The 144,179-nt window shown below is 45.4% G+C and overlaps 2 protein-coding genes across 2 annotated transcripts; one reads left to right on the top strand and one right to left on the bottom strand.

Moving 5' to 3' along the window:
• Positions 1-34,663: 34,663 nt before the first annotated feature.
• Positions 34,664-109,801, bottom strand: rbpjl (recombination signal binding protein for immunoglobulin kappa J region-like). The gene is made up of 14 exons (XM_078236081.1): positions 109,563-109,801; positions 101,345-101,594; positions 79,906-79,973; positions 79,139-79,282; positions 64,567-64,692; positions 63,822-63,892; positions 58,118-58,233; positions 54,406-54,580; positions 52,023-52,160; positions 50,012-50,121; positions 46,474-46,614; positions 45,195-45,350; positions 43,025-43,128; positions 34,664-35,480 (listed from the first exon to the last, which is right to left on the bottom strand). The coding sequence occupies exons 1-14, from the start codon at positions 109,799-109,801 to the stop codon at positions 35,207-35,209; spliced, it is 2,112 nt and encodes a 703-aa protein (XP_078092207.1). The 3' UTR covers positions 34,664-35,206.
• Positions 109,802-112,260: 2,459 nt separating this feature from the next.
• On the top strand, positions 112,261-141,795 carry matn4 (matrilin 4). Its single transcript, XM_078236176.1, has 12 exons — positions 112,261-112,372; positions 114,870-115,439; positions 116,515-116,637; positions 120,023-120,145; positions 123,143-123,265; positions 124,722-124,844; positions 127,636-127,758; positions 128,698-128,820; positions 133,018-133,431; positions 136,337-136,489; positions 139,030-139,134; positions 141,734-141,795. Exons 1-12 carry the CDS (start codon positions 112,261-112,263, stop codon positions 141,793-141,795), a joined length of 2,154 nt encoding a protein of 717 aa, XP_078092302.1.
• Positions 141,796-144,179: the final 2,384 nt, after the last annotated feature.

Here is a 144,179-nt window from a genome sequence, read left to right as displayed (position 1 = left end):
ACGGCATCTGCCATGCAGATGCCCATTCAGTCAGCTGGTCCAAATCACACTGAAGCATCTCTGCATCCTCCTCACAGCTCACCCTCCCATCCAACTTTGTATCATCTGAAAATTTGGAGATAATACGTTTTGTTCCCTCTTCCAAATCATTAATATATAATGTGAACACATGGGGTCATAGCACCAGATCCCTGCAGTACCCCAATAGCCACTGCCTGCCAATTGGAAAAATACCCAATTATGCCAACTCTTTGCTTCCTATCTGCTAACCAACTTTCGATCCATCACTAGACACTACCCACAATCCCATGCACTTTAACTTTACATTGCATTCTGCTATGTAAAGTACAGATTTTGATAATGTACACCAACTGAGAGGCTAGGATATGGTGAGGTTTTAAAATTTAATTCAATAGTTTCTGGGCAGACATCGGAAAAATGACCATTTAAATTGTTAGATTGGTGTAACAACCAAACTAGTTTCTTTAAGGAAGGGAACCTGCCTTTCTTACCCACTATAGCCTATATGTGATGCCATCCCACAGTAAACAGCCCAAAGGATTGCAATGGTTCAGCAGGAAGATCCACCACCATCTTCTCCAAGGCAACTTGGGATGGGTAATAAATGCATTGATATCAACACCTACATCCTGAGAATGAATTAAATAGAATGTACTCTGTCTTTGCATTCCTTCCCATTCCTATGAGGAAGTATCAAAACATCCACAAGATGTCAGGGGTAAGTTGGAGATGTCAGGGGTAAGTTGGAGATGTCAGGGGTAAGTTGGAGATGTCAGGGGTAAGTAGGAGATGTCAGGGGTAAGTTTTTCACTCAGAGGGTGGTGGGTGAGTGGAATTGGCTGACGTCGGTGGTGGTGGAGGCAAACTCGTTGGGGTCTTTTAAGAGACTTCTGGATGAGTACATGGGATTTAATGGGATTGAGGGCTATAGATAGGCCTAGAGGTGGGGATGTGATCGGCGCAACTTGTGGGCCGAAGGGCCTGTTTGTGCTGTGGCTTTCTATGTTCTATAATAGATCTTAACCCTCCCCTACCTACACATACAAACCCAACTCTCATCACCCAATGCTGCTATCCCCTGTTGCTCTGGCATTTTGAACCATGCATTACCCCAAAAGATCTTTCTCCTTCACTGTTGACACCATTAATGTCCTGTACAGAATTTTTAAAAATCAAACAAAGGTTCCCATTTACAAGACATTCTTTGGCCTCAATTTTGACTTTTGCTGCCACAAAATTATTTTGCTAACATAAATGTATACCTTAAAATCAATATGTTTTATTTACAAAAGCATCTAAGGAAACGAACAATTTTATAAATGTAACAAATATTTATTTGTACGTGGATCTATTAGTTCTTTATGTGAGTACTGCCGTTGGCACCTTGCCATTCTTCCCATTTGACTTCTACAAATAAGGTAGAATGATATATAAAATGATGGTTCCATCTATATATGATAACAGGAGTAGACCATTCAGTCCTTTTTAACCTACAGTTCTTACATTACAGCAGTATCTGTAGTTCACTGACTGTAAGTATTCTGGGGCATCCTGAGGTTGTGAAAGGCACCATATAAAATGGGCATTCTTCTCTCTTTCTTCACTGATTTGTTCCTCAACTCAATTTAACCACCATTGCTCCCAATTCCTGTATATCCTTGCCCAACAAAAATCTGTTGACCTCTGTACTGAAAACTCCAATTGGCCCCCCAGCAGTTGCAATCTTTTGTGGGGAGCAAGTTCCAGACATCCACTACCCTTTGAGCGATAAAATGCTTCCTGATTTCACCCAAACTTTAATTTTAAGATTGAGGCCTCTTCTGAATTACCCCACCAGAGGAAATAAATCCTTTGCATCTGCCCTTTTAAGCCCCTTCATCATTTATTAGACAGTGACTCACCAAGTTGTACCACCTGTGTGTACAGACCCAGCTGCCCACTGTCTCCATTGCGAAGAGTCTTTGTTGCTGCCCAGAGGAAACAGTAACTGCTTAGCATCACATTTTGAAGAAATGATGTGGAGATGCCGGCGTTGGACTGGGGTGAGCACAGAAAGAAGTTTCATAACACCAGGTTAAAATCCAACAGGTTTATTTGGAATCAAGAGCTTTCAGAGTGCTGCTCCTTCATCAGGCTCACCTGATGAAGGAACAGCGCTCCGAAAGCTTGTGATTCCAAATAAACCTGTTGGACTTTAATCTGGTGTTATGAGACTTCTTACTGTACTCTAAAGATAGTGCAGGCAGCCCTTTCACAATTACCTCCGCAAACAGTACAAGCCTCTCTCACATATGCTGGTCTAGACCGTGGTTTCGGTCAAAGACAGAGATGTAGCGGCCAGCCCAAGGCTGGAGCGACAATGTTTATGCGACAAGTGAGCATGGCCAATGTGGCAACTGAGCTAAAGAGTGTGGTTCTTGCTCTGAGAATATCCTGAAAGGATTTTACACTAAGTTGGCCTTGCCGAGTGTATCAGTGATGGGTCAGAGCATTTTGTGTGTCGAGTCAAGCATTGGTTTTAATTTTTTTAGCAACATCAAGTAAAATTGCAAAATAATGATTTATCTTGTGTGCTTTTTGGGATGTGGGTGTCGCTGACAAGGTTGGTATTTATTGCCCATCCCTAGGCCAGAATCTTCTGTTCTGGAGTCTGAGTTGGGTGGCGGACATGGAAGTGGAAGCGATTTCCATTGAAGATACGGTGAGCTGACCATGTGTGATCCTGCACTGTTTAGCTTAGTAAATATGCATCTTCAAGGAGCTCACCAATTCCCAGAGTAGAGCTGGCAGGGAATTGCGATACCCTCATGGGGTAACCTGCACCTGGGCGGCCTGCACTATCCCTTCCACCTTTGCCTGGACACTGCTTCACCCTTCTCTGCTAATCCTTTCTCCCTTCCTTGGTCATCCTCCACCCATCCTGCACTGCCATCGCTCAGTCTCAAGCACAGGCTGGTATTTACAGACAATCCGCAAAGAGGAAAATGTAGCGGCAGCTCACAGTTAATCATGGAAGAAGTCTACCTTGCCAGGTGCGTGCCACTTAAATGTGGCCATAAAAGTGAACATTCTAATTTCATGCTAGCAGTGAACTTAATTTAGAGGGGGAGCTTAATTCTGGTGAGGTGGCTTTTGAACAAACATGCATAACTTGCTAATGCATGGAAAAGGCTTTGCTGACATAATTCATCGGGAAGTTCAACCCACCTTTAATCCGCCCTTACAGTCCGGAGATCTTAATTCCTAAGGTTCATCCCATCATCGGGAAGCTGATTTTTGGCCTCCTGCCAAATTAGGATTCCCCCCGCTGCCAACTCCCACTGAAAGATTCTGTCCCTAGTTGCCTGAGGAGGTGGAGGCACAAACTCAGGAACAACCACATCAGTGTGAAGTTGGAGGTACATGTAGGCTAGTCAGATTATGGAGATGGCCAATTTTCTTCCTTTAAAGGATATTAGAGAACCCATTGGTCTTTTACAACAGTCACTTTTACTGATATCAGATTTTTATGCCAAGATTTTAAAACTCTGAATTCAAATTTTCAAGCTAGATGGCAGGGTTTGAACTCATGACTGTCACATTATTAGTCTTGATCTACTATTTTAATTGGCCAGTAAAATGAGCACTAACTAACACATTTCTCTGATATATAAACTGAAGAAGTAATCCAAAAGAAAAAAATATCAAGATGAAATCGTCTGGTAGCAATGGAACTGGGGACTTTGGTGAAGTTTATCATATGTGTTATAATGATAAAAAGGTACCATAAGGAATGATGCAAACATGTTGCAGGTTGATTTAATCTGAACAGGTATCAATGGATAGAAAGCTTGAAGACCTCAGAGCTGAGTGTGTGTGCTCTGTTCCAGGGCAAAGTGGAACTGAGGCTAGATCACATGACACATTTCTCTTAAAGTGATGGCATGCTGCTATCCCTTAAAGGCATATTACAACATCCCCCTTTCTTTTAAAGATATTTCACCTCTTCCAAAAAACTATAATTATTTACAATACATGTTCATATTTAGTAATCCTTACATAAGTAAATAGAACAGATTAAGTTATGAGTCTCGAAAATATAGAGGTACTCTGATGGGACACCCAGATCCTTTAATGGTAACCTTGTCTGGAGGTTTCTTTAATTGCTCACAGTGATTTGTGGGGTTGTCATTCTTGGATGTTATTCCTGGTTATATGTTGGATCTTGTCCTAGATGCAATAGGACTGCACAATGGTTGAGGATTTGGAATGGATCTGATTTGTCCTCAGTTACACCTCACCATTGTGCCCAATGACTTCATAGGACCTCGTCCTGAACAAATCCTTGTCACTTCAGCTCGTTGCCTTGTACCTTCTGTGGGATCCTGGATGTGAACATGTTGTCCCAGCCCTAAACTTAGCAATTCTGTACCCATATTTTTATTGTGCACCTTGGTCATCTTCTTTCGCAATTACAAAAATTGCCCTCTAGTTTCTGAGACAGTAGAATGAAATGGGTAAGAGTAAATAAATTGGTATAGGCTGATCTGCCAGCTTGGAATAGTGGCACTTAAAGGTGTCACTCTTAGATGTAACATTGCAATGTGTAGATCTTGCTTGGTCTGTCTACATTTGAGAATTAGGGATTTCACCATGTGAAGCATACAGCTGAACCATTAGAGCTAAAATAATGAGAAGAAGTAGTGTGATCAATTTTCCAATTCTCACACATACCCTGGAATGGTATATCAATAGATTGCAGACCTTTATCTATTATGATCTCTCGCGACACAACAAATAAACTGAAAATAGCACTTAGAGTGTTTGAGTCAATTGCGCCTGACGTAATGTGCAATTGTCAAATAATGGGATATTTGGTTATGTAGTGACAATGATGATAAAATCTGTGCCATGAACGTGAAAGAGGTTGGGTGCACTTTTGGACAAAGAATAGGTAGGAATTTCATATGGTCTCAATGGTTCTTTGTCCACATAGAGTACAGTACAGAAGGAGGCCATTCGAGCTTGTGCTGACAACAATCCCACCCAGGCCCTATTCCCGTAAGCTCACGTATTTACTCTGCTAATCCCCATGACACAAGGGTCAATTTAGCATGGCCAATCCACCTAACCCGCACGTCTTTGGACTGTGGGAGAAACCTGGAGCACCCGGAGGAAACCCATGCAGACATGAGGAGAATGTGCAAACTCCACACAGACAGTCGGACAAGGCTGGGATTGAACCCAGGTCCCTGGTGCTGTGAGGCAGCTTTGGTTGACTGCATTGCGAGGCATGTTGAAACTCAGTTTTTGCTGCAGAAAGCAGACCCTGATAAATTTAATGCCAAGGCCACACTAACATGCTGCTGATTCAAATTTCTGACAGTGGTTAATTCTGTAATCTAACCACCCAGAAAGGTAAGATCATGTTCTTGGAGACTCACATGGAGTCTCATATTCAGGAATGGTCACAGAGAGCAATCTGGGACAAAGTGGGGAGGGAGACCATGTCTAAACTTTCCTCAGGGTCCAGTGGTACTCCAGATACACTAAGAAAAGGAAAGATAAACACTTGTCTTCCTTGGTCTCTTCAGGGTTTAAACATCTCTAAAGTGGGATAAACAACAACTAGAGCTTGCATTCATATAGCACCTTTAATGTAATAAAACATCCCAAAGTGTTTCACAGAAGTGATTATCAAAGTAAATTTGCATAAGGTCACATAAAGGAGATATTATGACAGGTAAACACAAACCTGATCAAAGAGATAGGTTTTATCGAGAATCTTAAAGGAGGAAGACAAGATAAGAGAGGTTTAGAGGGGGATTTTAACATTCAGACAACTGAAGGTGTTACGACCGAGTGAGGAAGAATAAATTGGCTCGCCTCTTTCCCAATCCTTTCCCCTGTGGATATCTTTTCCCAATCCAAATGTATTTACTTTTTATAAGGAGCCAATTTAACCAGACTTTCTTGAGTCAAAGAAAGAGTAAATTTATTGGTTACTAAAACATGAGAAAAAATACTGAAAATGTGACACACCCACTCACACGTGCACGTGCACACGCACATGAACATGCACGCACACGTGCTCACATTAACACGCACAAGCGTGCGTGTACACACACATGCATGGGTGCACTCGTGCACACACATATTCGCACACACATGCACACAACATGCATGTGCACACACTCACAGGCGCACACACACAACACATATGCAACACACACCCCCACAACACACACATCAGAAATGACAATTTAAGAGTCCAAATAAATGTTTAAAAATAATATACAACTCAGTCCTTGGCTTGTCTGTGAGGTGTGGATGATGGTATGTTGAGACAGTTAAGTTGGGTGATTTTTGTAGAGCTGACTTTGGCAGATTCACAGCCTGTTGGAGACACTTGTTGGCTTGTCCCCAGACAGAGAGATGACCTGGATGTCTCTGCAGGGTTAACTGAAGAGACGGTCCAGTTTCTTTCTGCTTACTGCCTGCCAGATAACGTAACTCCAGCAAGAAAGAGAGATCCTATTATTCTTTCTTCTTTTTCTTCTGTGCCTTACCATAGTCAGACAGTTTTTAACCCATTTTCTCTGTACATTCCCGGGAGGGGGAAATACGTATGTCTTCCACTGTCCTTTCATCCCAGAAGTTTTCTACACATTCTGAAATATAAGTCAACAGGACTGGGCTTTTGGATTCCTGCTGAGATGTAGGAAACAGTCTATTGTCTCCCCAAACATTGGTGATTAATGCCCAGCCTTTTGCATTGTCTATACCTTTCTTTCAAGTGTGTCTGTTTAAAGTGGGCCTTGACACTTCTTCAGATGTGAAATCCCATATTCTCAGGACAGGTCTATCAGTATAATCCATAGGAATTTTCCAGAAAATGGTCACTTTACAGGATCAGCTATCATTTGCACTGTTCTTTACTTGTATTTCTTTTTTTAAAAACACACAGAGATAGGTGGGAGGGCAAGTGGTGAGGATGACACAAAGGGCGGAATTTTCTGGTCCCTCTGCAGTGAACGGAGATTTGGCGGAGCACCAAATTCTCTGTCCTCGCTTGCAGCAGTGGCAGGGCATGAACGGCCGGATAATCCCTCCCAAAAAGTCTACAGAGGGATATAGAAAGGTTAGGTGAGTGGGCAAAAACTTGGCAGATGGAATATAATGTGGGAAAATTTGAAGTTATGCCCTTTGGTAGGAAGAATAAAAGAGCTGCGTATTATTTAAATAGAGAAAACAGCAGCCCTGAGAGATTTAGGGGTCCTCATGCATAAATCACAAAAAACTAGCATGCAAGTTCAGTAGATAATTGGGAAGATGAATGGAATGTTGGTTTTATTTCAAAGGGAATGGAGTATAAAGGTAGGGAAGCCTATACAAATGTACAAGGCACTAGTTAGACCATACCTGGAATACTGTGAACAGTTTTGGTTCCTCAATAAGGAAAGATATACTGGCATTCGAGGCAGCCCAGAGAAGGTGCACTATGTTGATCCCGGGTATGAAGGGATTTTCTGATGAAGAGAGGTTAAGTAGGTTGGACGTGTACTCATTGGAGTTTAGAAGAATGAGAGGCAACCTTATTGAGACATATAGGATTCTGAGGGGGCTTGACAGGGTAGACGCTGAGAGGATGTTTCCTTTTGTGGGAGAGTCTATGACCAGAGGCACAATCTCAAAATAAGGTGTTGCCCATTTAGATTAGGAGGAATCTCTTCGCTCAGAGGAGAATGAATCTGTGGAATTCTTTACCACACAGAGCTATGGAGACTGGGTCATTAAGCATGTTCAAGGCTGATATAAACATATTTTTAGTCAATAAGATTAAAGATGTGTGGGTTAGGTTGATTGGCCATGCTAAATTGCCCCTTAGTGTCAGGGGGATTAGCTGGTTAAATAGGTGGGGTTACAGGAATAGGGGATGGGTGGGATACTTGTCGGTGCAGTCTCGATGGGCCGAATGGCTTCCTTCTGTATTGTAGGGGATCCTATGATTCTATGATTAAAGGAATCAAAGGTTATGGGGATAAGGTGGGAAAGTGGAGTTGAAGATTATATCAGATCAGCCATGATCTCATTGAATGGTGCAGTAGACTCGATGGGCCAAATGGCTTCTGTCCCTATGTCTTATGGTCTTCCTTAAAAATTTCAAGATGCCCATAGGAAGTTGGTGAATCTATAATCTATTTTGCCACGAAGGGACAGCTGCCAATGATGTGGTGATGAGAATTGAAAATGCACCAAAGGCCAGAATTAGAGGAGAACCAAGCTCCCAAAGTATTGTGGGGCTGCCGGAGCTAACAGATATAGGGAGAGACAAGGAGGAGGTTGAGCACAGAGGTGCAAATATCAGAATTAAAGGAAAGTGGTCAGGGATAAAGGGCCCTGACCCAACTCGGCTCAACCCTGACACTGTTCGATCCTCCCAGATTGCACCCCATCCCTTCCTGCCTCAGCCCATTGAGGATATATCACCATAGTGACAAAAACAAAGAATTGCCTCATGATTTCAAAGTGAATGTATGGGAAGAATACTCTGTGTAAAAAGTTCCATCAGATTAGACACAATCTTCTACAATTTACTTGAACGCCTTTGAAACTAATTAATCACTATCCTGTTAATAAGACATTTGTTATAACAAAGATTTGATTCATTATCCAACAGTTTTGGTCATTCACCTTATATGGCAGACAAGCTGAAATATCTTTAAAACATAATTATTCATGCAAATGTTGAGCCTCACTCGTGTAAACATGTCATCTCTCTTTCACTGATCTGTCTGCTGTATGAAACGCTGTTAAATGGGCCAGAGAGAAATCTCTTTCTGTCCTGATAGCAAAGAATGAGGAGTGCTGGACATGCGCCAGTAACATCTGTACAGACTCTTTCCAAGTTCGAAAGAATAGGGCTGAGCTGTATCATCTATTGTTTCTCCAGCACCCTTACTCTTCCAGGAAGGATACAAGAGAGAGCTGTTTGTCTGACAGATGAACTTTCCCTCACTTTTCACTGCAGAAAGAAAATTAGAAGCACTTGCATGAATATAGCACAGTTAACCACCTCAGGACACGCGTTACAATACTTTAGGAGCTCAAAACAGGACAGTCAAATGGCATGCAGCAAGATTCCACAATCTCATATCTAACATTATGATAAGATACCTGTTTCAAAGATGTTGGCTGGGAGATAAATATTGGCTCCAGGATGTAGTGGTGGATAACTGCCCCGCCCTTTCATAGCTGAATCAAGGCCTAAAGTTAAAATTCTGCTCACTGATGTGCATTGGTTCCAGGCCTCATCATGACTTTCTGGATCAGAGTGAGAATGTATACCTACTGACAGTGTATACCCAATGACAGTGTATACCCACTGATAATGTATAGCCACTGAGCCAAGATTGACACCTAATGAAGGTCACCAAATGGAGGGCATTGTATGAAAGCATAGCCTGATGTCTTGGCAGAAAGTGAAATAATCAACAGATTCCACAGTTTATAGCACAAATACACAGTCTCTGATGTATTAACATTAACAGGGTAAGGTGTTGGATTGGGGGAAGGCTAACTTTAGTGGGATTAGGCAGAAATTGGCAGCTCTTGATTGGGAGAGGCTGTTTGGGGGTAAATCCACATCTGGCATGTGGGAGTCTTTTAAGGAACAGTTGTTAGGGCTACAGGACAGGCATGTGCCTGTAAAAAAGAAGGATAGGAAGGGTAGGATTCGAGAACCGTGGATAACCAGGGAAATTGAGGGACTGGTCAAAAATAAAAGAGAGGCGTATGTTAGGTCCAGGCAGCTAAAAACGGAGGGAGCTCTGGAGGAGTACAAAGAAAGTAGGAAAGAACTCAAACGGGGAATTAGAAGGGCAAAAAGGGGTCACGAAATGTCCTTGGCAGACAGGATTAAGGAGAATCCCAAGGCATTTTATTCATACGTTAGGAACAAAAGGGTTGTCAGGGAAAAATCGGACCTCTCAGAGACAAAAGTGGGGAATTATGCTTGGAGCCCAAAGAAGTAGGGGAGATCCTAAATGAATACTTTGCGTCGGTATTCACAAAGGAGAGGGATGTGTTGACTGGGAGTGTCTCGGAGGGGAGTGTTGAACCGTTGGAGAAAATCTCCATTACAAGGGAGGAAGTGTTTGGTTTGTTAGAGAATATAAAGACTGACAAATCCCCAGGGCCTGATGGAATCTATCCAAGGCTGCTCAGGGAGACGAGAGATGACATCGCTGGGCCTCTGACGCAAATCTTTGTCTCGTCACTGGACGCAGGTGAGGTCCCAGAGGATTGGAGGATAGCTAATGTGGTCCCGTTATTTAAGAAGGGTAGGAAGGATAACCCAGGTAATTATAGGCCGGTGAGCTTGACGTCCACGATGGGGAAGTTATTGGAGAAGATTCTTAGAGATAGGATGTATGCGCATTTAGAAAGGAATAAACTCATTAACGATAGTCAGCATGGTTTTGTGAGAGGGAGGTCATGCCTCACTAACCTGGTGGAGTTTTTTGAAGAAGTGACTAGAATGGTTGACGAGGGAAGGGCTGTGGATGTCGTCTATATGGACTTTAGTAAAGCGTTTGACAAAGTCCCTCATGGTAGGCTGGTGAAAAAGGTTGGATCTCATGGGATAAAGGGGGAGGTGGCCAGATGGGTGGAGAACTGGCTTGGTCACAGAAGACAGAGGGTGGTAGTGGAAGGGTCTTTTTCTGGCTGGAGGCCTGTGACTAGTGGTGTTCCGCAGGGCTCTGTATTGGGACCACTGCTGTTTGTGATTTATATAAACGATCTGGAAGAAGGTGTAACTGGGGTGATCAGTAAGTTTGCGGACGACACAAAATTGGCAGGACTTGCAGATAGTGAGGAGCATTGTCAGAGGCTACAGAAGGATATAGATAGACTGGAAATTTGGGCAAAGAAATGGCAGATGGAGTTCAATCCTGATAAATGCGAAGTGATGCATTTTGGTAGAACTAATGTAGGGAGGAGCTATACGATAAATGGCAGAACCATAAAGGGTGTAGATACGCAGAGGGACCTAGGTGTGCAAGTCCACAAATCCTTGAAGGTGGCAACACAGGTGGAGAAGGTGGTGAAGAAGGCATATGGCATGCTTGCCTTTATAGGACGGGGCATAGAGTATAAAAGTTGGGGTCTGATGTTGCGGTTGTATAGAACGTTGGTTCGGCTGCATTTGGAATTCTGCGTCCAGTTCTGGTCGCCACACTACCAGAAGGACGTGGAGGCTTTGGAGAGAGTACAGAGGAGGTTTACCAGGATGTTGCCTGGTATGGAGGGGCTTAATTATGAGGAGAGATTGGGTAAACTGGGGTTGTTCTCCCTGGAAAGACGGAGGATGAGGGGAGACTTAATAGAGGTGTATAAAATTATGAAAGGCATAGATAGGGTGAACGGTGGGAAGCTTTTCCCCAGGTCGGTGGAGACGTTCACGAGGGGTCATAGGTTCAAGGTGAAGGGGGGGAGGTTTAACACAGATATCAGAAGGACATATTTTACACAGAGGGTGGTGGAGGCCTGGAATGCGCTGCCAGGCAAGGTGGTGGAGGCGGACACACTGGGAACGTTTAAGACTTATCTAGATAGCCATATGAACGGAGTGGGAATGGAGGGATACAAAAGAATGGTCTAGTTTGGACCAGGGAGCGGCACGGGCTTGGAGGGCCGAAGAGCCTGTTCCTGTGCTGTATTGTTCTTTGTTCTTTGTATTTGTGTAAGACAAATAGGTCTCAGGTTAGACAAAAACGGAAAATGTTGGAAAATCTCAGTAGGCCTGACAGCATCTGTGGCAAGAAAACATAGCTAATGTTTTGAGTCTAGTCATCCAGACTCAAAACATTGACTCTATTCTCTCTCACAGATGCTGTCAGACCAGCTGAGATTTTCCAACAGTTTCTGTTTTTGTTTCAGATTCCAGCATCCACAGTAATTTGCTTTTAACTGATGTCTTAGGGAAGACTTGAAATGAGCAGGAGGTTTTCCCAGACCCACAGCCAATGCAATGTTAACTCACAGCCCTGTCAAATAAAACGGCATGGTGGCACAGTGGTTAGCACTGCTACCTCACAGTGCCAGGCACCCGGGTTTGATTCTCAGCTTGGGTCACTGTCTGTGTGGAATTTGCACGTTCTCCCCATGTCTGCGTGGGCTTTCTCCAGGTGCTCTGGTTTCCTCCGGGTTCTCTGGTTTCCTCCCACAGTCTAAAGACATGCTGGTTAGGTGGATTGGCCATGCCAAATTCTCCCTCAGTGTACCCAAACAGGTGCTGGAGTGTGGTGACTAGGGGCTTTTCACAGTAACTTCATTGCAGCGTTAATGTAAGCCAACTTGTGACTAATAAATAAACTTTACTTTAAATAAAACAGCTGGGGGAGGCTAATGTCAACTTGGTCCTGTAGGTGATACTCTTGCCTTTGAGTCAGAAATTTGTGGATTGGTATTCCACTCCAATGCCTAGAGAACAAAATCTAGATACTACTGATAATGCCAATACTGAGGAATTGCTTCACTTTCAGATGAAGCATTAAATTAAATAGCCCCATCACCCCCTCACCTCCACTCTTGATGCCCTGGAGCCTGTTGTGTCTTTTTTATCTTTTTTATTTTTTTCACTTTGAGCAGGGTTTTCCATGCAGTCCACCGCATGTCTTGTGGTGACGGAGGTGGCCTGCCATTGGCCAATGGCAGGATCTTCTGTCCCCATCATTGTCAATGGGGTTTCCTGTTAAATGCACCACTCGCCGCCTGGAAACACACCGTGGGGGTGCGCTGTCAACGGGACCGGAAGATCCCGCTGGCGTGAAGAGCCAGAAAATTCCGGCCTTTTTCATAAAATATTTAGAAGTGCGGTACAAAACATTTCAACTTGAAAATGACAGAATGTACAATAAAACTTGTATGCTCCACTCCCAGGTGCCTCTGCACAATTGTAATTCTCTTCACAATATGCATTCCATGTGAGGCTCACGTCCTGGGGACAAAGGCATTTCAAACTGAAAAATGACAGAAAGTGCAATAGAATTCAACTGTCCCCCAGACTGCATGTTCCTCTCTGCGCTTGATATTCACAAAGTATATTCAATGTCAGGATATAGCCAGAGGGGTTCTACAAATTTTCCAGTCCCTCGGTATACTGTGGTTGAAAGATCATGGAACATGATCTTTTCCTCTTCCGCCAATACAGCGGCTGCCCCAAGCTTCAGTTTGTCTCTCAGCTTATAGCTCTAGACTTTGGAATGTGCCAGCCTGCAACACTTATTTGGGGACAACTTTGCCCTGGAAGACCAGCAAATTTTGGGAAGACCAAAGCGTGTCTCTTACCGAGTTGATGATCCTCCAGCCACGGTTAATGTTTACCTCGGTGTGTGTCCCTGGGAACAGCCCATTGTACACAGAGTCCTGCATCACAGAGCTGCTTGGGATGAACCTTTACACATACCACTTCATCTCTCTCCAGACCTTCTTTGCAAAGTCACATTCCACAAGGAGTGGACAGCACTCTCTGCCCCACCACAGTCACCTTGAGGGCAATGTGCAAATGGGGTGAGACTCTGGGTGTGTAGAAAGGATCAGATGGGGAGGGCTTGTTTGAAAGTTTTAAACAAGCACAAGGACCTAGCTTGACTGATGCTGAGAAAGGTCCTCCCCATCTGACCCTTCCTACACACCCAACACAGCAGCTCCACGCAGTGTTTTTGCTTCCCACCATACTTCCTCCCAGCCCTCTTCATCTCATTCTATCAGCCTATCCTTCTATTCCCTTCTATCGCACATGTTTACCTTGCTTCCCCTTAAATGCATCTATGTTATTAGCCTCACTTGACCTTGTCTTAGCGAGCTTCACATTCTAACCACTTTCAGTGTAAAGAGGCTTATCTTGAAAAAATTTTATTGGATTATTAGTGAGTATCTTTATATTTATGAACCTCAGTTTTGATCTCCCCTACAAGGTGTTGTTATAATCCAGGTCAGAAACTCCAAGGTGTTTTATGGAGTCAGCATAGATCATAAGTTTAGCACTTTGAAGTTTGGCACAGGTAAGCATAACATGTTTCATTCCAGGTATGATTCAAACTACCCACTGGGGAGCTTTTATCAAAGTTTATTTAAGAATACAGTTAACATATAATAAGACAATTAGCAATAACTTTTACCAGTTACAAACAAGAAAAGATGCCTTCAACAGACATTACAACAACAATACAAAAAAGAAACAGGCCTGCTTAAAAAAATCTGCAGAGAAACAGGATTAAAATACATTCCTTAAAGGCACATCACAGTGTCAACATCTGCTCTCTATGTATATGAAAAGCAGCAGAACAAGATCCTATAAAATTAAGAAATGCGCAGAAAGTCAAACTGCAGCTGTAAAGAAAAAAGACCAGCCCATATTTCAGCTGTAAACTTTTGTCAGAACTAAAAATGGTTATGTGCCTCAGTCGGTGTTTTGTGTGCTTCTAGCATTTGCCGTTTATATTTTGGGTGGTGCTTATAATTGGTTGGATCGCAGCTGGCTTGACAGAGCAGGGTGGCCTTTCACTCTTCTCGTGTTTATATTCTTTTCTTGGCAGGAGTTTGTCACACGAAAATAAGCTGGAGCTTGAAACGAGAGGCCCTCATGGATGAGAATCCATAACTTGCTTGTCTCTGGCAGATGAGTGTGAGCTTAGTCATCATGATGTGGTGTTAAGTTCACAAATCATATCACCAGTGTAGTGAAGGAGCAATGCAGCTCTGTATTGCCAGACTCGTTAACTATTAGTGCAGCAGGCATGGAGAATCCCAGCGGTGGCCGATTCACGGGGTTTGCGCTATTTGCACCCACTTGCATGTCACGGCGCCGGATTTCCGGCAGTGTATGCTCTGTGCCAGCAATCAGCGGGGAGATGCGGAAATTATTTAAATAATAATTTCCACATAATTTAAATGAGATTAGCGGGCCCGGCACTGAATTCTCCGGACCCGCTAGCCTCTCCCACCCCACCAGAGTGTTTCACTCCAGCGGGGATAACACGAGTTCCCAACTTTCAGGGAACTAGTGCCTGACCTCATTGGAGTGAAGGGGGGCAGTCAGACCCCCCCAGAGGGATGGGCACCGGGGGTACCACCTAGGCATTGGCACATTGGCAGTGCCAGCCTGTGCCTTCAAGGGGCAATGTGCCAATGCCCACTGTCATCAGGCATGGGGCAGTTCCAACGGGGTGAGGATATTGGGGGTGGGGCCTGATGGGGCTGGGCGTGGGGGGGTCGATTGGCGGTGGTGGGGGTCATGCTTTAACTCTGTACAGGGATCCGTGGGGGAAGGAGGGAGGGCAGCGATCGAGGGCGGGCTGGGGGGCCTCAGCCTGCAGGGGGGTAGTCGGTTCTGCGGGGGGTGGGTCAGGACTGCGGGTGGGGGGGTGATTACTGTGGGGGGGGTGATCGGAGTGGGGGTGGGCGGCAGGCCAGGGGTGGGGTCTGGGCTAGGCCCAGGAATGATCAGGGGGCCAGCGATCGGGCCGTGGGATGGTGGAGTGCCGTGTTGCGGGGGTCCTGGGGCTAGCCAGCGATAGAGCTGCCAGCAATCAGGAGACTGTCAGTGCGGGGCTACTGCGCATGCGCTGATCTCGACACTGACAGATTGGCACATGCGCAGTAGCCCACTCAGCGTGCTGATTTCAGTCTCTCCAGTGGGAATAGGCCCTGCCCCCTGAAATTGAATGATATTCATGCTGGTGGCCTCTGCAGTGCAGCGTGGGGAAGTCCTCTCTGAACTCCCACCAAAAAAACCAGCATGAATTACACCAGTTTTCACGTGGGGGCGATTTTACCATTTTTTTTCTAAGTGCTGGGCGGACTTGAAACTGGGAGAGTTTCAGATCGGTCTTTTGGGCGTGTTTCCAGGCCTCCTCATACGCACTCTGCCTGCAAAATTTTGAGCAAGTCTGTTGCTCGCTACAGAAGCCTGTGGGCGGGATTTAACACACCCGAAACCCTGCAGAGGGAGGTAGTGCGCATGTGCAGGCCTCTGATGCTGCATATGCGCATTAGAAGTAGCAGGGGTCTGACAGAAAAGAGAGAGCTGTCAGGCCCCTGCTAGTGCAGGCTGCCTAAAGCAGCTCCCCGCCTGTAAACGTGGAGACCCGCGGCCCAAGATATAGCCACCGCCGGCTTCCCCGGCTCCCAGACCGTTCACGGATCCCCCCTCCCCCACTGATCGCAGACCCGCCGCTTTCCCCCCATTGATCGCGGCACTGTGGCAGCGGGCCCCCTCTCCCTCCCCCCACCAATCCCTGCAGAGTGGCAGCAGGCCCCCTCTCCCTCCCCCCCCCGCCCCCAATGGTCCCATCCCCACTGGCTCCATCCCCGTTAGCCCAGCACCCTGGCACTGCCCAGTGGACATTGCCCAGGTGCCAGGGTAGCACTGCCAATCTGGAATTGCCCAAGGGGCACCTCACCCCTTGCCTTCGGCCTCCCTGGGGGGCCTCAATGGCCTCCAGTTCCACTATGCCGTGAAGAGCAGGAGTTTCTGCCAGGGTCTCAACCACCATGCCTGCTTCAATCATTAACAAGAGAAACAAATCATAATTTGTTTCAATTCCTGAAAGCTCCAAGTCAATTCTGAAAGGTTAGCAACCCTAACTGACTAACGTAGTCGTAATCCTGAAAATCCCAAGTCAAGAAAAAGCAATGGGGTGTTTGTAGATTGCCACTGTAAATTTCCCTGTGGAATCTGTGTCTATTTCCTCTATTGTACCTGCCCCATTCTAGTACACAATTGCTGTACAGCAGCTCTGTATTTGATCCATAGGAAAGTAGCAGGGTTCATTCTAGGAGACACATTGGTGGCACAGAACCATGGCCAGTACTAGCTCACATGGGAAACTCATAGACCTGAATGATTACTTTGAAATTGTTTGGTGCCTTGCAGCCAGCATAGAAAGAAGGCAGCCTGGCCTTAATTCAAACCGATCACCCTGGGCCAACTGGATGGCGAACCAAGCATCAGTCCTGGTTCCCTAGCAGCACTCTCCCTCTGACCCAGGAGGTTAGAAGCTCAGGGACTCAGGCATTGACTTTCGGCTGACACTCCAGCACTGCAATATTTGATATTTCAGTTGAAGTATCAAATTCAGACCTTCACACCCAGTTTACGCTTCAGTCAGCCAAAGTGCACACAGCAAGATCCCACAAATAGCGTCAGAGAGTTAATCCGGGCTTTGGCTCTTTCTCAGAAGGGCAGGTCCTGAATTCTCATCTTGTAAGACCCGTAGATACGTGTAGAAGAGAATGAACGAACTGAGTCTTCCGAGACCATCTAAAAATGGCTTTATTCAACATTCATGAGGGAAAGCAGAACTCGTGGCTGTAATTACAGCTGGCTTCCGAGCTACTCTACAAAGCATTGGCTCTTACAGATTCTTATACCCCTTTCTTTACATTACAATGTGTTACATTTACATCAGGTCATATTGTTACTTTGAATTGGTTACAGTTCTGTTTTTGATTGCATTATACGGTTCCATTGTCTTGTGTGCTTAAGTCTTAATCGTTTTCTGGACATCTCCTGTTTACCTGTTTACAATATCAAAGTGTTGTGTTTGTCAAACTGATTTCGATGGCGTGTTAATTGCCTCGTCTCCTGGATATTTGAGGCACAATGGTTCCTCTAGACCTTTTGGAGCCTTGATAATTGATATCAATTCTTACATGGTTGCTGTAATCTTGGAGCGATATCATCTGGGGTGTGACTATTCTAGTGGCATCTGAGATATAGCTATTCATATTTTGTGCTGTCTGCCTGCAGTGAATGTGGATGCTACAGTGCTGCCTGTTTAACCCTTTCCATACATTCCTCTCCTGCTGCAGCCCACATTCCCTGGTTTTGCCCTACTACAATATGTGTCACATACTTGACAAATTTTTCAAGGTAGCCTTACAGTTACCAACCCTCCAGGATTATCCTGGACCCTCTAGGAATTACAGTTAATCTCTATTAAATACTGGCCAGGGATAATTCCCCTGCTCTTCAAAATAGTATTATAGTGAACCCATCCAAGAGGACAGACAGGATCTAAATTTAGCACCTCATCCGAAAGACAGCACCTCTGACAGTGCAGCATTCCCTCGGTGGTCCACTGGAGTCTTAAACTGGATTATGTGCTCGTGTTTCTGGAGTGGGGTGGGGCTATGAACCCCCAAGCTGGTGACTTGGAGGCTAACCATGCATGGTCTTTGTGCAACAAGTATGTGCCTCATTGGTGGCTGCTTTTGAATTCACTGTTGTGAAATTTTCGTATGACGTGGGTGGCATATGGGCAACAGTGGTTAGAACTGGTGTCTCACAGCGCCAGGGACCCCGGTTAGATTCCAGCCTTGGGTGACTGTGTGGAATTTGCATGTTCTCCCCGTGTCTGCTTGGGTTTCCCCTGGTACTCTGGTAAATGCAGGAGGTTACGGGGTCAGGGCGGGGTTTGGGCCTGGAGTGCTCTTTCGGTGGATCGGTGCAGACTCGATGAGCTGAATGGCCTCCTTCTGCACTGTAGGGATTCTATGATTCTATGTGTCGGGAGAATAGCGAATACAGTTAGAGATAAAGTAAAGATCTTTGAAAATCGCATCAGTTTCACAGAACAATTTCCATTTACACCATTGTACAACACAAGGGATTCACTGAACAACTAAAGTACAAATATACGTTGTATATGCTGCTCTCTGTTTATTATTTTACAGTTTAATATATTTATTTGGTAGCTGAATCCTAATGTAATGTCATCTCCCACTTTCAGAAGATCAGGAAGATCTTATGAGGTCATGTGGTCCAACCAACGGCTGAATTAATCTGAAAAGGATTCTCTGTTCACTCCCTGGACAGGTTACAAATATTTCGTAAGTATCAAGACAAAACCGCTCTCCCTGTGTGGAATATATGGAACCAAAGCTCATCTCCAAGAATGGTCTGAAAGAAGGAAGCGGAAAAATCTCAAATGGGGAAAAAAATAATGAAAGGATTCCGCCAGAAACACTTTACATGGAAATTCTAATTCAAGTATTTCTTGGCAAAGTAGAGATATATTGAAATGTGTACACTATAAGGCAGCAACTCATACCTTGGATGACAAAGGAGATAGACTTGGCTGGTGGACTGGCCAAGACAGCCAGAAGGCAGTCCCAATGAAGGAGGGAGATTGGCACGATGGAGCATAAGTAAAGAGAAAGCTTTGAGTTTCTGTGGGGCTGTTGCTAACATATTTAAAGATGAGAACAGAGCCTCGATGGTGGCAAAAGCTTTACCACATCTTCAACCGAGCTTGAAAGTAGACAAAGTACCTCAGTCTGGAAAAACCAGCCAGTCCATCAAAACCATCCAACCTGTTGGATCACCCTGACTTGAGACCTCCTAACCCCCTGTCCACCAGCCCTGCCCCACTCCCCTCACAGCCATGTAACCCCCTGCAAGAGGCAGAGAGCTGAAACAAAACCTGGAGTGAATAAAAGCTAAACTATGAACAAACATAAATAGAAAGTGCTGGAAAAAAGTGTGTGTGGAAAGAGAGAAGCGGAATTGGTGGCCGCGGTTCTCCCATTGCGGCCCGCAACTTTTCTGGCAGGTCGTGGTGGGAGACATGCGTCTGCGGCCTTGAACAGGGATTTGTGCATGCGTCGGGAATGCATGCGCATCTCCCAGAGCCGGTGAACAGTCGCCGGTCAGACCACGCTGGAAACCGGCGGGAAGGCAGGTAAGTCATTTAAATCTTTTCTGCATGTATATTAAATATGCATATTTGTTAAGGTCCCGATTGAATCTCCCACCCCGCCAGAGTACTTCATTCCGGCAGGGTTCAGACTAGCTCCCCACGTTTGGTGAACTAGCGGGAGACCCCGCCGGAATGAAGGAGGGGGGCAATTGGGGCTCCCAGAGGGTCGGGCTACAGGGGCGTGGTGCCCCCTGGGCATGGGCACCCTGGCTATGCCAGCCTGTGCCCCCTGGCACTGCTCAAGAGGCAAAGTGTCCATGCCCAGGGGCCACCTTGGCACCCCCATCAATCGCACTGGAGCTTCAGTGCGATTGGTAGGGGTGGGGGGGTCCCGTGGCCACCCTGCATTGGGATTGGTCTGGGATGGAGAAGGGCAGTGATTGGAGCGGGCTGGGGGTGTGTAGTCAGCGGGGGCGGGGGGAGGGGGTTGCCTCCGAAGGGGGTCTGACCCGGGGGGGGGGGGGGGGGGGGGCGGTGGGGGCAGGGTGTCTGCCGGGGTGAGGAGGGTGGGGGGATCGCCACTGCTGGGGGTGTTGGGGCCTAGGCATCGGGGCGCTCTGGGCCGGGAGGAGGGTCAGGGCTGGCCCGGGAATTGGTGTGGGCGCCGCGGGGGAGGGCTGGAGGGGCAGCATTGCGGGGGCCCTGGGCTGGCTAGCGATTGGGCTGGCCAGCAAACGGGAATTTGACAGTTTGGGGCCACTGCGCATGCACAGAGTTCCAGAACTGTCAAACTCCAGCACAAATAGGCCCTGTCCCCCATGGGTTTTTAATGATATTCACGACTGGGATGTCTTCAGTGCACAGAGTGCGGAGATTCAGGTGAGAAGCTGAACTGTCAGAACAGTCGGGATTTAGAACAGTTTTCCCACCAATTCAGCACTTTTGGGAGACTCGCCCCCAATGTTTCTGGAATTATATCATGTGGGGATAGAAGTCCAGCAGGGATGAATGTTTAATATCTCCTTCTTAAGGTTAACACCCAAAGGATGAAAAGAATAAAAAAGAGAAGGAAAGGAATAAACTACTTACAGCCAAAGATGTACTTTTTTGAAATGCAGTCACTGCAGTAATGTAATAAACACGGCAACTAATTTGTACACAGCACACTCCCACAATAGCAATGTGATGCTGATCGGATTACCTTTTAATGATGATGATGGCGGGGAGGGGTAAATATTGACTAGGGCACAGGCAATAATCTCCCTGCTCTTCTTCAGATTGTTCATGGGGACCTTTTACACTCACCTGAGAGGAGAGATGAGGGCCTCGATTTAACATCTCTTGCAAAAGATGGTACCTCTGAGAGTGCAGTACTTCCTCAGTACTGGACTGGGAGCGACAAACCTGGATTATGTATTGAAGTGAAAGCGCAATAAACTCATTTTACTGAAGCTGAGATCTCCAACTTTCGCAGTGGCTGATTGCTCAACACTTTCCCATTTGCTGTTGAGCCTCTAGTATAGTAGTTGTTTTGACATTCCAGACAGTCAGCACCTTTCCACATGCGTGAGTTCAGAATTATAATCAACTTCACATGCAGCTGAGGAGCTGGAACTGTTGCCTTGATATCTGTGTGCCTTCTTTAATAAATGTTTCAGCAGCAAGTATAAGCATCCCTTGTTTCCTTATATTGAAAAAAAGTCATATTTTTACTTGATGTTCATCTGAGTATAATGTGTTTTTTGATGGTTGAAGCCAGGGCTCACAGAGATGGCATTCTGTGGGGAGCTTAGGTTCTGATCTACTGGGACGGGAGTTACTTACACAGTCAGGGGTCTCGAACGTGGAGGACACAGAGTTTCCTCCCAACCACCGCACTCTGCCTCCACACCACAAAACCTTTAACAGTTCAATTTATTAGTGTATTGACATGAACATTTGGAGTCTCGCCTGCTTCGAGACAGCCTCTGATTGTGAGTGTACGGCTGGACTGAAACATAAAGCTTCGGTATGTTTTTCTTACTCGTTCTTCGATGCAAGCTCCCACCAAGAATCTTCCAGAACCTGGGCAGTTATTTTGCTGATAACTGCTTAAAGTCTTGGCGCGCACCTTGAGTGAGTGGGCATAAGTGGAGGCAATTAAGACAGTGGGGCTGGCAAAGACAAGTGAGAAAGGATGGGGCAAATTTGTATCTTCACTGCTTGGCTGGTACTCAATAGAATAAAAATCACAGAGGTTCTATCATGCTCAAGTGACTCACTCCACCTGGTAATCACCTGGACAAATATTATGCTCATTGAAGGAGCAAGAGAGTCTTGGAGTTATAGAGAGAGTCATAAAGAGAGAGGAAGAGAGTCAGAGAGAGAGTGTGTAAAAGAGTTTGCGAGAATGAAAGGGTGATTGAATGAGAAAATGTTTGAAAGTGAATGTAAAGAAAAAGAAAAACTTACACTTACAACTTTCACAAGCACTTACAGATGCTGAAGCATTTTAGAAGTGCAGTCACTGTTGTAATGTAGGAAATGCAGTAGCCAATTTGCGCATAGCAAGCTCTCACAAACAGCAATGTGATAATGATCAAATAAGAAGAAGAGAATAAAAAAAGAAGAGATGGGCGGCACGGTAGCACAGTGGTTAGCACTGCTGCTTCATAGCTCCAGGGACCTGGGTTCAATTCCCGGCTTGGGTCACTGTCTGTGTGGAGTTTGCACATTCTCCTCGTGTCTGCGTGGGTTTCCTCCGGGTGCTCCGGTTTCCTCCCACAGTCCAAAGATGTGCAGGTTAGGTTGATTGGCCATGCTAAAATTGCCCCTTAGTGTCCTGGGATGCGTAGATTAGAAGGATTAGCGGGTAAAATGTGTAGGGATATGGGGGTAGGGCCTGGGTGGGATTGTGGTCGGTGTGGACTCGATGGGCCGAATGGCCTCTTTCTGTACTGTAGGGTTTCTATGATTTCTATAAATAATCTGTCTTTTTGTGATGTTGAATGAGGGGGAAATATTGGCCAGGATGTCAGGGATAACTCCCCTGCCCTTGTGCATTATACAGACAAAGCACATTGTTCATAGAGAAGGAAAGGAGAGAGTGCAGAATGTAGCGTTACAGTCATAGCTAGGGTGTAGAGAAAGATCAACTTAATGTGAGGTCGGTCCATTCAAAAGTCTGACAGCAGCAGGGAAGAAGCTATTCTTGAGTCGGTTGGTACACGTCCTCCGACGTTGTTACTTTTTCCCAACAGAAGAAGGTGGAAGAGAGAATGTCCAGGGTGCATGGCTTAATTATGCTGGCTGCTTTTCCAAGGCAGTGGGAAGTGTAGACAGTGTCAATGGATGTGTGGCTGGTTTGCATGATGGACTGAGCTTTGTTCACCACCCTTTGAACTTCCTTGTGAAATTGGACAGAGCAGGAGCCATACCAAGCTGTGATACAACCAGAAAGAATGCTTTCTATGGTGCATCTGTAAACGTTGCTGAGACTCGTAGCGGACATGCCAAATTTCCTTAGTTTTCTGAGCCAGTAGAGGCATTGGTGGGCTTTCTTAACAATAGCATGGTGGGACCAGGACAAGTTGTTGGTGATCTGGACACCTAAAAACTTGAAGCTCTCGACCATTTCTACTTTGTCCCCATTGATATAGGTAGGGGCATGCTCTCCATTACACTTCCTGAAGTAGATAACTATCTCCTTCATTTTGTTGACATTAAAGGAGAGATGATTGTCGCTGCATCAGTTCACCAGATTCTCTATCTCTTTCCTACACTCTGTCTCATCATTGTTTGAGATCCGACCCACTACGGTGGTGTCATCAGCAAACTTGAAAATTGAGTTGGAGGGAAATTTGGCCACACAGTCATAAGTGTATAAGGAGTATAGTAGGGGGCTGAGGACTCAGCCTTATGGGGCACCAGTGTTGAGGATGATCATGGAGGAGGTGTTGTTGCCTATCCTTACTGATTGTGGTCTGTGGTTTAGGAAGTTCAGGATCCAGTCACAGAGGGAGGAGCCAAGCCCCTGGCCATGGAGTTTGGAAATGAGTTTTGTATGAATAATGATGTTAAAGGCTGAGCTGTAGTCAATAATAGGAGTCTGACATAGGTGTCTTTGTTATCTAGGTGTTCCAGGTTTGAGTGTAGGACCAGGGAGATGGCATCTGCTGTGGACCTGTTGCGGTGATCGGCGAACTGTAGTGGATCTAGGCAATCGGGAGGCTGGAATTGATTTGTGCCACCTTCCGAAGCACTTCATAAAGATGGATGTCAGAGCCATAGTCATGATGATAGTCATTAAGGCACACTGCCTGGCTTTTCTTTGGTACTGGGATGTTGGTCATTTTCTTGAAGCAGATAGGGACCTCAGATTGTTGTAAAGAGAGTTGAAGGTGTCTGCGAATACCTCCAGGTTAGACAGGCTAGTACATTTAGGTCCTCTTGGAATCCACACATCTGTGCATTAAAAGCCTGCTTTCCCTATCTTTATTCAACCCAAACTCTGCTGGTAGCAACAAAGTTTAATCTAACAAGGTTCCCTTTCCCTTGGATACCTTTTCCAGATCCAATAGTTCGGTTTAAAAAAGGAGCCAGTAAAATTATGGTCTAAGTCTTTATCAACAGATCGTTATGATGTACATATTGACAGTAAAGGGTACAGGTATAGAGCTAACTCCAGTCCAGGTCTTCACACAACCCTATCCATTAAGTCATACAGCACAGAAAGAGGCCCTTTGGTCCATTGTGTCTGTGTTGGCCATCAAGCACCTATCCTGATCACATTTTCCAGCACTTGGTCCCTAGCCTTGTGTGCTATGGCGTTTCAGGTGTTCATCTAAATACTTCTTAAATGTTGGGAGGGTTCCCACCTCTACCACCTATCCTTTAAGTTCCAGATTCCCAGCACCCTCTAGGTGAAAATGTTTTTCCTCACAACCCCTCTAAATCTCCTGTTCCTTACCTTAAATCTATGCCCTCTGGTTATTTACCCATTTACAAAGGGGAAAAGTTGATTCCTATCAACCCTATCTATATCCTTCATCCCTAGACTGGCCTTTGCTCTGTATCATATGTCTTTCTACATCACTGTGTGGGTGGTACTGTACTCAGTCCCATTCTATCCTTTATGTACTGGAACCTATCACGACAGAAAGAAAAGGATATTCGCATCTCAGACTGCTACAACACAGCCCAAGATTTTCTGCGACTGTATGCATCAAAATAAACATAACTCAGTGAGAATTGTTGAGTCAGAAGGTTGTGGGTTCAAGACCTGCACCAAAGAGTAGAATACATAATCCAGGCTGCCACTCCAGTGCAGTAGAGAATGGGTGCTGCACTGCCAAAGATGCTATTATTTGGATCAGAAGTCCAGTCCTGAATATAGCAAGATCCAATGGCACTGTTTCAAAGCTGATGCCCTGGCCAACTGACATATACAGCTGAACTAACATCACAAAAACAAAGTTAGTCACCATTTTTCTGTTTGTGAAAACCGGTTGGGTGCAAATTGGCTTCCACTTAAAAACGCAACCCTTCATTGGCTGCACCTAGGGGGTGTGGTAAAAGGTGCTATACAAATGCAAGTTCCTTCTTTCAAACTCTCATTTGCAGTGAGCTGGCTTTTACAATGGGGTGGGGACGGCCTGACATTTTAAAAGCCCACCCCCGCAGCAATGACACGTTGGGGGTGGGCTGAACAGGTTCAAGGTCAGACTTCAGTCCCTCAAAAGGGCCCGCAGGCAAGATTGTTCCTCTGAGAAAGCGTCCCCATGGTGACACGACTCATCAGTCGGCACCAGAGCAAATTGCTGTTCAATGACCTGTGTCGAGCATTTAATGAAGCTTAGAATTTAAAAATATGATGGGAGAGGAGGGTGGGTAGGTTTAACTTTAGGAGAGAATTGATAGTCTGATTCAGTAGCACACTACACATCTCTCTTGATTTCTACTTCTGTTCAATCGGCGACTGATCTGCTAGCTTTAACCCCACACACCGTTGAAAGCGATTACAATTCTCCTGATCAAAAATGAAACATTGCAATCCTGGTAATTTGCTGAAAGTCACTCATTAAGCCCGCTCCCCGTTGCTGCACAAGTAGCATTCACATTAACCCAGAGAGCGCAAATCTATTTTGAAAGGTTCATTGTAATCCCACTCTGAAGCATGACTTGCCTGTTTGATTTACATCCTTATGCTACACTAAGCTTCGTATAGAGTGCAGTCTGTGGGAGCCATACAGAAAGCACTTTCTCCTCAAACACCTACAGCATTTAGGTTCCAGGAAAAACAAAACATTATATGGGTTTCTGTTTTAAAAAATAATTAAAGCGAGCTGTAATAAAACAGGGCAGCTTCAGTGCAGCACATGAGGACTCAGCACTTCCCTGCAGGGCTGGAACCGCTGACAAGCCTGACATTGTACAGCCAACACTTCAAGAACTGTCAGCTCCAGTGACAGAGTTAGAATCAGGCAATTGTCTCTTCTACCCCGAAAATGACTGCCAATCAAAATTTCACCCTTTCACAGTGTCGCAATATCACAAAGCACTTCACAGCCAATGAAGTAGCTCTGCAGGCGTAGTCACTGTTGTACACAAAAACTCCACAACCAATTCGTATGTAGAAGATCCCACCATCAGCAATCTGACATTGATCATAACGCTTATCTTGGTGATGGGATAAAATTCTTAAAGGGGTGCAGGAGCAGAGGGACTTAGTGAATATGTGCATAGCTTATTGAAGACAGGCGGAGAGAGCAGTTAATAAAGTATGTAGCATTCTGGGCTTTATAGATAGGGCATAGAGTACAAGAGCAAGGAGGTTATACTGAACTTATACAAGACACTAAAAGTAAAGTTTATTTATTAGTCACAAGTAAGGCTTACATTAACACTGCAATGAAGTTACTGTGAAATTCCCCTAGTCGCCACAGTCCGGCGCCTGTTCGGGTCAATGCACCTAACCAGCACGTCTTTCAGAATGTGGAAGGAAACCGGAGCACCCGGAGGAAATCCATGCAGACATGAGGAGAATGTGCAAACTCTGCACAGACAGTGACCCAAGCTGGGAATTGAACCCAGGTCCCTGGTGCGGTGAAGCAGCAGTACTAACCACTGTGGTACCATTCTGCCCCAGCTAGAATATTGTGTACAGTTCTGGGCGTCACACTATAGGAAGGATGTGAACACATTGGAGAGAGTGCAGAAGAGGTTTACAAGAATGGTTCCAGGGATGAGAAACTTCAGCTATGAGGGTCAATTGGGGAGGTTGGGACTGTTCTTGGACAGAAGAAGGCGAAGAGGAGATTTGATACAGATGCTCAAAATCATGCTAGGGCTGAACAGAGTAGACAGGGAGAAACTGCTCCCGTTCGTAAAAGGATCAAGAACGAGAGGATACAGATTTAAAGTGATTTGCAAAAGAAGCAAATTTGATGTGAGAAGAAACCTTTTCAGACAGCGAGTGGTTGGGGTCTGAATGCGCTGCCTGGAAATGTGGTGGAGCATTCAAGATGATTATTTGAATAGAAACAATGTGCAGGGGTACAGGGGAAAAGGCAGGAGAATGGCACCAAGTCATGATGCATGTTTGGAGAGCCGGTGCATACATGATGGGCCAAATGGCCTCCTTCTATACTGTAACAAGTCTGTGATGTTGGTGATGAGGGATGAATATTGTGGCCAATATAAACTTCCCTGCTCTTCTTTAAAGTTGAACTGTCAGTACTTTTGCATCTGCCTGAGAGAGCAGGCAGGATCTCAGACATGGAAGCACTCCCAAAGAAATGGCACTGAGACTGTCTGGCTAGAAAATGTGCTCAAGTTTATAGGGTGGGTCTTGAACCCACAAGCTACCGACACAGAGGCAAGACTAATATAGCCATTCTTTACTCTGAATCCCAGTGAACCCAATGCAGAACGGAGAACGACACAGTCCAAGATCAACCGAAGATTATTTTATATTTCACAAAGGAAGTAGTTTCTGAGCAGAGTTACTGGTACCAGGAAGTTTCTATGGAACTTTCAGGGAAAGGTTTGTATTCACCAATGGAGGTGAATGGTCACATGACACTATTTCAAAGGTGATTTAATTCTTAGCCAAAAACCATAAAAATAGATTGTCATTATATCATATTGTGACCATTAGACCATAAGATTTAAGAACAGGAGCAGGCCATTCAGACTCAATCCTATTACTGACCCCAGTACATGGCTGTGGCATTGAAAATGCTGTGACCACAAGCAGCCTTAAGAAATTCAGGCTGGGATGCCAGTGGGAAAACCCAGTGCTTTCCTGTGGTACACCGACTGTTTAACTAGAACATTCCATAACCAAACAAAATAACATGCAGCATATTTTACCTGAAAGCAGTAAGGGACTCTATAACCCACAGCTTAATACAGAAGATGCCAGCTAGTCTGCATTGTTTATTCAATAGGCTGGAAATGATGTTGAAATGGTGATGGAAGGGAATGCTCCAAGTTGCATCATAATGAAGCAAGTCACACCTACCCTTCTTCCAAATGCTGAGTTCTTGATTTAAAATGTGATATTGTGTTCAGATCCCTTCAATATTTCCACACTCTTCAAATTCTACCTTCTTGATTTCCATTACTGCATTAGCAGTGTGACCATGTCTTCATCTGCCTGGGGCCTTATCTCTGCAGTTCCCTCTCTCACCCTCACCACCTCTCTCCCCTCCTTCTTTCAGACACTCCTTTAGGTCCACATCTTTGATCGAGTTTTTGGTTACCTGTCCTGATATTTCCTTGAATGGCTCTCTGTTTTGGTTAGTAATTGTTCCTGTGAATATCTTGGGGTTTTTTTCTACCATATAAATGCAAGCTATTGTTGTTTAAATCTGTAGCTTCACAACTCTTATAGGATTATTTTTCTTCCTGTTTCAACGAGGGATAGGTCTGCACCTTAAGAACATTTTTTTGTTTACTCTTACTGAACATGGGAAGCACTGAATCTCCATTCTGGTAATAATTCACAGCTTATTGTGGCACAGCTAAAAGTTAAGTAGGACAGATGGCAGGTCTCAGCCTTATCTTAGAAAGTCATGGTGGCACGGTGCCACAAAGAACAAAGAAAAGTACAGCACAGGAACAGGCTCTTCAGCCCTCCAAATGTGTGCCAATCATGATGCCCTAACCTTCTGCTCGGTCCGTATCCCCTATTCCCTCCCTATTTATATACCCATCCAGATGCCTCTTAAATGTTGCTAATGTGCCTGCTTCCACCACCTCCTCTGGCAGCGCATTTCAGGCACCCACCACTTTCTGCATGAAAAACTTCCCCCGCACATCTCCCTTAACGTTTCCCCCTCTCACCTTGAACCTGTGCCCCCTTGTAATTGACACTTCCACCCTTGGAAAAAGCCTCTGACTCTCATAATTTTGTAGACCTCTATCAGGTCTCCCCTCAGCCTCTGTCTTTCCAGTGAAAACAATCCTAGTTTATTCAACTTCTCCTCATAGCCAACACCCTCGAGACCAGGCAACATCTTGGTGAACCTTCTTTGCACTCTCTCCAAAGCTTCCACATGCTTTTGGTAGTGTGGTGACCAGAACTGCACTCAATACTCCAAATGCGGCCTAACCAAGGTTTTATATAGCTGCAACATGATTTCCCAACTCCTGTACTCAATGCCCTGGCTGATGAAGGCAAGCATGCCATATGCCTTCTTAATCACCTTGGCCACCTGTGTTGCCACTTTTAGGGAACTGTGGACCTGCACGCCCAGATCCCTCTGTTTGTTCATGTTCCTAAGGATTCTGCCATTTACAGAATAATTCATACCTAAATTTGATCCTTCAAAATGTATCACCTCGCATTTGTCCGGATTAAACTTCATCTGCTATGTCTGTGCCCAAGTCTCCAATTTATCTACGTCCTGTTGTATCACCTGACAATTCTTGGCACTGTCAGCAACTCCACCAATCTTCGTGTCATCTGCAAACTTACTAATCAGACCACCCACATTTTCCTCCAGACTATGGGCGGCATGGTGGCACAGTGGTTAAGCACTGCTGCCTCACAGCGCCAGGGACCTGGGTTCAATTCCGGCCTTGGGTGCCTGTCTGTGTGGCGTTTGCACGTTCTCCGCATGTCTGCATGAGTTTTCTCCAGGTGCTCCAATTTCTTCCCACAGTCCAAAGATGTGCTGGTTGGGTGGATTGGCCATGCTAAATTGCTCCTTAGTGTCAGGGGGATTATTGTTGGTGCAGGCTTGATGGGCCAAATGGCCTCCTTCTGCACTGTAGGAATTCTATGATTCTATATATACTACAAACAACAGAGGTCCCAGCACTGATCCCCGTGGAACACCACCAGCTACAGATCTCCATTCTGAAAAACATCCTTCCACCGCTACTCTCTGTCTTCTATAACTAATGATGTGGAGGTGCCGGCGTTGGACTGGGGTAAACACAGTAAGAAGTTTAACAACACCAGGTTAAAGTCCAACAGGTTTATTTGGTAGCAAAAGCCACACAAGCTTTCGAAGCTCTAAGCCCCTTCTTCAGGTGAGTGGGAATTCTGTTCACAAACAGAGTTTATAAAGACACAGACTCAATTTACATGAATAATGGTTGGAATGCGAATACTTACAACTAATCAAGTCTTTAAGAAACAAAACAATGGGAGTGGAGAGAGCATCAAGACAGGCTAAAAAGATGTGTATTGTCTCCAGACAAGACAGCCAGTGAAACTCTGCAGGTCCACGCAACTGTGGGCGTTACAAATAGTGTGACATGAACCCAATATCCCGGTTGAGGCCGTCCGCGTGTGTGCGGAACTTGGCTATCAGTTTCTGCTCAGCGACTCTGCGCTGTCGTGTGTCGCGAAGGCCGCCTTGGAGAACGCTTACCCGAATATCAGAGGCCGAATGCCCGTGACCGCTGAAGTGCTCCCCAACAGGAAGAGAACAGTCTTGCCTGGTGATTGTCGAGCGGTGTTCATCATTCAAACTACCCAGCCTTCAGGAGAACAGTGACCAAGACACCACACAACCCTGCCACAGCAACCTCTGCAAGACATGCCGGATCATCGACACAGATGCCATCATCTCACGTGAGAACACCATCCACCAGGTACACGGTACATACTCTTGCAACTCGGCCAACGTTGTCTACCTGATACGCTGCAAGAAAGGATGTCCCGAGGCATGGGTACATTGGGGAAACTATGCAGACGCTGCGACAACGGATGAATGAACACCGCTCGACAATCACCAGGCAAGACTGTTCTCTTCCTGTTGGGGAGCACTTCAGCGGTCACGGGCATTCGGCCTCTGATATTCGGGTAAGCGTTCTCCAAGGCGGCCTTCGCGACACACGACAGCGCAGAGTCGCTGAGCAGAAACTGATAGCCAAGTTCCGCACACACGCGGACGGCCTCAACCGGGATATTGGGTTCATGTCACACTATTTGTAACGCCCACAGTTGCGTGGACCTGCAGAGTTTCACTGGCTGTCTTGTCTGGAGACAATACACATCTTTTTAGCCTGTCTTGATGCTCTCTCCACTCCCATTGTTTTGTTTCTTAAAGACTTGATTAGTTGTAAGTATTCGCATTCCAACCATTATTCATGTAAATTGAGTCTGTGTCTTTATAAACTCTGTTTGTGAACAGAATTCCCACTCACCTGAAGAAGGGGCTTAGAGCTTCGAAAGCTTGTGTGGCTTTTGCTACCAAATAAACCTGTTGGACTTTAACCTGGTGTTGTTAAACTTCTTATTCTATAACTAAGCCAGTTCGATATCCATCTAGTCTGCCCACCCCGAATCCCATGTGATTTTACTTTTTGTACCAGTCTGCCATGTGGAACCTTGCCAAACGCCTGACTAAAGTCCATATAAACTACATCCACAGCCCTTCCCTCATTAATTATCTTTGTCCCCTCTTCCAAAAACTCAATCAAGTTGGTGAAACATGACCTTCTCTGTACAAAACCATGCTGCTTATCACTAACTAGTGCATTTTCCTCCAAACGTGCATATATCCTGTCCCTCAATATCTTCACCAAAAGCTTCCCCACCACTGATGTCAGGCTCACTGGCTTATACTTTCCCGGATTGTCCCCACTTCCTTTCTTAAACAAGGGAACCACATTGGCTATTCTCCTGTCCTCTGCAACCTCACCTGTGGTCAAAGAGGATGTGAAGATATTTGTTAATGCCCCAGCTATTTCTCCCTTTGCTTCCCGCAGTAACCTGGGATAGATCCCATCCAGCCCCGGGGACTTGTCTACTTTAATGCAATTTAGGATACTCAACACTTCCTCCTTTGATATATTGATTTTTTTCTCGAGTATTCGCCCACTTCTCCGTGCATATCTTCCTTCCATTGTCCTTGAGTGGGCCTACTCTTTCTCTTGCTACCCTCTTGCTCCTAATATATGCAGAAAAAGCCCTGGGATTCTCCTGGACCCTGTTTGCTAAAGACATTTCATGGCCCTTTTTAGCCCTCCTAATTCCACCTTTAAGTTCCTTCCTACTTTCACAGTACTCCTCAAGCGCTTTGTCAGTTTTTAGATACCTGTGGTCAGCACTGCTGCCTCACAGAGCCAGGGCCTGGGTTCAGTTTCAGCCTCGGGTGATTGTGTGGAGTTTGCACGTTCTCCCCATGTCTGCATGGGTTTCCTCCGTGTGCTCCAGTTTCCTCCCACACTCTAAAGATGTGCAGGTTAGGTTGATTGGCCATGCTAAATTGCCTCTTATTGTCCAAAGATGTACAGTTTTGGTCCACTTCCCTATAAAGGATATAGCAACATTGGAGGCAGTCCAAAGGAGATTCACTAGGCTAATTCCTGGGATGAGAGAGTTGTCCTATCAAAAGAGACTAAATAGTCTGGGCCTGTATTCCTTGCAGTTTAGAAGAGGGAGGGGTGACCTTTTTCAAATATATAAGATCTAGAGGGGGCTTGACAGGGAAGATGGTGAGATGTTTTCATCATGGGAGAGTCTCAAACAAGGGGCATAGCTACAAGATAAAGGGCAGGTCATTTAAAACTGAGATGTGTAGAAATCTCTTCTCACAGAGGGTGGTGAATCTCTGGAATTCTCTGCCCCAAAGGGTGGTGGAGGATGGATCAATAGAAGTATTTAAAGTGGAGGTGGATAAATATTTGATAGATTGAGGAATAGAGGGCTATGGGGAAACGGCACAGAAAAGGAGTTGAGGCCAGCATAGATCAGCCATGATCATATTGAATGGCGGGGCAGGCTTGAAGGGCCTGGTGGCCTACTCCTGCTTCTATTTCTTGTGTCCTTGTGACACAGTGGCTAACTTCAAATGCCCACCTGTGCAATTATTTCAGGGCCGGCACAGGGTTCAAATTTGGCTGCTCAACATGATTCTCTGAACCTTTGTGACCTTCTGTGCATTGAAACCAAACCCAACCAGAGACAGAGGGCAGCACAGTGGTATAGTGATTAGCACTGCTACCTCACAGCGCCAGGGACCCCGATTCAATTCCGGTCTCGGGTGACTATCTGTGTGGAGTTTGTACTTTCTCCCCATGTCTGCGTGAGTTTCCTCCGGATGCTCCGGTTTCCTCCCACAGTCCGAAAATGTGTGGGCTAGGTTGATTGGCCAGGATAATTTGCCTCTTAATGTCAGGGGGATTAAAAGGGCAAATATGTCGGGTTACGGGGATAGGACAGGATCTTTGTGGGATTGTTGTCGATGCAGGCTCGATGGGCCAAATGGCCCCCTTCTGCACTGTAGATTCTATAATGCAGTGAGTTCTGATGTACCGATAGCTAATTATATCCACCCTGAAAAGAGACAATGTCTGTGGAGAGAGGCTGCACCCATAAGAAACCAAATACTATTAAAATCAAACAGTGGTATTAACGCACCCATGATGTTGTGTGAAATTCCTTTCTCTGTTGTTTTAAGTGATGGTGCCGTTCTTAAGACTAGCAGATAAGGGAAAGCTTTGTAAATGTGTTTGTGTGTGCACTCTAAATTGCACAGTGCGATCCCATCCCACTGATTCCTACATTGCCTGTAAAAATTCCACAGAAGCCATTTCGCAATTTTGACCTCTTTTGAAGGGTTTATTTCCAGTGTACATTACTAGTAGCTTCATGCGTTTTTCCATTGAAAAGACACAATGTTGCAGGGTTGCAGTCCAAAGATGTGCGGATTAGGTTGATTGGCTATGCTAAAAAATTGCCCCTTAGTGTCCTGGGATGCGTAGATTAGAGGGATTAGCGGGTAAAATATGTAGGGATATGGGGGTAGGGCCTGGGTGGGATTGTGGTTGGTGCAGACTCGATGGGCCGAATGGCCTCTTTCTGCACTGTAGGGTTTCTATGATTCTATGAATAGCCTCCTTCTGTGCTGTTTGATTCTATGACAAGTGTATGGTGAGATTTCTTTGATGTTGCTAATTTTCTTTCTTGGTGATAGAGATCGCAGGGCTGTGGGGGACATGTTATGCAACCAAAGTAATGTTCACGTTGCTGTAGTAATCCTACAGACTACACACACATACCGCTGCAAGGGGGCACTGGTGGGTTTGGAGGTGATATTGAGTCCAGCAGCAGGGCAGGGAATCACTTTGACTGGAATGATGGGGTGTCCTCAATCCAGGCCAGGGCTGAGCGTTCCAGCAGTGAAACCACGAGTGGCATTTGTTTAGTTTTAATATTGCGGTTTGTCCCAACAGTACAGCATGGGAGCTGAAAAGAGAAATGGTCAGCCGATATGGAGGCAGCAATTTCCCTGGGTGTGAATGCAGACTGCAGGCCAATTGTCCATCTGCTGAAAACGATTGGACAAAGTGAATCTTTTGCCTTGTTGAGATGACTCCGTTACAGGGCTTCCAATGTATCAACAAGAGATTATATAGCGCCTTTAACAGCGGGAAGACATTCCAAGGTGCTTCATCGGAACATTATCAAACAAAAAATAATGCTAAATAAGCAGGCACCAGAGCAAATAACCAAAAGCTTGGTCAAAGAAGTTTATTTATTAATGACAAGTAGGCTTACATTAACACTGCAATGAAGTTACTGTGAAAATCCCCTGATCGCCACACTCCGGCGCTTGTTTGGGTACACTGAGGGGGAATTTAGCACGGCCAATATACCTAACCAGCACGTTTTTGGACTTTGGAGCACCTAGAGGAAACTCACGCAGACACAGGGAGAACATGCAGACTCCACACAGACAGTGACCCAAGCCAGGAATTGAACCCGGGTCCCTGGCGCTGTGAGGCAGCAGTGCCAACCACTGTGCCACCGTGTCACCCTGAGAGAGAGAGAGGTCGAGTTCACAATTGGAGGAGTGCAAAGATCCCAGAGGGTTGTACAACATTACAGAGAGAGGTGTGACTATGGAGGGATTTAAAATAGAGGGGAGAATTTTTAAATCTAATATTTGTTAAACCTGGAACTAATGTAGGCACGTGTGCTGAGGGGTAATGGGCTGGCGGGACTTGCCATGTGTTAGTATATGAGCTGCTGATCACTCTGGCTTCCTTGGCTCTTAGCTCTGCATGAAAAGGTGGAAGTTGGTCCGAGTGAATTCCTGATGGATTGTGTTCAGGAAGTTGTCAGACTCCTCTGGGATTTCTCGGACCACCCTCTGGCTGGGGAAGCAGCCTTGCTCTGGGGTGTAAGTAAAGGTAAAGGTGCTGGAGAAGATGATTCCATCGCTCCTCATCAGAGAGAGGGGGACCGTGATGGGCTGTCGTAGCCAGCGCCACTCACTGCTGTACGCACAGATATCAGGAACCACGCAGATCACTGATTTGGGATTTCTGTGAAGGGAAAACATTGGATATATCAGAATCCAGCTTTCACTATTTCCATTTCTGACCTGCAGTAGCCCCTCCTCACTGCCTCAGATACTCACATGTTCACAGTGTCTCGTTTCTGTTACACTTCCTATTGTGTCAGGTTTTTTCAATTTAGATGTTTAATTATCTCCGAGTTTCCACTTAAGAACTTTACAGATCGTTCTGATTATTCTCATTTAGGGAAGACGGTGGCATAGCGGGGACACCACTGGGCTAATAAACCAGAACCCCAGGCTGATGCTCAAGTGACAGGTTCAAATACCACCACAGAATTTGAAATCAATTCATTTTTTTAAAAATTCGGAATTTAACATCTCAGTAATGACCAATTGCCCTAAAAATCTGTCTGGTTCACTATTATCCTTCAGGAAAGGAAATCTGCTGTCTTTACCTGATTGGTCAATGCCGAAAGAGCTACCTGATTGGTCAACATGTGACTCCATCATGTGACAACATTGTGGGAGATGGCCCTCAAGGACAATTAGGGATGAGCAACAAATGCTGGCCTTACCCGTAATGCCCAAACCGCATGAACAAATATTTTTTTAAAGAATTCTATATCCCTTCCTCCAATATTGGTGTCAGTGTGTGCACTTGTATGTACGCACATGTAAAGGTCAATCCATGCTATATAATTATAGATTATGGATAGAGCTGTGAAGAAGGCCTATAGTGTGTTAGCTTTTATTAACAGGGGTTGGAGTTTAAGAGCCGTGGGGTTATGCTGCAACTGTACAGGACCTTGGTGAGACCACATTTGGAATATTGTGTGCAGTTCTGGTCACCTCACTATAAGAAGGATGTGGAAGCGCTGGAAAGAGTGCAGAGGAGATTTACCAGGATGCCGCCTGGTTTGGAGGGTAGGTCTTATGAGGAAAGGTTGAGGGAGCTAGGGCTGTTCTCTCTGGAGCGGAGGAGGCTGAGGGGAGACTTAATAGAGGTTTATAAAATGATGAAGGGGATAGATAGAGTGAACGTTCAAAGACTATTTCCTCGGGTGGATGGAGCTATTACAAGGGGGCATAACTATAGGGTTCATGGTGGGAGATATAGGAAGGATATCAGAGGTAGGTTCTTTACGCAGAGTGGTTGGGGTGTGGAATGGACTGCCTGCAGTGATAGTGGAGTCAGACACTTTAGGAACATTTAAGTGGTTATTGGATAGGCACATGGAGCACACCAGGATGATAGGGAGTGGGATAGCTTGATCTTGGTTTCAGATAAAGCTTGGCACAACATCGTGGGCTGAAGGGCCTGTTCTGTGCTGTACTGTTCTATGTTCTATCTATGTTCTATGTTCTATAACACATGCACCATGCGAATGTGGATCCATGCTACATAACACATGCCTATCGTCCGGTGGCTCTGACATCCATCATTATGAAGTGCTTCGAAAGGCTAGTCACAGCATGAATCAATTCCAACCTCCCAGACTACCTGGATTCACTACAGTTTGCCTACCGCCGCAACAGATCCATAGCAGACGCCATCTCCCTGGCCCTACACTCAACCCTGGAACACCTGGATAACAAAGACACCTATGTCAGACTCCTATTTATTGACTATAGCTCAGCCTTCAACATCATTATTCCCACGAAACTCATCTCCAAACTCCATAGCCTGGGTCTCGGCTCCTCCCTCTGCGACTGGATCCTGAACTTCCTAACTCACAGACCACAATCAGTAAGGATAGGCAACAACACCTCCTCCATGATCATCCTCAACACCGGTGCCCCACAAGGCTGTCTTCTCAGCCCCCAACTATACTCCTTATACCTGATTGTGTGGCCAAATTCCCCTCCAATTCAATTTTCAAGTTTGCTGATGACATCATCATAGTGGGTCGGATCTCAAACAATAACGAGACAGAGTACAGGTATGAGATAGAGAATCTGGTGAACTGGTGCAGCGACAATAATCTCTCCCTCAATGCCACAAAATCGAAGGAGATTGTCATCGACTTCAGGAAGTGTAGAGGAGTACATGCCCCTGTCTACATCAATGGGGACAAAGTACAAAGGGTCGAGAGCTTCAAGTTTTTACGTGTCCAGATCACCAACAACCTGTCCTGGTCCCCCCATGCCGACACTATAGTTAAGAAAGCCCCACCAACGCCTCTACTTTCTCAGAAGATTAAGGAAATTTGACCTGTCAGCCACGACTCTCACAAACATTTACAGATTGACCTCCATGGCATCTGACCCCACTGCCATCTCAGCATTTGCCTGGAGAGCCTTATGACCCACTGCAGATGCAGGACATCTCGCACCATAGAAAGCATTCTTTCTGGTTGTATCACAGCTTGGTATGGCTCCTGCTCTGCCCAAGACTGCAAGGAACTACAAAAGGTCGTGAATGTAGCCCAATCTATCATGCAAACCAGCCTCCCATCCATTGGTTCTGTCTATACTTCCCGCTGCCTCAGTAAAGCAGCCAGCATACTTAAGGACCCCACACACCCCGGACATTCTCTCTTCCACCTTCTTCTGTCGGGAAAAAGATACAAAAGTCTGAGGTCACGTACCAACCGACTCAAGAATAGTTTCTTCCCTGCTGCCGTCAGACTTTTGAATGGACCTACCTTGCATTAAGCTGATCTTTCTCTACACCCTAGCTATGACTGTAACACTACATTCTGCACTCTCTCTTTTCCTTCTCTGTGAACGGTATGCTTTCTCTGTATAGCGCGCAAGAAATAATACTTTTCACCGTATGCTAATACATGTGACAATAATAAATCAAATCAAATGCACATGTGAATGTGGATCCATGTTATATAACACATGCACATGTGAATGTATGTCCGTGTTATATAACACATGCACATGTGAATGTATGTCCGTGTTATATAACACATGCACACGTGAATGTGTGGATATGTATAATATGTACACACTAAGTGAGAGACCTAATATATTTTAAAGTATGAAAGGATTTGATGGAGCCAGTATAAAAGGGAGTGATATTGATCTATGCCAGCAGTGCCTAACGGGCTCTTAGCTGATTTTTCATCGCTGCTTTTAGAAAGTAATTCCGAGGAATGTTCCAAACCAATTTCACCCCAAGATCTTTCCACTTATGGGATAGTTCAAAACTACAGCTTATAAATATGGGATTGCCAATAAATCCAAAAGGGAATTCCGGTTAAAGCTCTTTACTCAGGGAATGGTTAGAATACAGAATTCCAGGAATAATTTGCATTTATTTATTTCTTTAGTCTTTTATGTGCTGTGGACATCACTGACAAGGCAGCATTTGTTGCTAATCTCTAATTGCCCTTTCAGAGGGCAGTTAAGAATCAGCTGTGGGTCTGGGTCACCTGGAGGCCAGACTGGATAAGGATGGCATATTTCCTTCCCTAAAGGGCATTAATAAACCAAATGGGTTTTTAACAACCATTGGTGGTAGCTGTTATGATCACCATTACTGAGACTAGTTTCAGTAAGAAGTCTCACAATGCCAGGTTAAAGTCCAACAGGTTTATTTGGTAGCACGAGCTTTTGGAGCGCTGCCTCTTCATAAGGTCCATTCGCCTGATGAAGGAGCAGCGTTCCGAAAATTTGTGCTACCAAATAAACCTGTTGGACTTTAACCTGGTGTTGTGAGACTACTTACTGTGCCTACCCCAGTCCAACGCCGGCATCTCCACATCGAGACTAGTTTCATAATTCCAGATTAATTAATCCTGTTGCCATGTTGGGATTTGAACCCGTGCCCCCAGAACATTAATCTGGACCTCTAGCTACTAGGCCGCTCTGCCACCATCTCCCCCAACCAGGTAAACTCATCAGTGAGAAAAGAAAAGAATTTGCAGAAAAAGCTAGCAAAAATACAGAGAAGTCTCTTGTGAAAAATAAACATCAGTATAGACCTGTCGGCCTGGACAGATTGACCTGTTTCTGTGCTGTAAAGTTTATTTATTAAAGTTTATTTATTAGTCACAAGTAAGGCTTACATGAACACTGCAATGAAGTTACTGTGAAATTCCCCTAGTCGCCACAGTCCGGCATCTGTTCGGGTCAATGCACCTAACCAGCACGTCTTTCAGAATGTGGGAGGAAACCGGAGCACCCGGAGGAAACCCACGCAGACACAGGGAGAATATGCAAACTCCACACAGACAGTGACCCAAGCCGGGAATTGAACCCAGGTCCCTAGAGCTGTGAAGCAGCAGTGCTAACCACTGTGCTATTGTGCCGCCCATAAACTCTGTCATTGGCATAAATGACACCTGTGCTTAACACTCTCTCCACTCACATTGTCCATACCTTTAAGACTTGATTACCTGTAAATCAAGTCTTAAAGGGAAGTACGATAGGATGAGGGCTGAATTGGCTAAGGTGGACTGGGAGAGCAGACTGGTAGGTAGGACAGCTGAGGAACAGTGGAGCATTTTTAAGGAGATCCTTTTCAGTACTCAGCAACAATATAGTCCGGTGATAAAGAAGGACTGTAAGAAAAGGGATAGCCAGCCATGGATAACGAAGGAAATTAAGGAGAGTATTAAATTAAAGACCGATGCGTACAGAGTGGCCAAAAATAGTGGAGAATCGGAAGATTGGGAAAACTTTAAGAAACAACAAAGAACGACTAAGAAAGCGATAAAGAAAGGAAAGATAGGTTATGAAGCTAGGCTAGCTCTAAATATAAAAAATGATAGTAAAAGCTTTTACAAATATATAAAAAGGAATAGAGTGGCAAGAGTGAATGTTGCACCCTTGGAGGACAAGAGGGGGGATTTAATCGTGGGAAATGAGGAAATGGCTGAAACTTTAAATAAGTTTTTTGTGTCGGTCTTCACGGTGGAAGACACAAATAGTTTACCGAATATTAACGATAGAGGTTTGGTAGGAGGAGAGGTACTCAATACAATTAATGTTACCAGGGAGGCAGTGCTTGGTAGACTAACGGGACTGAAGGTGGACAAGTCCCCGGGCCTGGATGGAATGCATCCCAGGGTACTGAAAGAAATGTCAGAGGTAATAGCAGATGTGTTAGTGGTTATTTATCAAAATTCGTTGGATTCTGGGGTAGTGCCGGCGGATTGGAAAACGGCTAATGTTACGCCGCTGTTAAAAAAGGAAATAGACAAAAGGCGGGTAACTACAGGCCGGTTAGCTTAACATCTGTAGTTGGGAAAATGCTGGAATCCATCATTAACGAAGAAATAGCAGCCATCGGGATAAGAATGGTTCGATTAAGCAGACGCAGCATGGACTCATGAGGGGAAAGTTGTGCTTGATGAACTTGTTGGATTTTTATGAAGATGTGACAAGTGCGGTTGACGGAGGGGAACCGGTGGATGCGGTGTTTTTGGATTTCCAAAAGGCGTTTGATAAGGTGCCTCATAAAAGGTTGCTGAAGAAGATTGGGTCACACGGAGTTGGGGATAGGGTGTTAGCGTGGATTGGGGATTGGCTATCCGACAGGAAGCAGAGAGTCGGAATAAATGGGTGCTTTTCTGGTTGGCGGATGGTAACTAGTGGCGTGCCGCAGGGATCGGTACTGGGGCCTCAACTATTTACCATTTATATAGACGATCTGGAGGAGGGGACTGAGTGTAGGGTAACAAAGTTTGCAGACGACACAAAGATAAGTGGAAAAGTGAATCGTGTGGAGGGCGTAGAAGGTCTGCAGAGAGATTTGGACAGGCTGAGTGAGTGGGCGAGGATCTGGCAGATGGAGTATAACGTTGACAAATGTGAGGTTATTCACTTTGGAAGAAATAATAGCAAATTGGATTATTATCTAAATGGAAAAAAATTACAACATGCTGCTGTGCAGAGGGACCTGGGGGTCCTTGTGCATGAGACGCAAAAACTCAGTCTGCAGGTACAACAGGTGACCAAGAAGGCAAATGGGATGTTGGCCTATATCGCAAGGGGGATAGAATATAAAAGCAGAGATGTCTTGCTGCATCTGTACAGGGCATTGGTGAGGCCGCAGCTGGAATACTGTGTGCAGTATTGGTCCCCTTATTTGCGGAAGGATATATTGGCCTTGGAGGGAGTGCAGAGAAGGTTCACCAGGTTGATACCAGAGATGAGGGGTGTTGATTATGAGGAGAGACTGAGCAGATTGGGTTTGTACTCTTTGGAATTTAGAAGGCTGAGGGGGGATCTTATAGAGACCTATAAGATAATGAAGGGGCTGGATAGGGTAGAGGTGGAGAGATTCTTTCCACTTAGAAAGGAAGCCAGAACTAGAGGGCACAGCCTCAAAATAAAGGGGGGTCAGCTTAGGACAGAGTTGAGGAGGAACTTCTTCTCTCAGAGGGTGGTGAATCTCTGGAATTCTCTGCCCACTGAAGTGGTGGAGGCTACCTCGTTGAATATGTTTAAATCACGGATAGATGGATTCCTGATCGGTAAGGGAATTAGGGGTTATGGGGATCAGGCGGGTAAGTGGAACTGATCCACTTCAGATCAGCCATGATCTTATTGAATGGCGGGGCAGGCTCGAGGGGCTAGATGGCCTACTCCAGCTCCTATTTCTTATGTTCTTATGTTCTAAAGACTTGCATTCCACCATTATCTTGTAAATTGAGTTTGTGTCTATGCATGCCCTGTTTGTGAACACAACTCCCACTCACCTGATGAAGGGGCAGTGCTCCGAAAAGCTTGTGGCTTGTGCTACCAAATAAACCTGTTGGACTTTAACCTGGTGTTGTGAGACTTCTTACTGTGCTTACCCCAGTCCAATGCCGGCATCTCTTGTGAGACTTCTTATTGGCATAAATGGGAGCAAGGATACATAATGCAATCAGTTCAATCCTCGGCTTGTTGTTAACTTTCCACAATAGTCAGCACAACCCATTCTCTGTGTCTCAGTGATAACTTCCTAAAGTCTTAAGTATGTTCACACCTCATTTTACTGTGATAGTTACTGTTAACTGGCAAGAGCAGAATCTGGTCCCATATATGGTGACCCACAAAAGACTTCATCCCTCTGATAATTAAATATGGAAGTGTAAACCTTATTTATCGATCTTTTTTGAAAAACCATTTTTTGTACACAGCAAGTTATTACGATCTGGAATGCACTGCCTGAAAGGGCGATGGAAGCATTGATGAATAAAATTCAAAAGGATTTTATAAATCCTTCAAAAAGGAAAAAAAACTACCAAGTTATGGGGGAAAGAACTGTCCAAGATCTGCAGGCAAGGCGAATTGGCCAGAATGAACACATGGGGTTACGGGGATGGAGGAGGAGGGAGGGAGGGGGATGGATTGGGCCTAGGTAGAGTGCTCCATTGGAGAGTCAGTGCAGACTCGCTGGGCCGACTGGCCTCCTTCTACACTGTAGTGATCCTATGGTTTCTATGGAGTGGGAAAAAGTGGATAGTTTTAAAGAGCCAGACAGGTGTGATGAACCAAATGGCCTCCTGTTGTGCTGTACAATTCTGTGAACGCCAAAAAGACCTTGGCCTCTAAAACCCAACAGGGTTGAGTACAATCAACTCCAGTTGCCTGCCGATATAGTCTAGTTTCTAATATCGTCCTTACCTGAACATTGTTTCTGCCTCCACATCACCAAACCACACTTTCAGGTTTGGGCTGAAGCTTTCCCCTTGTACCTCCAACATTGCAACATCACCTCCTCCATTCAGCTTGGAGAAGAGAGAACAAACATCAACATGTTACAATAATAGGAGCATGGCCTGCAAGGTTATGAGGGGTCAGGCACAAACATAAGGATCATGCAGTCAGTGTATGACCTTTCAAGCATGTGACCAAGAAACCAAGCATTATCCCACCTAAATCAAACATCCCTTTGCTCATATTCACTCCCTTTTTTCCCCTCTCTCTCTTCCTCAGTTTGGTCTTTAGGAAGGAGGCCAAGGCCACAGTGAAGATATTCACTAAGGTGGCACCAGGGGTGAGACAAACTGAGACTTACTTTCATTAAGAAATCTAATAGAAGCCACCTCTTAAAGAAATACCCTGTCAGCCCTCTCTGATGAACCTAAAATATGGCGTTGATCAGAGGAATTTTCCTCAGTGTTCTGGCCAGCACTCATCTTTTAACTAACATCAATAAAACAAAACAGATTATCTTGTCATTTACCTCATTGTTGCTTGTGGGAGCTTAAGCTGTGAAAATTGGCTGTGCATTCCCTGTATTACCACCGAGCCTCTCTGATCTCGCCCACAGCTGCGATTTTCTGGTCCCACCACAGTGAATGCTGTTCTGGCTGAGTGCCAAATTTTCCGTTCTCACTGGCAGTGGTGACTGCGTGAGTGAGATTGGAGTATACCGGCCTACACTTCAAAAAGTACTGCATTGATTGTAGAGTGCTTTGGGACTGTAGAGTGCTAAGGTAGCTGGAACCCCAATTTATTGTTTTTGCATGAAAGGCAGCCTCTGAGAAATGTGCCCAGCCTGTTCTCCCCCTGGGGTAGTGCCTGGATTCTGACCTGTGCCTACTGACTCACGTACCGACAGGCGGAACTCACCAGTTGAGATATTGCTGAGATATTGACTCCACTCTGGCAGGCAGGGGGTTTTCACTGGCATTTAAAACGGGCGCCTCTCAAATGCCCTTTGAGGTGAGGGTCACCTTTAACATGTAATGGCCCCATCCCCACAGCTTGGGACGGGGTTGGCATCTTCTCCTGTGAATGGGAGTGAGCTCTGCTCCCCTGTCCTGCCACCAGTGGAGCAGGATTCTCCAAACTTCAGGCTCTGCTGTCTTTTGCTCAAATTACTTCCCTCCCAGGACCTTGAGTCCCTAGAACGTTTATTTTTTATTCATTTGTGGGACATGAGTGTTGCTGGCTGACCCATCCCTAATTGCCCAAGGGCAGTTGAGAGTCAACCACATTGCTGTGGCTCTGGAGTCACATGTAGGCCAGACTGGGTAAGGACGGCAGATTTTCCTCCCTAAAGTGAATCAGATGGGTTTTTCTTCAATCGACAATGGTTTCATGGTCATCAGTAGATTCTTAATTCCAGATATTTTTGATTGAATTCAAATTCCAACATCTGCCTTGGTGGGATTCGAACCAGGGTTCCCAGAACATTAGCTGAGTCTCTGAATTAATAATCTACCGATAATACCACTAGGCCATCACCTCCCGTAATGGCTGGACTAGTAACTCAGAGACCTGGACTAATGATCCCGAGACACAAGTTCACATCCCAATAATGCAACTGGAGAATTTAAATTCAATGAATTAAATAAATCTGGAAAGAAACTATAACAATAATGGTGACCATGAACATGCTGGGTCACCACAAAAACCATCTGGTTCACTAATGCCCTTTCAGGAAGGAGGTCTGCCGTCCTTACCTGGTCTGGCCTACATGTGACTCCAGACCCACAGCAATGTGATTGACTCCTAACTGCCCTCTGAAATAATCCACCAAACCACTCAGTTGTTAACAAGTTGGCTTACATCTATCTCCTCAAGAGCAGTTAGGTGTGGGCAATAAATGTTGGGCCTTGTCAGTACTGCCCACATCCGAAGAACGAATAAAAAGCACACAAACTCCTTCTTTCTCTCCGGTCCTCCTAAGCTCTGTAGGTAGAATCACTCTCCTACTCTCTTCAATCTTGCTGAGGTTTTGCAATGTTGCCCTTGGCCCTTGAACTCGCTCTCAGTTTGAATCTCTAAACATCAGGGAAATCACAAAGAGTTGTCACATTTTCTGACTTCATTGCAAAGATCTTACCTCAAGGCTGCTGATGATGGGAATGGGAGTGACAGGAATGTGAAGCTGTGCCAGGCTCTCACTAAATGTGTATTCCACAGTCTCAGTACCAATAATTGTCCAGCAAGCACCATCATTCAACACTTCCCTGTTGGTTTCCTTGGAGCAAGGGGTTGCCTTTGAAAGGTCACAGTAAAGCATCAGGTCAAAGTTGAGTTCTTCAACAAAACATCTACTGTTAGACTTGTCTCCGCGATTGGGCAGCACTCGCTGAAGAATTATGAGTGCATGAATAGCTACACTAACTACCAATTTAAGATAATCAGTCAAGTTTGTAACATGGCTCATTACCGTTTGTTAGAAGTGACATCACATTCATATACAGGGACCCAATCCCTGCAAACAAAAGGAATATGTTGAAGCCTTGCACCTTTTTTGAATTATCCAGGAGTTTGGGGAGTCTATAGTTTCCCATAGGTTTCTCCATGGAAAAACCTTGGCCAATTAGAATTTAATTCCCAAACAATCAGCACCCTTTTCTCCTGTAGTGTAAATTGTGATCATTTGAAATTTGGCATTCTTGCATTTGTCCTGATGAGTGCCAGATGAAAAGCTTCAACAACATGTCCCTCTTTTCAGTAATATTCAATGCTGAGTTTTCTGAGAGGCAGTAAATTATTTTCCGTCGCTTATTTATTCAACCTGTAGAAATTATCCAACTAGCATCCTCCAAAATCCAACATTGCAATTGCAAATTTATTTTTCATGTTGAAGGATAATCTCCTGCTGGGAGCAACCCAGCAGAAAAATCCAAGAGGCTTTTAAAAAAATTGCACTTATAAAAAAATGTCTTCAAACACTTCTGATTTTTAATTCTAAAAATAGTGGATGGAGGGTTAAAGCCTGTCTAAGAGTCAAAGATTCATCCAATTAAATTTTCGGGCGGAATTTTCCTGTCCTGCCCACCATGGGATTTGTAGCAGGCGGGACAGAAAATTTCGCAGACTGTGCAAAGATTTGTTGACCTCGGGCGGAAATTTCCGGTCTTGGGGTGTGCGCGGCTGGAAAATTCTGCCCATAGAGTCTGGCTGTTTTCTAATTGGTGTGGGGAGTGAAGGCACTACAAGGATGGATATGTTAGGTGACCAATAGTAGGAGGAGTGTGGTGGGAAAACGAAGGAAGGGAGTCATATGATTCATCCAAGCAGAGTTGGCCGCCCAATCCTCTGCTCACAGTGTCCAAATAGTCCAGTTCACCCAGCTACAGGAATAGGGTAGCCCAGCTCGTTGGGAGGTGTACCTGGAACTGGATGATGTTCTCGTTAGATAGGCACAAGTACATCCTGTCAGTATCCTTGATGTGAAAGGCACACTTGTGAAGTTGAGAGACGGGTTCGTCCACATCCAGCACCGCGTATTGTTTGTTCACCTTCCGAATGACCTGTACGCACAATTACCACAGGGAGAAGCAAATGATTGTGTCAGTCTGTCAAGCAATCATCTATTAGCTCCAGAATGGAAACAATATCCACCACTTTCATAAACATTGCTGAAATCAGAGACATGTTGCTGAAACTTTTCATCTTGCACTCATCAGGACAAACACAAGAATGCCAAATTTCAAACAATCTCACAATTCACAGCACAGGAGAGAAGGGAATCTGAGGAGCCTTTACTTTCCCATTGCTTCCTCCATTCAAGACCTCAGCCAGAACTGACTTACCAATCATAGAACATAGAACATAACAGCGCAGTACAGGCCCTTCAGCCCTCGATGTTGCGCCGACCAGTGGAACCAATCTAAAGCCCCTCTAATCTACACTATTCCAATACCATCCATATCATCCAGCACCCTTTTCTCCTATGGTATAAACTGTTGTGTTCATCTGAAATTTGACATTCTTCTGTTTGTCCTGATGAGTGAAAGATGAAAAGCTTCGGCAACTTGTCTCTCTTTTCACTAGACTGACTCCAGAGATAAGGGGTTTGTCTTATGAAGAGAGATTGGGCAGTTTAGGTCAAAATTCCTTGGCGTTTAGAAGAATGAGAAGAGATTTAATGAGATGTATAAGATGTGAAAGTAGACATGGAGAGGATGTAGGGCAATCCATAACAAGATGTCATAGTTTTTGGATAAGAGTTAGATTTAAAACAGGGATGAGGAGAAATTACTTCTCTTAAAGGGTTGTGAGTCTGTGGAATTCGCTATCCCAGAATGCAGTGGACATGGGGTAAATTTAAGGAAGAGGTGGACAGATTTTTAATTAGTAATGGGTTTGAAGGGATGTGCTGAACAGGCAGGTGTTGAGGTTGAGATGAGATTAGCTATGATTGTATTAAATGGCGGAGCCCAAGGCTTGAGGGGCTGAATGGCCTACTCCTGCTCCTTGTTCTTATGATTCTAATGATTTATCAGCACAATTCAAATTTGAACTACAAGCTACTTTTGTAAATCTAACAAGCAAAGGAGCAGGCTCTGGCTGGCTGAGTCGTTAGGCCCAATTTGAAGTGAACAGGATTAAAAACGAGAGAGGGGGTGCTGACTCGCTCTCACCCAACAACAATTTGCTATTTTATAGCATCTTTAATGCTGAGTGCAAAACATTCCATGTGCTTCCCAGGAGCATTATTAAAATCTACCCTGTTTGAGGGGTTTAAAATCATTGAAAGCGATAGAGTTCCCCTGTGAATTGAGTACAGCGGAATTCCCCTGGGAAGCTGCTGTGGAGTTGCTTCTGTGCAGTTCCCGCAGTTACAGAGGGGCAGCATAAACAAGACGAACCAGAGACAAGAGAATGGGAACCTAGATAAACCACAAGGAGAACAGCCACAGTCATGGAGGCAAGGCCTACAGATGTAGCTGTTTGGATGGTGTAGCCATGTAGGTGTGCTTCTTTAGTAATTAATTATTATAATTAGGCAAGCATATAGCGGCTGTAACTGGTTAACTATATTCACCTGACAAAAGTGAAGTAGAATCCAAGGATCCCGACAGTGCAGAAGGAGGCCATTTGGGCCATCAAGTCTGCACCGACCACAATCCCACCCAGGCCCTATCCTTTTAACCCCATCTATTTACCCTGCTAGTTCCCTTAACACTAAGGGGAAATTTAGCATGGCCAATCAACCTAACCTGCACATCTTTGGATGTGAGATTTATCGTTTTCTCTGGAGCACCCGGAGGAAACCCATGCAGACACGGAGAGAATGTGCAAATTCCACACAGACAGTGACCCGAGGCCAGAATTGAAACCAGGTCCCTGGCACTGGGAGGCAGCAGTACTAACCACTGTGCCACCCAAGTAATTAGAACTATTAGCTGCAATTGGATAGCAATGACTTGAGATCAATTATATACTTGTGATTGGTTCATGCTAATTATTTGCAAGATAAGCAAAAGTATAATTACTGTTGCAATGTATTGCTCAGGAGGTCTGTCTGCCACCTCAAAGGGGACTTCCCTCCTATAGCTTGAATAAAGGCCGATTTAAAATTCCAAAAGTTTTCTCTGGTCTCTTGAGGAGAATGAAGTACGGGTTCGCTGGATGGCGGTGAAGTTCCTAACATTGTTGTTTTGAGCAGTTGGTAAAGCAGCCTCGAAAGCCATTCAGTCACACCAGGGCAATTAGGGGCGGCACAGTGAATGCCGACCTTGCCAGTAATGACTGCATCCTAGGTATAAATTTTTAAATTCTCCCCCAATCAGCTAGGCTGCAAGTTTAGTTATATTTATTTCAATGTTAATGGTACTGAAGGCTAACCTTGGCATCCTGATGGGGAAAGGGAAATTAGTCTAGTTTGGAAAACACAAAACACACACAACACACACACGCACGCGAGCATACACACGTAAACTCACACAACCGCAGAAACCCATAAACAAAAACTCACATACACGAACAAACCCACACACAAACAAACAGGAACCCACACACAGACAAACAGGAACCTACACACACAAACACCCACACACACAAACCCCCACACACACAAACCCCCCCACACACACAAAACCCCACACACACACACACACAACCCCACACACACACACACACACACAAACCCCCCCACACGCAACCCCCCCCCCCCCACCCTACACAAAACCCCCACACATAGGCTAAACAGAATGGGCTTGACTGCAACTCATGTTTTGTCCCCAGTCGCTCCCCCGAGGCAAGAAACTTCTGGCACACTTGCTAAAGCGAAGCACAATGGCACACATTGTGAGGGACAGGGGAGCTCTTGAAAGCTACATGGGCCCATACCCTGAGTATCGCACATGGGATTGAATAAATATGCAGCACAGAAGCAGGCCATTCAGCCCAACTTGTCCATACTAGTTGATTGCTCTTTTGGCTTGACATGAAGTCTCCGGAATGCTGGTTAATCACCTCCCTATCAAACGTCACTTGTTTTTTGGATTGGGTGGTTTTACAGTCAAATACCCTCCCTGAAACTGGGGACTGGCACTGATACACAACGGCATGCCTCTACCAGCAGCTGGGAACTGACATAGCCAACAACCTGTGTCCTGGAATCCTAAACCCTGGGCAGGACACCCACTCCAGCTATCCCCAACCAGCCCTACTAGTGTAGGAGAGAAAGATTAGACAAAACAAATAAAATAGAGGGAAAAGAGAGGAGAGATTATGTACACTTCACATTCAGCCACATTGAACTTGAATTATATTCTTCAGAATTTAATTGTTTTATAATTCCCTGTCCCAGATGAAACCTCATTTTCAATGCTATTGTACTTCAGAAGAGGGCAGGATAAGTAGCAAGATCGAGGACGACTGGAGTTCGGTCGAAACTGAGTCCACAGAAGATAGCCATACCATGCTCGGTAAGGAGACTCCGGAGGTGGTGCAAACTAATTTGACAGCTGATCCGTATCTAATGTATCCATCACGAGGGCGGAAATCTCCCCTCTGACACTGATCATTCTCTGCGGAGGAAACAAGAGGGTTAGGGAAAGGTGAAGGTGGCACAACATGATGTTCCCTACGCTTCCCAGCTCAGACTACACGGAATATTACATGGCCAAGTCTTGTCATTCCAGGTTCCATATTTTGTTTTGACCAGTGGAAGATTTCCACGCGGGAGTTCTTTTTAAATATGTGGTGGCCATTGCTCACCGACTACCACATAGGCTCAGCCGAGGGGGGCTTGGTCCAAAATGCAAATGGGCTTCAAGACAATTGGTGGCCAGTCTCTGCTGTGAGATATTGGCACGGTCTGTACGTGCGCAGGTCCTCAATCAATTAGACCAGTTCTCCCCAAGCTGTGAATCGTGACCCCCCCCCCCAATGAGGTTGCAGAGGTCACACTTTGGGTCACAAGCTACCCCTCCTCCAAGTAGGGGAGGCAGTGGCCTCGTGGTATTGTCACTGGACTGGTAATCCAGAGACTCAGGGCAATTCTCTGGGGACCCAGGTTCGAATCCCGCCACGACAGATGGTGAAATTTGAATTGAATAAATATCTGGAATTAAGAATCTACTGATGACCATGAAACCATTGTCACTTGTCAGAAAAACCCATCTGGTTCACTAATGTCCTTTAAGGAAGGAAATCTGCCATCCCTACCTGGTCTGGCCTACATGTGACTCCAGGGCCACAGCAATGTGGGGGATGGGCAATAAATGCCAGCCTAGCCAGCGACACATCCCATGAATAAACAAATTTTTAAAAAGTAACAATGGCAACTGAGACCACCCCGTCTGGACGCACTGAGGGGGCACTGAAATCTAACCAGTGAAGACTGCACGGAGGACTGTGGAGCACTGCCCCACCCACTGCTTTGCTGCATTACTGCAGGTGGATGGGAAGAGCCCTATCTCTCAGGTGTTGGCAGCTCTGTTCCTGCAGGTTCTGTTTAAGAACCAGGCTGGTGGGGCAGTTCCCTCCAGGGCCTGAGTTATGGAGCATTGCAGAATGACACCTGGGGAAGTGAGGTACCATTCCAGCTCCTCTGTGACAATGTTAGAAATGCAGGTCCCTTTAAGAGTAAATCAAGACAGGTTCCAGAGTGAACTGTGAGCCGGCGATGCGCACTAAAGTTTGTTCTCAAGAGCTGGCTTTTTCCCCAGTGGGGGAGTTGCTTCTGGACAGGGAAAGGATCCAGAAGGCTGGAGTGATAACTGGTATTTGTATTGAACTGAAGTACAACATTCCACAAACATTCACTCCCTCCACCACCAACGAACAGAGGCAGCCATGTGTACCATCTACAAGATGTACTGCAGCATTTATCAAGGTTCCCGAAGCGAAACCTTCAAAACTCATGACCAGTACCATCTAGAAGGACAAAAGGACAAGGGCAGCAGATATGTGGGAACACCACCACCTGGAGGTTCCCCTCCGAGTCACTCACCATCCTGGAATTGGAAATATATCACCGTTCCTTCACTGTCACTCGGTCAAAATCCTGAAACTCCCTCCCTAACAATTCTGTGGGTGTACCTACACCTCAGGGAGTGCAGCAGTTCAAGAAGGTGGCTCCCAGTCACCTTCTGAAGGGCAACTAGGGATGGGCAACAAATGCTGGCCAGCGACACCCACATCCCATGAAATGAATTAAAAATAACAATAAAACAGTCATAAACAGAATGTCTTCCACTCCCTGATTCAGTAAATGGATATCCATCTGTAAAATACTGCGCACCCTCTTCAAACCCTTCATATCCTTTCCCTAAACTGAGTTGGACACAATGCACCAGCAAGAAACCTGACCAGTGATTTATGAAAGCTGGCTATAGTGATTTGCAGAGATGCAGTAATATTCAGAAAACTTCACCACCATTTTCTAACAGAAGCATCTCCTGCAAAGGCTGATATGAACCCTTACCCAAATGCAGTGTGAAAGCTGCCCACTGCCTGGCACTGGCGATGAACTCTTCCCCCTCCACACACAGGTACCGTGTACTAACCGTTTGAGATCGCAGACGGTTGAACAAAGCCACCTTGGAGCCTGAAGGGATACACACTTGGAACAGCAATGAAACACAGTGAATAACTTATGCCTGGAAAAAGCCTAGGCCCATTAACATACTTCCAAACAATTTTCACTGCTAGAGGTTTATAAAATCATGAGGGGCATAGATAAGGTGAACAGCCAGGGTCTATTCCTCAGTTTAGGGGAGTCCAAAACTAGAGGGCACACAGAGGGTGTTGCGTGTATGGAATGAGCGGCCAGAGGAGGTGGTAGAGGCGGGTACAATTCCAACATTTAAAAGACATTTGGACAGGTATATGGATGGGAAGGGTTTAGAGAGATATAGGTCAAACACAGGCAAATTGGACTAATTCAGTTTAGGAAACCTGGTCGCCATTGATGAGCTGGGCCGAAGGGCCTGTTTCCGTCCTGTATATCTCTATGACTCTATAGCCGGAATTTTACTGTCCCGCTGCCACGGGAATCGGAGCGGGCAAAGGGCGGACCCCATGGAAAGGTTCATTGACCTCGGGCGGGATTTTATGGTTCTGAAACAAGTGAGGCCATAAAATCCCACCCCATGACTCTAAATGGCATCCTGAAGGATATGGTTCTGGAGGCTGCATTCTCACTCCTGAAAGGGTACTGTTGCAAATGATATATCTGAGAGCAATGTGGAGATGACACTGGTCTCCAAGTGTGTGACTGATGCTTTAAAATGTCTATTCCTCGGTGCACCTTTGGCTTCCAGAACTTCCTGCAGTTTTGTTTGCTTTTCTCTGAGTCCACACCCGGGCTTAACCAATCAAACACAGTGAGCATCAATAGTAAACAGATTCCACAATCAAACATCAAACAACTAAACAATACAGGATAAAGTCCCACTCTAGAGACTGGAACAGGTTATCGAGACAACACACCAAGCAACACTGAGGAGGTTCTACCTCTGTGTACAGAGTTTTAAAATCGTGACATTTCTCATCTCTCTGCTGGCTGGATTCCCTATCCTGACAGCAAGGTGGGCGAGCAGGGCGAGCAGGGTCATAGAATAATACATCAGAGAAGAAGGCCATTCAGCCCATTGAATCTGTTATTTGAGAAATTTCTCAATATTGAAAGATTGCTAAGCATTCATGACCGACAAGGCTTTAATCAACCAAATCCTGGGGATGTAGCCACCTCGTTCAGATATAACTGATGACGCAAAGGTTTGGACTCATGGAATCGCTACAGTGCAGAAGAGGCCATTCAGCCCTTAAGTGTGCACCGATTCTCTTAGTGTATCTTACCCAGGCCTTCTCCCCTGCACTATCCCTATATCCCTGCACATTTACTTTGGGCAATCCCACCTAATCTGCATATCTTTCGGACTGTGGGAGGAAACCCACGCAGACACAGGGGGGATGTACAAACTCCACGCAGTCACCCAAGGCCGGAATCAAATCCTGCTCCTAGGCTCCCTGAGGCAACAGTGCTAACCACTGTGCCTTCATGCCATTCAATTCTGAGTCACTCTGTCTGAATTACTAATCACACAGAGAGAAACTGCCATCCATGACCATTGAATGTCCCAATCTGCTTTTCAGCCAATGAAGTACATTTGAAGTGTAATCATGGTTGTAATTTATGAAACCCCACGAGCACACACAGCGACACGGTGGCACAGTGGCACTGCTGCTTCACAGCACCAGGAACCCGGGTTCGATTCCCGGCTTGGGTCACTGTCTGTGGGGAGTCTGCACGTTCTCCCCATGTTTGCGTGGGTTTCCTCCGGGTGCTCCAGTTTCCTCCCACAGTCCGAATGGCGTGCTGGTTAGGTGCATTGGCCATGCTAAATTCTCCCTCAGTGTACCCGAACAGGCGCCGGAGTGTGGCGACTAGGGGATTTTCACAGTAACTTCATTGCAGTGTTAATGTAAGCCTACTTGTGACACTAATAAATAAACACTAATAAATAAACAAACGATAAGGAGATAATGGAAAGATAATTTGTTGGTTGAGTGATAAATATTGGTCAAGACACCTGTTGTACTCTGCCTTGAAATGATGCCATGGGATTATTTGTGCCCTGCCGGTACCTCATCTTATTAAAAACACTGCTTCTTGAACAATGAGGCACTCCCTCAGTACTTCCACCAGAGGGCCAGCATCAATTTTGTGATCCCTGGGAGCCGAACTGGGCCTTCTGACTTAGGAGGCATGCGTGACTCACTGAGCCACTAAACCTCGGGCCGACTGCCCACCCCTCACCCACCAACTCCCCACCCCTCACCCACCGACTTCCCGTGATACTTACAGTCTGCGTTCTTAATGGACTGTTTCTTCTGGGAAGGCTTTGAGATGATTTTGATGAACTTACTGTAGAAGGTCCCGATCTCTTGGCCATTCCCAAGGAAGAGTTTTAAAACTATCCGGAAGTGTTTCCGTTTGTCGGTATCAGAGATGTACAGAGCTTTCGCACAGCCAAACCTCTTTGGGAAACAAACGCGAGAAATTAAAAACTGCAACTTTAAACAGAGAGAACAGAACAATCCGGAGATTCACTTGCACCAATCTCCGAAGGAGACAGGATAGGTTTATAAAGCTGCTTTTAAAAAACACACATAAATAGAGACGCAGAAAACAAAGATGTTTTGCTTAACTGGTTGGTTAAAGGTTCAGCTGGAGTATCTGTGGTCAAATCTGGACACCAAACTGCAGGAAGGATGCCAAGATGTTGGCAAGGGTGCAGAGGACATTCACTTGAATGCTGCCAGGGATGAGGAACTTAAATGACACCGAGAGACTGGAGAAGCTGGGGTTGTTCTCCTTAGAGCAGGGACGGTTAAGGGGAGATTTAACAGAGGTGTTCAAAGCCCTGAAGGAGTATGATAGAGTAACTGAAGAGAAACTGCTTCTAATGGCAGGAGGATGGGTGAGCAGAATTCACAGATTTAAGATAATTGGCAACAGAACCAGGGGGAAATTAGATTTTCTTTTGTAAACGGAGCGAACTGTGATGATCTGGAAAGTGCTTCCTAAAAGGGTGAGGAAGCAGAGTAAACAGCAACTTGCAAAATGGAATTGTGGGTGGCACAGCGGTTAGCACTGCTGCCTCACAACTCCAGGGACCCGGGTTCAATTCCTGGCTTGGGTCGCTGTCTGTGTGGAGTTTGCACGTTCTCCCCGTGTCTGCGTGGGTTTCCTCCAGGTGCTCCGGTTTCCTCCCACAGTCCACTGATGTGCGGGTTAGATGCATTGGCCATGCTCAATTGTCTTGGGGCGCGTATGTTAGAGGGATTAGCAGGGTAAATATGTAAATATGTGGGACTATGGGGATAGGGCCTGGGTGGGATTGCTGTCGGTGGAGACTTGTTGGGCCGAATGGCCTCCTTCTGCACTGTAGGGTTTCTATGATTCTATGATTAAAAACTTGAAAAGCCTGATTTAACTTCTTTATTCATTGAGAAATAGAAGAGAGAAGGTTATACTGAACAGGTACAGGGTTCTATTCAACCCTGCATGCCATATCATAGGAAGGACAACAAAGCTTCAGATACCAGAATGATACCAGGGATGAGAGACAACGAAATGGAAAAATCTGAGATTGTCCCCTTTACAACAGAGGTGGTTGAGAGGAGATTTAGCACGGGTCAAATGATGAAGGGTTTGACAGATTGAACCAAGGAAAAGTGTTTCCACTAGCAAGGAGGGTAACTCAGGATACGGATTTAAAGTGATTGCCAATCGAACCTGAGAAGAAGTTATTTTACTCGGTGAGTGTTGTTGGTCTGGAATGCACTGCGTGAAAGGATGATAAAGTAGATTCAACTGTAACATTCAAAAGCAATTAGGAAAAAAATACTTGAAAAGGCTTTGGGGGAAAGAGCAGGGGAGTGGGATTAATTGGATAGCTCTTTCAAATAGACACGAAAGGGCTTCAGGGCTGCACTGTTCTGTGATCTATGAAGTGAATTCATTCCAAAAAATAATCACTAGAAACCTTCACGGCACCGGCTGAAATTATTTATTTTAACCTTTATTTCCCCTACATTATATCTCTTGTCCTGATCACTGAACTCCATGGTGCCACTCTAAGTTGGATTGGCCAGAGCTTAGTGATCTTCATGACTGCCAAGCAGCGGGGGTGGTTTAGCAGTTGGCTGAACGGCTAGTTCATGATGTGGAGTGATGCCAACAGTGTGGGTTCAATTCCCATACCAGCTGAGGTAACACATGAAGGCCCTTCCTTCTCAACCTAGCCTCTCACCTGAGGTGTGGTGATCCTCAGGTTAAATCACCACCAATCAGCTCTCCCCCTCAAAGGGGAGAACTGCCCTTGGGACAATGACAACATCTTTATTGCAACCAAAAGGGTCACTCGACTTCTGCAATAGGACTCCACCTGGTGGCCAGGCTGGGAAGTGACACAGCAATAACACATAGATAAGACCACCGTCTTCAGTCCGGGGCGGCCACAACCCAACAACTAAATATTCAAAGCTGAGCTTGCGACATTTTCAGGTGACCAACTAATCCAAAAGCAAAATATTGCAGCTGCTGGAAATCTGAAATAAAACTAAAAAATGCTGGGAGTGCTGGCAGCATCTGTGGAGAAAGAAACAGAGTTAACGGACCAAATTTTCCCATTCCACTCACCACGGGAATCGTAGCAGGTGAGGGGCAGATTATGGAAAGGTCCATTGACCTCAAGCAGGATTTTCTGGTTTCGGGGCGAATGCGGCCGGAAAATCCCACCCAAGGAGGGTGGCATGGTGGCACAGTGGTTAGTATTGCTGCCTCACAGCGCCAGAGAGCTAGGCACTTCCTCTAGTACAGCACTCCCTCAGTACTGCACAGTAGGTGTCAGATTACATTTTATCTTCGCTGGACTTTAGCTATGCAGGATTTAAGTTCAATGTGAATTAAGCCTGGTGTAGCCTTTTAAATCCCCCTGCAGCTCACAGCTCTCCAGTTCCAAGTGTGGATTTTCAGGTTGGGGCTCACCCTCTCACTCAGCAAACCTAAAGCTGCCAAACCGGGGCGGCACTGCCAAGATGATAGACAACTTACCAAAAATTATTTTGAATTCTGAAAGGTTTGGAAAGAGCGGATACAGGGAGAATGTTTCCTCTTGTGGGGATCAATACCAAGATAAAAAGTTTTTTTTAAGTTTATTTATTAGTCACAAGTAGACTTACATTAACATTGCAATGAAGCTACTGTGAAAATCCCCTAGTCGCCACACCGCCTGTTTGGGTACACTGAGGGAGAATTTAGCACGGCCAATGCACCTAACCAGCACGTCTTTCAGACTGTGGGAGGGAACCAGAGCACCCGGAGGAAACCCACGCAGACAGCATACAAACTTCACAAACACAGTGACCCAAGCCGGGAATCGAACCAGGGTCCCTGGCGCTGTGAGGCAGCAGTGCTGACCACTGTGCCACCGTGCCGCCCAGATAGTCCAAAGGTGTACAGATTAGGTGGATTAGCCATGCTAAATTGCCCCTTAGTGTCCCAAGATATGTAGGTTAGGGGAATTAGCAGGGTAAATGGGTGGGATTATGGGGATAGGGCCTGGGTGGGATCTCTGACGGAGATAGGGTGCAAGCTCAATGGACGAAGTGGCTTCCTTCTGCACTGTAGGGATTATATGGTTTTATAGTCACCAAGAATTCCAACAGAGAATTCAGAAGAAACTTCTTTACCCAGAGAGCGGTGAGAATGTGAAATCTGCTCCCACAGGGAGTGCTTGAAGTGAATGGTATGGATGCATTCAGGGGAAACTAGAGAACCAGAAGAGGGAGAAGCAAATACAGGGTGAAGATGGTGGATTTAGATAAGGAAAGTTGGGAGGAGGCTTGAGAGAAGCATAAACCCCCAGCATGGACTGGCCAGGCTGAGTGGCCTGATTCTGTGCCAGGTATCTTATGTAAAGAACACATCCCAATGGGATGCAATGTCAAGGCTAATGGTTTTAAAATATAACCACAGGAGTGTAAAAGCAAACATGTTTCCATTCTTACCTTGGAGTCTGGCTGTTCCTCAAGGTTGATCTTCAGCGCAGCTTCCTGATTGTTAGTCATGCTATCCAGGCCCATGTACCCACAGAGGCGGCAGTTCGATTCGTTCAGACCACATACTAGAATAAAAATGGTATCAGTCACCTCATGGTGTTCTATCCATCTGGTCCAGGGCGAGTTAGTCTGAACAAAGGCCTGATCCACTGTACCACAGCTGTCTCTCCTCTCCACTGACCCCCACGTCACTCCCAAGCCTTAACAACATACTGAAAGGGACACGATTGGCCCTGGGTTTCTGAATTTCCTCGGATATTCTGCCATCATCACACCACAACTTGGTTGGAAATGCAGCGATATTCCAAAATGACAACCCGTCTTTGCTCCACACTTCCAGCAAGATCACACCAAAGCAGTGCCCTTCAGAGTTTGAGGCTTCTGATCAATGAACCAGAAAATTCGGCAAATATCCAACCGTCAAAGGAATCTCAATTGTTACAAACAAACAAACAAAGAACAAAGAACAACACAGCACAGGAACAGGCCCTTCGGCCCTCCAAGCCCGCGCCGCTCCCCGGTCCAGGATTGAATCCTGAATCCAGGATCCCCGCCCAATTTTCCAGCCTATCTACATACCAATATCCTATCCACCGAGCTGTCCCTCACAGCTACGATGCTTTGTTCATTACAACCTATTAACTCACCCCCACCCCCCCATTCCAGACCATGTGATCTCCAGGGAGAGGCGAAAACCCAGAGTGAAAAACCCCAGGGCCAATATGGGGAAAAAAAAATCTGGGAAATTCCTCTCCGACCCCCTGAGGCGATCGAAACGAGTCCAGGAGATCACAATGGCCCTGATCGGAAAACAGTGAGGCCTCATTTGAATCTAATTGGTAAGCCATCAGTGAGTGGGTGGGAGGGTTTGAAAAACACTTTCACTGACCCATACCAGTCATCGACTATTAAAGTTAGGAGGGGTGGGGTAGGGACTCCAATGCTTGGCAACTCTTCATAGCCTCAGGAAAACAGGCTACACAAAGGGTTTTCATCCTGTTTCTTGCACCAATCCTTTAAGGACTGCTGGTTGGGCTGCTCTGGGTATCACCACATGGAAATATTGATTAGTGATGTGGGAGGTGTAGGTGTGGTCTCCCTCACTCAGGGAGTCCGAGTTGCTGTGACAACATGCGCATGCACATTGTAGCCTCTATCCTCATACAATCCCTACAATGCAGAAGAAGCCATTCAGCTCATGGAGTCTGCATCGACTCTCTGACAGAGTATCCCCCGCCCTATCCCTGTAACTCTACACAATTTCCATGGCTAATCCATCTAACCCACACATCTTGGGACACTAAGGGGTAATTTAGCATGGCCAATCCACTTAACCTACACATCTTTGGAGTGTGGGAGGAAACCAAAGCACCCGGAAGAAACCCACGCAGACACAGGGAGAACATGCAGACTCCACACAGACAGTTACCTGAGGCCGAATTGAACCCGGGTCCCTGGCACTGTGAAGGAGCAGCGCTAACCACTGTGCCACCGTGTTATGGAAATGCAGAAGGAGATTTCCCTTGTATCCAACTCACACCTACACAATAATGAATTTGATACTGAGTTTTTAAAAATATTGAAGTCTGTCCCACTGCAAGAAAATTCACCCTGATAATTGAGCATAAATTTTAAAAAGAATTTCCCAATAACAGTGTTCCTTTTAGGAAAGTGCCAGCATTGCGATTGCCGCTGCAGATTGCTAGGATCCCAAGGTACACTCCAGAGTTCCCTGTTCAACAGTCCAAGGAATCACTGCCCTCACTAGTTTAACACAACAGCAGCAAACAGACAGACGTCGCATCCCCTGGGGACATACTTTGCTCTGTTAGGTAATGCACAAATGTGTTAATCTGCCTGTAAAATTCTGCATCTCTGCTGCAGTGATGTAAGTGAGAAGAAGAGTAAACAGAGAGAAAATGACGGATTAAAATTGTCCATCCACAAAAGTGGAGCTTCTCTGACTTGATGATGCAAATTGTTTCCCTCTCTTCTCTTGGTTATCTCTGTGGTAGGGTTCCCCATCGAGAGCAGTCCTGATTTTTAAAAAATTAATTCATGGGATGTGGGCATCGCTGGCTGGTCCAGCATTAATTGCCCTTGAACTGAGGGGTTTGCTAGGACCTACCTTTCAGAGGGCATTTAAGAGTCCACCACATTGCTGTGGATCTGGACTCACGTGTAGGCCAGACTTAAATGTTCTTAGAAAGGGGTTACAGACCAGAACACCATGAAATCTTCTGTCCCATCGGTGACTGTATTCCTAAAGGACATTAGTGAACCAGATTACAACAATTTACAATGGCCATCATTAGGCTATTAATTCCTGATTTCTACTGAATTCAAATTTCATCAACTGCTATGGTGGGATTTGAACCCAGGTCCTACTGAGCATTAGCCTGGGTCTCTGGATTACTAGTCCAGCAACAATACCACTGCGCCACCAATTCCCCGGCATTAACTGACTGTCCAAGGAATGTTTTGCTTGGACTGGGATGATTCTGGACCAGGATTTCTCTAAATCCTCAGGTGCGAATCTTAGTGCCCTGTCCACTTAATAATTCATTCAGATATTGAGGTTAGACAAAACTAACATATTCAGAGACTCTTGTCTGAAACAATTAGTGTTCAAAATCATCCCACTACCTCCATGTTAAGCTTGGCAGAGGGTTGACGATGTTTTATAGACATTGCTTTCCTTAAAGCAGATAACTGAGAAGTGTTGAATGCTTAGGTTGGGAATTCTGTACATTGGCAATAAACAGGAGTAGGCGAGTGTGTTGGAAGGCTTGGATCAGATGGCCGTTATGCTTGGATCACTGACAGTTATCTGAAGCTGACTTTAGGCATGACCAAACAGGGACAGACAGGAAAGGCAGCAGGTTTATCAAAAAAAGGACAAAGCAGTTTAATCTGTTCCACCATCAGAAAGTTCAAACCCTGTAACAGATGGTTAGTTTTTGGTCTATTCAATGAAGCAGTTCACAGAGTTTAAACACGATGATATGCATGCAGAGGTTCCTGTGTCAAAAAAGCAATGTTTAAAGCAAACAAAAGCATGTTGTGCTTTCATTCTTTTGCTGAGAGGGCGTTTCTGTTTGGGGAATTATTTTTGGGATTCACAAAGGGACAAGATTGAGGGAAAAAAAACGTCTTTACCCAGAGTGGTTAGGATGTGGTTGTGGTGATTAACCTCGAGGGAAGCTATTTAAACACGCCAGGGAGAGTGGAACACAGGGTGAAATAGGGTGAAATACAGTGGAGGAGACTCATGTTGAGCATAAACACCAGCATAGCCTCAATGGGCTGAATGGCCTGACATAATGTTTGAGTTTTATATAAAACACTTTCCTTGTTTTAGGCAGTCAAGTGTAGCTATCAAACAATCCAAGATCAAATGAACGAACTGCAGAGTGAAACTGTCCTAAAAGGAGGACACTAATGGGCAGTGCCTACTTCCAAATAGCATTTCCATTCTGGCACACCTTCTACCCAGTGTTAAATGCCCAATTTGGTTCCACATTATGGCCACCAGTGTACTGTGCTCCCTAGCAACTGGGTTAAGGCTGGTCCAAACTCATTTCCCATCCAACCCTTGCAGACAAACAAATAAGGAATTCTTCACCTTATCAATTTGAACCAGGACCGAGAGATGAAAGTTCAGTGTACACATCCACTGCAAGTTTTCCAAATACTACTTTCTCATAAACATTTTTACAAATTGTAATTTTCTGTCCTGTTCTTGCAAATTCAACCTCTCTCCAGCTCACTGAACCTGAGAGACGTGGGAGTGGCCCAACAGTTTGGAAATTAGAAATTCCTGAGGGAGGGGGAGGATGGGCGGAGAGAAATGTTTCAGAGGAAGTTTTCCCTCCGAATTGGCCTAATTTCTCTCTCCTGTGCTTTTTGCCTCACTCAAGTGATTACATGGCTGCTAACGGGGAGGTGACTGTCAAAGAGCTGGCATGATGGGGCTGATTGGCCTCCTTCAGTGCTGTAAGTTACAATGAGATTCTAATCACTGATGCCTCTGACATCACGATTACATGTGCCAGGCTGATGACCAGGTGATCCATTCAATCTGTCACTTTGAACCACAAAAAGCTTTGTCCCCCGAGTCAATCCCTACCTGACTGTGTTTAAATTCACTCATTGGATGTTAATATCTTTGGTAAGGCCAACAGAGGTAAGGCAGAGAGAGGGTCAGGGCGGAGGGGTGTCTGAGTGGCGAGGGTGGTCAGAGTGGGGGAGGCGGTCAGAGTGGAGGAGTGGGATGAGAACAAAGAGGGGGGTTGGATCAGGAGGGGGATTTAAGTCAGAACGGGGATATTGCGGTGGGTCCCCTAGGGTGGAGGGGGAGGGGGGTGTGATGTGTGGAGGGGGTGTCCCATACGAGGCTGGGTCTGGGTGTTTAGATAATTACTCTGGAGTTGGGAATTATTTTCATTCCTTCTAACTCATTCAGAGTAACTATCAGGGTAAAACCAGCAGAACAATCCAAAGTTAATGAATTAAATCATTTCTGTCAGATATTTCCCAGCCCAGCGCAATAGTCCAGAGGAAGTTAGCACTTCTGAGCAATCGCCAGGCAAACTCTCATGTGGGAACTTCCATGAGGAATTCCCCAGCATTGGGGAACTCGGAAGTTATGGGCCCAAGAGTCAACCACATTGCTTTGGGTTAAGAGCCACATGTAGGCCAGGCTGGGTAAGGATAGCACATTTCCTTCCCCAGATCAGTCAGCTTTTTCTGACAATTCAGAAGATTCATGGTCATCAATACCCATCCTAGCTTTTTATTCCAGATTCATTTAATTATCTGCGTTGAAATTCCCCAGTTGCTACGTTAGGATTTGAACTTATATCTCTGGATTACTAGTCCTTTTTTTATTCATTTGTGGGACATGGGTATCGCTGGCTGGGCCAGCATTTATTCCCCATCCCTAGTTGCCCTTGTCCAGAGGGCAGTTGAGAGTCAACCACATTGCTGTGGCTCTGGAGTCACATGTAGGCCAGACCAGGTAAGGACAGCAGATTTCCTTCCCTAAAGGACATTAGTGAACCAGATGGGGTTTTCCGACAATCGACAATGGTTTCATGGTCATCTATAGATGCTTAATTCCAGATATTTTTTTTAAAATTCAAATTCCACCATCTGCCATGGCAGGAATTGAACCTGGGTCCCCAGAACATAGGCCATCGCCCCACCCCTCCCACCATCCCCCCCCCCCGCCCCACACCCCCTCTCCCCCCCCACACCCCCTCTCCCCCCCCACACCTCCACCTCCCCCAACCCCCCCCCACCTCCCCAACCCCCCCCACCTCCCCCAACCCCCCCCCACCTCCCCCAACCCCTCCCCACCTCCCCCAACCCCCCCCCACCTCCCCCAACCCCCCCCCACCTCCCCCAACCCCCCCACCTCCCCCAATCCCCCCACCCCCGCCCACCACCACCACCCCCCCCACCCCCACCACCCCCCACCCCCACCACCCCCCACCCCCACCCCCACCAGCCTCTTGTAAAGTTCCCCCCCAGCCTTTTATAACATGACCCTGTCTGTCAGTCTTGCCATTGCCTGTCGCTCCTGAGTAACAGATCCTATCCAAACACCATTGGTAACTAAATACACTGGGTAATGTTAAGACTGTCTTACATTTCAGTTGCTCGTGTTTCATTCTCCATCCTGGACCCGACAGGTAGACAGATGGTGGAGGACAGAAAAACCTAAATAAAGAGAAACTTCTATCAGTCAAGTGAATAGATTGATGTTGGCTGGCGTTGAATGAACTTTTCTCTCTCACACATTTGTTCTAATAATCAGACTTTATCTCCTATCTACACTGGTCCTGAGAATATCCGTCATTAATGCTTGATTAGGGGAAACTTTCACATTACACAGTGGCACAGTGGTTAGCACTGCTGCCTCACAGCGTCAGGGACCCGGGTTCAATTCCAGCCTTGGCTGACTATCTGTGTGGAGTTTGCATTTTTTCTGCGTGGGTTTACTCCGGGTGCTCTGGTTTCCTCCCACGCTCCAAAGATGCGCAGGTTAGATGGATTGGCCATGCTAGGTTGCCCCTTATTGTCCAAAGATGTGTAGGATGGATTGGCCATGGGAAATGTGTGGGGTTATGGGGATAGGACAGGGTAGACAGCCTGGGTAAGTTACCCTGTCAGAGAGTCAGTGCAGTCTCGATGGGCCAAATGGCCTCTTCTGCACTGTGGGGATTCTATGGAAGCATTCATACCATTGCAACAATGACAACCTATTCTGCACTGAAGCTGTAGAAAGTGCACATCTCCGTGAAGTAAAAAGTAAATGAAATACTTTAAAGAAAGTTAAGAACTATGCTGATATAATTGTCTTAGGTCTCAGATCCAAAGCCATGCTCTCTTACCTCTTTTCATTCCCATATGATTTCTGAGCAACCTTAGCATGCAGAATCAACACAGTCTGGTCAGGGCGTTGCTGGAGGTACTTTCGAAAAGTGTCACGGGTCACACTGGGCTGATCTGAGCCAGACCTACAGAGGGATAGAATGGCACCGTGATAGGTAGTGTTTGGTACCACAGATCTCTATGCTCGCTAACTATTTGTCAATGACAGAAAGGTCAAATCATTTCCCGTTGGATCCCTTGGTCTCAGGAATGCTCCAAGCAAGCAGGAAGGACACATGCAGACCGGAACGTAGATGCTAAGAAGAAAAGAAATAAAATGACCAATTGGACTAACAGTCCTTTCGCATTAGAAGAGCCTTTCACTCATTGTTGGCCAAGATAAATCCCTAATTCCCTAATGGCATTTCCATTGCTTTTTCTTCCTGGCAATAAGTACAGATGGCAGGGGGGGGCCCATGCTGGGTGGAGGAGGGGAGTTGGGATGGGGGGAACTATACAACAGCACTGCAGGTAGTAATACAGCACAAATGTACAACAGAATAAAATGTCTACAGAATCAAACAGCATGGTAAAATCCAGGCAAGGACAGAGAGCAGACTGGATCAGGAGGGAATCACTGATATCAGGCCTGATGCAGACATCTTTCCGTGCTTAACTTAGATGCAGACTCAGCACCTGCACTTAAAGTCCTGTAAATCCCAAAATAACACAAAAGCGCTCTTGTAACTGATCCATGGTCCACATTTCCTGCCCTTTGCACTAAGAAATATGGCCATTCTTTGGGGACAGAGGTCAGATAATTCAGTCTGCTTTTTTTCATTGTGAATGTACATTATTTTTAAGCCTTTGCAAAGGACCTAGTGATTGTGTAGGCAGGTATAAGTTTTAAGTTTAAGTTTTAAATTTATTTATTAGTATCACAAGTAGGCCTACATTGAAGTTACTATGAAAATCCCTGTGTCGCCACACTCCGTACACTGAGAGAGAATTTAGCATGGCCAATGCACCTAACCAGCATGTCTTTTGGACTGTGGGAGGAAACCAGAGCACCCGGAGGAAACCTATGGAGACACGGGGAGAACGTGCAACCTCCACACAAACAGTGACCCAAGCCGGGAATTGAACCTGGGTCCCTGGCGCTGTGAGGCAGCAGTGCTAACCACTGTGCCACCCTGCCACGCCCATCAGTCCGATGTGTGCGGTTCACTCCCCAAGGATTAGGACGCACTGTTAATGTTCCTCGTTTCCTATGAGATAGCGTCAGTCATTGCTCATGACTGTTATTTGTCATTTATATTAATGATTTGGATGAGAATATAGGGGGCATGGTTAGTAAGTTTGCAGATGACACCAAGATTGGTGGCATAGTGGACAGTGAAAAACATTATCTCGGATTGCAACGGGATCTTGATCAATTGGGCCAGTGGGCTGATGAATGGCAGATGGAGTTTAATTTAGACAAATGCGAGGTGATGCATTTTGGTAGACTGAACCAGGGCAGGACTTACTCAGTTAATGGTAGGACATTGGGGAGAGTTACAGAACAAAGAGATCCAGGGGTCCATGTTCATAGCTCCTTGAAAGTGGAGTCACAGGTGGACAAAGTGGTGAAGAAGGCATTCGGCATGCTTGGTTTCATCGGTCAGAACATTGAATACAGGAGTTGGGACGTCTTGTTGAAGTTGTACAAGACATTGCTAAGGCCACACTTGGAATACTGTGTGCAATTCTGGTCACCCTATTATAGAAAGGATATTATTAAACTAGAAAGAGTGCAGAAAAGATTTACTAGGATGCTACCGGGACTTGATGGATTGAGTTATAAGGAGAGGCTGAATAGACTGGGACTTTTTTCTCTGGAGCGTAGGAGACTGAGGGGTAACCTTATAGAGGTCTATAAAGTAATGAGGGGCATAGACAAGGTAGATAGTCAATATCTTTTCCCAAAGGTAGGGGAGTCTAAAACGAGAGGGCGTAGGTTTAAGGTGAGAGGGGAGAGATACAAAAGTGTCCAGAGGGGCAATTTTTTCACACAGAGGGTGGTGAGTGTCTGGAACAAGCTGCCAGAGGTAGTAGTAGAGGCAGGTACAATTTTATCTTTTAAAAAGCATTTAGATAATTACATGGGTACGATGGGTATAAAGGGATATGGGCCAAATGCGGGCAATTTGGATTAGCTTAGTGGTTTTAAATAAAAGGGTGGCATGGACAAGTTGGGCCGAAGGGCCTGTTTCCATGCTGTAAACCTCTATGACTCTATGACTCTTTGACCACTTTCAGTCCAGTTAAATGAAACGTAAGCAATGCATTAGAGCTCTTATAAAGAAAATCTTTCCAAATTAAAACACATGCCTGTGCAAGGAGCCTAGCTCCATCTGTCAGATCTCAGCTGAGTGTCACTGACTATCAGCTGGATGAAAGATCAAGTCCTATTATAGTAACCCGTCCCATAGCCTCAACATGACTGCATTCTTGACATTAATACAAGGAGGCTGTGATCAATGGACAGGGTGATGTTGTCAGCTCCTCTCGATTGTCAGCCTGACCTGCTTTAAACAGATCGCTTTGTTAAAATCAAATCATAGCACCACAGATTGAGACAACACAGGAGGAGGCCATTCAGCCCATCGTGACAGTGCCAGCTCTTTGAAAGATCTATCCAATTAATTTCATTTCTCAGTTCTTTTCCCGCAACCATGCCAACAATTTTCCTTTGCAAATGTTTATCCAAAACCCTTATGAAAGTTACTATTCAATCTGCTTCCAGCGCCCTGTCAGGCAGCACATCCCATGTGGTAACAATTTGCTGCATAAGGACTTTGATTACAAGGCCCATCCACCGCAGATCTGAAATGAAAAGGTTTTTTTAAACACACAATTAAGAGATTTATGTACAAAGTTGGGATTCAAGCCTAACAGTTTGTTCTGCTTAATTTACTGAAGGTCAGTTAAGTCACACTGTGCAGTTCCAAAGCTATTTGTGGCTTTGTGAATGGTCCAAAGAGCCAAGCTTCAAGCTTGAGCCTTGCCAGTCAGTGTTAATAGATTCTTCAACAATAGGGAAGAGTTTAACTTTATCACTGAATCTGATACTGACACACATACAGCTTCTCGCTGAAGGAGATTGTTGGATAGGTATCGGGAATGGAAACTGAAGATGAATGGGAATGGATAGTCATTGGGATGGGGTATACATCAGCAGTCGGAATGGATAGTGGCTTCTCACTGTTTTATTTTAACTCTGGCTGGAGGCAACACTGGGCAAAGCTGTGTTAATTCCCCTTCCATCTGAGATGTCATTTACTCCACATAAACATTGAAAAGGAGTGACTTGCATTTCTATAGCGCCTTTGTGACCACAGGATGTTCCAAAGTATTTTACAATCAATGACATACTTTTTAAATATAGTCACTGTTGAAATGTAGGAAATGGGCACCCAATTTACCCACAGCAAGCTCCCACACAGCAACATGAATGGGAGGATTAATCTGTTTGGCTGAAGGATAAATATTAGCCAGGACACTAGAGAGAACTCACCAGCTCTTAGAACATAGAACATAGAAAGCCACAGCACAAACAGGCCCTTCGGCCCACAAGTTGCGCTGATCATATCCCTACCTCTAGGCCTATCTATAGCCCTCAATCCCATTAAATTCCATGTACTCATCCAGAAGTCTCTTAAAAGACCCCAACGAGTTTGCCTCCACCACCACCGACGTCAGCCGATTCCACTCACCCACCACCCTCTGAGTGAAAAACTTACCCCTGACATCTCCTCTGTACCTACCCCCCAGCACCTTAAACCTGTGTCCTCTCGTAGCAACCATTTCAGCCCTTGGAAATAGCCTCGGAGAGTCTACCCTATCCAGACCTCTCAACATCTTGTAAACCTCTATCAGGTCACCTCTCATCCTTCGTCTCTCCAGGGAGAAGAGACCAAGCTCCCTCAACCTATCCTCATAAGGCATGCCCCCCAATCCAGGCAACATCCTTGTAAATCTCCTCTGCACCCTTTCAATGGCTTCAACATCTTTCCTGTAATGAGGTGACCAGAACTGCGCGCAGTACTCCAAGTGGGGTCTAATCAGGGTCCTATAAAGCTGCAGCATTATCTCCCGACTCCTAAACTCAATCCCTCGATTAATGAAGGCTAGTACGCCGTACGCCTTCTTGACCGCATCCTCCACCTGCGAGGCCGATTTAAGAGTCCTATGGACCCGGACCCCAAGGTCCTTCTGATCCTCTACACTGCTAAGAATGGTACCCTTCATATTATACTGCTGCTTCATCCCATTGGATCTGTCAAAATGGATCACTACACACTTATCCGGGTTGAAGTCCATCTGCCACTTCTCCGCCCAGTCTTGCATTCTATCTATGTCTCGCTGCAACTTCTGACATCCCTCCAAACTATCCACAACACCACCTACCTTGGTGTCGTCAGGATAATGCTATTTCTTCAGCTGAGAGGACAGACGGGGGTGGAATTTTACCATCCTACCCGCCACTGGAATCGGAGTGAGCAAGGGGAGGACCATGGAAAGATCCCTTGACCTCGGGCGGAATTTTACGGTTTTGGGACAAGCAAGGCTGTAAAATCCTCTTGGGGTCTCAGGTCAACACCTCATTTAGGGTTTGACATCTCTGTCAATGCTACACTCCCTCAGCACTGCACTTAAATGTCATCTTGGATTTTGTGCTCAAGTCACTGCAGTGGGACTTGAACCCAAAACCTTCCAATTCAAGTGGCAAGAGTGCCACTAACTGATTCTGAGGTCATTCATACTTCTCAACCTTGTCCCTCGCCTGAGGTGTGGTGATCCTCAGGTTAAATCACCACCAGTCAAAGAGGAGAGCAGCCAATGGTCATCTGGGATTATGGTGACTTTACCTTACCTTGTACTAACTGATGTAAATATCAAAAGCAATGGGTGGACATCAGAATTGAAGCTAGAAAGCAATGGAGGTGGGCTGGCAATCAGGAAAGGAAATGGACAATGATTGGGAAGGGATAGAGCTGAGGAGTGGAAATATCTATTGATTGGGAATAATCAGGGATAAAGGATGGGAATGGATTGCATTGGGAAGAAATAGTAATCAGCTAACTATTGCACACACTAACCAAAGCTGTGCTAACTCACACTGTGGTAACCTCACTGGCCTGCATTGCTGGCTGAACTTAGAGAACTCATCGTAGAGCAATGGCTGAACCTTGAATCTTCATCATCTGTCAGACATCTAGCAGATGGGAGAGGGGAGCACGCTTCAGTGAGTCACCAAATTAATATGAAGACAGACTATATAAATATGATATTAAAATACAGACTGAAATTAATAACTTAAACATGGTTCATGTTGACTGCTTCAATACCAAAGGACAGAAACCCAGTAAGTGTGGGTTTAATGTCTGTACAGTGGGCGCCAGATTATTTGAAACTGTTTAAGAATTATTTATACTGCGTCCCGAACTTCAAAATTGCAGCAGTGTTATCACAGTGAGTCACTCCTGAAATAAACTGTATTTGGGGTTTCAGATGATTTAGTCTGTTTTACGATCCTGATCTGAGGCGGTGACGCTCAACGTCAGTGGTGGACCCTGCAGGGCTGATCAGAAGATAGCCTCAAGCACCTCGGCTGAATGCTGACACTATATGCATGAATATACTACTCACAGTCTGTCCCAGTCGTTCCAGTCTCTGTTTTGTTAATGCCATGATGGACCTACAACTTTCGGAGAACACTGTCTTCATTCAGCTCTCGCCTCTCAAGCATCCCCAAATTCCCTTTGTCCCACCATTGGCACCTGTACCCTTAGCTGCTTGTGCACTAAACTCTGGAATTCCCTCCCTAAATCTCCCTGCCTCTCTCTGCTCCTTTAAGATCCTGCTTTAAATAGGCTTTTGGTCACCCTTCCTAATATCTCCTTCTTTGACTCCATAATTTTGTTGCATCTGATTACATCCATGTGAAGCTACTTCGGGTACTTCCTTCATTAAAGGTGCTGTAGAACTAACCAACGACCAATTTTTGATTCTGTCAGTCTCACAAAGTCGTTCATTTACGCTCGCTAGAAGCTACATATATTCAAATACGGGGACCTATCCCCTCGGGGCAAAGGCAACACTTTCCAGTATTGCATCTTTTATTGAATGAGACACATTCAATAGTGTTCTAGACCCAACCATCTTCAGCTGCTTCCTCAGTGATCTTCCGTCCATCATAAGACCAAAAGTGGGATGTTCACCGATGATTGCACAATGTTCAGCACTATTCACAACTCCTCAGATTCACAACCTTGATGACTAATTCAGCTCTGAGCTGAGACATGGACCATGGCCTGCCCAATATTTAATCCATTGAATCATCCCGCAAATCACCTTGCAATGTTTTTCTGCATTAAAGACATTACGTGATCTAAGTTGGTGCCAGTTGTCCTGAGATGTTGTTGGCCATTATGATGAATAATAGAATGAAACCCATTCTATCAGCTGCAGGGGAAGTAACCAAAGGGCATTACAGGCTTGGCAATAGAACCAAGGTGAAATGAAGAGAGTTTTTATTTTACACAGTACATTATTATAATTAGTGGAAGTAGCTTTTGAAAAGGAATTGGATAAACACGTAAGTGGGAGAAAATTGCAGGGTCATGGGGAAGGAGCAAGGGGAGTGAGACTGGAACACTCTTTCCAAGTGCTAGCACAGGCATGATGGACTGAATGGAATGTGCTTTAAGAATGTCTGATTCTAATGTAGACGATTCTCAGTTGGCATTCCCATTCTAACTCAGACAGTAATATCATTAAAATAATATTTATTCAATTTAAGTTCCTGATTTATCACATATCAGCACCTCCTGATGTATTCAATGCTTCACATATCATCACCAAATATCTTTTTATCATTCATATATTTTCTTCTTGGCATATCATGATGATATAAGTATATGTGAGACTATAAAATGCCTTCATTTGATTTCCAAATTAGATTTACGTGAGGCACTGTTTCAAAGTGCTTTGTTTATTTAATAAATGTCAGGCCCAGCTCAGTACCTCAAGTGAATTAACGCAGATTTAATCTATCGAACTGTCTTAAGAACTAATTTAAATGGTGAAACACAGATACCTTTACAAACCATCAATTCATATTTTATGGCCGGGATTTACCTCTGCTTCTATGCTTTGCCAACCTATAATTTCACACCCATTAAAAGGAGCGAGTGGAAAATCACAGGCTGGCAAGCTCAGAAGTGGAAGGCTTTTGAGTTCCCTGATCTGCACAAAAGGATCCTGAGTCACAGTGACGGTCTTGACCTCATTCCATTGCAGCCAAATCTCACAAAGACCCAGCGGGAGTAAGGCGGTGGAGAAATCTGTCTCCAACAGCAGAGGACTATGATTGCACCAGGGAATTTGGAATCAAAGAGTTAAGAGGCAAAGATTTTTATATGAATGGGAGCAGAAGGAGCTACCTGACATTCAGTTGCGACTCAGTGATTGCATTATTGCGTCAAAGTCGGTGGTCTGTGGATTCAAGCCCTGGTCTAGAGAATTGAGCACAAGATCCAGCCTGACCTTCCGAATGCATTACTGAGGGAGTACTTCACTGTCAGAGATGCCATCCTTGTTAAATTGAGGCTCAGTCAGTTCTCTCAGGTAGATGTCAAAAGTTAGCACTGCTGCCTCACAGCGCCAGTGACCCGGGTTCGATTCCCAGCTTGGGTCACTGTCTGTGCAGAGTCTGCACGTTCTCCCCATGTCTGCGTGGGTTTCCTCCGGGTGCTCCAGTTTCCTCCCACAGTCCGAAAGACGTGCTGGTTAGGTGCATTGGCCATGCTAAATTCTCCCTCAGTGTACCCAAACAGACGCCGGAGTGTGGCGACTAGGGGGTTTTCACAGTAACTTCATTGCAGTGTTAATGTAAGCCCACTTGTGTCACTAATAAATAAACTTAAAAGCTTAAAAAAAATCCCATGGCACTTTTGAAACAGGGTAAGAAGTCTCACAACACCAGGTTAAAGTCCAACAGGTTTATTGGGTAGCAAATGCCATAAGCTTTCGGAGCACTGCTCCTTCGTCAGATGGAGTGGAAATGTGCTCTCAAACAGTGCAAACAGACAAAATCAAGTTGCAGAAACAGAGCAGGGGAGGTGCAGGTGAATATCTATCCCATAACAGCTAAAAGTGATGATCTGGCCATTTATCACATTGCAGTCTGCAGGAAACAAAGCAGCCACCACATTTCCCACAATACAACAGTGGCTACATTTCAAAGGAGTTTTTTTGGTTGTTAATTGTATCAAGATCATGAAAGATAAAGGCCGGAATTTTCCAGCTAATCACGCCCCGCCACGGCTGCAAATGAGGACGGAGAATTTGGCGCTCAGCCAAATCTCAGTTCACTGCAGCGGGACCAGAGAATCCCGGCGGCGTGAACAGCCAGAATATTCCACCTGCTGTATCAATACAAGTTTCCCATTTTTCATTTTGATTACTATAAAAGTGAGTTGTCCTCTGATGGCAATGCTCACAGGGTGTGCTCTTCCATAAGGAAGTTCAACTGTTGTAATATCAGTCCCTCCAGGTGAACTGACCTGGTTTGCTGGAGTTGGGCACTTAGCCCAATGGGATTTGGGAACGACGTCGGTGTAATTGTGCTTTGGGAATGGGGGAGAGTTACTGGGATCATGAGCAGTGGGAAGAGAAGCACCGAGAATTTTTGGGATTGCTGGTACTTGCAGAACATTCGGAAGCAGGAATAGGGATGGTGAGGTGGTGGAACTTGGGGAGTGAGAGAGGGATGTGCAGAATGCAATATTGGGAATTCAGGTCAGTGGAAACATCTCTGTTGAACAAGTTTTTGAAGTGAAAAAGCAGCAGGAAAGAGGGAAAATGAGATGGTGAGGGATGGAATCCAACAACAGAAAATGTGACAATGAGGAACAGTTTTGTAAAATGTGCAGGAAGCTGATCTGGAAAACTACTGCAGGGATCACCGTTTCAAAAACATCTGGGAGCACAGCTGGAGAAATCAATCAGGTACGAACCTCAAACGGCACAAAGTGCAGATTCAGCAGAACGACGCAGGAGTTTGAAGGATTAAGACCACGTAAACTTGGTTTATATTCCCTGGAGTTTAGGGTGGCTGGGTAATCTAATCAAGGAATTGAAAGTGACAAAAGAATTTGATGGGATAGATGCAAAGGAATTGGTGAATCACAAGACCTGGTTTTGGGAACTGGGTCCTATCTGTATCATAGTTCATTGTTGGTGTAGTCAAGGTTGTCGGTGTTTCATGAAAATGTCTAAAGGTTGAGAGGTGACCTGATAGAAGTCTACAAGATTATGAGGGGCATGGAAAGAGTGGATAGTCAGAAGGGTGGAAGAGTCAATTACTAGGGGGCATAGGTTTAAGGTGCGAGGGGCAAGGTTTAAAGGAGATGCACGAGGCAAGTTTTTTACACAGAGGGTGGTGGGTGCCTGGAACACCGCTGCCGGGGGAGGTAGTGGAAGCAGATACGATAGTGGCTTTTAAGGGGCATTTGGACAAATACATGAATAGGATGGGAATAGAGAGATATGGTCCCCGGAAGGGTAGGGGGTTTTAGTTCAGACGGGCAGCATGGTCGGTGCAGGCTTGGAAGGCCGAAGGGCCTGTTCCTGTGCTGTAATTTTCTTTGTTCTTTATTCTTTTGTTTGTACGGTTAAACTTAAACCTTTTATTGCTAATCCATAACTGTGTACATATCCAAGGTACTGTCATACAGGGCTACTGGTTCTTTCTAGATTCTACCGTACAGTCTATGATCATATGACTCTCTACATCATACCGAGGGCGGTATTGTTCTCCAGTCCCACATTAACCCGTCCTCTACCACAGAATCATAGAATCTTACAGTGCAGAAAGAAGGAGGCCACAATCCCACGCAGGCCATATCCCCAATGCATTTATCCCAGCTAGTCCCCCTGACACTACAGAGCAATTTAACATGGCCAATCCACCTAACGCGCACATCTTTGGGCTGACCAAATGTGTGGAATGTGGATAACTCTGGTAAAGCAGTGTTTAATGCCCATCCCCCTTTATCCTGAAGGCATCATGGGTCAACAATACAGTGTGTGCCTGGTGTCCCGTGTAATCAAACCAAGTATGGGACAGACAGCTTCTTTCCTATTAATGAACCAGTTGGGTTCGTCAAATGAAATGGCAGCTTTCACCCTCACCAAGCCACCAGTTACTGAACTAAACCTCACTGCAGGCTGTGGTGGGAATGTGAACTGGTAACCTCTGAGTTGTCAGCTTCTCCCATAAGCACCAGGCTACTTCTGACACACGCACATACACACAGACACAGACACACACACACACACATAGACACACACATAGACACACACATAGACACACACATAGACACACACATAGACACTAACACAGACACTAACACAGACACTAACACAGACACTAACACAGACACTAACACAGACACTAACACAGACACTAACACTCACACTCACATACACACACACAAACACAGACACACACAGACACGCACACACACACTCACACAGACACGCACACACACAGACACGCACACACACAGACACGCACGCAGACACAGACACGCGCACACACACACACTCACACAGACAGACACACACACACAGACACGCGCACCCACACTCACACAGACAGACACACATACGTCAATCAGCATCTAAAAGACAGCAGCTGGGATTTTCTGCTTCTGTTTTCCTGGGGTGGGTTTGATGATGAGAGGAAAATCTTGCAAGAAGTCCAAATTAAGTTTTACATCGGCAGGAAAACGAGCCGCAATCGTCCACTTCCCCCCATCAGTGGCGGATCACGTTTACTGCCATGCAATGTTGGGAACCTCCCTTCCATTCATTTGCATCTCATTGTTGGGCCTCCTCACAGGAATCATCCCCCCCTCTCCGCCCCCACCCCTGCCCTCCCCCCACCCCCCCTCCCCCCCCCCCACCCACCCCCCCCCCCCCCCCCACCACCGCTCCCCCCCCCCACCACCGCCCCCCCCCCCCCATCCCTAACCCCACTGTCAAAAAGTCCACCCGTAGCAGAGTGAAGTCATAGAATTTCATAGAATCCCTACAGTACAGGAGGAGGCCATTCCGCCCATCAAGCCTGCACTGACAACAACCCCACCCAGGCCCTATCCCCATAGCCCCACGTATTCACCCTGACAATCCCCCCGACACGAAGGGGCAATTTAGCATGGCATCAACTTAACCTGCACATTATTGGAATGTGGGAGGAAACCGGAGCACCCGGAGGAAACCCATGCAGACACGGGGAGAACATGCAACCTCCGCACAATCACCCAAGGCTGGAATTAAACTTGGGTCCCTGGCGCTGTGAGGCAGCAGTGCTAACCACTGTGCCACCTTGCAGCCCCACGACGGTGCAAATCACAACTGCTTTCAAAGGCATGCACCTAGCGAGCTGACCTCCAAAGGAGGTTTGGAGGTGAGCGGAGAGCTCAAAAAGTGGCATTGCTTATTCAGAGGGGAGAGAGGGCACCAGGGGACAACTTACAGATACAGGGGAGGTCTCGGGGAAAGGGGTGAGTGCCTTGGGGAAAGGGGCAAAGACCTCAGGGGATGGGGCATAGGCCTCAGAAAGGGAAAGGCTTCAGAAGAAAGGGCAAAGGCCATGGGGAAAAGGGCCAAGGGCTCAGGGCAAGTAGCAAGCATCTCGGGGGAGCTGAAAGGCCTCAGGGATAAGGGGCAAAGGCATTGGGGATGAGGGAGGATGACTCAGAGCTACAGGGGAAAGACTCAGGGGGGAGGGGTGATGACTCCAGGCCAGAAGAAGTGGCTCGTAAGTGCTGGGGCAGCGTTTAAATGGAACATTCCCACCATTGATGTACTGAGGTGTTGGCAGGATGGGTGAACCGGCATGAATCCCTTGGTCTAACATTTTTCTATCTGAGTGCCGTATAATAGTGTGAAAAACCGCCATTGCCATTAGAGGACACAACGTTGCTTTTCAAGACCTCCATCAGCCTTGAATTTCAGGAAACCCCATCCAACATTTCATCTTAACATTAGACGATCATCCAAAACTCTAAGCTATATCTTTTTAGTTCCAGATATGCCCAATCTGAGGGAAAATATTCTAGTTTAGGTTCAATCTTCAAGAGGGGGAACCCTCTTGAACCAATGGAATGGTTGTGCGGTATTGGGTTACAAATTCTGCACCAGTGTTCCTGACTAGATCCCATTCATCTACAAATTGGATTTCTCATCACTATCTGCTGGTAACATGGTAAACACAGCGGAGAAACATCCAAATAAAATCATAAACAGTAAGAACAGTATTCCTGTTATATTTACACCATCACTAACACATGAAGCATTGGAGAGTTTCTCATCTTCACATTGACTTACATTGCAAAATAATTTTTATTTTGTTAACATTGGGATTGGGCAAGAGAATCTTCAAAATATTTTCAATATCAAATTTATGAAAACAGGAAACTATTCATAGAATCCTGACAGTGCAGAAGGCGGCCATTTGGCCCATCAAGTCTGTACCAACTCTCTGAAAGAGCATCTTTATGCAGGCCTACCCCGCACTCTATCCCCGTAATCCCCCAACCTTTGGACACTGTGGGGCAGTTTAGCATGGCCAATGCACCTAAACCGCACAGCTTTAGACTGTGGGAGGAAACCAGAGCATCCGGAAGAAACAGGGAGAACATGCAAACTCCACACAGACAGTGACCCGAGGCCAGAATTGAACCCGGGTCCCTGGTGATGTGAGGCAGTGGTGCTAATCACTGTGCCACCGTGCCGCCCCTATTCAATTTTTAAATTCAATCACAGATTTTAGGAATTTCTAGAGCGATGTTCTGGGACTGAGTTGATTGGTTTCCAAAAACCACAACTGCCTTCCTTTGTGCCAACCAGCGAAGAGATTTCCCCCTGATTCCCATTGACTCCAGTTTTGCTAGGGCTCCTTGATGCCATACTCGGTCAAATGCTGCCTTGATATCAAGGGCAGTCACTCTCACCTCACCTCTGGAATTCAGCTCTTTTGTCTGTGTTTGAACCAAGGCTGTAATAAGGTCAGGAGCTGAGTGACAGAACCCAAACTAAGCACCCCTAAGCATGTTATCACTGTGTGAATGCTGCTTCATAGCACTGTCCCCAACTCCTTCCATCATTTTAATAACTGAGAGTAGGCTGATGGTGCGGTAAATGGCCACATTGGGATATACCTGAGAATTTGCCACATTGTCAGTGTTGTAGCTGTATTAGAATAACGTGGTTAAAGGCACGATTAATTCTGGAGCACACATCTTCAGTTTAAAGTTTATTTATTATTGTCACACATAGCTCACATGCAATGAAGTTACTGTGAAAATCCCCTAGTCGCCACACTCCTGTTTGTACTTCACCTGACAAGGGAGCAGTGCTCTGAAAGCTTGTGATTTCAAATAAAACTGTTGGACTATAACCTGGTGTCGTGTGACCTCTCATCCTGTCCACCCCAGTCCAACATCGGCATTATGTTCGGGCACAGTGAGGGAGAATTTAGCACGGCCAATGCATCTAACCAGCATGTCTTTCAGACTGTGGGAGGAAACCGGAGCACCGGAGGAAACCCAGGCAGACACGGGGAGAACTTGTAGGCTCCACACAGACAGTCCCCCAAGCCGGGATCTGAATCCGGATCCCTAGCTCAGTGAGGCTGCAGTGCGAACCACTGTACCTCCGTGCTGCCCTTCAGGACTATTACCAGAATGTTGTCAGGGCCTTTGCAGCATCAACTATCCACCTCCCTGACAACATAGTAAACTTTATATATAAATGTGTGTGTGAGAGAGAGAGGAGTTTACAAGGTTAATTCAGCAACGAAATGTAGAATTTTTGATTTAATTATACAACAAAAGATGTTTGTTACTTTCCCCAAAATGGCAGTAAATGTATCCCATTGATAGAGCTGCAATTCTCAAAGGAATTCCCCTCGACAAATAATGCGGTACAGAAAATATATCTATTTTGTTTTAAATATCTGCTTTGCAATTCCAGATTAACTCCTGCCAGCGAATTTCATCTCCCCCAGCCAGCTTTCTGCACTGCTCGCCCTCTGAAAGAAATCCTAGACAGTTGTCTAACTTTCCCCGAGTGGGTTTTCAATGGCACATTCATCCAAACTTCCTCTGATCGCTGACCCCTCCAGCATTCCAGAGGGAGTGGTTTACTTACCCCGGTTAGGGCAATGTATTAAAAACCTGCCCCACATTCCTCCCCTCCTACACTCCGGGAAAAGAACCCCTCCCGCAGATTTATTTGAGTGGTTCTGACAGAAAAGAGAGAGTGACAGGAGTTTTATATCTTCTGTCCACTCACATAGAGCCCCCTGAATTCTTCTACATTCTAAGCTCATTCATTCATTCATTTGATTCCCAGTGGTTACAATCTAGTGGCTATCTCCCAGCTGTTTGTGTGTTTTTTGGGTTCAAGAAAACATTCGTGGCCAGTTTTTTTTCCCCCTTATAGATTTTTAACAGAAATATATTATTATTTTACCTCTGCCACAAGGCTGCTCGTGGAAAGTTGTTGTCGCTCTCTGCCTCTCTCCGCGGCTCGATCGGGACCTTCCGCCGCCTCTCAGCGCCCTCAGCTCGGTTCAGGTGAGTGTGCACTCCCGCTGGGGTGAAAGCACGGTCTCTGCTGGAAACATCCAGGAGCTGGGCTGAGTGCAGAGGGGAGGGAGGGAGGGAGGGGAGAGAGAGAGATAATTGTTTTATTTTTCCATTCTGATCTGCAAATAAATGTCAAGCAGGAGAGGAAAAACAATTTAATTTCCCAACAGAAATAAACAGAATGCCACTTACTAAAAATGCAAGTGCCTTAAATTTTACCACATTTACGAGACTTATCGTGGTACAGAGAGGTTGAAGGCATACTATAAAATTCTTCCAGGACTGGGTTATTAACGGAGGCCTTGAAAGTTTTGTCCGAACCTAAATACTAGTGGGGTGGTGGGGGGGGGGGGGGGTTGCAATTTGTTTAGAACATTTCAACAGCCGTCAAAATCATTGTAAATAGAACCACATAAAGTGGTGCCCCTGAGCTCTGTCTCCCTCCCTCCGGTCTCTGTGAGAGTCAAACTGTCGTTGTCCTGCCCAGTTTTTATCTTATTTAAGAAAATCCTGCTATTTATAATAAGGGTTTGCTTGTAGGAAAGTGTAAATGAAAGGATTTTATTACAATTTCACACTGGCTTGCATAGTATTATGCACACTGCTTTCAGGTTGACCTCAGTCTGTTGACATAGCTGTGTATATACTTGCGTTCTGTGCTTCAGGTTGATGCTGGATAAGGAAATGCACTTGTAATCTTCCTGTGACTGGTACAGGGGCTAAAAGAGTGAAATTGTTTGGATAAGCTCTATTGACTGGGTTTGCAATTTGGGTTATAGAATATTTAAGGTGCGATCTAATGGAGGTCTAGAATCATAGAATCATAGAAACCCTACAGTGCAGAAGGAGGTCATTCAGCTATCGAGCCTGTGCTGACAACAATCCCATCCAGGCCCTATCCCCGTAACCACACATATTTACCCGGCTAATCCCTCTAACCTACACATCCCGGGACACTAAGGGGCAATCTAGCATGTCAATGCACCTAACTCGCACTTCTTTGGCCTGTGGGAGGAAACCAGAGGACCCGGAGGAAACCCACGCCGACACGGGAAGAACGTGCAAACTCCACACAGACAGTGAAGGAATTAAGGAGTTAAGAGGTAGTTAGAAATTATTTCCTCTGGTGGGATAGAGTTCAGAAGTTGGGAACTAAACTGTTTTCACTGGAGAGACGGAGGCTGAGGGGGGATCTGATAGAGGTCTACAAAATTATGAGAGGCATAGACAGGGTGGATAGTCAAAGGCTTTTTTCCAGAGTGGAAGTGTCAATTACAAGGGGGCACAGGTTCAAGGTGAGAGAGGGAAAGTTTAAGGGAGATGTGCGGGGGAGGTTTTTCACGCAGAGAGTGGTGAGTCCCTGGAACGCGCTGCCAGAGGAGGTGGTGGAAGCAGGCACATTAGCAACATTTAAGAGACATCTGGATGGGTCCATGAATAGAGAGGGAATAGAGGGATATGGATCGAGTAAGAGCAGAAGGTTTTTTATTAGTTTAGTTAGGGCATTATGATCAGCACAGGCTTGTGGGGGGTGGGGTGGGGTGGGGGGGGGGTGCGCGAAGGGCCTGTTCCTGTGCTGTACTCTTTGTTCTAAAACTAGAGCTAGGTCAGTCAGAGATGTTGCGCCGAATGGCCTCCGGTGCTTCATGAATTTATAAGCTGTGTAGAGCTTTTAGATTGGCAAGCAGTTGGCCCCGCCTACTTGCATAACAATTAATTTTAACAGCACTCATATTTAGGATATGTTTATGGAAATGTGGATGGATCCTGTGATAATGAAAGCATGAGATAGATTTTCCCTTGCTCTCCACTCCTAAACCTGACATATTGTTAAGATCCAGAATGCAAAACAGGCAGAAACCCTTGAAGATTACAACACTCAGTACATGTGAAAGAAACTTTGCCGCAATGTTAAAGTTGTTGCAGTGTTTGGTTGCGGTAACTACTTCAGTTGCAATCACAAAGCTCCAATTCATTTCAAACCACTTTCACACTGCACATTGCTTTCAAACCTCATATCAACAGACCTGTTTAAACTGTTTTCTTTAGGAGGAAGGCTGGCTGGTTCAAATTGTCTTACTTAGTATCCGAGCTGCACAATTGTATCTTTTCCACACTCCATGGCAAAGTTTGTGTCAGTATAACCATCAAAAGACACTCAATCCTTTACCCAACGATTTAAAAAAGGCAAATTTGAATTCCCACAAAAAGGTAGATCAGAATACATGTCATTTGTTCCATTGTGCCCCCCCTCCCTCCCCCTCCTCCCCAGCCCATTGAAAATGCTGTTCCAACCGATTAGGAAATATATCACCGTTCCTTCTTTGTCTCTGGTCAAAATCCTGGAACTCCCTCCCTAACAGTACTGTGGGTGTATCTACACCACAGGGACTGCAGCGGTTCAAGAAGGCAACTCCCCACCACCTTCTCAAGGGCAATTAAGGATGGGTGATAAATGTTTTCCTAGCAAGACTCAAATTGCATGAGTGAAATGGGTGGCACAGTGGCACAGTGGTTTAGCACTGCTGTCTGCCTTCTCAAGTGGACATAAAAGATCACATGACACCATCTTGAAGAAGAGCTGGGGTATTCTCTCCGGTGTCCTGGCCAATATTTATCCCTCAAAACATCACAAAACAGATTATGGTGATTATCACATTGCTGTTTGTGGGAGCTTGCTGTGCACAAGTTGGCTGCTGTGTTTCCTTCATTACAACACCGACTACACTTCCAAATGGTTGGCTGTAAAGTGTTTTGGGATATCTGGTGGTCATGAAAGGTGCTATTGAAAAGCAAGTTTTTCTTTTGTCTCTGTACCCCAGTGTTTAATATCATGCTGGGAGGTTTTATGAATGTATACACATTTTATTCTTCAAAACAGTGTTCTTTACCGTATCCGAGCTCTGTGATTTAAATATAAATGATAATGATAATCAGTTATACTTTGTACAAACCAGTTAACCAATAACTGATGGTCAAGTTGACCATCTATGACTTTCATAAGTTTCTAAGGGTTGCGTTGGTAAGCCTGGTGAGCTATGTCTTTTTGCATGGACTCTGTAGAGGTTAGGGGAGGCACGATGGCCCAGTGGCTAGCACTGCTGCCTCACAGCGCCAGGGACCCGGGTTCAATTCCGGCCTCGGGTCACAGTCTGTGTGGAGTTTGCACATTCTTCCCGTGGGTTTCCTCCAGGCGCTCCGGTTTCCTCCCACAGTCCAAAGATGTGTAGGTTAGGTGGATTGGCCATGCTAAATTTCCCCTTAGTGTCAGGGGACCAGCTAGGGTGTGGTTATGGGGATAGGGACTGGGTGGGATTGTGGTCAGTGCAGGCTTGATGGGCTGAGTGGCCTCCTTCTGCACTGTAGAGATTCTATATCAAATATCTGAAATTGGCACTTGAGAAATTTTACACCATCCTGTCCATATTGACATCCTGCACTCCACCTGAAGGGCTCAGGAAGGACTATCTGATCCTTTGTCTTGAGTTGGTGAGTTCAGTTTTTGTGTCAAGAATTCAAGAAACATATCAATCTTGAATTGAATTTCTGGTGGTTTAGTTGGAGGGAGCAGACAGCTTGCCAATCACACAGATCACATTTTGAATGGGTTTTGTGGGTAGATGTCTTTATATGACTTAGGAACATGGGAAAGATGAAAGGACCTTGGTAATGTTGGTTTTGTAGATTATCCAAGGTTCCATTGGCTTTCACAAATGGATTATACCAAGTTGCATGTTCCTTGGTTGTTTTAGATTTACATAAGTGTCTTGCATGGAGTCATGCCAGATCAGAGATGCTAAGAATTGTGAACTCAGAGATTTGAAGAGCAATATGTCTTCGTACCTTGTTCTTCACTTGTTCTTCCAGGAGAGTCTTACAATGTAGTTACAATGTAGCAGACCAACTTGGGCTCCTAGTGCAGCAAGGCCTCGATTTTTAAAATTCAATTTTCTTTTTATCCTTACATGGAATGTGAGAGCCACTGACTGGGCCATCATTTATTGTTCATCCCCAGTTGCCCATGGACTTGCTAGACTATTTTAACAGTATGTAGGCCAGACCAGGTAAGGATAGCGGATTTCCTTCCCTAAAGGAACCAGATGGGCTTTTTCATGGTCATTGTTAGACTTTTAATTACAGATTTTGATTAAATTCAAATTTCACCATCTGCCATGCCAGGAATTGAACATAGGTCCCGAGTTATCTGGATCTCTGGATTACTAGTCCAGTGACAGTACCACGACACCACCACCTCCACTTCACTCCCTCGCTATATCACCGCCTTGTCTCGTCCTACAGCCTTCCATGGTCTCTGACTTCCTCCTATTTTTCCCATTTCTGGTTTATAATCAGTGGCTATACCTTCAGCTGCCAAGGTCTAAAGCTTTGGAATTCCTTCCCTAAAACTCTCCACTTGTCCACCTCTCTCTACTCCTTAAAACCTACCTTGTTCACCTGTCCTAATATCTCTATGAGGCCCGGTGTCATATTTGTCCAATAACGCTCCTTGGGATGTTTTACAATGTTAGAGGTGATACATAAATGCAAGTTGTTGTTATTGAGTAAGTGAAAAGCTGGCTAAGTCTTTCGGCAGCATTGAACTGTAAGAGTGAGACTCGTGTGAGAGATTTAATCTGAATTTCTTTGATGTGTAATAACTTTGAGTATTTCATGGTCCTCATCATGGGTTAAGATGAGAAAGGTTAAGAGTTTTGTTATGTTAAACCATAATTTGGCATTACATATTAACAGCACTAACAATATAGGAACATAGGAGGTGAGGCAACCTGCCTCTACCACCCTCTCAGGCAGCACATTTTAGACCATCACCATCCTCTGGGTAAAATGGTTTTTCCTCACATCCCCCCTAAACCTCCTGCCCTTCACGTTGAACCTATATCCCCTCGTGACTGACCCTTCAAATAAGGGGAACAGCTAAACCTTACCTACTCTGTCCATGCCCCTCATAATTTTGTACACCTTGATCAGGTTGCCACTCAGTCTTCTCTGCTCCAATGAAAACAGCCAAGCCAACCCAACCTCATTCAATAAGGTCATTACTGATCTGGTTGTGGACTTAGCTCCACTTTCCTGCCTACCTCCCATAACCCTTTACTCCTCCATCTGACTCAATCTTCAGTAAATTCAATGACACAGCCTCCACTACTTTCCAGGGAAGAGAATTCCACACACCAACCACCTTTTGGGAGAAAAAAGTTCTCCTCACTCTTTGTCTTAAGAGGGCGTCCAATTATTGGTAAATTATTGATGTTTTTGTACCAATGCTTATCTAGCGTTGCAACAAGTGCTCTGGGCATTTAGCAGGAAAAGAAGCAATTCAGTTCTACGTGTGTACATTATTCATATACGTATTGAGTTCATTCCTCTTCTCTGAGTTACCCTTAAAGGCAGTCACTCCATTTTAGTGTCAAAAACAAACAATGGGATTTAATTAAATTGTGTTTCAATCTCTCCAAGAAAATGTCACGCACTAAAAGTACCCAAAGTCTGCTTTTTATGCTATTTTAACCACGGAATTGATAACTATTGCTGCAGAACGCTGAAGATAGGGCCCAATGGCTATACTATTTAGAAAGCTGCATGATATGGTTTCCAAAAATTGAAATGTTTCCTGCTCATTTCTATAGAGGTCTGTTCTAGAAAAGGAAGTGTCCATCTGAGATTGCCGACGGCAAAATGATTTCTTTCTAATGCATAATGAATGCAGTATTAACATTTTATAAGTCTGTTTGTGGTGTGTGCAGAAGAAGTCTGAAGCACCGGTATGGTTTTCTTTTATCCACTATTTACACAGAAATGTTAATCCTCTCAAAGTGAATAGTGATCACTAACAGGTTAACTGATTCATGCTACCTGGACACCAAGTATATTCCAGGTCATTTTGGATACCTCCACACAACTTTCCACCAATCCATCAAAAAATAAATGTTTGATTTGATTTGATTCATGAATGTAGCCCAGTCCATCACGCAAACCAGCCTCCCATCCATTGACTCTGTCTAGACTTCCCACAGCCTCGGCAAAGCAGCCAGCATAATTAAGAACCCCACACTCCCTGGACATTCTCTCTTCCACCTTCTTCCGTCGGGAAAAAGATAAAAATGTCTGAGGTCACGTACCAACCGACTCAAGAACAGCTTCTTCCCTGCTGCTGTCAGACTTTTGAATGGGTCTACTTCACATTAAGTTGATCTTTCTCTACACCCTAGCTATAACTGTAACACTACATTCTGCACTCTCTCGGTTACTTCTCTATGAACGGTATGCTTTGTCTGTATAGCGCGCAAGAAACAATACTTTTCACTGTATGTCAATACATGTGACAATAATAAATCAAATCAAATCAAATCAAATCCCCCATGATCAAATCCTGGTGGGGAGGGTCACCATTGACTAGAATCTGAACTGAACTACACCCTGTCTATATCAAGGGGGACGAAGTAGAAAGGGTCGAGAGCTTCAAGTTTTTAGGTGCCCAGATCACCAACACGTGTCCTGGTCCCCCTATGCCGACACTATAGTTAAGAAAGCCCACCAACGCTTTCTCAGAAGACTAAGGAAATTTGGCATGTCAGCTCTCACCAACTTTTATAGATGCACCATAGAAAGCATCCTTTCTGGTTGTATCACAGCTTGGTATGGCTCCTGCTCTACCCAAGACCGCTAGGTATTACAAAAGGTCGTGAATGTAGCCCAATCCATCACGCAAACCAGCCTCCCATCCACTGACTCTGTCTATACTTCCCACAGCCTCGGAAAAGCAGCCAGCATAATTCAGGACCCCACGCACCCCGGACATTCGCTCTTCCACCTTCTTCCGTTGGGCAAAAGATTCAAAAGTCTGAGGTCACGTACCAACCGACTCAAGAACAGCTTCTTCCCTGCTGCCATCAGACTTTTGAATGGATCTACCTTATAATAGGCTGATCTTTCTTTACACCCTAGCTATGACTGTAACACTACATTCTGCACTCTCTCGTTTCCTTCTTTATGAACGGTATGCTTTGTCTGTATAGTGCGCAAGAAACAATACTTTTCACTGTATGTTAATACAGGTGACAAGAATAAATCAAATCAAAGATCATGCTACCAGGACACCAAGTATATTCCAAGTCATTTTGTATACCTCCACACAAATTTCTCCCAATCCATCAAAAAATAAATGTAAGAGTTTCCCTGTGTGATCCATATACGTGCTGGGGGCCCATAAGTTGAAACAAAGAATCCCAACAGTGCAAAAGGAGGCCATTCTACCCACTGAATCTGCACCGACCTCCCAACAAAGCATCCTACCCAAGCCCTGTCCCTGTAACCCCACATATTTACCCCCTAATCTCCCTAACCCACACACCCTGGGACACTAAGGGGCAATTTAGAATGGCCAATCCACCTAACCTGCAAATTTTTGGACTGAGGGAGGAAACCGGAGCTCCCGGAGGAAACCCATGCAAACAAGGGGGGAATGTGCAAACTCTGCACAGACAATGACCCAAGGCCAGAATCGGGTCTCTGGCGCTGTGAGACAGCAGTGCTAACTACTGTGCCACCGTGCCATTAGAAATTATCACACCCTGCAGATGTATTAAAACAGCATAAAGACATTCTTTAATCAATCTCGGGATACGGCCTGCATTTATTGTCCAACATGAGCTTTCCCTGAGAATATAATGGGGGAAGTTATTGAACCTTCGCGTTCTGTATGGTAAAGGTGTTCGCACAGTGCTATACGGAGCTAAGCTGAAGCTAATGAATGGTCAATACATGGTCAAGACATGGCAACTTGCAGGTAGGAATTTCCTCTGGTTTCTACCAGTCACTGTATTGACGGAGGGTCAGTATTGATGTATCTGGGATTTTGGTAAGTGAAGGAAATTCATGGCAATAATGTTCGACAGTTTTACATACTCGATAAAGTGTTTTCAGTGTAATTTTATCTGGAAATTCCCTGGAGAATTATTAATGGGAAACAAAGAAATGGCAGCAGTGTTGAATGGGTATTTTGCATCTGTCTTCACTGTAGAAGACGCAAAATAAAATGCCAGAGATCCTTGAAAATCAAGAAGTAAAAGAGAGGGCGGATTTTAAAACAATCACAATCCCTTGGGAAAAAGTACTGGGAGAAATTTTAGAACGAAGGTTGAGAAGTCCCCTGGACCTGATTGCTTTCATCCTAGCATTGGTGGCACAGTGGTTAGCACTGCTGCCTCACAGCGCCAGGGACCCGGGTTTGATTCTGACCTTGGGTCACTGTCTGTGTGGAGTCTGCAAGTTCTCCCCGCGTCTGCGTGGATTTCCTCCAGGTGCTCCGGTTTCCTCCCACAGTCCAAAGATGTGCGGGTTAGGTGGATTGGCAACACTAACTCTTCTTCAAGCAGTCAGTTTGATGTGGTTTGCCAGCCAGGAGTGTCACAGACATAGGGACAGGAATAGGTCCTAGTAAGTGAATAGGTCCTTAGTAAGTGAATAGATCCTTAGTAAGTGAACATAAAGGAGCAAAGAAGCAGGCTCTGAATGAAAGAAAGAGCTGCTGTTAGCAGATAGACTCCATACCTTGCGTCAAAGATATTGCTTTGGAGCAGTGGTGTTCTGCTTGGCACAGCCATAGATCTGAAAGTGTGCTTGTAAACTAGTGTTTGAATGTACTCAGGAACCCATGGAGAAGAAATCTGAGAAGGTGAGATTGAAACCCTGTGAGATTTTGTTTTAAGCTGTTTGAATGGAAGCAACCTTTGGAAAGAATTCCAAACTGGGAATCAAACCCAGGTCCCCGGAATGGATAATAGAAGTAGAGACATTTTGTTACAGTTTTACAGGGCATTGCCTGGTGTACTGTGTGCAGTTTTGGTCTCCTTATTTAAGAAAGGATATACATGCATCAGAAGGTGTTTAGATGGGTCACCCAACATAGAACATAGAAAAACGACAGCACAAAAAGAATTCCAAAGAGATATCTTTGAAGGTGAAGTTGGGAATCCCTCGTGAGACAGGCTTTCAATGTGATTGTTTGACTTGGTGTTCACCAACATCTGGGTGGGTTATTGAGAAATCCACGGACTCTGGCTTGGTTGCATCTGTCATTTATTCTCGTCTGATGTGTTCGATCACAGTTTGTTCATTCACATGTAGCTCATACTTACCTTGAATGTTAGAGTATAAGGTACATATTGTAAATTATTTCATTTTTCTGAACTTGTATCACAAATTTTGCCTTTGTTTGTTCAAAGCCCATGGAATCTTGGGGCTTTATTCCAAAAGCAAGTCTCATAAATCTCAACCTTAATCTATTTTAAACAAATAGTTATTGGTCCCTAACCACATCTCCCCCCACGTTCTGGGGTCTAGCCAAGAATCATAAAGGGAAATTGTGTTTGAATAATTTATTAGAATTCTTTAAGGAAGTAACACCAATGTGGGAACCTGTAGATCTGGTGTACTTGGATTTCCAAACGGCATTTAACAAGGTGGCACATCAAAGATTACTTCACAAAATAAGAGCTCATTTTTTAAAAGTTTAATGTTTACTTATTAGTGCCACAAGTAAAGCTTACATTAACACTGCAATTAAGTTACTGTGAAAATCCCCTAGTCGCCACACTCCGGCACCTGTTTGGGTACACTGAGGGAGAATTTAGCATGACCGATGCACCTAACCAGCACGTCTTTCAGACTGTGGGAGGAAACCGGAGCACCCAGATGAAACCCACGCAGACACGGGGAGAACACGCAGAATCCAAGCTGGGAATCAAACCCAGGTCCCCGGCACTGTGAGGCAGCAGTACTAACCACTGTGCCACCATGCCGTTCATGATGTAAGGGGTAACATGTATGCAGGGATAAAGGATTGGTTCACCAGCAGAAAAAAAAGAGTATGGATAAATGGGTCACCTTCAGGTTGGCGAGTTGTTATTCATGGAGTGCCATAGGGATCAGTACTGGGGCCTCAACTATTTACAATCTACATCAATGTCTTGGAGAAATTAGTTGTTGGTATGATAGCTGAAGGTGATAATGATGCAAAGATAGATAGGAAAGTAAAGTGCCAAGAGGACATGAAGAGTCTACAGAGGGATTCCGATAGGTCAAGTGAGTGAGGAAAAAAACTTGCCAGATGGAGTACAATGTGGAAAAATGTGAACTTGTCCACTTTGGCAGGGGGAATAGAAAGCAGTATGTTGCTTTAGCTAAAATAAGCTGTAGAACTCTTACAGTACAGAGGGATCTGGGTGTCCTGGTACATAAAACACAAAAGGTTGGTATGCAGGTGCAGCATGCAATTACATTGGCAAATGGAATGTTGGTGTTTCTTGCAAGAGGAATGGATAATAGAAGTAGAGACATTTTGTTACAGTTTTACAGGGCATTGCCTGGTGTACTGTGTGCAGTTTTGGTCTCCTTATTTAAGAAAGGATATACATGCATCAGAAGGTGTTTAGATGGGTCACCCAACATAGAACATAGAACATAGAAAAACTACAGCACAAACAGGCCCTTCGGCCCACAAGTTGTGCCGAACACATCCCTACCTTCTAGACCTACCAATAACCCTCCATCCTATTAAGCTCCATGTACTCATCCAGGAGTCTCTTAAAAGACCCTATTGAGTTCGCCTCCACCACCACTGATGGCAGCCGATTCCACTTGCCCACCACCCTCTGTGTGAAAAACTTACCCCTAACATCTCCCCTGTACCTACCCCCCAGCACCTTAAACCTGTGTCCTCTCGTAGCAGACATTTCCACCCTGGGGAAAAGCCTCTGAGAGTCCACCCGATCTATGCCTCTCAACATCTTATACACCTCTATTAGGTCTCCTCTCATCCTTCGTCTCTCCAAGGAGAAAAGACCGAGCTCCCTCAGCCTATCCTCATAAGGCATGCCATTCAATCCAGGCAACATCCTTGTAAATCTCCTCTGCACCCTTTCAATCTTTTCCACATCCTTCCTATAGTGAGACGACCGAACTGAGCACAGTACTCCAAGTGGGGTCTGACGAGGGTCTTATATAGCTGCATCACTATCCCCGGACTCCTAAACTCAATCCCTCGATTGATAAAGGCCGGCACACCATACGCCTTCTTAACCACCTCCTCCACCTGCGGGGCCGATTTTAGAGTCCTATGGACCCGGACCCCAAGGTCCTTCTGATCCTCTACCGTACTAAGAGTCTTTCCCTTTATATTGTACTCCTTCATCCCATTTGTCCTACCAAAATGGACCACGACGCATTTATCTGGGTTGAAGTCCATCTGCCACTTCTCCGCCCAGTCTTGCATCCTATCTATGTCTCTCTGTAACTTCTGACATCCCTCCAGACTATCCACAACCCCACCAACCTTCGTGGCGTCAGCAAACTTACCAACCCATCCCTCCACTTCCTCATCCAGATCATTTATGAAAATGACAAACAGCAAGGGTCCCAGAACAGATCCCTGGGGCACACCACTGGTGACCGACCTCCATTTAGAAAAAGACCCATCTATACCCACTCTCTGCCTCCTTTGGGCAAGCCAGTTCTGGATCCACCGGGCAGCAGCCTCTTGGATCCCATGCCCTCTCACTTTTTCTAGAAGCCTTGCATGGGGGACCTTATCGAACGCCTTGCTAAAATCCATATAAACCACATCTACCGCCTTCCCTTCGTCAATGTGTTTAGTCACATTTTCGAAGAACTCCACCAGGCTCGTAAGGCACGGTCTGCCCTTGACAAAGCCATGCTGAGTATTCTTGAGCATACTAAACCTCTCTAAATGCTCATATATCCTGTCCCTCAGGATCTTCTCCATCAGTTTACCAACCACTGAGGTTAGACTCACCGGTCGGTAATTACCTGGGCTATCCCTATTCCCCTTCTTGAAAATAGGAACCACATCCGCAATCCTCCAATCCTCCGGCACCTCTCCCGTCTCCATCGACGACGCAAAGATCATCGCCAGAGGCTCTGCAATCTCCTCCCTCGCCTCCCACAGTAACCTGGGGTACATCCCATCCGGACCCGGCGACTTATCTATCTTGATGCCATTCAAAGATTCCAGCACAACCTCTTTCTTAAAGTCCACATACTCAATCATTTCAGTCCACCACACGCTCGCAGTACATCCACCCAGGTCCTTCTCCTCTGTGATAACCGAGGCAAAATACTCATTGAGCACCTCTGCCATTTCTACTGGTTCCGTACAGACTTTCCCGCCTTCACCTTTTATAGGCCCTATTCCGTCACGTCTCATTCTTTTACTCTTCACATATTTATAGAACACCTTAGGGTTCTCCTTAATCCTACCTGCGAGGGCCTTCTCGTGACCCCTTCTGGCTCTCCTAATTTCCTTCTTTAGTCCCTTCCTACAAGCCGTATACCCATCTAAATCCCTATCTTCGCCAAGCTCTCTGAGCCTTTTGTGCGCTTTCCTTTTCTTCTCGACTAGGTCCCGCACAGCTTTCGTGCACCACGGTTCCTTTAACCAACCAACACCTCCCTGTCTGCTTGGAACGTTGTCCTGTAGAACTCTAGACAGACATTCCTTGAAAAACTGCCACCTCTCTTCAGTACATTTCCCCGAAAATACCTCCTTCCAATTTACTCCTCTAATTTGCTGTCTAATGTCTTCATATTTCCCCTCACTCCATATAAACACAACATTCTGGGATGAATGGGTTACCTTATGAGGAAAGGTTAAGCAGATTGGGTCTACACCCATTGGATTTTAGAAGAATGAGGGATGGTGGTACAAAAGCCTAAGATCCTGAGAGTCCTTGGCAAGGTGGATGCTGAGAGTATGTTTCCCAATATGGCGAAGCCTCGATCCAGGGGCCACAAGTTAAAAATGAGGGCTCTTCCTTTTAAGACTTAAGTAAGGAGAATTTCTTTCTCTCAGAGGGTCGCTGCTGTGTGGAATTCTCTTCCCCAGACAGCTGTGGGGGCTCAGTAATTGAATATGTTCAAGGCTGAGTTAGCTTGGTTTTTGATCAGCAAGGAGGTCGAGGGTTATGGGGGGCAGACACGAAAGTGGAGCTGAGATCACAATCCTATCAGCCATGATCTTATTGGATGCAAAGCAGCCTCAAGGGGGCTGAATGGCCTACCCTTGTTCCTAATTGCTGTATTCTTCTGATTGTTTCCTTGACAAAGTTATGAAATTTTGATTTTGATTTGATTTGATTTATTATCGTCAGATGTATTACCATACAGTGAAAAGTATTGTTTCTTGTGCACTATACAGACAAAACATACCATTCATAGAGAAGGAAATGAGAGAGTGCAGAATGTAGTGTTACAGTCATGGCTAGGGTGTAGAGAAAGATCAACTTAATGCAAGGCACATTCAAAGTCTGACGGCAGAAGGGAAGAAGCTGTTCTTGAGTCGGTTGGTACGTGACCTCAGACTCAGGTATCATTTATATGTCATTTATGTACACCTTCTTCTGACCAATTGGACTCCCACTGGAACACTTTATCCTAAAAGGGGAGTATTACAATTAAAACGTAATTCTCCAGCCCTTCCCGCCAGTGTGATTTTCCGGTCCTGCCGAAGTTGACCCCAGCTGCGGATTTCCCACAGGCGGCAAGGGCGAAAGTTGTAAATCACCATTGACTTTGGTGGGACCAGAAGATCCAGCTGGCAGCTGACAGTGAGCAGCCTCTGCTGCAGAAAAACCCACTGCGAGGGAGGGCGCTGGAGAATCCTGCGGAACAACTCTCCACAAGGGGAAGGGACTGGAGAATTCCACCCATTGACCGAGAATTTACAGCAACACTAGTTACTGATCTGTAGCATTTCACATGATCCGGAATTCTATCGCCCTACCTGCCATGGAATCGGAGTGGGCAAGGGGCGGACAACGGAAATGTCCGTGGATCTCGGGTGGGAATTTCCAGTCTCGTTCAAACAAGGCTGTAAAATCTTGCCCGAGGAGTCCAGACCATGTGCAGTCTCCGGGTGAGGTGGAGTCAGAAGCCAAGAGGATAACTGAACAAAAACACACAAATGTATTTCAGTCCCAATATTAACATCATAAAGAATTTCTCAACCTAGGAATAAGTCAAGATATTTACGCAAGAATGATCAAGGCTATGATTTAGAGTGTCTTATTGAACAGGCTGAAACATGGACCTTGATAAAAATGTGTCCAAAGATTAGAAAGTTCTGAAATATGGTTCTGGAGAAGGATGAACTGGGTCACTGGAGAGAGGACAAGAGCAATGAGAACTCCTGAGGATGGTGGACGAAAGATCATGAGTGAAAATCATCAAGAAAGCCAACAAAGTTGAATTGGCCACAGTATAAGGCATTAGAATCTGCTGAAGGAGATAATTGAAGGAAGATGAGAGCGATGTAGACCAAGAGGAAGAATAGGAATAATGATGTTAGACAACTGGATCAGAGGGACGTTGTTGTAAATATCAACAAATCCCTAAAGGTGGCAGGGCAGGTAGATAAAAGCATATGGGATACTCGCATTTAGAAGTCAAGGCATAGAATACAAGAGCAGGGAGGTCATGCTGGAACTGTATAAAACACTGGCTAGGCCACAACTGGAGTACTGTGTGCAGTTCTGGTCATCACATTATAAGAAGATGTGATTGCACTTGAAAGAGCGCAGAGGAGATTTACCAGGATGCTGCCTGGGCTGGAGGGTCTGAGCTATTGAGGAAAACAAAGACCACAAGGGGTAGAAAAATGAAATAATACCTGCCCTTAGGCACATTACACACACACACACACACACACACACACACACACACACACACATATATAAATCACAAAATCTATCCTTATTTTTATATTCCATTATGAATTACCATATTAAAAAATCCATATTTGTGATGTAAACTTGTCATATGATAATAACCCAGCAGCACCTCTCCTGGGGAAGTGTGTAATTACAGTTTACACAAAGACAATTTCCTTTATAAATATGTGCATCAGATTGCTGAACAGTTGCACCATTTTTAATGTGTCGTAGATATAGACAGAACAAGCAGAAGCTGATCATTTTAGAATTCAAAACAGTAAGGAGAATTTGTTTTCTAAAAGAAATATTCTATAGATGCTGAGGGGGCTTCAAATAATTTAGAACAGCCAGGCATAACTTGATCCAAAAAAGGGAACATTTATTACACCAGATGCCCTGTTAATCAAAGCAATCCAGGAGCAGGTCTCCCAACTAAGAATTCCAGGAGCCTGCATTTTCTTTCCTCTTGTTTCCCCACTTGGATCTGGGCATCCCCTGTCATTCATGTGTCTTCTGAGAGGCCGTGAGCCATATTCACTTACTGAAGGGGTTTGACTTCATTAAAATTGTGGGGGTGGGGGAAGGGTGGCAGTGGTCTAAACTGCCCTCCCCCACAATGGAGCAGGCTAGACCGGGAGTGCAGTCTATGGGCTGACTGCCTGCGCCCTTATCCCATACCAGCTGAAATTTCTGCAAACAGGAGTGGGCACAGGAATCCCAGACTCAGGTCCCACCAGCTGTTTTTGAAGAACTCCCTAGCTATCCCTACACAGTGAAAATCAGGGTCAGTTTCTTCCGTTATCCCAATATTTAGTTGGAGCAAATCTTTGCTCATCCCTGGATAGCAGGAAGGCAGCATGACTATCAGGGACATTGGAGCTGTCGAGATTGTCTATGGTGAGATAGGTTTGGATATCAACAGCATACATGTGGAGTACACTCAGCAGAGAGAGTTCTCCTGCAGCAGGAACCTATTGTTCAATGTTTTTTCCCCATAGATTCCTGGTGGAAATTTAGCTGAATTTCAGGAAAATCTATGTTGGCAGATACATGAGTAAGGGGATTATGTTAATTTATCATTATTACTTCTTTGTATATATGTTTTTCCATTAGGAAACCGCATAGTACAACAGCTTTCCATTTGGTAATGTGTAATTCATAACCTCCATTGTCAATACTGTAAGTGTTGCACCATTAGCTATCCACTTATCTATATTGAGTGCCCAGAGTAAATATAATACTCATTCTCTTCACATATCCCTGAACTATTTGTTGCAAAACAATCATGTTTGGCTCTCTGATCTCTAAATCAGGATTGGAAAATTAGGGCAACACAAAAAAGGCGCACCACAGTGGGATTTTGGGTTACCAGTTCCATCTCAGGACAGGTTCCAATTCAAACCACTCTTGCAGGGTTTACAGGAGAGAGTTTCACTGGCTGTCCAAACAGCAACATACACCCCATCTGCTTCTAATCTATGTTAGCACGATCCACAAATATAATTTACATCAGGACTGTGTCACTGAGCCCAAAGGTTGCAACACTTAATTATTAATATAAAGCTAATAATTCACCTGCGCCAAGAAGAGATTAACCATTATAAAAACAGAAAGAGCTTGAAACCGTCCTCTGCACAGTTCTGTTCTCCATATTATTACAAAGATTGTAGAGGATACAAAAACCATTTACAAGGGTGCTGCCAGAACTGAAAGGTTAGGCTGATTGGGAAAGATTTGGCTGGGCTTCTCTTCCCTAGAAAAGAAACAGCTGAGAGTGGTCTTTAGCGAAAAGAAAGAACAAAGAAAGAAAAGTACAGCACAGGGACAGGCCCTTCGGCCCTGCAAGCCTGTGCCAATCATGATGCCCTAACTAAACTAAAAAAAAACTTCTGCCCTTACTCGGTCTATATCCCTGTATTCCCTCCCTATCCATGTACCTATCCAGATGCCTTGTAAATGTTGCTAATATGCTTGCTTCCACCACCTCATCTGACAGCATGTCCCAGGCACCCACCACTCTCTGCATGAAAAACTTCCCCCGCACATCTCCCTTAAACTTTCCCCCTCACATTGAACCTGTGCCACTTTGTAATTGACACTTCCACCCTTGGAAAAAGCCTCTGACTATTCACCCTGTCTATGCCTCGATAATTTTGTAGACCTCTAACAGGTCTCCCCTCAGCCTCTGTCTTTCCAGTGAAAACAATCCTAGTTTATTCAACCTCTCCTCATAGCCAATACCCTCGAGACCAGGTAACATCCTGGTGAACCTTCTTTGCACACTCTCCAAAGCTTCCACATGTTTTTGGTAGTGTGGTGACCAGAACTGCACGCAATGCTCCAAATGTGGCCTAACCAAGGTTTTATATATCTGCAACATGCTTTGCCAACTCTTGTACTCAATGTCTGGCTGATGAAGACAAGCATGCCATATGCCTTCTTAATCACCTTGGCCACCTGTGTTGCCACTTTTGGGGAACCGTGGGCCTGCACACCCAGATCCCTCTGAATGTTAATGTTCCCAAGGGTTCCACCATTTACAATATAATTCACACCTAAGATTATGAACAGATTTGAGAGAGTAGACTGAAAGAAGGGGGAATCCAAAACCAAGGGCAATCAATAGAAGACAGTCACTAATAATTGTAAAAGGAATTCAGGAGAAACCTCTTTACCCAGAGAGTGGTTAGAATGTGGAAGTCGCTACTACAGAGGGTGGTTAAGGCAAATCTTAAAATAAATTGAAGTGGAAACTAGTGTTAGCCGTGGCTCAGCTGGTCTTGAATCTGAGTCATAATATTCTGGGTTCAAGTCCCACTCCTGGGCTCAAGTACAAAAATCAAGGCTGATTCTCCAGTGCAGCATTGAAAGAACATTGCACTGTCAGAGGTCCAGCCTTAGCTCAGCGGAGCCCCCATCTCCCAGCTCCAGTGGATGTAAAAGATCCCACGGCACTGTTTCAAAGAAGAGCAGGGGAGTTTTCCCCAGTGTCCTGGCCAATATTTATTCTTCAATCATCTTCACAAAACAGGTTACTTGATCATTATCACATTGCTATTTATGGGAGCTTGCTGTGCACAAATTGGCTGCTGTGTTTCCTACATGACAACAGTGATTTCATTTTAAAAAGGTACTTCATTGGTTGTAAAGTGCTTTGAGAAACCCAGTGCTCATGAAAGGTGCTAGGTCAATGCAAGTCTTTTTTTCTATTTGGCAGAGTCCAGAACTAGGGGTCATAATTCCCTGAGGATAAGGGGTAAACCTTTTAGGACTGAGGTGAGGGGAAATTTCTTCACCCAGAGAGTGGTGAATGTGTGGAATTCACTGCCACAGAACGTAGTTGAGGCCAAAACGTTGTCTGATTTCAAGAAGAAATTAGATATAGCTCTTGGGGCTTAAGGGATCAAGGGATTCGGGGGGAAGGGGGGATCAGGATACTGAATTTGATGATCAGCCATGATCATAATGAATGGCAGAGCAGGGTTGAAGGGCCCGAATGGCCTACTTCTGCTTCTAGTTTCTATGTTTCTATAAACAAGTTGGAGAAAGAAATAGCAGGTTATGCTGTTAGAGTTAACTGAAAATGAATGGACCATTTGGGCTGAACGGTCTGTTTCTGGGTTAATTCTCTACAAAACAGACAAAGAGTATCAGTCGTCAACTAAAATAAAATATTTTGGATTGAGCTTTGATAAAGGATCTCTCATAATCCTAACCTGATGGGCCAGCTGTGCCATTCCACCACTTTTTTGCTTTCATTTCACCATTTGCATTGTTGTCTTATTGCTACTGAAACAGATTAAAAATGAGTTAGGATCTATCTTAATCCACTGTTAAATATCCTGTCAATCTAATCAGCTTCTTAACCACAGTGACATTTTGTGATGTTTCTTAAATATTACAGCAAAGTTCATAGAATCATAGAATCCCTACAGTGCAGAAGGAGCCATTTAGTCCATCAAGTCTGCACCGACTCTCTGACAGAGTATCTTACCCAGGCCCTTTCCCCCAGCCTATCCCCGCAACCCCACACATTTACCATGGCTAATCTACCTAACCTACACATCTTGAGACACTAAGGGGCAATTTAACATGGCCAATCCACCTAACTCACATGTCTTTGGACTGTGGGAGGAAACCGGAGCACCCGGAGGAAACCTACGCAAACACGGGGAGAACATGCAAACTCCACACAGACAGTGACCCGAGGCTGGAATTGAACCCGGGTCCCTGGAGGCAGCAGTGCCAACCACTGTTTTAGTATATTAAATATTTTTTTTGAAAACAAAGGTCTTATTCCATGTAGGATCCTAGAGTGGTTACGGAATAGAAGGAAGTGATTCAGCTCAGCAAGCCCATGCTGGCTCTGCATGAGCAATTTAGCCAGTACCATTCCCTCACCGCATACCTCACAGCCCAACAATTTCTTTCTCTTTAGGTGCTTATTCCCTTTTGAAACCATGATTGAAATTGCCTCCACTATCCTCTCAGGCAGAACATTCCAGATCCTAACCATGTGCTGCATAAAAAGGTTTTTCTGCAAGTCCCCTTCATGCCAGTCTTCTCAAGGTTCCAGGGTACAGAAATATATCATTGACCTCCTTCTCCATTAGGCTACCAGATACAATAGATGCAGGTTCATAGAATTAATAGAAACAGTGCAGAAGAGGGCCATTCAGCCCATCGAGTCTGTATTGACTCTCCAACAGAGCATCTCATCTAGGCCCTATCTCCATAACCCCATGTATTAAGACCATAAGACATAGGAGCAGAACTAGGCCAACCTGCTCTGCCATTCAATTATGGCTGATATTTTTCTCATCCCCATTCTCCTGCCTTTTCCCCATAACCCCTGACCCCCTTGTTAATCAAGAACCTATCTATCTCTGCCTTAAAGACACTCAATGACCCGGCCTCCACAGCCTTCTGAGGCAAAGGGTTCCACAGATTCACCATTCTCTGGCTGAAGAAATTCCTCCGCATCTCATTACCCCACTAATCCCCCTAGCCTACATACCTTGGAACACTATTGGGGTAATCTCAGTATGGTCATTTCTCCTAACCTGCACGTCTTTGGTCTGTGGGAGGAAACTGGAGCACCCGGAGGAAACCCACGGGAGAACATGTTTGTAAGGGTAGCAAGAAATATGGAGCAAAGGCAGGTAAATGGAGGTGAGGTGCAGAGTCAATCAATGGGACCATGATTGGTGTCTTATAGGTGTCCCAAGATGTTTGGGTATGCAAGAAGGTAAAAGCATGGACCCTACTGTACAACAGCACAGTGATGGTGAGGATAAAGTATTGCACACGGTGTGGTTACAACAAAAACCTGGCAGCAGTTGGATTCCAGTCCTCTTCAATATTTAAGATGAACCCACTTCTATTTATTAGTTGTTATGATTTTGTTAATGGGAGTCACTCCTGCGTCAGTCAGCACCCCTATTTTGAAAGAGAAACTTGTTTATTTTAACAGGGAAAATAACACAGTCTGGATAACTAAACCACCACCATCTGTTCTATGATCCAAACATTCCACCATCATTCCATCTGAATCATTGTGTAGTGATCCCAATACAGGAGACCATTCGGCCTCATGATCTTGTCAAGTGTGCTACACATTTTACTACTTTAAAGTGTGTTATATAAAGCAAGTTGTTGTTGTTATTGCCCCTCTCAGACCTGCCTCCTTTTTCCCTAATGCTCTTTAAGATTTTTCTCCACGAATACTTACTTAGGTCCCTTTTAGCTTGGCTTACCTTTAAGTTTATTTATTAGCATGCAAATAGGCTTACATTAACACTGCAGTGAAGTTACTGTGAAAATCGCCTAGTCGCCACACTCCGGTGCCTGTTCGGGTACACTGAGGGAGAATTTAGCACGGCCAATGCACCTAACCAGCATGTCTTTCAGATTGTAGGAGGAAACCGGAGCACCCGGAGGAAACACACACAGTCACGGGGAGAACGTGCAGACCCCACACAGACAGTGACCCAAGCTGGGAACTGAACCTGGGTCTCTGGTGCTGTAAGGTAGCAGTGCTAACCACTGTGCCACCGTGCCGCCAATGTACCTTAATGGCATTTTACCTGAAAAAATGTTTCTAACTTTCTATTTTGTGCTTTTCGTACTAACCGAGTTGATGCCTCCTTGTTAGTTCCTTGACACTTTCCCTTGATCCGAGCACTAAATTCCTCTATCGAATACAGAAGTGTTTTACGTATCTGATTATCACTATACAACAATTTGCATTTATATAGCACCTTCTCATAGTTTGAAGGAGCTTATTAATAAATATCTTGATAACGGCTTACAGGAGGAAAAATCAAGACAGGTGATCACAAGCTTGGTCAATGAGAGATGTCTTAAGGAGAGAGATGGAGAGTTATACCAGGGAAATTCCAGAGCTCAGAGCTTCAGAAACTGAAAACAATCTTCTGGTGCCTGGTACCACCCCAGAAATCCATTGCTTCAATCTTTATTTCATCTTTATCTCTTTAAAGAATAAAATTGCCATTATAGAATTACATTCAGTGTCTTTGACAACTTCAGGGGTATCACTGGAGAGGGAACATATGGGCTCTGCCAGTAAGTTTGAGTTTCCTGTGATTGCTGGGTACCAGTGGGACTGGACACCATTCAAACAAAAGAAATAGGAGGCTATTTGGCCCATCAAGCCCACTCTGCCAGTCAGTGCTATCATAGCAGATCTTCGACATCAAATCCAGTCCTGTCCTATCCATCCTCATGTTCTTTCTTTCCCTTAGTGTCCAAAACGTTGCAGATAAAGGGGACACAGCTTAAGTTTTATTGAAGAAAGTTTAATAACCATTTAAAAATTGCGTTTGTGTCCCTTATAGTTTTATTTTTTCATTCATGGGATGTGGTAGTTACTGGCTAAGCCAGCATTTATTGCCCATCCCTAATTGCCCTTGAAAAGGTGATGGTGAGCTGCCTTCTTGAACCAGGGCAGTCCCTGCGGTGTAGGTACAACCACAATGCTGTTAGGGAAGGAGTTCCAGGATTTTGTGTTCCCTTTGCTAATTTAATCACGCACTTGTCCATTAACCAAAACAGGTGACGACCCCAGGATATCTTAAAGCACTTGACAGTTAATGAAGATTTCTCTAAAGTACTTGAGCAGAGTACAGTAACTGAGAATCTTACTAGCTGCAAGTGGTCACCGAGAGGACAGTGATCAGTTTCAGAGGGAATTGCAGTTGTGAAATGGCCATAAACTCTACTCTCTGAGTTTGATTCCTACCTTCTCCCAGTTAGGTTTACATGGTAGCGGCTGCTGATTGCTCCCTAGCGCAGTGCCCCTTGCTGCAGACCCGGCTACTTACTGCAGTGTGACCGGCTGTGCGGAGCTCCAAGCGGTGAATCCCTGGACATTGTACCGAGGATGAGTGTCCGGCTGCCCCTGGGCAGGATCCCTGCTGCCTCTCCCCAACCGCCGCTGCTCCTGTTGCTGCTGCTGCTCCTGTCTCCAAGGTCCCGGCACCTTGTCCCTGTTTACTTATACCTTCTCCCATCTGCTCAACACGCGGCTCGTTCTCACGCCCTCTCCTCCCCTGCGATCTGTTAACAAGGAAGCTAGCGAGAGAGACAAGGAACTTAGCAAAGACAGAGTTAGAGATAGAGCAAGGAACTTAGCAAAGATGCAGATAGAGACAAGGGACTTAGCAAAGATACAGATAGAGACAAGGGACTTAACAAAGACAGGGCTAGAGACAGAGACAAGAGACTTAGTAAAGCTACAGATAGAGACAATGGACTTAGCAAAGACAGGGCTAGAGATAGAGACAAGGGACTTAGCAAAGACAGGGCTAGAGATTGAGACAAGGAACTTAGCAAAGACAGGGCTAGAGATAGAGACAAGGAACTTAGCAAGGACAGGGCTAGAGATTGAGACAAGGAACTTAGCAAGGACAGGGCTAGAGATTGAGACAAGGAACTTAGCAAGGACAGGGCTAGAGATAGAGACAAGGAACTTAGCAAAGACAGGGCTAAAGATAGAGACAAGGAACTTAGCAAGGACAGGGCTAGAGATAGTGACAAGGAACTTAGCAAAGATACAGATAGAGACAAGGAACTTGGCAAAGACAGGGCTAGAGATAGTGACAAGGAACTTAGCAAAGATACGGATAGAGACAAGGAACTTAGCAAAGACAGGGCTAGAGAAGGAGACAAGGAACTTAGCAAAGACAGGGCTAGAGATAGAGACAAGGAACTTAGCAAAGATACAGATAGAGACTAGGGACTTAGCAAAGACAGGGCTAGAGATTGAGACAAGGAACTTAGCAAAGACAGGGCCAGAGATAGAGACACAGAACTTAGCAAAGACAGAGCTAGAGATAGAGACAAAGAACTTAGCAAAGACAGGGCTGGAGATAGAGACATGGGATTTAGCAAAGATACAGATAGAGACAAGGAACCTAGCAAAGATACAGATAGAGACAAGGAACTTAGCAAAGAGAGGCTGGAGCAAAGAAATAGGGAACAACCACAGACTGGGAGTGATAAGCAACTTATGAAGTGTATGTGCTGTGTCCAAGACTTGTAGTAGAGATGAGTGGACGTAACTTGAAAGCTGATAGTGATACCTTAATGAAGAATATAATTTAGCTAAACCTCACAGGCTCAAATCTTTAAACCAGAAGTTTCAGGTATTTTGCCTAGAGGAATATTCTGGAAAGTTACCTTGCATTTTAAAAATGGACCGTTTTTGTCAATTGAAACTTAGGAAAAAGTCTGTCTTTAAAATTAAAATTCTCAGAATGTTCACGGTGACATTTCTGACAGCACTGCTGACATTTATTGCCATTCCTAATTAACCTCTAAAACGTTAACTTCTTTGACCAAGTTTTCAATCATCTCCTTAATATGTCCACAAGTGACTCAGTTCCAAACTCTCTGTGCTGACACTCCAGCCACGCAACTTGGAAGGTTTAATTGCATTATTTAAGTTATATAAGTGTGCGTTAGTACGAAAAGGTAGTGTTGAACCTCCTTAATGTGTTGATTCATTTAAAATCGAATGGCTTGTAAGGCCTCTTTGGGCAGAGTACGAACAACTTTAAAACATTTGCAGGTTAGATCATTTCTGGGTCCTGACCCCACTCTAGACTATGTAAAGATGGCAGGAACTCCTCTCTGAATGGTACCAATGGCCTAGTTGTATTTTTTTTACAATCTGACAGCTTTAATGGTTACTAGTGACATCTCTCAAATTTATCAGATTTATTGAATTCAATTTTGCACGTTGCAATGGCGGGGATCTGAACTCATAACCTCAGGATTCCTGGTGCAATTTTACTCAATTCACTTAGCTGGAAACCATCACCACAACAACAACAACCTGTATTTATATAGCACCTTTAATGTGGTAAAACCTCCCAAGATGCCTTATAGCAGGTATTATCAAAAACTACTTGACACACAAACACAGAAGCAGGCAATAGGACAGGGCGGCACGGTAGCACAGTGGTTAGCACTGCTGCTTCACAGCTCCAGGGTCCCGGGTTCGATTCCCAGCTCGGGTCACTGTCTGTGTGGAGTTTGCACATTCTCCTCGTGTCTGCGTGGGTTTCCTCCAGGTGCTCCGGTTTCCTCCCACAGTCCAAAGATGTGCGGGTTAGGTTGACTGGCCAAGTTAAAAAAATTGCCCCTTAGAGTCCTGGGATGCGTAGGTTAGAGGGATTAGTGGGTAAAATATGTGGGGGTAGGGCCTGGGTGGGATTGTGGTCGGTGCAGACTCGATGGGCCGAATGGCCTCCTTCTGCACTGTAGGGTTTCTATGATTCTATGATTTCTGTGACCGAAAGCTTGGTCAAAGAGCTAGGTTTTAGGGGACGTCTTAAAGGAAATTAGGGAAATAGAGAGGGAATTTCATAGCTCAGAACCTTGGAAACTGAAGGTGCAGCCACCAGTGATGGAGTGATTAAAATCGGGAATGCTCAAGAGGTCAGAATTATGGGAATGTAGAGTTCTTAGCGGGCTAGAGGACTGGAGGAGGCTACAGAATTTGGGAGGGTGTGGGGTCATAAGAGGTTTAAACAGGAAGATGTGAATTTAAAAAATCGAGACATTGCCAGGTCAGGAGCCAGTGCAAGTAAATGAGTTCAGGGGGTAATGGGTGAATCGGACTTGGTGCAAGGTAGGATAGAGGCAACAGAGCTGTGGATGAGCTCAAGTCCCTGCACCCTGGTGATTACATTCCCAGTGGATGGCATTGTTCCTGTGACTAAATGTACAACATGTTGGAGTAAGAGGGCTCAAAGGGTAAATATTGTTTAACAGTTGATCTTAATAATGCTTAATTCTCAATAAATCAAAGTGATTTTCGCAATGAAAAAGTAATTTATATTATACAGTTAACTTCAGTGAAGAGAGAATTCAGTAATCAAAAAGCCATTGAATCAGATAATTTAAATTAAGCAACTCTAAATGAAGTGTAGACGAGATAGGGATTTGATGGTTGCTGTGTAACAGTATCAGCCTCACACAACCCAACGAATCAAGATACTAACTAATGTAAACATGCTGCTCAAGGTGGATAATTACCGTGAATACGCTTGTACTGACTGTGCTCATAACCTCAGAGGAGGAGGAGGCACTTTAGCCCACGAACGGCATGGTGGCACAGTGGTTAGCACTGCTACCTCACAGCGCTAGGGACCTGGGTTTGATTCCTGGCTTGGGTGACTGTGTGGAGTTTGTACGTTCTCCCCTTGTCTGCATAGGTTTGTTCCAGTTTCTTCCTTCTAATTTTAAGTCTCGGCCCCTTGTTCAGGATTCTACCACCAGATAGTAGAGACGGTGGCTTAGTGGTAATGTGGTCCAGAAACCCAGCTATTACTGTGAAATTTAAATTCAATTCAATTAGTGTCAAGTAATTTTATATTCAATTAATAACTCTGGAACTGACAGTCTCAGTAGTGGTGACCATGAAACTGTCAGCAATTGTTGTAAAATTTCCATCTGGCTGAGGTTCGCTAACTGCCCCTTTTAGGGGAGGAAATCTACCAGCCTTACCCGGTCTGACCTACACGTGGCTCCAGACCCTCTTAACTGCACTATGAAAAGGCCTAGCAAACCACTCAATTCAAGGGAGATGGGCAACAAATGCTGGCCTTGTCTGGAATGTCCACATCCCAAGAAAGAATAAAGGAAAAGAGATAAAATAGTTTCTCCCCATCCTAGAATTATAGAACAGCAGGCATAAGTCAGCTCTCTTTCAGACAGTTAGTAACAACCCCAGCTTTTCATTCTTTTTCTCCTTCCAATATTGATCCAATTCTCTTCTGAAGCCTCCTAATATTGATAATAATAAATCAAATCAAATCAAAACCTCTTATCATTCAGCCTACACATATTCTTCTGCCACTTGAATCTCATGTCGACATTAATCTCAAAATCCCAGATCTGGAAGCAATATCTCTTTATATGTACTCAACTCCCAATGAGTGCCACCCCATCCCCCAACCTGCACCACCTTTATTTATACAATTATCATCTAATTCCTTCATATTCATGAGTTGCCGAACCCGCCACCGAGAACTCAGCACGAGGGAAGCGACTTTGGTGGAATCGGAAGAGCCCGCGAGTGGGAAGGGCTGGGAAATCCTGTCCAATTTGTACATTCTGGGCACTACCGAGGATTTTATTTTTCCCAGAATGTACAAATTGGACTTTCCCCGTGGCGGGTTCAGCAAGTTATGAAAAACACCATGGGGCACGATCTTACCGACCATTCACGCCATGCTCCCGCTGCAGCGAGGTTGGAGAATTTGGCCAAATTTCCATTCACTGCAGCGAGATGGGAGAATCCCACTGGTGTGAATAGCCATAACATTCCGGCCTTAGACTTTGGCGGGACCGGAATATCCCACCGATGGCTCGCTGCAACGGCCACGGAAAGCCCACCATAGGAGCCAGGGGGTGGTGGAGAGGCCAAGAGTGGTGGAGAGGGAATCCGGCCATGGCTTCCATTGAAGCCAAACTAGAGTTTGATAAAAATTTCTTGCTTCTGTCTCAATTCCTGTAATCAATTTAAACATCTCAATCTTCAATATCATCCCTTAGGTTCCTATATTCAGGTCTATCACCTAAATGATCAATGTATACACTTTAATAGTGCTTTTCCAATAGGATTAATTATATAAACATAAGATCTGGTGTGCCCTTTGAGGGAAGGGTTAAGGTGCTCCTTCCATTATGTATTGTCTATCCTATAACACTTTGGCTCAAGGGTTAATTCGGCATACTGTAGTGCAGCGTGTCCCTGGTGACATTTGAAACGTATCTGTTAAAGTTAGAGTACAGAGCAGAGAAAACAAGCTGATAGCAGGCAGAGCGGGAGACAACAAGAGCCCTCTTTGTGCAGAACTTCTGTCCTGGGTTTTAGAGCTTGTGCAGGAAGCCTAACACAAGGGTTAGATTATTTCGTACATGTCAGAAGAGCTATATAAAAGTCCTTCAATAATTTTTTATCATTGGTTGGAACTGGCCAGACTGGAGAACTATGATACTTAACAATGGGTTTCTTCAGAGAAACATTCAGTCTGGCATCCCGGAGACATGTTAGAAATTATAATGCCTTTTACAACCACAGGATGTCCTGAACCACTTTACAACCAATGACATACTTTCTGAAGTATAGTGGCTGTTAGAATGTGGCAGGTCATTTGTGCATGGCAAGATCCCACAAACAGCAACATAATAATAATGACCAGATAGTCTGCTGTAGACCTTAGTCAATGAATACATTTTGGCAAGCACGCCAAGAAAAGTCCCCTGCTCCTCTACAAGTAGTGCCATGGGATCTCCCATTGCCACATCTCACCGAAAAAATGCCATCTCCCCAGTTTAGCACTCCCTCAGTATGACACTGGAGTGTCAGCCTTGATTTTGTGTTCAACTCTGAGTCTGAAGTGCAGTTTCCCCCAACAGCCATCTGATTCAAAGGCAGGATTTCTACTCACTCCGCCATGGCTGTCCTGTAACTTAATGACATGCAGGTAGAGATGGGATATAGGTGGCACGGTGGCACAGTGGCTAGCACTGCTGCCTCACAGCGCCAGGACCTGGGTTCAGTTCTGGCCTTGGGTGGTTGTCTGTGTGGAGTTTGCACATTCTCCCCTTGTCTGTGTGGGTTTCCTCTGGGTACTCTGGTTTCCTCCCACAGTCCAAAGATTTGCAGGTTAGGTGGATTGGCCATGGTAAATTGTCCCTTAGTGTCCAAAGATGTGTAAATTAGATGTATTAGCCATGGTAAATGTGTGGGTTTATGGGGATAAGGCAGGGGGAGACGGCATGGGTAAGATACTCTGTCAGAGAGTTGGTGCAGACTTGAAGGGCCGAATGGCCTATTCTGCTCTATAGTGATTCGATGATTCTATGATACTGGCGGCAGCAGTCCCAGGACGGGAAACAGAGCCATGGATCCATGGAGAGGCCCCAGTGAGATCAAATTCTCCTTCTCTTCCACCTTCCACACACTGGCAATGGATTTTGTGGATATTTATGACATTTGGAGCCACCTCTTTAGGTGGGCATCTGTCCCAACCTCACCTTACCACCCTTCCCCCCACCGCCCCGCACCTTTTGATAATACCCCCTCGCTGCTGTAATTGTAGTGGATTTGCCTGACTTCCAGTGACAAGCTCCTTCTGTCAATGCCAGCCCCACCCTACATGACCCAGGAAGGTGGGGTTGTACACAGGGTAGAACTGAGGCAATTGGCTGGTCTCCTACACCAGACCAACCTCGAAGAGCGCTATGACCCCAGACAGGAAATCCAATGTTAAATATAACAAATGGAAGCAACTTACTTCTCAAACATGTTACACATTGGTTAATAAGTAACGAGGAAAGGCAACAGGTTTACTGGGAGACATTGCAAGGTGATAATTTCATTGAATAGTTTCTAATTGCCATCTGGAATCTGAATAAGATAACAGCTTTACAGGGATTCCATATGTCCACCATTCTCTAGAAAAAGGGGTGACATGAGTTGAGTTCTTTAGCCTCTGGGTCTTCCGTAACCTGCTGAAACAAACAGCCTGCATAAACACAATCCATGACAGAGAACTGGGAATACTGAGGGCATGAGACTCCAGGGCAGCACCATGTTCTGGTCTTATGATGATAATGGGTATCTTATCTGCACCTTCCGTTGCGAAGCAAAACACTGTGATTATCAAATGGTGCAAAACACTGATAATGTAGATGTGAGCAGAATATTTAACTTGGACAGAGAGCACAGGCCCAGAGGATTGAATAAAAAATTAACAAGTTCGCGGGACACTCGGCATTAAGAGATCTTATGCTGTCCACAGATTTGTGTGTCCAGCCAAATAATTTATTGAAGTGTAATTTCCCAGGATATCCCAAAATATTTTACAACCTCTGAAAGCTTTTGATATGTGATTGCTGGGGCCTCTCAGCTCCTGAACTCATCACAGTGTTGATCCAAACATGGAGAAAAGAGCTGAACGCCAGTGTTTTCTGATGATATTGCCAAGGGCAGCATGTAGATGAGAAAGAAGACAGGAGCCAAAAACGATCCTTGGGGAACACCAGAGATATCAGTGCAGGATTGAGAAGAAAAACCATTGCAAGAGGTGCTGGGGTTACAATTGGATAGATGAGTCAAGCATTGGCAGTGCCACCGGGCTATTCAATGGAGGAGACACATTATGGGAGGATGGTGAGGTCCAACCAGTCCTGAAATATCTGCTGTTAGAGCCCATTCCTAAACTCTATGTACATTCAGATTCACACAGGCTGGTTAGCACTACTGCCTCACAGAGCCAGGGACCTGGGTTCGATTCCCTGCTTGGGTGACTGTGTGGACTCTACACGTTTTCCCCATGTCTGCGTGGGTTTCCTCCGGTGCTCTGGTTGCCTCCCACAGTCGAAAGACTTGTTGATTAGGTGCATTGGCCGTGCTAAATTCTGCCTCAGTGTACCCAAACAGGCGCCAGAGTGTGGTGACTAGGGGATTTTCACAGTAACATCATTGCAGTTTTAATGTAAGCCTACGTGTGACTAATAAAAAATAAGTAAAAATAAGTTGCTTTAAGCTTCAGACTGAAAATGAGCACATGCTGAAAGCAAGCCACTTGTTCTCACGACATCAAACACATTGGTGCAGCCTCCTGTGTTTGTGGAATCTTGCTGTGCAATCAGCTCACCCTTTTAAACCTGGCTTTGCTGTGATCCCACCAATCAAAACGGAGAAACTAGCACTGGCAAAACTCCAGCAAGAATTAAAAAGGAGGCGTTAAAGTCATTCAGTATTTAGATCGTTGATTCAATTAACAAAGTGAGATTTGTGAAAGAGATAGCGGGAACATTACTCAGCCATTGAAGTGTGTGCTGGATGTAGATGGCAAAGTTTAAGGACAATCATTGCTCCTATGATACAATCAAAGATTGTCAGCCAAATAAACAAATGGATGAAATATTGGGAGCGATCTTGAGCCCACTCCCACCGTCTGTGAGAATGCCGGTGGGGGTTCAAGATCCGGAATTCGCAGATCTCGCCGACAAGATCACGATTTCGTAGCTTCCTCAGCTCTTGCCGGCGATGTCAGCAGCTTCACATCCAAAATGGGACTGGCGTCTATGATACTGGGGGCTTCAGGAGGAGGCCGAGGTGGATCGTCCACTTGGCACTTCTGGCCAAGTGGTTGCAGAGCTTCAGCCTTATCTTCTGTACTGTTGAGTTGGGCTCCCCAATCACTAAGTTTGGGGATATTTGCGGTGCCTCCTTCTCTGGCCAGTTGTTTAATCATCCTTAATCTATCACAACAGGATGTAGCGGGACTACAGAGCTTTGACCTGATTCGTTGGTTTTGGGATTGCTTAGCTCTGTTTATCGCAAGCTGCTTCAGAATATTGCATCTTTATGTTGTAGCTTCACCAGGTTAACACCTCACTTTTAGGTTTGCCTGGTGCTGCTCCTGGCATACCCGCCTGCTTGATGGTAATGGTAGAGTGGGGGATGTGCTGGCCCATGAGGTTACAGATTGTGGTCAAGTACAACTCTGCTGCTGCTGACGGTCCTAATGGATGGCCAGTTTTGAGCCACTAAATTTGTTGTGAATCTATTCCATTTGGTACAATGGTAGTGCCACACCACACAATGGACAGTATCCTAACTCAGCAGAAGATGTGCCCATCAGAACTTCAATCTTCCTGAACAATTCCTGTGGAGTTGACGTGTCGGGACTTCTGCGTAGTTCCGACATTTTGGATCGTATATCTGGTGTCTAACGATTCAGAAGATCTGGGCCCATTTGCTTCATGCTACAGCACAGGGCAACTTTCTACCCCACTAGTTTCAACAGAATCACAGATCCTACAATTCAAAAACCACGGCTTAAACTGAGGAGAGTGTGACAGCAGGATTTAACCACTTTACACGGGGGGTGGGGGGGGGGGGGGGGGTGGTGACGCTGGGGGAGTGGTGTATGGAATGGACCATCCAAAGTGTCAGTGGTGAGGGGGTGGGGGGGGGGGAGTGGGTGGATTAAGGGGAATGGCCATTTGCTTTCTGACTGGGGCAACACAAGGATGAATGTGTTAGGCAACCAATGGTGAGAGTGTGGGGGCGGGGTTGTTAGAGGCAGAAGGTCTGATGATTCCTTGCGGGATATGTCCAACCACAGTTGGCGATTAAGTTCCACATTGTGGATCTTCATCTGAGCATCTCAATGTAATATTTTACAAAGTGTAAACTGGATGCCAACAGTTCATTGAGGTCACTCTGCTATTACGTACTTAATGTACAAAACAAGAGCAAAATGTTTTAGTAATACATCTTGGCGTGGTAACTGTATCGTTCCAAAGGAAGTCTGGACTGCATTAATCCATTTCAAAGTCTACAGATTAAACCACAACACAAATCTCTTCTTAATCTTTGGCATCAGTTAGCACTGATTTGGCAGTCCTCCTCAGGAAAGTAACAAGATTAAACCGTGTGAGGAAAGGAAATGCCACATGAGAGGTTTGCCTTTGATTGTTGAGAAGTGCAGGCGAAGTTTCATCTTAATCAACACGTAATGAATAAACTATCACAATTGGCTGACTGCAGACTGAACTAATGTTTCTGCCTCCAGTCTGGAGATTGGCCATTGCAAAATGTCACCATTCCAGACTCTGCATAGATTGATAGTCTCTGCCTGCCCAAAACGAAATGTTAAATCAATTTAGATTAGTCAACACAATACATTATGGATACAAAATCACCGCAATAAAGCTAACTAAAATTCAGCATGTGTGGACACTGGACTATTACAGTGCTCCCCTAGCCGATCTCCTATCTCTGTAAATTTGAGCTCATCCAGAGGTTCTTAACTCACACTCAGGACCCCTCAGCCGTCACCCATTGACCCGCAGTGGCCCCTGGTGCAACAATGCCTCGATTTTAGAATCCTTATTTTCAAATCCCTCGATGGCCTCGCTTCCTCCCTATCTCTGTAACCTCCTCCTCCAGCCCTGCACCCCTCCAAGATCTTTCAAAGTATCAGCAAGTTCATGATGGGATGAATGCTCACCTTCTGTACTATATTATTCCGAGTCACCTTTCCTGTACACTCAGTACATTCGACTTTCTAAGTTATGCTACTGAGCTAGTAATCTAGAGAACGTGGCTGGAATTCTCTGGCCATTCACGCTGGCGGGATTCTCCGGTCCCGCTGCAGTGATCGGGGATTTGGCTGAGTGACAAATTCTCCGTTCTCGCTTGCAGTGGCACCGGGTAGTGAACGGCTGGAAAATTCTGGCCTGTGAGTTTGAATCCCACTGTGGCATTTGAGAATTTGAATTTAATTGACTGTGAACTATCCTCAGGTGGGGCCTAGCCAGCAGTTTTACCAAAATCATTACAAAGAATAACTTCACCCCCACAGACTCACAATGATTCAAGAAATCCTACCTTCTCAGCAGCTAATCAAGGGATGGGCCTTGCCAGCAATGTCCATATTCCAAGAATTAGATGAATAAAGATTGGGTTGGATCAGCTGTTGTTGGTAAACCTGTCCATTCTTTCATCGTCATCGCGACACGCTGTTCTTTGCACGTCTCTTTATCTTGTCCTACCATCAACGTCTCCAGAGAGCAAGAAACATCAGAAGCAGCAGCAGGAATGATAGACGCTGCCTCAGGGTTTGCATTGCTAAATGTTCTTCCTTTTCTCATTTCAGGACCGGTGTCTCTGTTTCTCAGTCAATCACACTCCTCAGTTTGAAAGATGAAGCTGCCTCTGGCTATTGGTTTGTTCCTGGTAATGGAAGTTCTCTTGATGGATGGGATTCACTCAGCTAGAATAAGACAAATGAAGATAAGGGATAGAATGATTGCAGGTAAGGCAAAACATTGAGAGAAATAAAACACGGCGTGGATGAACGATATGCTGCCAGAAACATTGGCAACTTCAATCAAATCAGTTTAGAAAACCTGGTAGCTGGGACTGTCATGCAGCTGTGAATTGTTGGGATGCACTGGATGTGTCGATAAATGGCGCCAGGGAGGAAAGAAATCCATATTCATCTCACTTAGCTGATTGCTGCTTTTGTCTGGAATGAGAAGGAACAGACTTTAAATAATGAAGCATGGGCAATGTGCCCACAGGCAAACTCTATAGCAGCTCATATCGGCATATGTCTGCCTTTCATTGGCATTTTATTAGGACCTGCCCACCAGCCACTTTGCTCAGTACCTGGGCAAAACTTACAAAGGAAGATTGAGGAGGAGAGAGTGCGATTTCATACCTGTAATCAGCGAATCAGGGCAGAAGGGGGTCATTCGGCCCTTCAAGTCTGCACCAACTCTCTGACAGAGCATCTTACCCATGCTGTCTCCCCCTGCCCTATCTCTGTAAACCCCCACATTTATCATGGCCAATCCACCGAACCTGCCCATCTTTGGACTGTGGGAGGAAACCGGAGCACCCGGAGGAAACCCACACAGACACAGGGAGAACATGCAAACTTCGCACAGTCACCCAAGGCTGGAATTGAACCCGGGTCCTTGGCACTGCGAGGCAGCAGTGCTAACCACTGCGCCACCGTGCCGCCCCACGTTGTGACTGGTGTGGATCTGGGATCTGCCCGAGGTAGAGATTCGCACGCTGTGGATCAGACCTGCCTTTGAGGTGGAGATCTGAAGAAAAAAGCTACAATTGGCCGCCAACACTGTAAGACTAGGGAGAGGGAATTGGTTGTGGCCGTCACTCCTGATCACTATCCAGTGATTCTGACCGGAAGTGATGGAATTGGATATCAGGTTATCATTGATACAAAAGAAGCCAGCAGTTGGCAAAATCCTTGACTACCGTAGGTAGGAACAATTTGCACCAATACAAATGATTGATTATTTGTATTTTGTCCCCAGTGCATCCTATTTACACAATCTATGATAAAAAGACATGCATTTATTTACAAAGCACCGTTCATGACTTCAGGACATCCCAAAAAGCTCTATGGCCAATGGGCGTACTTTGGAAGTGTGATTATTTTTATAATGTAGGGAAAGGCAAGCTCCCACAAACAGCATTGTGATAATGGCCAGATAATCAGATTTTATTGCTGATTGATAAATATTGGCCAGGACAATAGAGAGAACCCCCCTGCTCTTCTTCCAAAAATGCCATGGGAGCTATATTTCCACCTGATTGAGAATGTTTCAGTGGATATGTGTTGGAAAATTTTAGAAGGACGAGATTTATTAACAAACCACTTTGTCTCACTCAGTATCCTAAAATTAGGGTAAATCTGTAAGAAAACAAAATACATTTCTCTGTCAAAAATAACCTTTAAAACTTGAAATAAATATTATTTGTCCATCTCTAATTTTCTCACCCTCCTCTCTTAAAGGTTTACTGCCTCTTCCCAGATTGTAGATCTGCAAGTTTATGGTCTATTTATCAAAGTCTTTACTTGCTGAATAAAAATGTCAATATACTCTTAGAGTTACAGTGCAGGAAGAGACCATTCAGCCCATCGAGCCTGCACCGACAACAATCCCCCCAGGCTCTATCACTGTAACCTCACGTATTTACCCTGCTAATCCCCCTGACACTAAGGGCAGAATTTTCCCATCCTGCCCGCCATGGGAATTGCAGTGGGCGGGACACAGACCATGCAAAGGTCCGTTGACCTCGAGTGGGAATTTCTAGCCTTGGAGTGAGTGCGGCCAGAAAATCCCGCCCTAAGGGTCAATCTACCATAGACAATCAATCTAACCTACACATCTTTGGACTGTGGGAGGAAACCGGAGCACCCAGAGGAAACTCTTGTGTAAACATCTAAGCCCATTGCAGCATACTCTGGTTGAAGCCACACTTGGCCCCGACGGGCTTGGGTTTGAAGGCCGTTCAAAGGCCCAAACATAACGGCCCATGTAGGCAGCAGGGAAAATACTGAACCTTCAGTGGGACCTGAAATAATGTGGTTGCAGACATGCCTTGTTGGATTAGGCCTCACCCACCATCACACGAGAGAACCAGCAGGATGCCCAGGATCACACACCAGAAGCCCACAAAAACAAGCTCATTATTTTGAATTTAAAGGGGTCACTGGGGTCCACGCTACTTTGTTTCAGGGGGAATAGGATGCAGAATAATGTGAGTCCTCCTCCCACCCCCTCTACACTCCATCCTGACCAGACCTCCTGTCCTGGACTCTTGCCTCACAACTGGAGTTACTGTCCCATATGTACTGAGCTGTGCCGCACCACAGATTTCCAAACCTGTCACTCCAGTACCCAGACAACTGGTGTAAAAGAAACAAAACAAAAAATGTTCCACTTGAAGTGATTGTCACCTGCGTCCTCTTCAACATGTCTTGTTTATCATTTCAGATAGAAAGTGCACGACAGGCCCCATCGATCTGCTGTTTATTATTGACAGTTCCAGGAGCGTCCGTCCATTCGAGTTTGAGCTGATGAGGAATTTTGTGATTGACATGATCAATTTCTTGAATGTGGGGCCCAACGCAGGCAGGGTGGCATTGCTCCAATATTCCAGCCAGATTCAGAATGTCTTCTCCTTCAAGACATTCCAGAAAAAAGCCGACATGATCAAGAGTATCAAGGAGGTGATCCCCCTGGCCCAGGGAACAATGACAGGCTTAGCCATCCAGTATGCCATGAATGTCGCTTTCACTGAGCAGGAGGGTGTCCGTCCCCTGTCACAGAAGGTTCCAAGAGTTGCCATCATTGTAACAGACGGGAGGCCCCAGGACCGGGTCACTGAGGTGGCAGCGAGAGCTCGAGAGGCTGGTATTGAGATCTACGCTGTGGGAGTGCAGAGGGCTGAGATGTCCTCCCTCAGAGCCATGGCCTCCTTACCTCATGAAGAACACGTCTTCCTTGTTGAGACCTTCGACCTGATTGATCAGTTTGCTAAGACCTTCCAGGACAAGTTATGTTGTAAGTGTTAAAATAAAATGATGAAAAGAGTGGTGTCCTAATGCAGCATCAACCATTGACTGCTTCTCACTCACAGAGAGAAAGGTATCCACCAGCCAACCTATCGCATATTGCGTTCAGTGGGAAATTAGGAGTTTATGTTATGTGTGCCCGATCCAGAGGAACAATCGGCTAGTCTCACTGCCTGGCCTTTCCCTCACAGCTCTGCAAATTATTTCCCGTTAGATCCTCATGCAGTTCCTTTCAGAAAGCTAGAATTGAATCTGCCTTCACAACACTCTCAGGCATTGCCTTCCAGATCCTAACCACTCACTGGGTGGAATATTCCCGGAAATTGGCAAAGGCCGGTAGTGCTCGGAAAAGTGGCATTGAAGCTGCCAACAGCAACAGTGGCTTTCTCCACCATATAGTGCAGGATTTAGAGCAAAACACTTCAGTTTAAGCTTATTTATTAGTGTCACATTAACACTGCAATGAAATTACTGTGAAAATACCCTAGTCGCCACACTCCGGCGCCTGTTCGGGTACACTGAGGGAGAATTTAGCACGGCCAATGCACCCTAACCAGCACGTCTTTCGGTCCATGGGAGGAAACTGGAGCTCCCCGGAGGAAACCCACACAGACACGGGGAGAACGTGCAGACACTGCACAGATAGTGACCCAAGCCGAGAATCAAACCTGGATCCCTGGTGCTGTGAGGCAACGGTGCAAACCACTGTGCCACCGTGCTGCCCGTATATGGGCGGGTCCCGTAAAGCTGGCAAGGTGGCCTCCCCTGTGTTAAAAACAGTTCCTTTATGTTACCATTGCTTCTTTTGCCATTCACCATAAATCACTGCCCTCTGGTTAACCCCCAGCTATATATTAACCTACATATGATGCATTCTGTTCTGTCTAAGACCCCAAGTCACCTATAACTGGTATATAATGCACTACGGCTTACGTAAGACCTGGAGTCAAGTGTTACCTTACAAGAAACACATGTCCCTTCAAAAATTTCCTATTTACTGATCTTGCTATTAGCCTAAAACAAAGTAAGCAATTGAATTTTGATTTGCGTATTTTTGCATCCAGCTGAAGATATGTGCGCTGTTGCAAATCATGGTTGTCAGCACATCTGTGTCACCACACCTGGATCCTACCACTGTGCCTGCCGTGAGGGCTACGTGCTGAACTCAGACAAGAAGACATGCACAGGTAAAGCTGGGGGACCTTGGAGGGAAAGGGTGAGGCAGGGTATTTCCTATACAAAGGTTGTGGCTGATTAAAAATTGCTTTTTACATTGTTAACGAGCTGGTTCCCAGTAACACAAACTAAGATTTGAAAGCATTCCAAGTATCCACACCACACTGAGACAGCCGCAACTGAGTTGAGCTATTCTTGTAGCCAGACAGCCTAACAGTCTGTTAACAAAGCTAATCTTCTCTGCAGGGTTTGAGTCTGGGCTGTGCTCACAGGCTGGTCAAGGGAAGAATTGCAAGTTCTCTGATGGTTTCACATTGGAGTTTTGAAATCGACTTTGTGTCCCATTCCCTTCAAGACTAATTGTTAACATTGACGTTTTATAATTGCCTTTAACACACACTGTCCACTGGATTGGAAGAAGAGAGAACTTTTCTCTCTATCCTTTCCATCTTAATGAAATTAGTATATTGCAACATCAATAAGTTGTGTGTTGGCAATAGAACAAAGAGAACAAAGTGTGCTGTGTGCTATAACCCTATCTGCTTTTGGATATACGACATGTTGTAGTCATATTCAGGGAGACAATCCGTGTCTTCTCTGTGTAGCAGTGTGCACATTCTCTTGATATCTAGCACTTGACAGTAATGTCATTCTGAATTCCTATAAACTCCCACCTAGTTGCCTCGATATATTAAGATCTCCTGAGCCATTGTCAGGAGTTTTTCTTTGAAATTTAATTTGGTTTTTAAACAAGGAACTGGGGTAAGGTTGTTTCACAAAGTGTTAAAACAGGAATCTGGGAGGCAGGTGATACACTCCTTTCACTTCTGAGGATCTGAGTTTCAACAGCGTCCAGAGACCTAGTTATTATAGCCCATTATTCAGACTAATCCATTAGTTTAAATAAATCCTGGCTGAGCCAGCAACACCCACATCCCATAAATAAATAAAAAGAAAATTGGCAGAAAATTGGCATTCTCACATAGGACAAACTCAGGGGTGCAGAAATTAAGTTTAAAGTTTTATTTATTCATGTCATAAATAGTCTTAGATTAACACTGCAATGAAATTACTGTGAAAATTCCCTAGTCGCCACACTCCAGCGCCTGTTCGGGTACACTGAGGAGAAATTTAGTGTGGCCAATGCACCCTAACCAGCACGTCTTTCAGACTGTGGGAGGAAACCGGAGCACCCGGAGGAAACCCACGCAGACACGGGGAGAACGCGCAGACAGTGCACAGTGACCCAAGCCGGAAATCAAACCCAGATCCCTGGCACTGTGAGGCAGCAGTGCTAACCACTATGCCACTGTGCCGCCCTAAATGATGAAAGCCCCTCCCCTGAATGGTTTCGAACCACCAATCTTTCAGTTAACAACCAATGAGCTCAGCAATTGCACCACAGACACTAAGACAGGCATCTGATTGCAGGTATTCCAGTGATCTGCATTTATATAGTGCCTTTTATGAACACCCCCGTGTAGCCTTTGTGGTCAATGAAGTATCTTTGAAGTGTACTCACTCTTGTGATGTAGAAAACACAGCAACCAATTTGTGGAGAGCAAGCAGCAATGTGATAATCAACCGATAAGCTGCTCTCATTGAGGGTCAAATATTGGCCCCCAGGCAACTCACCATTGCTTTGGAATGGTACTGTGGATCTTTCAAATTTGCCCCAACATGCAGATGCGCTTTGGTTTAAAGTCTCATCCAAAGGAGAGCACCTTTAACAGTGCAGCACTTCTTCAATACTGCACTGGAATGCCATGCTCCAATCACCTGCCAACTTTCAACCCCTAAGGTTCACCCATCCATGGAAAGGTGGCTGGGATGAGCTAGAGGCATCCCTTAACCAGCCAAGTATCCACATCCCAGATACTTGATTCTTAATGACAACATTACAGTGGGAACACACTGAGAAATTTAGAAAATGGAAATAGATTGGGAAGCTCACTCAGAAACAGTTTTACAGCACAGAAGGAGGCCCTTCGGCCCATTGTGTCTGAGCCAGCCATCAAGCACCTATCTATTCTAATCACATTTTCCAGCACTTGCTCCATGCCCTTGTATACTATGGCATTTCAATTGCTCAACCAAATGCTTCTTAAATGTTATGAGGGTTCCCGCCTCTACCAGCCTTTCAGGCAGTGAGTTCCAGACCCAACATCTTTTGGGTAAAAAACATTTTTCCTCACATCCCCTCTAAATCTTCTGCCTCTTACCTTCAATATATGCCCCCTGGTTATTGACCCCTCAACTAAGAGGAAAAGTTTATATCTATGTCCCTCATAATTTTGTACATCTTGATCATGTCTCCCCTCAGCCTTCTCTGCTCTAAGGAAAACAACCTCAGCCTAACCATCCTCTCTTCATAACTGATTCACTCCAACTGAGGCATCCTGGTGAATCTCCTCTGTACCCTGTCTAATGCAATCACATCCTTCCTATAGTGTGGCAACCAGAACTGCACACGGTACTCTAGCTATGGCCTAATCAGCGTTTTGTACAGCTCCATCATAACCACCCTGCTCTTATTAGCCTCAGCTAATAAAGACAAGTATCCCATATGCCTTCTTAACTACCTTGTCTACCTGTCCTGCTACCTTCAGAGTCCTATGGACATGCACCTCAAGATCTGTCTGGTCCTCTGTACTTCTTAGTGTCCTTAGTGTCCTACCGTTCATTGTAAATCCCCTTGCCTTGTTAGTCCTCCCAAGTGCATCACCTCACACTTTCCAGAGTTCATTTCCATTTACCAATGTCCTGCCCATCTGATCAACCCGACTATGTCATCCTGTAATCTAAAGCTTTGCTCCTCACTATTTACCACACCACTAATTTTCATGTCATCTGCAAACTTACTGATCATACCTCCTACTTTCGAGATCATTAGTGTGCACTACAAACAACAAGGGACCCAGCACCGACCCTTGTCACACACCATTGGACACAGACTTCCAATCACTAAAGCAACCTTTGACCAACATCCTCTGCCTCCTGCCACTAAGCCAATTTTGGATCCAATTACCCTGGATCCTATGGGTTCTTATCTTCTTGACCAGTCTCCTTTGCGGGACCTTGTCAAAAGCCTTGCTGAAGTCCCTATAGACTACATCAACTGCAAGGATGGTCAGTGAGGTTTTGTAAAATGTCGCATTCCCATTCAGGGAGGTGCTGTTTCAGAGGTTGGGTTGATGGGTTAAGGCCCATTATTTGGACAGATGTTTAATCTACATCTGGCCTTATTGCATCTGGCTCGTCAATGCTGCATGTTGATATCAGGTAGGAAAATATGGCGATTTAAAGAAAATTCACTAAAGAGGGAAAAAAATGAAAAGGACACGTTGCTAAAGACTTGTAGATTCTTCTGATCTGTGAGTGTGTGTTTCTCTATAGCCATCGACCTTTGCTCCCACGGAGACCATGACTGTGAGCAAATATGTATTAGCTCTCCGGGTTCATACAAGTGCAGTTGTCGTGAGGGCTTCAGACTGAATCGGGACAAGAAGACTTGCAGTGGTTAGTATTCCAGCATCGTTCATTATTAATACTGTGCGTAGTTATTTCTTCACCATGGTTTACTTTAGGAAGGACACTGAGTCCTTGGGGAGGACACAGTAAGAAGTTTAACAACACCAGGTTAAAGTCCAACAGGTTTATTTGGTAGCAAAAGCCACACAAGCTTTCGGAGCTCCGAAAGCTTGTGTGGCTTTTGCTACCAAATAAACCTGTTGGACTTTAACCTGGTGTTGTTAAACTTCTTACTGTGTTTACCCCAGTCCAACGCCGGCATCTCCACATCCTTGGGGAGGGTGCAGAGGAGGTTTACTTGAATGTAGTCACGGTTTTCAGTTGCAGAGACAGGAGAAGCTGGGATTGTTCTCCTTTGAGCAGAGACGTTTACAGAGAGACTTAGCGGATGTGTTCAAAGTAGAATGGAATGAAAGATTCCGCTAGGGTAGATCGGGAGAAACTGTTCCCACTGGCAGCTGGCTCGGTAATCAGAGGACACAGATTTAAGATAATCACTAAAAAGAAATCAGGAGGAGGTAAGGAAGTCTTAGTTATTGGGAGGAATGCCTGAATGCGGGATGGAGGGAAGTTTTATTGTCATTTCCAAAAGGGAATTAGATCTCTACTTTAAGAAGCTTTTTAAAAAAAATTATTAATGCCAAAGCAGAATATCGCGGATGCTGGAAATCTGAAATAAAAACAGAAAATGCTGGAGAATCTCAACAAATCAGGCCGCATCTGTGGAGAGAGAAACAGAGTTAATGGTGTTGGTGTCTTCACTGGTGTTGCCTGATTGCCTGACCAGTGACGACACCAACACCATTCACTCTGTTTCTCTCTTCACAGATGCTGCCTGATTTGCTGAGTATTTCCAGCATTTTCTGTTTATATCTTTTTCGTTATGTTGGTTGAGAAGTAAACATTGGGGAGAACTATGTGTTGTTTGAAATAGTGCCATGGGATGTCCCGCACATTGGGGCCTTGGTTTAATGTCTCAGTTGAAAGACAATCACCAAAATCTTGCTGCCGTTCACGCCGGTGGGATCTTACGGCTCTGCCGATGGCACACCCCTGCAGCGGGTTTCTCAGCAGCAAGGGGTGCGTTCAACGGGAAACCTGGTGACAACTTTGGGACCATAAGTTCCCTCTGCCAGTAAGGACGTGCCATCTTCTGCCAACGTGAAACACGCTGTGGAGAGGGAGGTAAGTCCTGCCCGATATCCCTGGTGGTGCAGCACTCCCTCAGTACTGGCACCGGGAGTGACAGCCTGAATCATGTGCTCAATCCCTGGAGTAGGACTTGAACCTGTAGACTTCTGATCCAGGTGAGGGTGCTCCTGACTGGGCCATGTTGTCAAATTAATGTTGACTTGTTTAAAATGAGTGTAATATCAGAGAGATGGATTTGATACGAGTGTATTATATACTTTCCCAATGACAACATTCGCTGTGACATCACAAGAACTGCAACATTTCAATGGAGGTCATCCTGACGTTAGCAACAGAAATAGTCAACAGGCTTAGCCCTGATGTCCATTCCTAAGAATGAAACAAAGTATTTTAATGGTTGATGAATAAAATCCACAAGGATGGTCAGTAAGGTTTTATCAAATGCCACATTTCCAACAAAGACAGGGCCTGAAGTTGGGTTAAGGCCCATTACTGAGGCCACACTTCCATCCTCACCCATCTGGTCTTATTGTTTCTGGTCAGGAAATACTTCATGCTAATACAGGTGGGAGAAAGTAACGATGAATCAGAAGAGGCAATGGCCTAGAGGTAATATTGCTAGATTATTAATCCAGAAAGTCAGCTAATGTTCTGGGGACCCAGGTTCGAATCCTTCCATGGCAGATGGTGGAATTTGAATTCAATAAAAAATATCTGGAGTTATGAATCTACTGATGACCATGAAACCATTGTTGATTGTCATAAAAATCCATCTGGTTCACTAATGTCCTTCAGGGAAGGAAATCTGCCTTCCTTACCTGGTCTGGTTTACATGTGACTCCAGAGCCACAGCAATGTGGTTGACTCTCAACTGCCCTCGGGCATCTAGGGATGGGCAACAAATGCTGTCCAGCCAGTGATGCCCATGTCCCACGAATGAATTTTAAAAATCATAAAAGTTTTGGATTAAGCTGATATTAAAACAATAGTTTGTTTAGGCAATTAACCAAATTCTAAACTTTAATCAGTTGATAATACCTTCTATAAAAGGGACCACACAGGCAGTGAAACTATCAGTATCCATTCTGAAGCAGAGAGACCTCAGGAAGGTGTAAGGCTAGAGGAGGTTAGAAAGAGAGGGAAATGGAAGGATTTGGAAACAAGGAACACCTTATACCCGCAAAGGAGCTGTACCCGAGCTCTACGGTGTTGTTTTCAACACCTCTCCTGTTAAAGAATATCTGTCTTGTCTCACCCCTGTATAAATGTGTAATGTCCTAACTATGTTAGGGGTTGTGGGTTTTAACAAAAAGAAAAGAAGTGGTTTGCACATGTAGATTCAAGCTAACACACAACAGATTTATTCTAGGAGGCCTTGCCTACCCAGAGTACAAACTGGAAGTAAAATAGCAACCGCTGCAACACCCTAATGACATCACCATCAAATCATGTGATCAGCTCTTACAGCAACCATGCAACCATTTAAATATATAACAAAATCCTTTCAAGTTTATCAAATAGAATGAAGTTGCTGTAAGAGGAACCAAAAGAAAGGGATGTTTTCTCTCAGAGTCATAGAGCCACGATGTCACTGAACAAGGCCATTTGATCATCAAGTCCATTCTGGCTCTCTGGCAAGTAATCTAGTCAATCCTATTCCTCCACCCTAACTCCGTAAAGCCCTGCAAGTTTATTTTCTTCAAATGCCTATACAGTTTCCTTTTGAAATCCCTTAAGGAAACCAGTGGGGAGGAAAACTACACACAATAAAACAAAGGTGCCACCTGTCCTTGCCCTCAGCACAAACTCTAACCTATTTCTTTATCCTTCTAGCCATCGATCTTTGTTCCCTGGGAGATGATGGCTGTGAACACATCTGTGTGAGCACCCCTGGATCCTATCACTGTCGGTGTCGATCTGGCTACATCCTCAATCAGGACAAGAAGACATGCTTGGGTTAGTATTCCTCGCTCTATCCCTCACTCATTCCGTTCTCACTCCATTCTCTCTGCCTTGTGAGTTGGAAATTATTCCAAATCAGAGGCCCCAGAGGTGGCACTGACCTTACTGCCCATATGCCAGTCTCCTCCTCAGGTACACAAAGAGATAAACTCTTAGAGTATGGTTATTACAGGTAGGTTGATCAAGTGGATCCACAGGATTCATTCACCTTTATATATTTCCTGTGTTGTGTCATGGAGTGGCCTTATCATCAATCCAACAGATCCTCAATGTCACTCTCACCATTTTTGAGCTCTCAAATTCTTTCAAATCGTTCTAAATTGCACAAATCTTTGCACCCCTCTATTAAAGATGATGTCAGCCTAGGTGGGTAAAACCAGGACCTCAGTTTAGTGTCACATCTGAATAGTGTCACCGCCAAGAGTGAAGCCCTTTGAACATGGTGCCCCGATCTCAGTGCAGCCAGCTTTACTGGCTGGTCAGGACTGACTGTCCCTCAACTGTGACAGCGTGAAACAGGCCCACCTTGTCTTTTGACAAAATGTCAAAGATCTGGAGAGAAAACCATCCTTTTCTCTGGAGAGAAACACATCGTTTTTCTCACCGGAACCAACACTTGTCAGATTCTGGCAGGATCATCTCCATAGTTCTCTCTGAAGTACTTTTTGAAGTAGTGAATGTTGTAATGTAAGAAATGCAGCAGTCAAAACACAACAACCAATTTGTACACAGCAAACTCCAAACAGGGAGACGATGGCCGAGTGGTATTATCGCTAGACTATTAATCCAGAAACTCAGCCAATGTTCTGGGGACTCGGGTTTGAATCCCACATGGCAGATGGTGGAATTCAAATTCAATAGAAATAACATCTGGAATTAAGAATCTACTGACGGTCGTGAAACCATTGATGATTGTCAGGAAAAACCCATCTGGTTCATTAATGTCTTTCAGGGAAAGAAATCTGCCGCCCTTACCTGTGACTTCAGAGCCACAGCAATGTGGTTGACTCTCAACTGCCTTCCAAAGGCAACTTGGGATGGGCAATAAATGCTGGCCAGCCAGCGACACCCATGTTCCACGAATGAATTTTAAAAAAGCAATCTACTAATGATTAGATTATCTATTTTTTTGCGATGTTGATTGAGGGATAAATATTGGTCTGGGCATTATGGAGAACTCTTCTGCTCTTCTTCCATTTATTTCCAGGGATCATTCTCATCCAACTGAAAGGGGCAGGTGGGAGCTCCAGTTTTAGTGTTTCATCTGAAAGCTGGCACTTGCATCTTTGTGGCACTCCTGCAGCACTGCTCTGGGAGTGTCAGCTTTGATTCTGTGCCAAGTCTCCTGGATTAGGGCCTGAACCCACAGCTGTCTCAGATACCACATTGTCTTCTGAACTTTCAACTGAACACCCTTTGTGATCATTCCTGAACATATCTTCCTCCTTAGCCCTCGACCTCTGCGCCCTGGGCAATCACGGCTGTGAGCACATCTGCGTGAGCACTCCTGGGTCATACAAGTGCCGCTGTCGACCTGGGTACGCTCTCAATCAGGACAAGAAGACCTGCACCAGTGAGTATTCGACTATATATTTGTCTGTAATAGGAGTGAATTTAACCGCAATTTGTTCTGATTCTTAAGACAGAAGGGAAGCCCCGTTTGGGTCAAACTTTCCATGGCTGCTACCGATGCTCACTCACAGAGTGGGGTTCTAGCCTCTCCTCTAGAGATGGGTGACTCTTACCAGGACAAACTGTTTGACCCATTACCCTGAGTGAGGAGCTGATGAAGCCAAGATTAATGTGGCAACTAACCTAATATTCTCATCCCTGCCATTTTGATAAACCCTCAGAATAACAAAATTGTTCCATTTCAGAATGAGGCCAACTGTGTGTGAATAAGCAATCCACTGAGTACCATCGCCCCTCTCCACCCTTTCCCTGTGACCCTACACATTCTTCCTTAGCTAACAGTCTAATTCCTTTTTGAATACCTCGATGGAATCTGCCTCCACTATTGTCTCAGATGGAGCATTTCAGAACCTAACCATTCATTGCGTGAAATTATTTTTCCTCATGTCACATTTGCTTCTTTTGCTAATTGCTTTAAACCTGTGCCCTCTCGTTCTCGATCCTTTCAAGAATGCGAACAGTTTCTCCCTATCTAATCTGTCCAGACCCCTCATGATTTTGAATAGCTCTATCAAATCTCCTCTCAGCCTTCTCCTCTCCCAAGGAAAACAGTCGCTATAGCTGCGATTTTCCAGCCACGTTGCACCTGGCCCAGATCGCGCGAATCTGGGAAAATTGCGTGCAGCCTAAAGATGGGCTTTGCGCCAAATGGTTTGCAATCTTCCCGGTCCCTTTCTGCTGACGCAAACCGGAATTCGCCCAGAAAGGGCACGAGGCTGATTAGCATGATATTGACTTGATTTCAATCTCATTACCGAGCTTGGCATGTGATCGTCCCCCCTTCTGGAATGTTACCCCCCCCCCCCCCCCCCCCCCCCCACTAAGTGGGAAGTCACATGGGCGCAAATCACTGCTGGCCCCTTGAAGTATGGTCCAGGTGCCATGAATTGTAAGGGCAAACATTGGAGGTGAGTATCGCTTAGCACTAACCTCCAGGATGCAAGGGGGCATCAGCTACTACCATGGTGTGAGGTGGAGTGGGGTGGGGGGCCTTCAAGGGAGCAGGGGCTTGGGGGGCTTGGCAGCGCTGGAGGTCCGCAGGTTGGGGCCCACCGCTGGGTTGAGACTCGTGTGGCGAGTATTCTCACTGGCTGCTGAGTGAGGGACTGCCCATGATGCCAATTGCAGTGCCCATGATGCCAATTGCAAAGCTCACTAATGTCGCACTGATTACCCTGCTTGAAAGGTTCTGAGGAGTTGCAACTCAGGAATTCCCCCACCAGTCTTCCTTTTCTCTCTTTTATTATAAACTAAACTTTCTCCCGCAGGGACAAAGAAGGATGATTGAAAGCCTGATGGCTGGCGGGTCCAGGGTGGGGTGGGGGAACAGATGGCGTATGTCGGCGCCATGGTGGACAGAAAGGAGTTGTGATGGAGAGTGCAGAGGGATTTGAGGAAGATGCTGGGGAATCAGGTGCTAGAAGAATTAGAATTCCAATCATTATTCTGTAAATTGAGTTTGTGTCTCTCTATGCCCTGTTTGTGAGCACATTTCCCACTCCACCTGACAAAGGGGCAGCGCTCCGAAAGCTAGTGGCATTTGCTACCAAATAAACCTGTTGGACTTTAATCTGGTGTTGTTAGACTTCTTACTGTGTTTACCCCAGTCCAACGCCGGCATCTCCACATCATGGCCGTGGGGTGTCAGGGAGTGGATTGATGCGGACATTCCAAGTGTGACAGACGGGACTGATGCCAGGATGTGACAGATGGGCACTCACCCTTGTAGCTCAAATGAGGTCATTCATTTTCGTGTGGCGTTGGACGGCAGTCCTCATGTCAGGCCATGGGCACTGACTGCCACAGCCATCGCATCGCAGGCCGCATTGGCTTAACTGTTTCTGGGTCATCTACCCACTCGGGGATACAGGATGGCACCTCCTCCTCTGCTTCTAGAAGCCTTCTGAGATCTGCCTCTATGAAGCGTGAAGCTGCCATCCTCCGAGTGTGATTGGCTGTGAATGCAGAGGAAGCATTTAAATGCAGCTCCCCCTTGTTAACAATACACAGCTGTAACCAGTTCAGGTGAGTCACATGCCTGGAGACTCCATACTGGTGTGTTTCACATGGGGGCTCTTTCAGTGAACTAAGTGTGGGATGATTGCGGTCTGATTCATGCCGGACATAACGGTGCGGATTGCACCTGTTTTCCCGCCCGAAACGACTGGTCATTTTTTGGGAAAATTCCATCCAACGTTTCCATAACTGAAGTTTCACATCCCTAGGACCACCAGAAACTCCATTATAATATCCATGTTCACCTCAACAACAAAGGCCTTCATCTGTATAGCACTTCTAACACCATGAAACATCCAGGCACTTCACAGAGGCAATTTCACTACTCCTAATACAGGTGCAAAAGCAGAGTGCAGGTTTCTTCTCACAGTCATTTATTCAGGATCTCAGTCTAGAAAGAGTGTTTCTCTGCAGTTGAACATCTAGTGCTATCTTGTGTAGACTTTGAATGTTCTTTCACCCAATTTCATTTTGTCAGACCATATTGATTCAGTCGTGCAGTATCATTCCAACTCGAATGAGGAATCTGGGAAAAGGAACCGGCCATTTAGCTCTTCTCAATGAGAGCATGGCTGATCCACAATTCCACATCTTTAGTGCTTATTCTAGTCTTGTCGTAGCATTGAAGCTAAAGCGTGTGGGATCTTTCTCTGCAGTGGTGAACTATTGTTCGTTTGGGAACCACAGCTGCCAGCATGAGTGTGTGAGCATTCTCAATGGATACTACTGTTCATGTCAGGATGGATTTGAACTGCAAGATGATGGGAAAACATGCAAAGGTAAACACAAGCGGATGAATAAATCAATAGCAATAATGGTTATAAAAGTCAATTTGAAATATGTAGCACCTCTCTGACTTTGATTCTTTTATACCTGTCCATCTGTTGCTAACTCTGAGCTGTTTCAGTCTGTTAACATTCGGTGGGGGGATCACCACAGGACTGGACGATGTCACCGAGGGGAAGTTCACATTTCAGTGTGAACTGAAATCCCACTTATCTGACGAAGGAGCAGCGAGCGCTCCGAAAGTTAGTGGCTTTTGCTACCAAATAGACCTGTTGGACTTTAACCTGGTGTTGTGAGACTTCTTACTGTGTTCAAATCCCACCCCAGGACTTGAAGACCAAGGAAGGTGTGTTCATATTATGGCCACATAACTTGATTATCAACTCGTAAATCCTTCCATACGCCTATGGGAGATGGTGAGAGTGAGAGAGCCCCCTGGTCGGCCATGTTTGATGCAGGGTGGCCCTCCTCAAGCTATAGCCACTGGTGAAAAACAACCTGGTCCAGGAAAAATTGGCGACAGAAATGGGTGTGAGCGCATGTTCTACCTGCCTCCAGATCCACGGCAAAGCTGTGCCCTCTGAATTGGTCTTACCAGCCTCTTGGATGCTACAGACTGGGGAACTAACACACTGTCTCCAGCAGCGGTTCAGGAAGGAAGCTCACCACCACCTTCTCAAGGGCCACTAGGGATAGACAATAAACGCTGGCCAATGCTAGCGATGCCCACACTCCACAAGTGAAGGAAAGAAAAACTTGGAGCAACTGGGCAGGCAAGGGTCACAGGTAGAAAACCAGTGAAATGTGTCTCGTGAGCCATGTCATGAGTGCTCGTGGGTCAACGGGATGGTGTAAATCCAATTGGACCCCTGACACAGGAGTGGTGCATCAATAATGTCATTTCTTATCGTGACCACTCTCTTGCTTTGCAGCTGTTGACATGTGCAACACGGTGGAACATGGGTGTGAGTTTCAGTGTGTCAGCACCCCTGGATCATATTTCTGCATCTGCCCCCCAGGGAGGCAACTCAATGAGGATGGAAAGACTTGTAACAGTGAGTTATATCCCTATCTGCATGCACTCGTTCTCCAATAGCAACTGCTTTCAATGCATGGACTGCTGGTAATGCACCACTGTGAACACAGACTGATGTAGCACAGCCGGAGGCCATTCTTCCCATCCTATCTCTGCCTGGTTATTATGTATGTATTTTTTCATTAGTGTCACAAGTAGGCTTACATTAACACTGCATTGAAGTTACTGTGAAAGCCACACTCTGGCACCTGTTCGGGTACACTGAGGGGGTATTCAGCATGGCCAATACACCTAACCGGCACATCTTTTGGACTATGCGAGGAAAGAAGCTTCTCCGTGGCTCACCGCTGGCTTTATTGCCAGTTAATTAAAACCTGTGTTCTCTATTCACTGACCCTCCTGCTAATGGACGCACTTCCTCCCTATCTACCCTGTCAAAATTCCTCAGAGATCTAAACATCTCGATTAAATCTCTCCGTAACCTTCCCACTTTCTCCAGGAATGAAAAGAAACAGAAACTGCTGCAAATGTCCATTCAGTAGGAGTGAGGAGAGGAACACAGTTAATGTTTCGGGCCTGTGACCTGTCCTCAGTTTCTCTCTTACTGAAACCCCCGATCACTGCTCACTTCAAATAAATAAAGAAGCACGTGATTGGTAGACTTCTTATTTATAATCACCTGCTCTGGACAAATGCCCTTCAGATTATTCATTGAACACAGATTCTGGTCAATCACCACAAAAGGTTATGTCACTTTTGCTTATGTGCAGATGTGGACAATTGTCACTGGACTACCCGACCATGGGAGGATCCCCGGCAAGACTTAATGGGGGTAAATTCTCATTTCCACCCCAGTGGGCAGTAAAATGGCAGGGCAGATCATCCCCCCATTATAGACCCACCCAATCATCATCCCATTTCTTTCAAATGAATAAAGAACTTGGAATCATAGAATCCCTACAGTGCAGAAGGAGGTCATTTGGCCCATCGAGTCTACATTGACCACAATCCCACCCAGGCCTTATCCCCATAACCCCATGCATTTACCCTAGCTAATCCCCCTGTCACTAAGGGGCAATTTAGCATGGCCAATCCACCTAAACCCGCACATCTTTGGACTGTGGGAGGAAACCGGAGCACCCGGTGGAAACCCACACAGACACGGGGAGAATGTGCAAACTCCGCACAGACAGTGACCCAAGCTGGGAGCTGAACCTGGGCCCCTGGTGCTGTGAGGCAGCAGTGCTGACCACTGTGCCGTCCTTGCATTTACATAACACCTTCCATGATCTCAGCATGTCTTAAAGTGCTTTACAACCAATGAAGTGCCTTTGAACTTGAGTTACTGGTTCAATCGAGGAAATGTGATAGTCAATGCGTGCACAGAAAGATCCCACAGAGAGCAATATGATGATAACCAGATAATCTGTTTTTAGTGATGTCAGTTGAGGGATTAATATTGGCCAGGACAATTGCTCTACTTAGAAATACTGCCCGTGTTTAACCTGAGGAAACAGATGCAGCCTTGATTTGAATGAAATCCAACATCTCTTGTTGGAGACCAGTTCAGAAACTCCAAGGTATATTATGAAGTTAACCTAGATCTCAACTATTTTTGACTTTGGCATTTGTGTGAGCATAAGATGTCTCGCTCTAAGTGTGATTCTATTTGACCCACCAGGAAGCTTTTATTAAAACAAACTTTATTTAACAACACAGTTAAAATATAACAAGAAGAATTAACATAAATTTATCAATTGAAATACTTAAACATGACACGGTATAATTCTTAATGGATAGCTATTTCCATCATTCCAATTTAAAGCAATATCCCCACAGATGTAAACCTCTCTTCAGAATCAATTAACAAAAACACACAGGTTTACATGGGGTGCTAGGCTTCCAGCCTTTTAACCCTTATGGATAGATTTACAGGAAGATATCTATCTTCTGACTCCCATACAGCAGCCTCCAGAGAAAAATCTATCTTCAAACAGCAGAACTAAAGAGAAAGAGACCTATTTCTGGCAGGTCCCAGACTCCAATCTCGAGAGAAAGAGACGGGGAACTATTGCTCTGTAAAGATTCAAAACAGCAACTAGCTGCTTGTTTCTCTCTGTAAGCCTAGCTCTGCCCAATCACATGATTCTCCTGTCAATCAACCTAATCAAACCCTGCTCTGAAAACCCCAGGGAAAACACTAAAATAACAAAACTGCATTAACCCAGAATAAAACAAACATTCCAACAATTAAAATCAATTATGCTTCTGCAGTAACAACATATGAACTTTGGTTATTGACAAAGCAGCACCAGGTAAATAGGATTGACTTCGAAAAAACATCCTGCAGAAGAAACATGACACAAATACATTTCTTAAAGGCACAGCACTGTCACACTCTTACAAAAATAAAAATAAGAGATCTTTCTTTAAGACAGAGATAAGGAGAATCTTTTCCTCCAAAAGGGTCTATGGTGTGTGAAATTCTCTTCCCCAGAAAGTAGAGGAGACTAGGGGTTGAATTTTCCCAAAATTGTCCGGAGTGTTGGATCAGACAAGAAAAGCTGTGTGAAACTCGCCAGTTTCACACGCACATTTTCCTGCCTGATTTAACGACACTCTGTGCAATTTCAGAATGCTGGCGATGATCAAACAGCCAGCTGGAGGGGCGGGGCCTAAACACACCAACACTACCAGGAATCTGAGATCGGGAAGTGGGGAGTGGGTGGGCACTATTAAAGGGTAGCCCAATCTCAAAGGTAAATTAAAGGCCACATCCCCCCAACCCACGGACATTGCCAGCCCCCCACGGAGATGGATCCCTCCCCCACATATATAGGAACCCCTCCCACAGAGGTCAGGACCCCCGCAGTGGATAAGGGGAACACCCTCCAACCCACATACACAAAAGGTCAACCCATCCATCACCATGCAAGCATCAAGGTGACCTAACCCAGCCAACACCCTCCCCACCAGCCCCCCCCCCCCCCTTTGCCGCCACACCCCAGCAGCATCAGGGCATTCCTCTCTTCCCCACATCTCTGGCATGATCTTATTGAATGGTGGAACAGGCTCAAAGGGGCCTACACCTGCTGCTATATTCCTAAACACTCCATCAGTACTGCACTGGGGTGTCAGAACAAACAAAAAAACAAAGAACAAAGAAAATTACAGCACAGGAACGGGCCCTTCGGCCCTCTAAGCCTGCACCAACCATGCTGCCTGACTGAACTAAAACCCCCTACCCTTCTGGGGACCATATCCCTCTATTCCCATCTCATTCATGTACTTGTCAAGATGCCCCTTAAAAGTCACTACCGTATCCGCTTCCACTACCTCCCCCGGCAACGAGTTCCAGGCACCCACCACTCTCTGTGTAAAAAATCTGCCTCGTACATCTCTTTTAAATCTTGCCCCTCGCACCTTAGACCTATGCCCTCTAGTAATTAACTCTTCCACCCTGGGGAAAAGCTTCTGACTATCCACTCTGTCCATACCTCTCATAATCTTGTAGACTTCTATCAGGTCTCCCCTCAACCTCCGTCGCTCCAGTGAGAACAAACCAACCTCTCCAACCTCTCCTTATAGCCAAGTTTCTCCAACCTCTCCTCCATACCAGGCAACATCCTGGTATATCTTTTCTGTACCCTCTCCAAAGCCTCCACATCCTTTTGGTAGTGTGGCGACCAGAATTGAACACTATATTCCAAGTGCGGCCTAACTAAGGTTCTATAAAGCTGCAACATGACTTGCCAATTTTTAAACTCAATACCCCGGCCGATGAAGGCAAGCATGCCTTCAGCATTGAGCTTGTGCTCAGGTCTCCTCAGTGAGACTTAAACCCTCAAACCAATGGCAGTGGGGAGAGAGTCACACACTGAACCACAGTGTGGTGTAGGGTGATAGGATCCATGATGGACAGCTGATCCCCTTTGACATTTCATTCTAGCAGTGAAGATAAAGGTTTACTCCTTCCTTTCTGACCACACCATGTTCCAGGGGGGTTTGTTGGTGAAGGATAAGGAGCAGAAGCTGTATTTTCCTCCACTTAATCTACAATGTCCATACATTTGCCCATAGGAGATCTAATAACTCAGCACCAGGCAGGCCCTCTGACTACACTAAGTGTTGCCATTGAGTCTTCTGGCTGATTCCTTCCCTTCCCACCCCCACCACTTCTTAATTTTAATACAATTGCTTGTTTTTTTTGTAATAGGATGCAGCAAGGCAAACATTGACCTGGTCTTCGTGATTGATGGGTCTAAAAGTGTACGGCCTGAGAACTTTGAGCTGGTGAAGAAGTTTGTGAACAACATTGTGGACGCTTTGGACATCTCCACGCAGGGCACCCGCGTGGGCTTGGTGCAATATTCCAGCCGCGTCCGCACGGAGTTTCCACTGGGCGAGCACACGACGGCCGCAGCTCTGAAGAAGGCCGTGAATGATGTGGTGTATATGGAGAAAGGCACCATGACTGGACTCGCTCTCAAACACATGGTGGAGAACAGCTTCACTACAGCAGGAGGAGCCAGGCCTGAGTCAGAAAACCTGCCCAGGGTGTGTGTCGTATTCACTGACGGCCGTTCTCAAGATAGCATCTCCGAGTGGGCCAAAAAAGCCAAAGATGCTGGTGAGATATCTCGGTGTTTTGTGTGTGCATCCATCTCGAAAAGTTAGATGTTGCTATTCATTGTTTGTGTCAAGTTTTTTTTCTAATTACCCTCCCCTTGGGGCTGTCAGTCATACCAAGTCCAGTTCACCCATCACCCGCAGACCTACATCGACTCCCAGTCCAGGATAAAGTCATGGGGTCTTTTACACCCATCTGAGAATGGAGACAGGAACTTGGCTCAATGTCCTGCCCGAAACACAGCACCTCTAGCAGTGCAGCGCTCCCTCAGAACTGCACTGAGAGTGTCAGCCACAATTTTAGCACTCAAATCTCGAGAATGAGGCTCAAATCTACAAGCATCTGATTCAAAGACCAGAGTGTGGACATGAATCGCCGAGAGGTTTCAGACTGTCCCCACTTTCTCAATCAGGGAAGATCAATGTTTCCCTTCAAAAGGGAGCTGCCAACAACTGCAGCCGTCTGACTCTAAGACCGGAAGTTTACCGCCCTGCCCGCCACGTGAATCAGAGCGGGCGAGGGGCGGACAGTAGGAAGGTCCATTGACCTCGGGTGGGATTTTACGGTTTCGGGACGAGTGAGGCCATAAAATCCCACCCTAAGTCACTGACTGGAGCTCTAAGTCACTTTAATTTCAAAGTGGCCCTTCATTTTTTTTATATAAGCTTTGGCCTGATTGAATCCTCTCCTCTTCACCACATCAATCACAGGAGCGTAAAGGGGATCAGGGGTTACGGGAAGAATGCAGGAGAATGGAGATGAGAATCATATCAGCCATGATTGAATGGTGGAGCAGACTCGATGGGCTGAATGGCCTAATTCTACTCCTATATCTTATGGTCTTTTTGGATTCCAATTCCCTGGTGCACTGTCAGAGTCTTCCTCTGTGAAATAAGTTTGGCAGTTCCATTGTGGTTACAAGGATCTCAGAATAAAGCAAACTATCCCTAATTTGGCACCAAAGGGTTAAAAGTTGAACTTCCCGCCGGATGCTCGTATCATGGGATTTAGCATCACCCAGGGACAGATTGATTATATGGGAAAAGAGGAGAGATTTCAAAGGTACCATGGGAATAGTTCCATCATCAGTGCCACATTTCAGTGAATGAGCCAGTCCAGTTCCAGCACAACTGGTCATTGATGGGTGAAGAATTTAGCACTTTAGGATCTGGCATTTCTGGTGTGGGCCAAGAGTTGGAATTTTTAACTCCTGAATTTCTAAGCCTGTTAACATAGTGAGGCAGGAGGCTGGTGTGACGCTTGACAGTGTGACACACCATACGGGGAAGCAATATTATCGGTAAACTATTAATCCAGAAACTCAGCTAATGTTCTGGGGACCCAGGGACCACAGCAGATGGCGGAATTTGAATTCAATAAAAAATACCTGGAATTAAGAATCTACTGATGACCATGAAATCAATGTCAATTGTTGGAAAAACCCATCTGGTTCACTAATGTCCTTTACGGAAGGAAATCTGCCATCCCTACCTGGTCTGGCCTACATGTGACTCCAGAGCCACAGCAATGTAGTTGACTCTTAATTGCCCTCAGACAACTAGGGATGGGCAATAAATGTTGGCCAGAGATGCCCATGTCCCACGATTAAATAAAAAACAAACCAATAAATCCTCAGCAGGTCAGGCAGAATCTGTGGAGACTCCACAGAGAGTTAATGGCTAGGATTCTCCAACCTTGCTCGTGGCTGGGATTCTCCAGTCCCGCTGCTGTGAGTGGAGCTGAGTACCAGATTCTCCGTTCTCGCGGGTAGCAGTGGCAGGGTATACGAGATCAAAGAATCCTGGCCAACATTTCTCTCTCTGCACAGATGCTGCCAGACTTGTTGAGGGTTTCTAGCATTTTCTCTTATTTCAGATTTCCAGCCTCCACGGTGTTTTGCTTCTTGAGACAGAAGGCTTGTTCCTGAACGTCTGTCACAGAGTTCGACACAGAACAGGCTTGTCCTTCTGAACTGGGGCCAGGTTGTAGAATCATAGAATATATATTTTAGAATATGCTGCATCATATCATGATACAGCACAGAAAAAGGCCATTCAGCCCATCATGGCCTCTTCAGCTAGCCCTCTGAAAGAGCTATTCAACTGCTCCCTCTCCCCTGCTCTTTACATGTTTCCATCGACAAATTCCTTTCCAACAAGAGATCCAGCTCCTTTTTGAAAGTTACAGCTGAATCCGCTTCCACCATCCTTCCAGACAGCACATTCCGGACCATAGCAACTCATCCTGGGTTTTTGGACCCTAAAGGAATTGAGTGATTGGAGATATGCAGGAAGGTGGGGCTGAGGTAGAAAATCACTCATGGGGAACAGGCTAGAGGGGCCGAATGGCCTATTCCTGCCCCAATGATTTATGTCCTTGCATTCTGGGGCACAGTAATGGAGAGATGGAGGCATCTTGGCAGCTATTGGAGTGTTTATGTTTGTAACTGAACCAGAGATTCACACCCGCACATACACATGTAACACACGCACAAAGAACTACATCTGCATATGTGCGGACGTGTACATGCACACAATTACACACAAACACATTCACCTGGAGAAAACAAAGAAACACATACACACAGGCACACACGTGCACATCAGAGATGTACATGCAGACATGGACACATACAGGCACCTAGGTCTATGCACAGAAGTGCATACACACTGATACACAAGCATACATCCAAAAAGAAACATGCACACATATACGCATGCCTACACTTGTACACACAGAGGTTCAGAAACATGCACAAAGAGACATGCACACACACACACATGCACACACACACAGATACACACACACACACACACACAGATACACGTGTCACTAATGGATGTTTGGTGCCTCAACCTCTGTGTTTAGTGAGTGACTAATTCCCCATTAATGCTGATCCTGACAGGTATCACAATGTATGCTGTTGGTGTCGGGAAGGCAGTGGAGGACGAGCTGAGAGAAATTGCCTCGGAGCCGGTGGATCAACATTTCTTCTATGCCTCAGACTTCAGCGCCATTGATCAAATTGCTGAAAATCTAAAATTAAACATATGTGAGGGTAAGTGATTCAGCAACAAAACCATATGTGGTGTGTCTGGATTTCCAGAAGACATTTGACAAGGTGCCGCACCAAAGACTGCTGCATAAGATAAAGGTGCACAGTGTTACGGGTAATGTATTAGCATGGATAGAGGATTGGTTAACTAACAGAAAGCAAAGAGTGGTGGTAAATGGGTGTTTTTCTGGTTGGTGATCAGTGACTAGTGGTGTGTCTTAGGGGCCAATGTTGGAACCGTAATTGTTTATAATTTACATAGATGATTTGGAGTTGGGGACCAAGTGTTGTGTGTCAAAGCTCGCAGATGACACTAAGGTGAGTGGCAGAGCAAAGTGTGCAGAAGACACTGAAAGTCTGCAAAGGGATATAGATAGTCTAACTGAGTGGGCGAGGGTCGGGCAGATGGAGTACAATGTTGGTAAATGTGAGGTCATCCATTTTGGTAGGAATAACAGCAAAATGGACTATTACTAAAACGGTAAAAAATTGCAGCATGCTGCTGTGCAGAGGGACCTGGGCGTTCTTGTGCATGAATCACAAGAAGCTGGTTTGCAGGTGCAGCAGGTAATTAAGAAGGCAAATGGAATTTTGTCCTTCATTGCTAGAGGGATGGAGTTTAAAAACAGGGAGGTTATGTTGCAGCTGTATAAGGTGCTGGTGAGGCCACACCTGGAGTACTGTGTACAGTTTTGGTCTCCTTACTTGAGAAAGAATATACTGGCACTGGAGGGGGGTGCAGAGGAGATTCGCTAGGTTGATTCCAGAGTTAAGAGGATTGGCTTATGAGGAGAGACTGAGTAGACTGGGACTATACTCATTGGAATTCAGAAGAATGAGGGATCTTATAGAAACATATAAGATTATGAAGGGAATAGATAAGTTAGAAGCAGTGAAGCTGTTTCCACTGGCAGGTAAAACTAGAACTAGGGGGAATGGCCTCAAAATAAGGGGGAGCAGATTTAGGACTGAGTTGAGGAGGAACTTCTTCACCCAAAGGGTTGTGAATCTGTGGAATTTTCTGCCCAGTGAAGCAGTTGAGGCTACCTCGTTGAATGTTTTTAAGGCAAAGATAGATAAATCTTTGAACAGTAAGTGGAGCTGAGTCCACGAAAGGATCAGCCATGACCTTATTGAATGACGGAGATGGCCTACTCCTGCTCCTAGTTCTTATGTTCTTATGTTCTAAAGCTTTCGATCTTTGTGATAACCTGGCTTGATGAACCAGTTAGCCATTTCCTAACAATCCCTTACTTTCCATCTTTGTGTTTATCAGGATTCTGGGATAACATGTTAGGAAGGAAAACACTTGAATATTCTATTGTTTTTCTTTTTTTTTGTTAATTACTGGATTTTAACTATTGCTAAACGACCAGCCATTGGCTCTCTCTGTCTCCTTCCCTTCCTCTTTATTCCCTTTCACATCCCCATCGCTTCATTTTCTCCCACGCTCTCCCATTCTGAACACACAAACCATGACTAGCAACCTTCCTCCAGCTGCTTCTGCTCCTCCATCCTAACTTTGTCGCAGCTACAGCGGGGGATGGGATTCACATCATGCCTCCAGCAAAGTTACGGTGAACAAAGCTGCAATTGCTCTGGAGAAATTCCTGGCTGGAATCAGAGAATCCCTGCAGTGCAGAAAGAGGCCATTCTGCTCATCGAGCCTGCACCGACAACAATCCCACCCAGGCCCTATCCCTGTAACCCCGTATTTACCCAGTTAATCCCTCTGACACTAAAGGGCAATTTATCATGGCCAATCCACCTAACCCGAGTCGCCACACTCTGGCGCCTGTTCGGGTTACACTGAGGGAGAATTTAGCACGGCCAATCCACCTAACCAGCACGTCTTTTGGACTGTGGGAGGAAACCGGAGCACCCAGAGGAAACCCACACAGACACGGGGAGAACGTGCAAACTCCGTACAGTCACCCAAGGTCGTGAATCAAACCCGGTCCCTGGCGCTGTGAGGCAGCTGTGCTAACCACTGTGCCACTGGATGGGGAACTCTGTCAATAATGAGGAAGAATTAGATCACCAAACAATGTGAGCAGAGGCCATTCGGCCTATTGTGTCTGTGTCAACTCTCCACTTCTGTCCTGCAATTTTATCCTGTTTAAGTGTATATCTGAACTGAGCTCACCTCTTGGAACTTCCTCAATTGATCATCCCCAGACTCAGCCCCAAGAAACTGATAAAGTTTACCAATTCGATCTCAATACAGGAACAACAGACTTACAACTCTCCCCGTCTTCACTCGCTTCTGTTAACACCTTCTGAAGGGAATGTTAAAGTGAGTCACCAGCTGCCCGCTGTGCTGGATATAAAAGATCCCATTGGAGAAATTCCCAGCATTGTGACAGCAACAGAAAAATAGATCATCCAGCCAGGAATATACTGTGGGATCTTGCTGTGCACAAATTCACAACCACATTGCCAATGTCATCACTCCAAAACGAACTTCATTGGCGGCGATGCGCTCTGGGCCCACCTGATGTTGCGAAAGGTGCTATATAAATGCAACTGTTTGTTTCTTTCAGAGGAAGTGACTGGGCAGGAAACGGTTAAAGATCCATGCGCCTGTGAAACTCTTGTAGCATTCCAACAGGACACACTCTCGCTGTTAGAAGGATTCTCCCAAAAACATATCCTTTATCCGTGGAGTGAGTGCAGAAGGTGTTGTTGTTTGATTCCTGCTATTGCAGCCACGTCTGGGCTGTAAGATACCTGGGCAATCAGCAAGGCTGTAAAGTTAAGATGTTTAGCAGCGATACAGATCACTTGCACTCAGGTGGAACATGTGCTGTTTAATGTTCTAGAATTGCAATTCCTGTAGGGCAGGATGCAACCAAGCTGCAGGAGAAGAAATTGACTAATTCAAAACGAGTTGATTAGATATTGGCACATAGATGTTCTAAATGCCTGGAGGTGTGAAAGCAGCAATGGGTTCCATAGACAGGAGTTGAATCTTGCAGAAAAGAGAGGCTGTTGTTGAAGCTTTTCATCTTTCACTTTTCAGGACAAATACAAGAATGCCAAATTTCAAATGATCACAACAGGTTATACTACAAGAGAAAAGGGTGCTGATTGGTTGGCAAGTCAATTCTGATTGGTCAAGTGTTGCCATGAAGAAAGTAACAGAGAGCTATAGGCTCCTGAAGCTCCTGGATAATTCAAAGAAGGTGAAAACTTGGACATATTCCTTTTGTTTGCGGAGAATGGGATCCTGTGTTTGAATGTATGGTGCTTCCAACAAGCATAAATGAACCACGTTACAAACTTGATTGATTATCTTAAATTGGTTGTTAGTGTAGCTATTCACACACTCAGTATTGTTCAGTAAGTGCTGCCCAGTCACAGAGTCACATCTAACAGTAGAGGTTTGGAGCTCCCCAGGTATGCAGGAATTAGGGTACGAGATGGAGTGAGGAGTCTTGATTTCAATGCAGTGAAAATACAGGGAAGAAAAACTCAAATCTGAACTAAAGTTCCAAGGTACCGTGACAATATCAATACCATGTAAAGGTCTAACAAGGTTGCAGTTTGGAGGTTAATCAATTAGCAAACAATGATCAGAAGCTGGAATTGTAGGCTGCCTGGTCACAGTTTAATACAGGGTGAGGTAGCAGAGTGGCCTCTCCGACATAACGTGGCAAACCAGTCAGTTGACAAGAACACTACCTTCTCATGGGCAATGAATGCTGGCTTTCCAGTGACTTCCATGTCCCATGAATGAATAATAAAAAGAAAATCAGCTTTCACACCTAGCTGCACGTGAAGTTTGAAGAAAATGAACAGCATCTGGTAAGTCCCTGAAATTAAAACAAAGTTAAGTAGTAAGTCGGCAAGCATTCAGTAACAAAGAGATGAGAGACTCAACGTTTGAGGTAAAGATCTCTTGTCAAATGCAAACTTCCTTCAGAAAGGTTAGCCTAACACAGTGCCAACAACCCATTGGGGAATTTTATGTCCAGAAAGGATTCAGAGGTGCAAGAAATGAAGTGAAAACTGATTCATCATCAGAATGATTACAAGAATTGAGAGGAGGCAAATTTCAAGAAGGACTGGATGGGCCAGGGCTCTTGCAATAAGGGCGGCACGGTGGCACAGTGGGCGGCACGGTGGCACAGTGGGCGGCACGGTGGCACAGTGGGCGGCACAGTGGGTGGCACGGTGGCACAGTGGGTGGCACGGTGGCACAGTGGGTGGCATGGTGGCACAGTGGGCGGCACAGTGGCACAGTGGGTGGCACAGTGGGCAGCACGGTGGCACAGTGGGCGGCACGGTGGCACAGTGGGCAGCATGGTGGCACAGTGGGCAGCGCGGTGGCACAGTGGGTGGCATGGTGGCACAGTGGGTGGCATGGTGGCACAGTGGGCGGCACAGTGGGTGGCACGGTGGCACAGTGGGTGGCATGGTGGCACAGTGGGCGGCACAGTGGGTGGCACAGTGGGCGGCACGGTGGCACAGTGGGCGGCACGGTGGCACAGTGGGCAGCACGGTGGCACAGTGGGTGGCATGGTGGCACAGTGGTCAGCACGGTGGCACAGTGGTCAGCACGGTGGCACAGTGGTGAGCACTGCTGCCTCACAGCATTAGGGACCTGGGTTCGATTCCTGGCCTCGGGTCACTGTCTGTGTGGAGTCTGCACGTTCTCCCCGTGTCTGCGTGGGTTTCCTCCGGGTGCTCCAGCTTCCTCCCACAGTCTGAAAGACGTGCTGGTTAGGTGCATTGGCCATGCTAAATCCTCCCTCAGTGTTACCCGAATAGGCGCCAGAGTGTGGCGACTAGGGGATTTTCACAGTAACTTCATTGCAGTGTTAATGTAAGCCTACTTGTGACATTAATAAATAAACTAAAAAACACAGAGTGGTTGATGCGAATTGCTCTATATTTTGTTATTCATTCAAGGGATGTGGACTTTGCTGGCTAGACCAGCATTTATTGTCCATTCCTAATTGCCCTCGAGAAGGTGGTAGTGAGCTGCCTCTTGAATCGCTGCCATCCCTGCATTTCAGGGGAGGCTAGAAACACATGTTAGGGAGAAAAGAGCAGAGAGGAATGTTGACAGGGGTAGATGTAGGAAGGAGGAGGCTTGCATTAAGCATTAGTAGCAGCGTGGAACAGGCGGGCCGAATGGCCTGATTCTGTGCTGTACATTCGATGTATTTCCAGTTTGGCCACAGTTGCACGGCAGAATTCCTCCCCAAGCCAGAATCTCGAATCTTCCTTGACCTTGAACACTGGCCCAGATGACGGGGAAGCTGGAAGATTTGGAAAACAGGTTGCCAAAATCAGTGAAATAAAATGTGAGCAGAGAAATCACCACCATCAGCACACTGCCAGAGGTGTTCCTCCATCGCTAAAGTTATTTTAGCTTTTTGTATTATTGCCTCATTTTCTGGGTGTTTTTTTATAAAAAGAAAATATTCATTTAGGATGCGTTTTTCCACTGCTTTGAACAGTAAAGGACCAGTTTTACAAGATCATTTTACAAGATGTATATCTTTCCACTTTTTGTATTACATTCGTACATGCAAGAAGCACTCCCAATATTTTGTGTAAAAACATAGCCGTGTAAAACTGCACATTATTCAGAAGGAATGATGGAAGTATGTTGAGTCAGTGCGAGCGACAGTGAACCATTGATGGAAAGCAACACAAAGGTCGGTGGGTGGCCACTAGCTCGTGTTAAAGAGAGCACTGCTAAAGTGAAATAAAAACCAAAAGTGCACAACAGACCCCATCAGTTTCCCAGAGGAAACAACTGATTGCAAATAAATCGAAATGAGAGGCAGATAAAGACTGGATGGTCTATTAACTCCACCCCAAATCACAATGCTGGTGCATCAAGTCCAGACAATTCACACACATGCACCCCCCCCCACCCCCACCACCACCCATCCCTCCCCACCACCCTCGCAGCCATGTCATCTCCTGCAAGAGACAAAAGTGAACAGAGAGAAACCCCCCCCCCCAGGCCTGCAAGGGGAAGCAATGCTGTGAAAATCCCTTTCCAACCCACCTGAGGCAATGAAAAACCAGTCAGTGAGATGACATAGATCCAGCAGTATCCATATACTTAAACAGGATAAATTTGCAGGACAAAAGTGGAGAGTTGACACAGACACAATGGGCCGAATGGCCACTGCCCATATTGTTTGATTCAGTGTTCTAATTCTTCCCCATTATTGATGGAGTTCCCCATCCAGTGGCACAGTGGTTAGCACTGCTATCTCACAGCACCAGGGACCCGGGTTCGATTCCCAGCTTGGGTGACTGATTGTGTGGAGTTCGCATGTTCTCCCCGTGTCTGCGTGGGTTTCCTCCGGGTGCTCCAGTTTCCTCCCACACTCCAAAGATGTGCGGGTTAGGTGGATTGGCCATGCTAAATTGCCCCTTAGTGTCAGGGGGATTAGCAGGGTAAATACATGGGGTTAGGGCCTAGGTTGGATTGTTGTCAGTGCATTCTCAATGGGCTGAAGGGCCTCATTCTGCACTGTAGAGATTCTCTTCTATTCTAATGCCTACACGATGCAATCTTTGCCCCAGGCAGGAACCGGTTCAGCTCCCTATTGAAGGTTAATTCAACATCAGCAACCTGCATTTAAATAGTGCTTTAAATGTAGCAAAAGTTCAATGTGATAAGGGTATAGGAAATAGGAACAGGAGATGTACATTTAAACCTGCTCTGATATTCAACAAAATCATGGCTAATCCTAACTCTCTTCCATTCGTGCACTATTCCCACATCCCTTGGTGTCCAAGATTCTATTCACAACCATCAGAGTGAAGAAGTATTTCCACATCTCAGTGCAAAATGGCCGACCAGGTATTCGGAAACTGTGACCGCCTCACCCAACCGACCCCCCCCCACCCCAGTTCTAAACTCACCAGCCAGGGGCAGCATCCCAGCATCCTCTCAGCATCTACCCTGTCAAGCCCCTTAAGAATTTTATGGAGACCCCCTTTCATTCTTCAAAAATCTAGGCACTATAGGCCGAGTTTACTCTCATCATAAGACAATCTCCTCACCAGGAATGAGTCCATTGAACCTTTGGAGCATGTCCTCGGAGGCAAGTATATCCTTCCTTGGGTAAAGAGAAGGAATCTGTAAACAGATTAAGGGTCTGTGTCTGAAACACTGGCCATTCCTTCAGGATAGCTGACAGGCCTACTGTGCATTTTTCCTTTTATCGTTGTTTGTCGATCTATAGGAGGCCGCCATTTTATATTGAGTGAGTGCGGTTGATATGTTGGATACATGGGGGCAGGTTGGGAGAAAAGGGTTATTCTAACATTGGATAATGTGTAAAATGGCCTAAAAATCAAACTGCCCACCCATTACGCACCCTAGATTCTGATCGCCGTTGACATCTTCAGATTGGCAGTTAATTGGATTTCAGCCATTTTACACAAACAGCAAGGGTTAGAATTGCCCAGGTGCAGCGTAAGATGGACTATGGGATCCTGTGACAAAAATAAAAGAAAATCACAAATCGATGATGGAGCTTACTATAACTTTTTTGATTAATAGACAATCCATTTCATTCAATAAAAACATGTGCAATATACTAAACAGGATGTTTTATCCCATTGACCATCTCATTGGTTACCTGCTCAGGTTCTCGCTGGAGTATTTCTCATTGATCATTTGAAGCTGTTTGCGTTATTTCCCCCACATGAAGCA

This window comes from Mustelus asterias, chromosome 20, assembly GCF_964213995.1.
Source record: "Mustelus asterias chromosome 20, sMusAst1.hap1.1, whole genome shotgun sequence".
Lineage (NCBI taxonomy): Eukaryota > Metazoa > Chordata > Chondrichthyes > Carcharhiniformes > Triakidae > Mustelus > Mustelus asterias.
Note: the sequence above shows the minus strand (reverse complement) of the source record. Positions and strands in the feature narration are given on the sequence as shown.

Excerpts from the sequence above, each read along its gene's own strand:
- matn4 (XM_078236176.1), top strand. The coding sequence starts at position 112,261 with ATGAAGCTGCCTCTGGCTATTGGTTTGTTCCTGGTAATGGAAGTTCTC. Across the intron at positions 115,440-116,514 it reads CTTCCAGGACAAGTTATGTT|CTGAAGATATGTGCGCTGTT; the intron begins GTAAGTGTTAAA and ends TTTTGCATCCAG. Across the intron at positions 123,266-124,721 it reads GGACAAGAAGACATGCTTGG|CCCTCGACCTCTGCGCCCTG; the intron begins GTTAGTATTCCT and ends CTTCCTCCTTAG.
- rbpjl (XM_078236081.1), bottom strand. The coding sequence starts at position 109,801 with ATGATTAAACAACTGGCCAGAGAAGGAGGCACCGCAAATATCCCCAAA. Across the intron at positions 64,693-79,138 it reads CGAGCAGCCTTGTGGCAGAG|GTCTGGCTCAGATCAGCCCA; the intron begins GTAAAATAATAA and ends ATCCCTCTGTAG. Across the intron at positions 43,129-45,194 it reads CCATCATCAGCAGCCTTGAG|CTGAATGGAGGAGGTGATGT; the intron begins GTAAGATCTTTG and ends CTCTTCTCCAAG.